This window comes from Sinohyriopsis cumingii, chromosome 1, assembly GCF_028554795.1.
Source record: "Sinohyriopsis cumingii isolate HCF-2022 chromosome 1, ASM2855479v2, whole genome shotgun sequence".
Lineage (NCBI taxonomy): Eukaryota > Metazoa > Mollusca > Bivalvia > Unionida > Unionidae > Sinohyriopsis > Sinohyriopsis cumingii.
In genome coordinates, this window is record NC_142961.1 from 63,680,365 (window position 1) to 63,802,260 (window position 121,896).

Consider the following 121,896-nt stretch of genomic DNA (forward strand, 5'->3'; position numbering starts at 1 on the left):
CTGTCACAAACTGATGTGTTGCCAGTAAAAGAGAACTGTCACATTTTGATGTGTTGCCAGTAAAAGAGAGCTGTCACATTTTGATGTGTTGCCAGTAAATGAGAACTGTCACATTTTGTTGTGTTGCCACTAAAAGAGAGCACCACATATTGACATGTTGCCAATAAAAGAGAACTGTCACATTTTGATGTGTTGTCAGTTAATGAGCTGTCACACTTTTTATGTGTTGTCAGTAAAAAAAACTATCACATAATGATGTGTTGCCAGGAAAAGAAAACTGTCACATATTGATGTGTTATCAGTAAAAGAGAAATGTCACATATTGATGTGTTGCAAGAACTGTCACATTCTGATGTGTTGTCAGTAAAAGAGAACTTTCACATACTGATGTGTTGTCAGTAAAAGAGAAATGTCACATATTGATGTGTTGCAAGAACTATCACATACTGATGTGTTCCCAGCAAAACTGATACTGGTGATGGTAATAATAATAATACATTTGTATCCTCAATCCTTAAATACCAGACTATGTTATTCCACTTTAGTAAATGTAGTCCTGATATAAAAATGTCATTTTTTGTGGCATTTGTAACAGTGGCATCATGTCACAATGACATCAGTTTCCAACCAATCAGAAAGCAATTACATTTTACTATTGCAACTTGCTATGTTCAACCTATCAGAAAACATACTACATTCACAGATGCACAGGAATTCAACCAATTAGAAAGCATTCTCATTCAAAGATGTACAATAATTCACCATGCTGTTAAATTATTTGACTGTACTGTTTTTATGACCTTGATTTTTAGATGCAAACTTACCCCCACATTCAATGAATGTTATCTCATCTTCATTTGTAGGTGTTAGTGCACATGTCAAACAAAACAACATAAACAGTAGCAACATTAGTGTGGTAGCTGTAGTGGATTTCACTGCAAAATAAAAGCTTACAATTATAACATGCAAAACATCATGATGGTATTGTTATAAAACATGCAAATAAACTTGCTCTGAACAATATCTAATTCTTCTAAAAGTTAGCAATCTGCTTTATGTTAGGTATAAATCAATTAGACTGCTGAATTACTGGTTAAAATTAAACTACTTGTTTTTTTTTAAAAAAAGGCTTTTTACTGAAAATTTCACACAGACTATGGATTAAATGATTATATTACCAATTTAAAAGACAGGGATTACTAGAAAACCAACTATTCAATGAACAAAATAATTCAGTAAATTTGTATCCTATTACTTCGGGGGTGAGGTCACCAAACATATATAATGATAGAATCTGTAACCGTTATGAAAGAGCTGTAGATTTACAAGGAAAGCAATCAAGTGCCATATTTATGTTTCAAAAAGCATTAGAGTAAAAGAGCAGGAAGAGGGGAGAAACTGATAAAAAAATTTGATGATGAAACATCGATTCTGGTACAGAAGATACTATTAGAGAATGAAGTACATTATGCTTCAATGCTGAACCTCAAGTATCATTGACATTGCTAATGATAACAACAAGCATCAAGGATACTTGCTACTAATAATGTCAATTATACTATGGACACTTGCTAATGATCATATACAAATATACCAGGGACACTTGCTAATGATAACATACCAGTACACATGTTAATGATAATATACAAGTGTGCCAAGGACACTTGCTAATGTGAATGTAAAATATACTATGGACACTTGCTAATGAAAATATACAAGTATGCCAAGAACACTTGCTAACGAAAATATACAAGTATGCCAAGGACACTTGCTACTGATAACCTCAAACATCAAGACACTTGCTAATGAAAATATACAAGTATACCAAGAATACTTGCTAATGAGAATGTAAAATATACCATGGACACTTGCTATTGAAAATATACAAGTATGCCAAGAACACTTGCTACTGATAACCTCAAACATCAAGACACTTGCTAATGAAAATATACAAGTATGCCAAGGACACTTGCTACTGATAACCTCAAACATCAAGACACTTGCTAATGAAAATATACAAGTATGCCAAGGACACTTGATACTGATAACCTCAAACATCAAGACACTTGCTAATGAAAATATACAAGTATACCAAGAATACTTGCTAATGAGAATGTAAAATATACCATGGACACTTGCTAATGAAAATATACAAGCATGCCAAGGACACATGCTAATGATAATATACAAATATGCCAAGTCAATTGCTAATGATAACCTGAAGCATCAAGACACTTGCTAATGATAATATACATGTATACCAAGAACACTTGCTAATGAGAATGTAAAATATACCATGGACAATTGCTAATGAAAATATACAAGTATGCCAAGGACACGTGCTAATGATAATATACAAATATGTCAAGGACACTTGCTACTGATAACCTCAAGCATCAAGACACTTGCTAATGAAAATATACAAGTATACCAATAATACTTGCTACTGATAACCTCAAACATCAAGACACTTGCTAATGAAAATATACAAGTATACCAAGGACACTTGCTACTGATAACCTCAAACTTCAAGACACTTGCTAATGAAAATATACAAGTATACCAAGAATACTTGCTAAAGAGAATGTAAAATATACCATGGACACTTGCTAATGAAAATATACAAGCATGCCAAGGACACATGCTAATGATAATATACAAATATGCCAAGTCAATTGCTAATGATAACCTGAAGTATCAAGACACTTGCTAATGATAATATACATATATACCAAGAACACTTGCTAATGAGAATGTAAAATATACCATGGACAATTGCTAATGAAAATATACAAGTATGCCAAGGACACGTGCTAATGATAATATACAAATATGTCAAGGACACTTGCTACTGATCACCTCAAGCATCAAGACACTTGCTAATGAAAATATACAAGTATGCCAAGGACACTTGCTAATGATAATATACAAGTATGTCAAGGACACTTGCTACTGATAACCTCAAGCATCAAGACACTTGCTAATGAAAATATACAAGCATGCCAAGGACACTTGCTACTGATAACCTCAAGCATCAAGACTCTTGCTAATGAAAATATACAAGCATGCCAAGGACACTTGCTACTGATAACCTCAAACATCAAGACACTTGCTAATGAAAATATACAAGTATACCAAGAATACTTGCTAATGAGAATGTAAAATATACCATGGACACATGCTATTGAAAATATACAAGTACACTTGCTACTGATAACCTCAAACATCAAGACACTTGCTAATGAAAATATACAAGTATACCAAGAATACTTGCTAATGAGAATGTAAAATATACCATGGACACTTGCTAATGAAAATATACAAGTATGCAAAGGACACTTGCTAATGATAATAAACAAATATGCCAAGGACAATTGCTAATGATAACCTGAAGCATCAAGACACTTGCTAATGATAATCTACAAGTATACCAAGAACACTTGCTAATGAGAATGTACAATATACCAAGGGCACTTGCTAATGAAAATATACAAGTATATGAAGTTTCATACTAAAAGGTGAAAGAGCCCAAAAGTTAATGAGAAGGAAGGAAGGTGCTAAGAACTTAAATAATAACCTTCTAACCTTGAAGGCAGGACCCCACCTGTGTACTAAACACAATTCCAGTGATAATATTTAAGTATACGAAGTTTCATCCCTTAATATCTAACAGCTCTTACCTTAAGCTTAAAGACAGGACCCCTAATACAGTACATAACACACTTTCTGATGATGCAATTATCTCAGGTTTCATACTATCTTATGTTTCATACTATCTCATGTTTCATCCCTTAATCTCAACCAGATATAAACTTAAAGAGTGGATATGAAAGTGACTTATAAAATATGGTGTGCAACACACCTTTTAGCAATGATACATCAGCAGGTTTCATTCTTTAACCTCAAATAGCTCCAAGCTTATAGAGTGGAATGAAATGTGTTGTAAAATTTAAAATATGCCAAGTTTCATTTCTGAATCTTAAATAGCTCAAAAATAAAAATTAGAATGGAAGGTGTAAGAGAAAGAAAATAATATTAAGCCATTACTTTGACATTTAAGGTAGGACATCCAATGTGATATGCAAATACCTCTTAATGGCCATGTATTCATTCCTTATTTTAAAAAAGCTTTAATGGTATTGGGTGGAAATTAAAGTTTGTGTGATGGACAGATGGAAGATGGAGGCATGGATGCTATGTTCCATACTTTTCCCAAAAAGGCAGAGGACGATTAGGAATGTGTCTTCAGCCAATATGGCATAATCAAAGAAAACTTGGATTAAGATGCAATGTGTCTCCAGTCGATATGGAATAATAAAAGAAACCTTACTATGGCAATATTAAGGAAACCTTGGTTCAACATGCAATGTGACTCCAGTCAATATGATATAATCAAAGTAATCTTGGATTAAGATACAATGAGTCTCCAGTCAATATGTTGTAATTAAAGAAAACTTGGTTCAACATGCTATGTGTCTCCAGGCAATATGGCATAATTAAAGAAACCTTAATATGGCATTATTAAGGAAACCTTGGTTTTAACATGCAACTTGACTCCAGCCAATATGGCATAATTAAAGAAACTTTGGTTCAAGATGTGTCTCCAACCAATATGGCATAACTAAAGACCTTGGTTCAAGTCACAATGCATTTCCATCCAATATGGAACACTTAAAGAAACCCTGGTTCAACATGCAATGTTGTCTCCAGCCAATATGGAACACTTAATGAAACCTTGGTTCAAGATGCAATGTATCTCCAACCAATATGGCATAATTAAAGAAACTTTGGTTCAAGGTGCAATGTGTTTCCAGCCAATTTGGCATAGTTATAGAAACCTCTGTTCTAGATAAAAATGGCAAATTTCAACTGATCAGAAACTATATTTCAGTCAATGTTTAACTGAGATAGGATAAAATCAAATTTCCTTTTTTCTTGTTATTATTAAGACCCATCCTAAAATTAAGTTTAATGCCATGCAGTACTTCAAAAGTTCTTGAGATGAAAGATTATATAAAGACAAACTTATAAGCCGAAACAGAAGTCAGAACTCATAAGATCTGATTATGACCTGGGTCTTTTTAATATTAAGCCATTAAACCAATTATGTTTTTAAATTAATTCGGTCTTTTAACTCATTAACCCCTGGAGGTCTTTGACGCTTTCACCTGAAATGCAAGTAGGAAACACATTTTGGGGACTATTTCTGAATACATAACAAGACATCAACTTCCAAGAAAGTTTCCATTAGCCTAATGCCTTGTGTTAAAAACATTGTTTTCTATTAGTTTGCTCGCACATCAGCAGAAGGGTAAAAGTTGTAGTTCATTTTCTTTTTTTTGCTTAACAGACCCATCATTTTTGTATTGAGACCACTCTTTATTTCAAATGCCCACCTTATCCTACTTTTTGCAAAGGTTCACCTGTCTGTGTGCAGTTCAGACTGGTCTACCTTAGATCAGAGGGCAAAAAGTCTAAAATCCAGACACAAAATTGGATTCCGATCATGGGCAAATTTTTAAAAAAATAATCAGGTCCAAAAAATTAGGTTTTTCCTTGTTTTTTTGCAGTGCAACTAAAATGTCCTGATTATTTGGTATCATTGTAGAGCTACACCGGTCTACCTTTCTATAATACCACCCACTATAGCATATTGTACATGACCTTGAAGCTACAGAGCTCGACAGTAGGCTACTATCTCCTGCCAAATAAACACAGCGCCAGGGGTTAATGAGTTGAAAGTTAATGAGCCCAAAATCTAACTTCATTTCAGTCAACAAAGTCCTTCAGAAAAAAACTGAATACAAACGACATCGATTATGCAATGATAAAGTTTGACTTCAAATGGAGCAATAACTTGGTCAAATTCTGTCATAAATTAGTAAAGGTCAAACTTGGTTTAGGTCTAATTGATATTAGGTCACACATTAACTTGACTTCAATCCATGAAATCCTACAAGAGTTCTAGAACAAAAATCAAATTCATTATGTATGGTATGAACATGTACAGAAAATACAGACACGGTAATATGACCATGGTCACAACATATGGACGTGGCAGCAAATACAGACACAGTAACAACATACGGCCATGGTAACAACATATGGCCATGGTAACAACATATGGCCATGGTAACAACATATGACCATGGTCACAACATATGGACATGGCAGCAAATACAGACACAGTAACAACATATGGCCATGGTAACAACATATGGCCATGGTCACAACATATGGACATGGGAGAAAAAAATACAGACATGGCAACAAAATACAGACATGGTAACAACATACCGTCATGGATAAATATAGGAAAAGCTTAAGTGTTGCAAAGTTCGATTTCTTTACATAATTTTCCCTATAAACTTTAGTTTTCTATGCACTACTGATGTTGCTCTGCAATATATTATTTTTACCCTAACATATGTACAATGATGTCACAGGAAAAATAGATTTATGTGAAGTGTGTCAAAATGGATGATGTAATACACAAAAGGTCGTCTGGTTCAAAGCATGTTAACTTCTTCGGGAATATATATCTGTCATTTGTTATTGCTACTTTGCTAAAATAACGAATACTTCTAAAGTAATAAGAGATATCATTATCAAAAGCGAGGAGTCCAAGATTCATACCAAACTCTTTAACTTTACTCTGGATAGAATTAAAGATCTTCCAGAACTTTCAGAATGTTGGTTTTATCTTTCATTCTAAATCTAGTTTGTGAACATGCATTAGAAAAATGTTATGTGCATATATCAATATATGGATTCTCTATACATACTTACTGCTGTAACAACTATTATTAACTTAATGTAATGAAATATTTTGCATACACAATTAATATTGTTTTTTCATTTCCTATATGAAGCACTTCAATGAAATAGCTCGGATGTAAGTCAAATAAAATTACCGCCATAATTTTCTCTGCAAAGACCAGAAGTAACACAAACAGGTGATGGTACCATGATCCAAGGCAGAATTTTTATTTTATTTCCATAAGTTTATTATTCCTGCTTGATCAGAGAAATTGACACCTTGGCTTAATCCTTGAGTTCTTCTTGTTCCATTCCTGAAAAGATAAGAACGTATATTAAAAAATCTTTCATAATTCTCTTACAACACCAATGTGGCTTAAAATACTTGGACAGATTTGAACTAAACATGCCACTATAATTAAATGCAAAATATCCTGTAACTTTGATGGACATTGACTGAGAAAGATGCTTACTGTACATACTCATATGAAAGTCAGATTTAACTAAAACAGCACAGACCCTGATCTGTCACTGTAAAATGTGCTGTTGTTTGATTAGTCTAAGCAAACAATACAGACCCTGATTGTCATTAGAAAATGTGCTGTTTGATTAGTCTTAACAAACACAGACCCTGAAATGTCATTATAAAATGTGCTGTTTGACAAGTCTTCACTAACAACACAGACCCATATCTGTCATTATAAATTGTAATACTGTTTGATTAGTCTTAGCAACAACAGAAACCCTGATCTACCATTGTAATCTGCTGCTGTTTGATTAGTTTTAGCACACAACATAGACCCTGATCTGCTATTATAAAATGTGCTGTCGTTTGATTAGTCTTAACAAACAACACACTGATTGTTGTTAGAAAATGTGATGTATCTTAACAAACACAGACCCTGAACTGTCATTTTAAAATGTGCTGTTTGACAAGTCTTCACTAACAACACAGACCCATATCTGCCATTATAAATTGTAATACTGTTTGATTAGTCTTAGCAACAACAGAGACCCTGATCTGCCATTGTAATCTGCTGCTGTTTGATTAGTTTTAGCACATAACATAGACCTTGATCTGCTATTATAAAATGTGCTGTTGTTTGATTAGTTTTAGCACACAACATAGACCCTGATCTGCTATTATAAAATGTGATGTTGTTTGATTAGTTTTAGCACACAACATAGACCTTGATCTGCTATTATAAAATGTGCTATTGTTTGATTAGTCTCCGCGAACAGCATAGACCCTGATCTGACATAATAAAATGTGCTGCTGTTAGATTAGCCAAAACAGCAAAGACCCATATCTGTCAGTAGATAATGGACTGGCAGATTGGGGTCTATCCTGTCTGCAGCTGGATATAACGTGTACAAAGAAAATGATATACAGCATTTACAAAATAAAAAGGCACTGAGTGACTAATGGTAGCTCATGGACTGCAGAGTCCATGGACTGTAACAAGGAGTGTCATAAAGAGTGCAGTAAGGAGTCTAATAAGGTGTAACACATAAATAGGAACATAACAAAATTATTCTAACATGGACTTCAATTCAGCTCTTACCTTGAAATGTTTTGATGCAATATGTCAGTGTTAAGATTCTCTCCAAGCCTTGAAACACATGGATGTACAGATGAACCTTGGTTTGAGCCTATGCATCTATAAGTCTCCAAACACATACATACAAGCTAGCAGTTATATTCCCAAATTTTGCAACAGGTAAAAATGTGCCCCTGAGGAAACACTATTTTCATCCTTGCCATTCAGTGTGTACTGGGGATGCAAACTGACAGTATCACGTACAAAGAAGTTATGACAATCAATCCAAGAGATATTTTCAACAAAGAAAAACACTGATACAGAAGTTCATTTATGCTAAAACAATGTAATTTGCACCTCACTCTAACCTACCTACCTTACTTAGTTTTTCAAATCTTCCTGTTGTTTGTGTTGACAACACCAATGTAACCCTATTTATTGTTATGCATTGTTCCAGTTCTTTGCATAACAATTAGTTTAGGACTTGGCATATTAAAGATATTCTTGCAACTTGATCATTGAAGCATATATAGATTATGCTCTTTGAATTTGAAATGAAAAGCAAAGACTGAACCAGACCTCAATCAATACATGTAATCAGTCAGACAGCAAGGGTCAAAATGGAAATGAGAAGAAGATTTAATCAGACCTCATTACTGAATGATTCTATTGGTACAGATGTTAAGGACATCCCTTAGCAAACAAAACTGGTTCAACATCTACTTGTTCTGCAGTGAAACAGCAGTTCCCAGTCAAAAGGGCAGTTAAATAGCAGTTTTCTTGAAAGTTACTTCACCTAGAATCAGAAAAGTAGTTTTTAGAAGCCAGTTAGAAAGCAGTTTTTTCTCAATAATACATCATGAGGCCTGAAAGAAGAACATGTTCGTTTGCAGTAATTCAGCAGCTTTTTCTTACTAGTTTTAAAATGCAGTTATACTTACAGAAAAATATGTGATTCTTTCTCACAGCAGTTTTTCTTATAATCACAATCATTTTCCAAGTCCTGTTATTTCATCAGTAAAACTTAAAAATCCAGTTTTCTTATACATTAAACAATTTCAGCCAAAAAATGCCCCCCCCAAAAAAAACATTTCAAATAAAATACAATCTTAGGTTCTAACAGTCTAAGTGAATTAATGATACAAAGCAATATGTAAACTCATTATAGTCTGTACTAGATTGATACTAATTAATGATACAAAGCAATATGTAAACTCATTATAGTCTGTACTTGATTGATACTAATTAATGATACAAAGCAATATGTAAACTCATTATAGTCTGTACTAGATTGATACTAATTAATGATACAAAGCAATATGTAAACTTGTTATAGTCTTTACTAAATTGATACTAATTAATGATACAAAGCAATATGTAAACTCAGTCTTTACTAGATTGATCCTAATTAATGATACAAAGCAATATGTAAACTCATACTCTGTACTAGATTGATACTAATTAATGATACAAAGCAATATGTAAACTCAAAAGTCTTTACTAGATTGATACTAATTAATGATACAAAGCAATATGTAAACTCATTATAGTCTGTACTAGATTGATACTAATTAATGATACAAAGCAATATGTAAACTCATAGTCTGTACTAGATTGATATTAATTAATGATACAAAGCAATATGTAAACTCAGTCTTTACTAGACTGATACTAATTAATGATACAAAGCAATATGTAAACTCAGTCTTTACTAGATTGATACTATAGACTGATACTAATGATACAAATGGTCTGTCATGATAGACTACTTGGTGTTCTGGTAGATAATAACCTACCATGGACTGAACATATCAAACATATCAGTAAAAAAAGTCAATTCAAGTTTATGGCTTCTCAGTAGGATAAGACATTTTCTCCCTGAAAGGCACAGGAAACTATTTTATAACAGTTACATACAACCCAAAAAACTATTTTATAACAGTTACATACAACCCTATTTAGACTACTGTAATACAGTATGGGGTAATTCAAACGATAAAAACATAGCAAAGCTGGCACATCTTCAAAAAACAGCATTAAGGCTAATATCAATCCAGAAAGAAAGCAAGGAAAATTTAGCTGGTAAGTTAAAAATATTACCTATTAAAGACCGAATCTGTTTGAGAAAAGCCAAATTAATGTACAGGATATCCCATAATAGTGCCCATGAATATTTACAATCACTATTCCAGTATAGGCTACCTGGTAATATTCCCCACCTGCGATTCATGTCTACCAAACAGTATAAAATTCCCAAACCAAATAAGAAGTTATTTTAAAAACGTTTCCAATACTCTGGAACTCTACTCTGGAATAATATTCCAGTTGAGATTAGAAATGCCCACTCTATTTCCTTCCTCCAAACCCAATATATCCAGTGGCTTCAGAGATGCATCTAAAATAAATAAATTCCTTTGTATGAGGGCCTCAAGGTAAATTAGTTCTTAGCTGTGTTACCCTCTTTAAATAAGGTCATTATTATTATTATTTATTATTATACAAAGCATTATGTAAATTCATTACACTCTGTACTAGATTGATACTAATTAATGATACAAAGCAATATGTAAACTTGTTATAGACTGTACTAGATTGATACTAATTAATGATACAAAGCAATATGTAAACTTGTTATAGTCTGTACTATATTGATACTAATTAATAATACAAAGCAATATGTAAACTCATTATAGTCTGTACTAGATTGATACTAATTAATGATACAAAGCAATATGTAAACTCAGTCTTTACTAGATTGACACTAATTAATAATACAAAGCAATATGTAAACTCAGTCTTTACTAGATTGATACTAATTAATGATACAAAGCAATATGTAAACTCAGTCTTTACTAGATTGATATTAATTAGTAATACAAAGCAATATGTAAACTCAGTCTTTACTAGATTGATACTAATTAATGATACAAAGCAATACGTAAACTCATTATAATCTGTACTAGATTGATACCAATTAATAATACAAAGCAATATGTAAACTCAAAAGTCTTTACTAGATTAATACTAATTAATGATACAAAGCAATATGTAAACTCATTATAGTCTGTACTCGATTAATACTAATTAATGATACAAAGCAATATGTAAACTCAGTCTGTACTAGATTAATACTAATTAATGATACAAAGCAATATGTAAACTCATTATAGTCTGTACTAGATTGATACCAATTAATAATACAAAGCAATATGTAAACTCAAAAGTCTTTACTAGATTAATACTAATTAATGATACAAAGCAATATGTAAACTCAGTCTGTACTAGATTAATACTAATTAATGATACAAAGCAATATGTAAACTCAGTCTGTACTAGATTGATACTAATTAATGATACAAAGCAATATGTAAACTCAGTCTGTACTAGATTGATACTAATTAATGATACAAAGCAATATGTAAATTCAATATAGTCTGTACTAGATTGATACTAATTAATGATACAAAGCAATATGTAAACTCATTATAGTCTGTACTAGATTGATACCAATTAATAATACAAAGCAATATGTAAACTCAAAAGTCTTTACTAGATTAATACTAATTAATGATACAAAGCAATATGTAAACTCAGTCTGTACTAGATTGATACTAATTAATGATACAAAGCAATATGTAAACTCATAGTTTGTACTAGATCTGTAATCTTCTCTTTTGGTAACAAATAGATCTTGCGCTTGGATAAAAATGGGAAACAAGTCCTTGTTAAGTATGTTTCTCAAAATATGCAAAACCCAGTACAATAAAACAAATACTGAATTCAGAGTGTTTCCGAAGGCACAGCTGAAGACTCCTTAGGACCCTTGTCACAAAAGCTGTTGACTTTATTTTCCGCAGTAAGAAGTTAACATTTTTCTTGCGATTAAAATAAGAAAAAGTCATTGTTTTTTTATTTGTCAAACTGCAAAGCTAACAATATTTTTTAAAAATGAAACATGTACCATGCAAGTAATCAATTACAGAGCTAATGATGATGTTAGGAATTTAAAATACATTAACCAAAATGGGCCTTTTTGCCCTCTTATGGCATAGTCATTGCTTTTTATGTTTGCATACCCACTATAGGGATCGTCCTGGGCTTCGCCAATGTCGCAAATTGCAATTTTTTTTCCTTATTGGCGACGAAAATATCCCATCTGGCGATTTTTTTGGCGACAGACTTTTTGGTTATTTAATTTGTACATACAATCATGGATTTGGACTGGATACATTAAAAGGGAGAACGAAAGGAAGCCACAAACTTGACTAAGCAATGCATTGAAATCAATCTGTTACACAAATGATCCTTTGTTCGTATTGACAACCCCATCTTTACAGTGTATTGTTACATCATAATCTGCTATGCTGACATCTGGGCTGAGTACTGTATGCTGTGATACTGTCAGTTATGCTACCGAACTATACCTACAACTGACCGACTTCTGAAGACGCGAATAGAACAGATACAATTAATTGAATGGCTAATCCTTCTGTTGTTTTTGTTTTTTTTACATATACCAATATAATAGTTTTGCTGAACCTTCATAGAAAACTGATAACCTTTGAAGTACCGACTACTGCGTATAAATACAAAGCAAATGGAAAAAAATCTCAGTCACAATTATATCTGTCGCCAGTGCAGCATTTTACACATTGATCTTTTCCTTTTGCCATCAATCCATGTTACGGCTGCAGAGACTTAAACTCCGCAACAAGAAATAGCACAAAAAAACAGTTTTGCATAATTAATAACAATTATTTATTTCTCAAAATACAGGAGTGAAAGAATCCCTAAATTGGGTGTGAATTTATGCTTATATATACGGTCTAATATTGCCAGGTGTTGACTCATGTAAGTTTCATTCGTGGGAATGGAGATCATATTTTGCTTGTCGAGAAAATTTATACAGCATTCAGTGATCATTCTTGGGAATTAGGAAGCAATTCACTACAAGCTTTGTGAAGCTAGCCATAAGGGGAGGGGGGCTGCTGAGAGACTACTGGTGTCACCTATCAGCACTGTAGACTGTGAACGTGGATTCAGTAAGATGAACCTCATAAAAACTGACATCAGAAATAAACTCTGCATCTCATCTCTCGAGAATTTAATGAGAATCAGCATGTATAGGTGTGAAAAATTAGACTTTGAAACTGCATTCAACAAGTGGGCAGCCCTAAAATCGCGACGGATCTTCATGTAATACTGTGTAACATTTTGTTAATGCTTGTTGTAATTAGAGTATTAACTACCCATCTTTTGTAATTTTCATTGCCTGTTACATTAATAGACTAAATTAACACTTGAAAAAATGTACACTACTTGATCTGGCGACACTTTTTGAAAATTGGCGACCAAATATTGAGGTTGGCGATTTTTTTGGCGACAGCTTTTTAAAAGACAGGACCATCCCTGACACTACATTATCAGCTGTAATTGTATCTCGTTATGGAAACATTTTTGGGTTTATCAGATTTGAATAGATACATACGAGACCTTCCATCTGTGCTCAGTTTGTATGTTTCTCCTTTCTCCAGAAAAAACCCACAACTATACTGACCTTTGAACTGCAAACAACTATACTCAAGAGTTCATGCCGGTAAATGACACGTACATGTGAGTAACACATTTGCATTTAAAATTATCAAAATTACTGTGAGTAAATTCATGAGTCAGATTCTAAATATTTGATTTCCTCGTAAAGAGGCTTCAAAAAGACCACAAAATTGGTTTATGTGAGGACAAACAAGTACCGTCAAATAAGGAATTATTACATTGTTTCCTTTGAGATAATGGCAACTCATTAATTAAAGAGAATATTGTATAGCAAAATGTATAATGGTAATCAACTGTGGCATCAATTCTGCAATATGGCAAAATTTACAATGGTAATCAACTGTGACATCAATTCTGCAATATAGCAAAATTTATAATGGTAATCAACTGTGGCATCATATCTGCAATACAGCAAAATTTACAATGGTAATCAACTGTGGCATCAATTCTGCAACAGAGCAAAATTTACAATGGTAGTCAACTGTGGCATCAATTCTGCAATATAGCAAAATTTATAATGGTAATCAACTGTGACATCAATTCTGCAATATAGCAAAATTGGTAATGGTAATCAACTGTGGCATCAATTCTACAGTACAACAAAATTTACAATGGTAATAAATTGTAGGCATCAAGTCTGCAGTGTACCTTTTTATGATGATACACAGTTCTCATTCATCGATGACCCATAGACAAAATGCAGGCATACATATTGTATGGCAGCTTCATCCTAGTTATTTTGGGGTCCCACTATACAAGTCCTTTCAACCTGCATTATATGTTTAAATTTAAACCTAACAGTTCATTGTTGTTTTTTTTTGTTATTTATATTGTGTTACAAGTCTAGGCTCTTACAAAATGTAACAAGAAAAAAGTGAAGACAGCAAGCTTTGTAAATATTAACAGATAGTTTATTTCCCTAGAATATCAAGTGAAAAATGAGAAAAAAGAACTTATGGTTTTACAAGTCAAATCCAAAATTAATCCAAGAATTAAAATATAGAAGTCCTCGTAATACAAAGTCCTGAATAAAACTAAGTTCAAATCCAGATGAATCCAAAATGAAAGACGATGACGTCTGTTGTTACCTGCAAAGTCCTGCAGTGCCAACAGTCTCATGTTGAATCACAGAAAATATTATTTCACTTTTTGAATTCTGTATAAATTTTGATAAATGTCCATGTCCAAGAATTAATTTAGAGCACAAGTATTTCAAGGGAAAATAATCACTTGAAATCCAATAATTTGAAGAAAATAAAATCTCAGCCCAAACACAACTTAACATGTCAAAAGTTTAAAGCCAACTCACTACTTCTATAAAAAAAAACATTAGGTATAAGACTAACTTAAGATACAAAATAGATTCCCCAGATGAGGTTCACATAGTTATCTTTCTAGAACAAAATAGAAGTTTTTTACATGCCTAACAGCACATACTTATGGCCTAAACTAAAATCAATGGTTCTTACTCTGGGAAAGAATTTTTAAAAAAGCTTTTGACCAGAACTGCCGCTGTTTCAGAATCAATGTGAGGAGCTAGGTCAGCATTAGATAGAATGTTTCTATTGTTAGCTGTTTATGTAAAAAATATTTTAAAAAATTAGTCAGAACTGAACTCTATTCTAGACAATATCAAATCCAGTACACAAAGTTACATTACAATAACATGTAATAGAACTAAAAAAAAATTTAAAACCAACAAACAAATAATTAAATTAAATCAAATATAAATTAAGTCAAATATACATAACAATTGATTTCTCATCTTCAATTATATTCTTGATAACAAAGTCATTTAATGTTGTGTCATCAAAAGCTATTTGATCATCCACTAACAACATATCTTCTTTCATTAAATTCCTCCTGCGCAGACTCTTTAATTGAGCAAACTGCAAATTAAATGCAGAAGTAATCACAGGTGAGACATTGATCAAACTGCAACTCAAATGTCTCAGTAATCCAGGTGTGAAACTAATCAAACTGCTGGTCAAAAGTAACAGTAATCACAGGTGTGAAATCAAACTGCAAGTCAAATGGATCAATAATCACAGGTGTGAAACCTCCTTGAAAACCAGGTGTTACTTTAAGTTCTTCCAATACAGTTTCTTCAGAACATATTCTGCTAATTCTTTTCTACAAAATTTATTTCCTCACATGCTTGTAACTTGGATTTTTTTTGTGGCCATGTTCAGGTCGATATAATGCATTGGCAATGTTCTCTTTATTAACACTCTGATTTGGAACATACCATTCCAGAACAGTACTGTCAGAAAAATATCGCATAGTTTCGTCAGGCTTCCTTTCAATTGTAGATGACTTTTCCATATTGTTGACCTTAATAAATATACAACTGAAATCAATTTTGTTTAAAATCAATACACATTTGTATATATAAAGTAGATTTAAAGCATACAATTAATATATTAGATCATATTTATAATGGGCAAACAAAAATCAGCCACAGTCTGATAAGTAATCTAGTCATTAAGGTATTTATTCAGCATATTCCTTGGTAAACACTTAAATCATATATAGATTTTAAAAGAAATATTTTTGGCCTAATTTGTTATACTAATTTTCAAATACACAGTCTGGACATATTACAAACATGAACTATAATATATGTAATGCATCTAGATGCAAATCTACTGAATAGCTCATGTAGCATATATATATATATATATATATATATATATATATATATATATATATATATGAATGCACACTTACTCATGAAAGTGTATATATATATATATATATATATATATATATATATATATATATATATATATATATATGCATGCACACTTACTCATGAAAGTGCATATATTAAAATTAATTTAATGCCGACAGCAAATTATGGAATTAAGCTTTGGCCCTGCATCTCTCACCACTGGCTCAACATTTTCAGTAAAGTTGTTTAACGCAGGTGTGTTATACATGTATAATAACATCCTAATCAGTGCCGGATTAAACCCTGTGGAGGTCCGTAGGCCCTTCAGCAGTCGAAATTTTGGCGCACCCTCGCAAATTCTCCTAATATGTTTTATCAATAATATTTTGATCCGTTGTCGCGGGGCCCCTACGCCGGTGCCTACTATGCCAATTTGGTAATCCGGCACTGATCATAATGACTGACCAAGTGTTAAAGTTATACATGTATGGTTGAAGCTATTTAAAAAATCAAATCCTTTATCTTAATGTGTTCGATGTTTCATTATTGTATACAGATAAACATCTTGTATCAATATTGTCCACGCCACTGCTGCTCGACGCGAGCTTAATGTTCAAAAAAGTAATAATCTGAAGGGGGGGGGGAATCATACCGAGTGACAACATTACGTCACTGAGAGACTCTTTTATAGCATGATAGACTGGGTCCTAATATCTACTGAAAGCGTTTATTTTATTAAAAATATTTTTGGTGTGGGTGTGCAAGGAATGGTCTTTCCTATCGTCGTGGTACATGATGTTAATGGGACAGCCCTAACACAAGGGCACTTTACAGGTATCGTCCCACACCCTATGTTGACGTTACCCTATTTTGACGCAGAGACCGCCTCTCACTGACGTCACAACCACAACATTTGTAGATAGTTTGTAGAAAATCCGATTATTATAATTTGTCAAATGAAACAAAGATACATACCATTAAAAAAATGCATTGCATTAGCTCCCTTTTTTTCCCAATAAGTAAGTCCTCATAAAAATCCTTATCAGCTATTCTGACAGGGCATATCAACTTCCCGCCATAACAAGTATCCAGCCTGCTAACGAACATGTCTTAGCCACGTGACCAACAACTGAGAACTGCATCAGTAGTACCGTATAGAATGGTGTACAAATTTAAAAAGTTTATAGGGATCCGTCGTTCTTGTTATTCTGAGGTGCTACTTTAGTTACCATAAATTGCTGAAATTTACGTGATATATAATTATATGACATATTTCATAACTAAATCATCATCCTACATAGTACTACTTATTAAAAAAAAGTTAGGACTTGCTGGCTGATGAATAAGCAATTTTACTTTAACATTAAATTTCCAATCAGTCTTTAAGAAGAATCTCGATAATCATTTAACCAATTTATTATTTATAACTTGGTTTGATAATCAAAATAAAATAAACCCTTCTCCTTTAACATAATGTCTTCTGTCTCTTATTATTTATACTTTTAGAGATATAAGCTATGAAGTATGTATTACAGTTTTAAAGTTCCCAAAACAGTACAACGAACATGATTTTCCGCAATTTGATTATTTTAGCTTTTGCGACAAAATATGGTCCAAAAACGAAGATTCTGTTAAACATAAGAAAAACTTTAGTTATGCTAAATGAAGTTTCTTACTGTAATTTTATTATTAGTCTGAGTTATTTATGCGCTAGTGATGCCGCTCAGTAATATATCATTTCTTGCGGTGCAACTGTACAAAATTGTCACGGGAAGAAATAGACTTCTATAAGGGGCGTCAAAATGCATGACGTAATACACGATCTTTATGACTAGGGTCGTCTAGATTAAAGTTCGCTAAGAATAGTATGACGGAAATATCATTTTCTTTTGTTGTCCATATTTTGCATAAATAACTAATGTTTCTAAAGTAACGAGAGAGGTGACTATGAATAAAGGTTATTTCTGAAAAGGTGAAAATAGTTGCTTAAGTCACTGATGCACTTTAAGTGCTTCAAACCAGAAAAGACTATAAACCAGAAAGTCATGCAGGCATCTTCCAGATTATGGAAGATATTGAAGATCCAGACACCATGGGTCGTCGGTAAAAAAAAAAACAACACAAAAACAAAAAACATTTGATTCAACCGATGACCTAGGGTAGCCAGATGACTATGGAATTTATCTGCTATGGATCGCTGACCACTCAGTGGGTCGCAAATAGGAATAAAATGCGAAATGGACACCTTATAGTAAAAAGGACTTTTAATTTGACTATAAAAACCGTTCAATATTGCTTTTAAGATTTAAAGCAGATCGCTGAAGGAAGAAAAACACAATATTTATCAATGTTTATTAATCTATAATAATATGTCTACATCATCATCATCATCATCATCATCATCATCATCATCAAACCCATAACCCAAGAGGTCGTTTGGGCGCCACAGTTAACTTTACGACCTATTCTTTCCATCTTTCCCTTTTCACTACTGCCCTTTGGGAAATTCCAAATCCCATGCCTGTCCACTCCTTAATGTTGTCTTCTCACCTTTTTCTGTCTGCCTCTTCTTCTGCACCCTCGCACTGTACCTTGCAAGACTGTTTTCGCCAGTCCTGATGATGTTGAGACATGACCGTACCACTTCAGTTTACGCTTTTTTTAACGTGGTCAAGAAGTCTTCGTAGTATCCAATGGTTCGTTGGATCCTGTTGGTTATATGGATAATGTATGAGATGCCCAAGATCTTGCGGTAGCATCTCATTTCGAAGGTTTGAAAACTTCTCTGTAGATCTGAAGTGAGCGTCCATGTTTCACAAGCATACAGAAAGATGGATATAGCAGTCGAGCGCATCAGCCTGATTTTAGAACCAAAAACAATGTTGGTAACTTTCCATATTGGTCTCAGCCTTGTTATTGCTGCTGTTTTCTGGGCAATCCTGCGAAGTAATTCTGGTTTGGAGCCCACATCTGTGATAACTTATTCCAAGCATTTGAAACTTGTGAATATTTTCAGCTTCTGTCCGCTGACCTTTATTTCTGTGCTAATACTGTTGGTCTTGTTTGTCATCAGTTTGGGTTTTTTCGGCGCTAATCTCCACACCATATGCTGTGGAGGTTGTGTCGAAGCGCTCAATCAAGTCAGCCATCAATATCATCTGCGAAGCGAAGGATGGTGATTGTTCCTCCTCCAATACTGACAGTGCCCTTGTTTTCATGCAAGGCATCCTCCATGATCCTTTCCAAGAAAATGCTGAAGAGTGTATGTGACAGTATACATCCCTGTCTGACTCCAATTGTTGTTCGAAACCAATTGCATCTGTTGCCATTGATGAAGACAGCACTTGTGGCTTTGTCATTGAGGTGCTCAACAACCTCCACCAGGTTTGAGCTGAAGTTGTACTTTCTCATAGTTTCCAGTAAGGCCGCATGCCATACCCTATCAAGGGCCTTTTTGAAATCTATACAGACGTGATATATATTCGGCTGATGATGAAGGTATTTCTCGCAAAGGAGTCTGAGATTGAAGATTTGTTCTGTGGTGCTCCTTCCTGATCGGAAACCTGCCTGCTCTTCATCAATAATTTTCTCTGAGGCTTTAGTCTGTTGAGAATTTTCTTCAGCTTGACCTTGCTTGGGTGACTGATCATACTGAATATTCTTTGGTTTTGGCATAGCTGTAGGTTTCCTTTCTTGGGAAGCACGATGACCAAAGATTGAGTCCATGTGGTGGGACATTCTCCTGTCTGCTATATCTTGTTGCAGATTGTTGTCAGGACTGTGACTATCTCTTCTCCTCCTGGTTGAATGAGCTCGGCTGGTATGTTGTCAATCCCAGCTGACTTTCTGCAAAGTTTGTCTACAAAGTTTGATTATAACTGAAATTGTTGTTCAGCGCATACCGAGTACATAAAAAAGAACCTCCCGACTGCAACAAAGACCGCAAAGGACTCTAATTATCAATAAAAGAAATCCATGTTTTTTTAATGTTTAAAACAGATAAATATTAAACGAAGATGCTGATAAATATTTACCATTTGAAATATATATATATATATATATATATATATATATATATATATATATATATATATATATATATAGTTATTCTTTGTAATTTTGCTAACAATTTTCACACCTCACCAGTACCTGACTTTTTTAAAATAGAAAAATAGTCTAATTTCAAACATGACCAGTTCCTGACTTTTTTACTCAGAAAATATTACTCGTTTCATGCCATTGTTTTCCTATCTTAATTCCATCTGTTATAGCAATCATATGCCTCCTTTTTACATCTTATGTCAAATAAAGCATACATGTACGTTATTTGGACGTGATTTATGGGTACACAAAGCCTAATAAAGCACACATGTACGTTATATGGACGTGAAGCATCTATGTGCGCTATTTAGACGTGATCTATGGATACAGTGAAGCACACATATACGTTATTTGGAGGGGATCTATAGTAGTAATTCAAAAGGGAGTTTCGGCCTCCCCCCCCCCCCCCCGACCAAGTACAGTTTCAGAACTTTTTAATCATTTCATGTATATTCTGTGATTTAAGTACGTTCTAAGAGTGGATAAGTACAAAAAAAATTCAAATATTTTTGTACTTGTCAAAATCAAAGATGAAAATAATAGTTTTCTTTACTTATTTATCAGAATCATCCACCTAAATCTGAAAACCTGCTCGATGTTAGGAATAAACACCCGTCTGTATTACTACTACGGTACTTTTTGTTGACTGCTCATGTCGCAATCTTTTTTCTTGTTGGTGATCTAGAAACCCCGTTTTCTTTTTAGCTGACATTGGTGACTCTACTACACTAAACATCACCGTCATTTAAGTTACATGTTCACTTAACTCTCTTATCTGTTCATCACTTTCTTTTACTGAGTTTTCATTTTTGTCCCAAAAATCTCTGATGCTTTTTTCTAACAAGACAAATTTAATAATCTATGTTTTGTGAGCCTATGCACAGCTGTCATTTATATTAATTGCTTGACAAAATGTATTGCTTTGTTTTGTAATGACCATAAGCTAGTATGCGAACTCCATCTTCACAATATCTTTTGTCATCAAACGCCGATTATCCTTTAATGTTTAGTACTCTAATCTTTATCTCGTGATGATCTGATCTGATATGTGTCATTGTCAATCACTCAACATTACCTTTCATCACAGCTCTCTCATAATCATCATAAATAACACTATTTTTGAGAACATAATTTGTTATTCCCATGCCGGTTTTCTTTTGTCAACGATTACTCAACAACAAACAATACATTTGAGATCTTAATCCAATATATTTATCAACTGGTATAAAATTCGTCTCGTCCTTAAATATACCGATGACATTTTCGTTGGTGTCATCATGAAATTTGCAATCAAGCGGGTAATATGATAGATCAAATAGATTTATATTCTTTCTCATGTCGGCATATATATTATTTGTCTCAAATTGATAAACTAAACTACCCGTATCGGAGAACAGCAACTGTGCTGTATCATGATAATTGTTCTTCATCGTGTTATAATGAAAATTGTACATCAACATCTTTGATAAATCAAAAAAAGCTGCACCAACATAGATCGGTTTATCAAGAACTAAATTTGTTTTTTCTTTCGACGTTGTATCGCTACAGGATTATCGCCAATTATTTTCATGTTTACAACGAATCACTCGACACCAATTTATTTCCTCGTTCTAAGTTACTCACTATCTCAATGTTGACTCGTTTTCTGATGTTCTCCATTGTCTTACCAAAAGCGGCATTATTCACTAGCATGAAGAAATCTTTCTCAAAATTAGTCTTCGCTAACTTTCTTTCCTCTGTATTAAAATTGATAAAGGATTCTATCCATCTCTTTTGTCTGAATTTTATTGCTCGATGAACTTTTCTTAGGAATAGTCCATGATCAACTGCTTGCCTCAGCACAGAATGAAGTATCACGTAATTCTTTTTGTTCATCAGATCTGGAATCAATTTCTTCACCTTGCTTGACCCAATACCAAGTCTAGTTTTCATTGCCCCTTGTGTCTCACTCAACATATCATCTGTAACTAACAACGTCTCTGCGCAAAATGATTAATTGTTGTGCAGATCATGAAGACTCTCAGGATTATCAAGATCAACTTCAGCAAAATATCCAAAATTATTTCTTACTCCAATTTCTGTTTCTTTGACATACTTATCACCACTTATCCAAATAAAATCACCTGTTGGAAGCAGCTGACTCATTGCATAACCCTAAAGATTATTTATATCAAGATTTATGATGCATTTTGATGGTCAGTAATGATCATAATTTGACAAGTATTTGTTGTTTGCTCGCGCAATTTTCTTTGTGGTAACACTTATTCCACCTCATATTCCTCGCTCGATAAGCATGACCATGTCAGGATGAGTGAACAGATCCAATTTTATTTTACTGCTTGTGAGGCTGGCGTCCCAGCTTAGACGAGGTGATGAGTAATACCACACTGGTCAGGTTTATAATACTTTTGACGTACTACTCTGAAATTTTCGAATACATCAGCTAACAACAAAACATCGGTAGTCAAATATAAGTCGTGATACTCACCAAGAATTTTTATTTCAAACTTACCCCATATCATCTTTGTTACATTCATCATCTGTGATATACTCATGAGACAATTTTGAGTAAAAACTTTATTTTGCTGGTAGCTCACCTTCACTGTATCTCGACCAGCTGTCGATGTACTCGTGTGGATAAATCCCTTTTTGTTTAAGATCCCTTGATGACTCATCCAAATAATCTTCAAGATTTTTGAAGACATCGCATGGCTTAACTAGACTTTCGAATGAGCTCGACATAAATTGAGACGAGTCTATAAATCTGAATCCACCAACGCTGAAAGATATGTATCTCTCACATTTATTCGGTATTGCGGTTATCTTGCCTTTACTCAACAAATGCAATATTTCGTCACCACCTAGTGCTTTATCGATGATATCACTGCCAAAACCTCTCAGATTATGGAGCACAACTAGAATGAAACTTGGTAATTTAAAATGCAAATTGTACTTATCATCTGCCGCACCATGGTACTGACCAGTGATATGACACTGATCTCTCACTCTGTCATCACCAAGTGGTTTTTCACAAATGTGACAATTTACCGCTGTCTTGAAACCAGTTGTTTCTTTGTTAACCTTATCATCTAAGCCGGCTCACCGTTTTTGATCTCATCTGTCTCACTCAGAAAATTGTTCAATATCTATTGTGCTGGATCAGGTCCTGTGTGCAACTTTTTTTGTTGCTGATCTGCTCTGATAAACGGAACAGACTAGTTTGTAAGCAGCTGAATATGGAACATGATTCTGAACAGCAGAGGTAAATGATTTATTTGGGCCATTCAATGTCCCCTCTACTGTTTCTAGTATTGCTTCAAGTCGGTGTAAACAACAAAAAGTATCATCAGTTTTCTGCTGGTATTTGAGAACTCAACAAAAGCCTGTTCCTCTGTTGGCATTGTGATAGCCTGAAATTCACGACAAAATCTTTTGTTATGCTTATCCAACATCTCTCTGAAATGAAAACCTTGCAAACACTTCAAACAGAAGAACTTAGCTGCTTTATGCTTGTTGTATTGTTTGCTAACAAATCTAGAGAAGTTCCTGATTAAGACAATGATTTTTATAAAAGAGCACATGTACTGTTTTGTGATCATTAAACTTATCAGCAAACTTAACTCGTTTTGATCCTTTTTCCAATGAATCACTAATGTCGTGAATTGATTCAGTGATGTTATAAACATCGGCGTTTTATCTGACTGTACCGTATTGTTTTTTCTCAGATTGTGATACAGCTTTTTTAACCTCTTTATCTTGTCACCTCGAGTCATCTTACCAACTGGAATTATCTCAACCAGTGTTCATATTTTTCTAGCATTATTTTATGCAGTATACTGTTTCTTTAATAGGGCGATCAAAAAATTTCCTTTTAGACAAATGGGTTTTATTTTTCGAAATGTCCCCAAAATATGTGATGATCGCGGACTTTGATAACAACACTTTTGATGATAGCGAAGTGTTTTATCAGCACAGCAAATATTTGCTTTGTTCAAGAAACAAGCCGGGTCAGATCATTAACATAAAAACAAAGAAAACCATTGGTCGCTCAACATCTTTTGTCTAGTTTTTACGGTTCGGGCAACAAAGACAAAAATTTACCGAAATGTTACTCTGCAGAGTCATTTGGGAATTAATTTACCGAAATGTTAATCTGCAGAGTCATTTGGGAATTGTTTAACAGAGTTCCTGAGGGAAAAAGTATCTATCATATCGTTGGCGATATAAAGAACAACAATGTAGATAATTTGTCGCTGAAGAACGAATACAAGACTCATTTAGTTTATGATAAGTATGAAGCAAATGAAGACGGACTCATCACAAATATATTTAAAAAATAACTAAAAAAGTGATTGGAACGATAAACAATTCAGATTATTGATTTATAAAGATCTCTGGTGAAAGAAAGAAAAACTTGTTCTGCTGACCGAATCATTCATGAAAGTTTCAATGGTTTAATTCCAGCTGGGCTAGTCATCGACCATATTAATAACATCGAGACTGATAACAGTTTTTAACCCTTAGGCAGTCAGACCAAGCGAGAATAATTTGCGAGGAAACGTCAGACTAAAATAGGAAGTCGCCAAGAGCAGTTTTATCGATTAACCTGGAAACGAACGAGAAGAAAAAATTTAAATCAATGTATCCTGCAGGAAAATATTTCTGTGTCAACCGCAAAACAGACAGAATTGTAGCCGAAAGCAAACAAAACTCAGCTCACGCGAAAAACTTTTGTCAAATTAAAATCAAGTTCATCTACATATAAATATAGATGTCTTAATCAAGTCTTTTTGCTGATTTACACAACATGGGTAATCAAACAAACAAAAATCCTATCTAAACAGAACAAGAATCTCCTTGTGATGAAGAACTGTTTACTTACCAGAGCAAGGTGAAGGAATTTACGATGATCAATATGTTCACCATAAGACGAAGGACAAATATGATTGCAAATATCGTGATGCAAAAAAAGCTCAAAATAATTTGATTTAATCTTCGCGAGAATTATTTTGTTGACGCTCTCATCTGACTTTTCATGAACATAACTATACAAGATCGACAGAAAAATATTAAATTTGATTTTATCTTTTCAAAAATCTGTATCGTGATGCATCAACGAAACATAATAACAAATGAGAGAAAACAATGAGTTAATTACACTTTGCAAACCAGTGAAGTGTAAATCAATACTACTTGCGTACGAGAAACGTTTTAGTGATATCTTACAAAAAACATTAATTTTTATTTATTGATTGTTGAAATCCAACTGTTAAAAAAGTCTGGATGTCATCTCCACTTAAATAAACTTTTATTTCCTTTCTGTGCTAAGACCTTTTCAATAACAAAAATCTCTTGTTGTGTCTTTTGTAATTCTTCTTCATAGAACGAACCAAGTAGCTCGTTACCGTTCACGTCTTATAGTTTGTAAGTAATATGTACAGTTGGTAAGACCTTGTCAACAACAAACACTTCCTCTGTCCAATGTTTTTGATAATCTTTTTCAAATTTATGTTGCCAGTGAGATTCTGACTCTGTCAAGCTTATTAACTTGTTTCGTTTTGATACCTTTTCCAGATCACGTCGATATTGATCAAACTGATTTTTTTTATCAGCTAACAAAAGATTATTTATTTCTTCATTCGGTGTTATCTTGATTGATCTGTGTTTGGTGTTGTTAAGTCATCAACAATTTTCTGTAACAATCAAACGTAAATGTTTGTGCTACTTGTTGTCATCTTTTTATAGATCTTTTCCTTTAGTGTCATGTTGAATCTCTCAACAATAACACTTTGCCTTCATTACCAGTCACGTATTTCTCAATATTGTGCTTGTCCAGAAAGTCCTCAAATTTTTTGCTGAATTACTCAACACAGTTATCTGTCCTCAGCTTGTTTGGTTGTCTCTCAAACATTTTTTTTTTACTCACATCATGAAAATCAGTTGTTATTGTAGACCCCATCTTATTCTGTACTGGTACACTAAATCCAAATCTGTTGAAGACATCAACACTATTTAACAGGCATACATTACCTTGATTATACTCACCTAGTTGTGTCATATCAGCCAGATCAGCTGCCCAGATATCATCTACCGCAGTTGCAATGACTTTTCTTTTTAGAAATGTTTTTGGGGTTTGTGGAGTTCTCCCGCAAGTTATTGAAGGTCAGTTAGTTCAACTCCTAATATGAGTTTTGCTCCTATTATTCTCTGAATAACTCTTCTGTCAATGCATTCACAAATACCTTTTAGTTTCATCGATGATAACTCTTCAAGCATCACCTTATCACAACCATGTTTATCATCTGCGTGATATCTGTAACAGATGTCATGTTTCATCGCAATTGCATCAACATGGTTGAAAGGTTTATGTCCAGGGAGAGGTTAATCATTTTCATCAAGTTGCTGATCAAGTGGATTCCATGGGCCAGTGTATTTTCATTTTGGTAGTGTCCAACAACCATTGGTCGTGGTAATTTACCTATCAGATTGTGAACATCAATTTTACCGCCGGTTATATTTTTGACAAGCCGAGCAAGTTTATGTTTCGCCGATGATTTCTCGGTGGTTACATTTTCAAAGTAGATCAAAATCTTGTTGTCTTCATTAGCCTGATGATAATCATCAGCACAATCGCACATTATTATCTTATTGTTGTCAATGTTTTTAACATCACATTGTTTCTTCCATCTCTGCTTCTGATGGTGCTGGTGATAGTTCTTTCCTTATAAAAACACTTTTCGTCCTCCCACAAACATCACAAATGCTCTTTATCGTTTTTCTATTATTTATTGTTATCACATCCTCAGGATTAACATTTTCTGTCGGCTTCTTGCACTTCAAGCAATACGTGAGCATGTTAGATTCACGTTTTAGATAAAATTGCAACACGATCGTTGTTGATTGAAGGCACAGAATCAATCTTAGTAATGAAAACAATATTTGTTTTGTTTTTGCTAATATGTTTGATAAAGCTAACACAATGATAACCACAAGCTGCTGTCCCAAGTAGTTGCAATTGCTTTGATGAATAATGTATTGTGTGTTTCACATAATCCTTTATTCGATTACAAGGTGGTAATCCGAACGAATCAAAATAAATGTTGCTGTGAAGTGCCACCCAATGTGTATCAAATCCATCATTGTAATTTTGTGTGTTAATGACACAATATGAACCAGGTTGTCTTCGCTTAGGTAATTGATTTTGCTAAACACACCAATAAAACCTCTTCTTCCACTCAGTTTGTTTTCAGTATCAAAATTGGTTAACGGCGGACTGTTTCCGATAATGTTAGACATCGTCCTATTCCCAATAGATTTGGAAGTAGACTTCCCGCTTTCCCGCCAACAGCAGCCCAATGAACCCGTCCTTCAATTTTTTTTAACCCGTCTTTTTCTTCCTTGTTGTTGACTTTCTCTTTTTTGACCAGTTTATCTTTTCTTTCGCATTTATATGACTGGTTTATACAAACTTTTCTTTATGCCAAAACCTTTAGTTGCTTTCTCTGTGGCCCCTGATATTAATTCTGATGCATCTGCAATGCACAAATGTTCCAAGAAAAGGTAATATGTTTGGGACAACTGTTTTTCTGGTTTAAAATCACATTCGAGTTCTCTTTCTGGATATCTTCCTGAGTAGATTGATGCATACTTTCTCTTTCGATCAAAATTAAGAAATATCATTTTATTTTGTGTTTGTGGATTTGCCCCAGGTTTTGGTTTAAAAACAATGAAAATATGTCGTGGTAACTGTTCACTTCGGGCACTTGTTATTCTATTCTCCAACTTTGTGTCGTGCCAATTGGAATCTCTTTGTGATAGAACTTGTTTTGAACAAAATATTTTTTCTGCTAAATGTTTCTAATGTTGATGGGAAATAAGTTTCATTTGTAATTGGTGGTACTATATTAGGAATCAAGAGCGCTAGACATGTTATTGCAATCACACCATTAGCAACAGCAATTGCAACAGCATTTGCAATCAATTGTTTCAGCTCTACTGAGATTCAACGTGTCTTTAACTCCTTTAAACACTGTGCTAACATCACGACAAAAAACCCAAAGATAGAAGATAGCGGTAAGAGTATTGCTACAGTAGCACCTCCATCAGTGAACGCTCTTCTCTTAGCAAATCCCTCGTTGTATAAACTTGATCTAACTCTCCAGATCGAAATTAATTCGTTTATCTTAAGCAACATTGCAATGCAACATCATCGACTGCACCAGATGGCTCAATGCTGAGAACATTAAAAGCTGCTGTTAGAGCGGCTCTAACTGCATCTTCACCAGCTGCTGAAACTGGTGTTACAATACCCAGGTGATGATTAAAATCAGTAACATATTGTCTTATAGTGATCAGATCAGCTGCAGCATCAACCCCTGATACATGCAGAGCGCTGGTAGCACTACACTCACTTAGAACAGCTCTTCCATTACCAGTGTCTTGTGCTAAAACATATTAGTTGCTGCACTCTTTAAATAATTATTGCAAAATGAAATTAAGTTTAATATTGTGCTTGCCGTTGTCAAATACTCTGAAATATGATCAATTGTTTGATTAGCAATTTGATAACGAGCGCTCTTGAATATACTCCAACCATTATTCTGTAATGTCACTAGTGATCCAGCTGGATACGGGGCAGCTAGTGCTGGTGCTACTGAAGCTTGTCCAACAAATCATCTTACCTCAAGAAATGCTTTGTGCGGCAACATATAGATATCTTCATCTCGTGTGTTAATTGTTCTTTGACCAGCTTGATTTGGATCGTTCGTTTTAACATCAAGCTACTCGATGTACTCGAACTGTGTTGTTGAATCATCAAAGTATTCAACCTTAGAAAGTCTAAGTAATCTCTTGTTGACCTTTTGTTTGTTGATTACACAAAATTAAATCTGGACATTTACCATACCCTTTATTGCGTCAAGTGTGATATATCTACCCGACGTGATAAGTGTATAAGCATCGAAAGGTGCAGCTCGATTTTGACCAAAAGTAAACGTTATTTATATTTCAGTTGGTGAACCAGGTACTCTCTCCGAGTGTTTGCTAATATCACAATGAAAGATTGAGTAAATAGTTGCAAACTCATCGAACGATATTTGTGCACCATCACCAACGTCCTGATACTTCTGCATTGATTATAGCAACATCACATATGATCTTGAGATATTTAGTGTTGCCGGTGTGAAATTACATTCGAGTTCTCTTTCTGGATGTCTTCTTGAGTCGACTGATGAATACATTCTCCTTGTATCAAAATGATGAAAAATAGTCTTATCTGCTTCTTGAGGATTTGCTCCAGGCCCTTTTTTAAACACACTAAAAATATGTCTAGGTAACTCTTCGCTTGGTGTACAAGTTGTCCTCCAAGTGTGAGTTGCTGTTACTTGCATCTGTTTATAATAAATATTGTTTTGTACAAAACATATTTTTCTGCCAACGACTCCAGTGTTGACAGTAATTCTAGCTGTTTTGTGATTGATGGTACTACTTTAGGCATCCAGAGTGATAGATGTGTTATTGCAAACTCACCATTTGCAACACCAACTGACCTGTACATATAATCATTTGGTTCTGCTCTATTAATGATCAGCGTGTGTTTAACGCCAATAAAGCTGTGTTAACATCTCGACAAAATCCAAAGCTAGATGATAGCGGTAGGAACATTGCTATAGCAGACCATCCATCAGTGTATGCTACTCTTTTAACAAAACCATCATTTGAGGTGTAACTTACTCTAGTATGTAACGTTATTATTTCACTTAACTTGTTAAGTATTGCAACTACATCAGCTGCTTCAGCAGGTGGGGTGATTTCCGGTCTATTGCGGACTGATATTAGCGATGCTTTTGTTGCATTAGCGTCAGCAGCAGCTGCTGGTGGTGCAATACCCATTTGTGGATTAAATATAATCAGCACCAGTATCAGCACCATGGGCAATTATTTCGCATGCTGCTATCCCTTTACCAGTGTCCTTGAAACAAAATATGTTAGTAGCTGTGCTACGTGAGTAATCATGACTAAATGAAATGAAGTTTAATATTGTGCTTGCTGTTGGCAATAGTGATTGATGTCCTCAATTGTTTTATTGGCAATTTGATATTGGGCGCCACAAAAGATATTCCAACCAATTTTTGTAATGTGATTGGAGTTCCATCTACATAAGCAGCACCAGCTAGTGCTTGTCTGATAAGAGGCCGTCCATTTAGTATGCATGAATGGAGGGGGAGGGGGGTTAACCCAAATGCATACGCTTGCGTATGGGGGGTCTACAGATAATGTACGTAAGCATAGGAAACGGGGGGGGGGGGGCGGTAAAACCTCGATAATATATATCTAATGCGTTCAGTCGGCGTTTGAATTTTAGCGGACACTAGACAAACTTTTTATGCAGCTTATTTCTTTGATGCAGCCAGACATCAAACGTCGGTGGACTATGTTTTATTAAACACATTAATATTATTAATCCTTGATCGTTTCTGCGTGAATTAAATATAGGCCGTTCTAGAGAACTGGGGTGGCGTGCATCAAGCGTACGTACGCGGGGGTGGTGGTACAAAAATTACGCATGTGTACAGGGGAGAGGTCAAGCTTTGCCAGATTTTTGTGTATGTACTAAATGAATGGCCTCTAAATCCTCTCACCTCGAGAAACGCTTTGTGTGGCAACATATATAAATCTTCATCTCGTGTGTTAGTTGTTATTTGACCAGCTTTATTTGGGTCATTTGTATTTACATCTAGATTCTCGATGTACTCGAACTGTGTTGTGTCATCAAAGTCTTCAACTTTAGAAACGTCTATGCAATCTCTTGTTTGACATTCATGTTGTTGATTAAACAAAATTAAAACCACGGCGCTCTTCCTGTTGTTGATTGTTTAAGTTTTTGTAATACGTCTTTACCTTGTGGTGACAAAAAAAATTTGTTGCTTTTATCATGTCAGCAGCTGTTTCTTTTGTCGAAGCAACATCATTAACAGCTTTACAGCTTCTTATATCACAGCAGCTGTTGTCATTAGCTGAACAACTGCAGCTGTCAGAGTGTTTGGGACTCCGCCCTTTATTTTATCAGCAATCATTTGACCAGCAGCTGTTCCAGATCCTGAAGCTGAACCAGTAGCAAAAGCTTTTGTTGCATTAATTGCAATTGGTGCTGCATTGCGAGCTTTGCCTGGTATAATCTCAATAATGTTAGTATAATATTTCCACCAAATCTGCCTATTATCTTTCTCCTGTAAATTCTACGATTTCTAATTATTTTATTGTTGATCATAAAATTAATAAACTTTTCTCAAATCATGATAATACATCACTTGCTCTTTGTTAAGACCAATTTCTCTACCTGACTGATTAGTTAGTGTTATTCTGATACTAGTAATCTGTTCCTCAACGTTGATTGGATAATAAATCATCTGTCTTGGTTGAATTTGTAAAAGTGAATTTGGTGGAACATTAGGAGAAAACGAATAAATTGTTTGGCCTCGACTACTTGTTTTAGTAACAAAGCCCCCTGCTATTGAGCAATTTATCATGTTTTATTATTGTATTAAAAATAAATGACGGTGTAAGCTCCCTGTGGTATTGGGAACGATGTCCAGACTCCAGTTGAATAACGAAAGTTATCGTTAACTCCTCTTTTGACGTTGAATATCTACGACCACATTGTAGCTAGATCAATCTTATTTCTTTCGGATCAAGTTGTAAGGGTGGTGTGTACGTAACAGAAAAAAATTGGAGCTGTTCTCACTTGACTGTTTTGAGTCAAAAAGCAATGTAGCTAAATTCATTATAAGTATAGTTTGATAAAATCAAGCCAGATTATCATGAAGTATCTTGTAATCACTTGTTGTCATCACACCGTTTTTTTTTTTTCAAGTGATCCAGTATCTCAATTATTTCATTAGTATCACCACCAGATGATAAGAACAATGTTAATACGGTAACTAGATCATCATTTGATGGATAGATGTTTATACCACGACCTTCTTTAGAAAGTTTTATGCTGATACGATGTAATACAGCTGCTTTAAGATCATTACAATTTTCTCTGTAATACTGATAGACTGGAATTCCCTCAAACTTAAAAAAGCTTCCTCTACTTGTTAAATTCTGCGGCTCTTCATTGTGTCTAAAATGATCCTGGACAAAATATCAGCTAACATAAAATTGTTCCTCCATCTTCAACCTCATTATCGTCTCTACCATAAACAATCTTGCAAAATGAACTTGTTAACTTTTCAATTATGTTTTCTTCAAACTCATCAATTTGTTCATGGTCTTCATTTGGAAAATTTTCAGTTAAAATAATCCTCAGTTGATCAGCATTACAATCATTAACATCAAACAGATCAGCAGGATTAAGATTATGAACAATATTTTGTAATAAATGTTCTAATTTCAGGTTTTTCAGCGAATAATTGAGGTGATATATCAACAGTTAACAATAATCAATTCTATTTTTGATACATTGCAGTTCGGTTTTAAGTTTATCAAACTCACTTTTCATTTGTTTCGTTGCATTAAGTGTCTTATCAGCAACAACACCAGATAATCCTTTTTCACGAAATGCTTTCAGTTGCGTTGGTTCTAGTGTAGACTCAAATGCTTTTTCACCCAGTAATGCTGTTGTTACTCGCCTGAACAGTTTTTCAGAATCCTGTTCAACTTCACTCTGTCCCAACCTAGATGATGTCCAAGTTTCTTTCAACAGTTTTTGTTGCTCACTAAGTTTACGTAAGATCGCTGGATTATCCATTATAATAGATCATTGTACAAAATACTGTATTCAGCTGTTGACACCTTATTGTTTGCTTTACGATAATTAAGTTATTCTGATATCTCATTATCAAATTCAACTCCAGTGTTTCAAGCATCTTTAGCTGAAATCAATAACAGCAAATGATCAGTAACATCACTTACTGATTGTTAAAGCTGTGTGCTAGACAAATCCTTGTCCACCACTTTCAAATAATTTTTAAATTCTTTTTCAACCGAATCATTGTAATCAACAAATTTTTTGTCGTATATATCAATTATTATATTTGTGTTTAGACTTCGATCTTCTTACTGTTCCAGCAGCTAATTTACTCGAGCTAGTGGTACAGCCCTTAATAATATTTTCAAAAATTTAAAACGTGATATATTTTTTGCGTCTGCTGCGACAAGTCCTTCATGTTTTTCTGTGAACATGTTATAATTTGCTACTTCTACCATTTTCTTGCTCTTTGCTTACAAGGTTTTAATTTTATTCATGACCAGATAGGAGTCATCTGTTTTCAGTGTATTTAATTCATCTTTAACGAGATTTTATTCAAGTATTTTAATGATATGAACTTTATTAAACCTATCCAAAACACGAAAAATAAGTCTTTGACATTAAATTTATCCTCATCTAACCGCGCAAACATTGGAAAATCCATCGCATCAAGTTGTCTTTTTATTATCGCTTAATCCTTTGCTATATTACCAGCCTCTATTCTATTCAAATTTAATGATGACAGTATCTTGCTTTTCATCAATCAAGCCATTCAGTCCTTTCTCCATTATGTTTTCTTATGTTGTGGGATCAGCTGCTGTATCAGATGACTTCTCACCTAGTATTGTGGTTGTACCAGTTTGAACAGTTTAGCGGTCTCTTCCTCTGAGTTATGTTATCCTTACCCAGCTGCAGTCCATGCCTCTTTCAATATTTTTTTTTTTTGGTGTGTTTACCGGTAATTAGCTTGCACATTATTTATTTAAATTCGATATTACTTTAGTCACGCAAAAAGTGGTATAGATTATGACGAAACATTTTTTATCTATCATTGCGAAATGTATCGTATAACAAAAAGTGCCTCTTGTTATCCACTGATTCGTGATAGTAATCAGCAAATGTTTCTTTTGAAATGTCACCGCATTGTTCTCTAGCAATGTTCTGAATATCAGTGTTGTCCAGTCTGGAGAATAAGATGAAACAACCTGTGTTATGCCTGATCAACACTGTATAAACCTTGTGCTAGATAAACTGTGTTGCAGCATTTATTCCTTGACAATTAGAAATATGATTTTATCTTTTGCATCTCACCATGCTCATTGAATACAACAAATTTATTTTCAGTTGCATTCAACTCAGAAATTGGTGTCACTTAATCTGGGTCTTTTAGCATGAATATGTCCTCGATTGCACCTAATTCATCACGTAACTTATCATTGTAATCTTGAAGCAATTGATATTTATCTTGCTGCGGGTTAACTGTGTAAATATAAACCTTACCAGAGTTCAATTGGTTGTTATGTAAATTGTTCATTAACAAGTTTGTTTTCCCAGATCCAGTGCGGCCAATAATTAAGTAATGACAGTTTGTATAATTAAGCTGTGTTTATGAGCGTTGACGTTCTAGGTATCAACATTAATTATGTTATTGTAATACTTAAATTTTATACAAAATATACCATTAAAATAAGCTATTTTACTAAGTTTGGGACAATAATTGTTGATACAGTAGATGGTGCTAGTGTGGTTAGTGATGTGTATGTTTTGCGAGAAGGCTATACTATGACATGGAATCATCACATGACAGGCAAAAAGATAATAGATCTCGAGACAGCTTATCCACTAACAAATGGTGATTTAACACAAGTTGCTAGCTTAAATTAATTGAACACATTTGGTGGATTGAAACTGAGTAAAAGCGACGATAATATGACAGGTGATCTCAATATGGCTTGGAAAAAAGTATTTAATTTGGATGTTGTTTATCCAATGCCAGGTGGTGATATAACAGAAGTGGTAAGCTTAAATTGATTAAATACAGTAAACAACTTGAAAGTAAACAAAAGCGGTGATACAATGACAGGTGATATAAACATGTCAAACAAAAAATATAATAAATCTTGAGACAGCTTATCCTTTGTCAGGTGGTAATCTGTCTCAGGCGGTCAGCTTAAATCATTTAAATACAGTGAACAACTTAAAAGTGAGTACAGCTAATGTGCCCCTCTATACTACTGATGGGTACACGATGCCTAATAAGCACACGTGTACGTTATTTGGACGTGATCTATGGGTACACAGTGAACAATATAGCACACATGTATGTTACTGGACGTGATCTATGGGCACATAATGCCCAACAGGGCACACATGTACGTTTTTTAGACCTGATGTATGGGTACATAATGCCCAATAGGGCACACATGTATGTTATTTAGACATGATATATGAGTACATAATGCCCAATAGGGAACACATGTACGTTATTTAGACCTGATATATGGGTACATAATGTTCAATAAAGCACACATGCACGTTTTTGGACGTGATCTATGGGTGCATAATTCCCTATAAAGCACACGTGTACGTTATTTTGACGTGATAAATGGGTGCATAATGCCTAATATATCACTAAGTCTGTTTTTATGACATACATGTTCACTACCGACACATGTATAAAAAAAATATTAAACTACACACATTATATGTAAAGTGCACCGACTACGTGATAAAAAATTTTTATTTCGGATCTAAGCGATTGCTGTTTCTAATCCTTCTACTACAAAACGATATTATAGACATCAACTATAAATCAACTTAATCCACGCGAGAACGTGGAATACGTATAGCGAGAGAAACAGCAAAGGAATGTATACTTGCGCTATAAGAATTTCCTCCAAAGGACCCGAGTCTGACCGTGAGGCAATTTCGTGAAACGGTAGCATAATTATATATTAAGATCCCTCCACGACCCAGATGAGCTGAAATCGCACGTGCAGATGACGAAAACCATCGCTGGCGTATCACAGCAACTGTTACCACTGAGGTTGCCGCACAAACTCGACGTGTCCAAGTTTCAGACTTAAGTAGCATAGGCGCTTTCGTGACTAAAAAGATTATTGGATAAAAATTCCAATCGAATACGAGGCAGGTAAAGATGATGCGGTGCTTCTCTCAAACATGATGGAATCATATCAACATTCAAGTACGCAGACACGTCAGAGTAAAAGGTGAACATCGTTCTCAGTGAGGCCTTTACGATGCCTCTGTATGTAATTTTATACATTTAGACTTCTTTAGTGTGGCAACGTATAAGCTGAAATAATGCACAGAAACCTACGGTTTATGAAGACTCGATCAATTAATTGTCAAATAAACGAGAGAAAATAACTAAACTGGGTGGCCGCTTTCATTGAAACTTATAAGTCACGAACTGCCATGGAAATCTCACGTGACTACATCAAAGTCTATGTCATCTTCGTCAAGTGGGTGGGTTATGAGGACGTGGTTGTAATTTAAATATCTACAGTAAACAAAAATGGCGTACACACGAGGGATTAAAACCGCACAGTTCGCCAGCCTTGATCGCATTCTGAAAATAAACGTCGAAGAGTTGTCAGAGAAACCGAGTGGCGCCTATTAAGGGTTTGACCGCACCGGTGGCCTAAGTGGTTAGAGCGTCCGCCTTGGATGTGGAATGTGGCGGGTTCGAAACCCCAGCTGAATCATACCAAAGACTTGTGAAAATGGGTTCGTCTGGGGAACCAGTTTGTTCGAGGAGTTAAATCTGTCATTCGACGCTGCAACACTGAACTTGTTGGACAGGTAGGCCAGTAAATATTGTAAAATTTGAAAACTACATGATCGGCTGATCGATATTTTACTCAATAATTGCGTTATGTGAGGGTGGAGAGGGGTATCTAGCAGCGTGCCCAGTTCATTTGTATACATGTTCATTGCCTTGGTAAGACCAGTTCTTTAAATTTCGTTAGAAAACCTAGATACATATATACAGCTGTTCAAATTATAAAGTACTGACTCTCTCTCTCTCGGGGGCCCCGAGTGGCCGAGTGGTCTAAAGCGCTCTCCGTTACGGCTCACTGCCATCTCACCTCTGTTTGCGTGGGTTCGAGTCTCGGATTCGGCCAATGTGGGTATGTGAGAAAGCTTGCCAGTAGCTTCTCGAGGGTCGGTGGTTCTTTCCGGGGATTTCCCGGGTTCTTCCTCCACCATTAATACTGGCCGCCATGTATAGCCTATCGTGTGCTGAGAAATGGCGTTAAACCCTACAACAACAACTCTCTCTCTCTCTAATTAAACGCCCCCAGAGGTGCATACGGCAAAATCAATGTTAAAGTACGTAGACATTTTTGGACGAAATGAACGTAAAGGTGTGATCCAATAAAATCTGGATTGAATACCGCGAGATGTGATGACACCATGAAAGCTACGCATTTTAATAAACAAATTTCGTACTACCTTCTAGTGTGACTATTCAGCTCGACGCACTCTTATTTTGACCCAATTTTAGTACGTGGCCACCAATGTAAAAGTCCATAGCGATATATAAATTTCCTCTGTAAGTGTCTTGGTGACAGTTAAGATGCAGAAGATTCAATAATCAGATTGAATTGACTTGGGTTAAATAAAATTAGTGCTAAATTTTAAAAGAACAAGTTATATTTAATTTAAACTGAGTAAATGTGCATATATTAGGACATAATTTTTCAGTACAAGTAACAAGATTGGAAATTCCTCTAAATTGTGTTAAGAGTAAGTTTTGATTAAATTGTATTAGAAGTAAGTTGATAAATCATACTGAAAGTAATCTTCTACTTAAATATATTGAGATTTAATCCATTTATTCGTGTTACAATTATATACTACTATTCAACAATGATTACGCTATTATGATCAAGTACGAACCGTCTTATACAAAACATTACTTGTATCTCAGACTCAGCAGAAAGAGAGTACATTCATCAGGTTATACAAATAGCGAACTAGACAGATTCCAAAAATTCTTATGGAGGGCAAATGTGCTGATCTTGCAGAAGTACTTACGTAATAATGTACATAGACCTAGACAATAATCTGTAAGAGACTACGAAGCCTCGCTTTGAGATTCTGGCCAAACGCAAGAGCTAAAGAACACGCCATATTTGGCGTTGTCTTAAGAAAGCGGGTATATTAAGCCCAGCCGCGGGTCGACGCTAGTTTTGCTAGCCAGAAACTCAAGCAGGCTCTGTCTTTTGCAGGTAAGATAACCGTCTATGTACAGTTTTCATAGTATAAGACTTTTTAGTGTTATAAGAATTTTTAGTGTCATAAGAATTTTTAGTGCTAAGATGTTAACCTAACATCAGTATGTTTAAACATTAGATCATTTTAATATTTCTTTGCTATTATTTAACCTAATGTATTAGAAAGTTTAATTGTTTGAAGAACTTATATTTACTTATAACTATATTATTGATTTTAGTAAAAGCAACGTTCGCTACCAACTTCATACTCAGTAATAGTTAATTTAGAAATAAAATACTCTTTATATAATAGAGTTTAATATGTTGACTTTTTAGAATAAATTCAGTAAAATATATTTCAATTACGGTATTAGTCTGAAATATTGAATTTTAGATTCTTTTGTTATCGTGAATTTATTCGATATTTAATTATCTGTATTACATTCTAAAACGGCAGTTATTATACAAGTATGATGTTGGTAAGTGAAAGAATATCGTAGTTTTATATGTATTTCTTATATCCGTAAATTGAGCTTGTTGTAGTTTGATATTGAAATGTAAGTTTATATGTTGAGTATTTCAATAAAGTTTTGCTAGCCAGAAACTCAAGCAGGCTCTGTCTTTTGCAGCTCGATCCCTAGTACCTTCAATTCCCCAAGAATGTAGTCACGTCTTCATCATCTAGTGACACTACATCAAATGACTTGAGCTTCCTTCCTTTCTTCTCTCTCTCTCTCTCTCGGAATTGAGAAACGGATTAACTTAGACTTTACGAATTATAAAACTCTTCGTAAAAGCTGGTGGAGAAAGAACAAAAACAATTCGTAAAAGTTGGAGGAGAATAAAATGAAGTGAAAAAAATGGATAGTGTCACTCCGCATATTGATGATTTACGAGAGAGAATCGCGCCAAGACCTTGCGACCATCAGATGTCACGCCGCCCAGCTACGCTACATGAACTCTGGAACGACATGACAACTCTTCTGTGATTTTCGTACTTTTCGCACACAAGAAGGGTTTGTTCTGAAAAATCAGCGCCAGAAACATTACAAAGGCAACGAACATATTACAAGTATACAATGTATACATTGCCGGTGAGAATTCTTCTTGCAGTAACACCTGAAATTCCAGACATGTCGAATGCATACTATACATAGTCCAGCCCCGAATTCGAGCTACCTACAACCCAGTCTGAAATACATCTATCCATGCCAAAAACAGATTTGCATGGGTCCAACAGCGACATCTCCGCCAGGCCCCAAGTCAACGACAGTAGCAACGACAGTTTCCTTTCCAGTGATAGTGACTCGAACTTTTACAATTTGAACTCTTTCTATATTAAAGACAATAAGTGTATTGTTTACTGTTCATTTAATATACAGTTCGTTTCATAAGGAGAATATTTCTGGACTGTGGTAATTCTCACACAGGTATGTTTTTGCTATACCATATTTTGTATCTTGAATTACAAAACAATACAAGGTTAGTGCGTTAATTTCAAAATATTTCCAAACAAAATGATCTAATTTATGCTGTATTTAATGTATTATTTAGTAACAATAACACTTTCTATATACCTACTTCAGTAACATTCATCGCGTTAGCTAAGGTTTCCACTACAGAGAGTGAATGAACCTACCGACTTTAACTTGCATTCCAGACTAAGCTTTTACATCAAACCTGTCGTACTGAAATCTGAAACCACCGTATACACGTTTCGTAGCCTACACATATAATAATGTCTTACTGTATTCGCATATCTTAGGGAGAATTGTAATTTCCGGCTAGCCGTCTCAAACATATTGATGCAGATGTTTATTGTGTCAGCCCAATGGGGTTCGATAATGTTATTGAGAGTTTTCTCTTATGTTTTTATACGAATCGTATGAATATATACCTTATGGTATTGTGTCACGGCGATAACGCCATAGAAACGGCTCTAATGCCTTCAAACCAGTCAGAAGAGGTGCTACCTTCCCTGGTTAGGCAACATCGATTGATGTTGTCGTGTTGTTCATTATATATGTATGCTAAAATGATAAATTAGTCAAAGTGTCGGAGCGATTACTCGAAACCGAGTTTTCCGCGTTGCATAGCTCTCATAAGACATGAGCAGCTATTTGGCCTACATACGGCCAACTTCTGCGTCTACTTTGTTTGAAACGATAACGGCGATACATTCTCTTTGCTACGTCACAGGTAACTTCGGTAATACACGCCCATTTCAAAGTTGTACTAGACCACACCAACCAGTGTTACAAGTATAATGATATTTTCACTTTTGCTCTTATGTTAGATACGATTTCTATTTCATACATACGCAGTTCAAGGTTTGATTGCAAGTGAATAGACGTTACGGTTATAAGGTAGGACATAACACAACACTAAAATTGTTACTTTCCTTATTCTTGGCTAATACCAAATTCTTATGACATTCTCTTCGCAACCATTTTTTTTTCATTGTTGCTGGTATTTCTTTGTTAATATTATCTATGCAATAGGAAGATGCACTCAATATCGGCTCACTAGTACTATCCATGAGAACGGGAATTCTTTTCACCACACTTGGCTGAAGCAAAATAATAACCGTAGTCACCCAAAGATATGTTATGCTGATGTTGCACAGAGTAACTTCTTTATAAAAAAAAAAAAAAATAACAAAAAAAGAGTAAAATAACATACAAAAAAGAAAGATTAAAGATAACAAGAACTGCATGCTGATATTAGTGTTATAATTATTTAATAAGCCTCGTGGTAGAAGTAGTTTGCGTAGAATTTCTACTAATATTGGTCAGCGTTATTTGCAATTTTATTTAGTGTCGTGCCATGATCTCCTTATTGCATTTATTTTAAGAACAAAAAAAAAATAAGAAAATAAAAGGTGATTTCTAACAGATATTGTCAAATGTTCCATCCATTATATTGAGAATCTTATTAAATATTTTGAAGAAAGAAAAACAAAATACTCCTTATTGCATTTTTGTTATTTGATGCTTTTTTAGTGAGTATTTTAAATTACTCACTGTATCTTTGTATTTTACTAAGTGCGTTGCAATGATTTTTCTCATGGTAATTTTTGTATTTTACTAAGTATTTTGCAGCGATTTGTTTCAGTGTATTTTCAATTTTAATGAATATTGTACAGTGATTTTTACAGTGATTTTTCTTATTGTATTTCTTCAAACTATGCTGAGTATGTTGCAGTGACCTTTCTCATTGCATTTGATGTACCTTACCGACTATTCTGCAGTGATTTTTCTTATTGTATTTTTCAATTTTACTAAGTATTTTGCAGTGATTTGTTTTCTCATTGCAATTTTGTATTTTACTGAATATTTTGCAGTGTTTTTGTTCTTCTCTCATTGTACCTTTTGATATTTTATGAATAGTTGCATTGTTTTTCTCATTGTATATTTTGTATTTTATTCTGTGTTTGCAGTGCTTTTCTCATGTATTTTTGAATTTACAATATATTTCACAACATTCTATTATTGAATGTCTTGATCTGTCGCCTTTTACCTTCTATTTATGAATGTAATTTTTTCCTCTCGAGCCTCGAGGACTCGGCTCAAATGAACCGGAGGGTATTATTAGGACATAATTTTTCAGTACAAGTAACAAGATTGGAAATTCCTCTAAATTGTGTTAAGAGTAAGTTTTGATTAAATTGTATTAGAAGTAAGTTGATAAATCATACTGAAAGTAATCTTCTACTTAAATATATTGAGATTTAATCCATTTATTCGTGTTACAATTATATACTACTATTCAACAATGATTACGCTATTATGATCAAGTACGAACCGTCTTATACAAAACATTACTTGTATCTCAGACTCAGCAGAAAGAGAGTACATTCATCAGGTTATACAAATAGCGAACTAGACAGATTCCAAAAATTCTTATGGAGGGCAAATGTGCTGATCTTGCAGAAGTACTTACGTAATAATGTACATAGACCTAGACAATAATCTGTAAGAGACTACGAAGCCTCGCTTTGAGATTCTGGCCAAACGCAAGAGCTAAAGAACACGCCATATTTGGCGTTGTCTTAAGAAAGCGGGTATATTAAGCCCAGCCGCGGGTCGACGCTAGTTTTGCTAGCCAGAAACTCAAGCAGGCTCTGTCTTTTGCAGGTAAGATAACCGTCTATGTACAGTTTTCATAGTATAAGACTTTTTAGTGTTATAAGAATTTTTAGTGTCATAAGAATTTTTAGTGCTAAGATGTTAACCTAACATCAGTATGTTTAAACATTAGATCATTTTAATATTTCTTTGCTATTATTTAACCTAATGTATTAGAAAGTTTAATTGTTTGAAGAACTTATATTTACTTATAACTATATTATTGATTTTAGTAAAAGCAACGTTCGCTACCAACTTCATACTCAGTAATAGTTAATTTAGAAATAAAATACTCTTTATATAATAGAGTTTAATATGTTGACTTTTTAGAATAAATTCAGTAAAATATATTTCAATTACGGTATTAGTCTGAAATATTGAATTTTAGATTCTTTTGTTATCGTGAATTTATTCGATATTTAATTATCTGTATTACATTCTAAAACGGCAGTTATTATACAAGTATGATGTTGGTAAGTGAAAGAATATCGTAGTTTTATATGTATTTCTTATATCCGTAAATTGAGCTTGTTGTAGTTTGATATTGAAATGTAAGTTTATATGTTGAGTATTTCAATAAAGTTTTGCTAGCCAGAAACTCAAGCAGGCTCTGTCTTTTGCAGCTCGATCCCTAGTACCTTCAATTCCCCAAGAATGTAGTCACGTCTTCATCATCTAGTGACACTACATCAAATGACTTGAGCTTCCTTCCTTTCTTCTCTCTCTCTCTCTCTCGGAATTGAGAAACGGATTAACTTAGACTTTACGAATTATAAAACTCTTCGTAAAAGCTGGTGGAGAAAGAACAAAACAATTCGTAAAACATACATGACCCATGTGACTTGTACTATAGTAAATTCATAATAAAGCATTGAAATGATAGCAAATTATGAAAAGATCTTCAGTCATGATAGGAATTATAGGTTACTGCATTTGTATGGGAAGATATGAACGAGTTTTTCGGATGTAATACTGCACGACCTTGGGAGTGAAGTATATCTATCCGACAAAACGAGTTAATATTTTCTCATACACATACAGTAACCCTTTTATTATATGCTCATTTTCTTATTCTACCTAAGGCTTAATTATATAAACAAAATACACTACAAGAAACATAGCAAATGAATGTATGCCGTATTCCAAAAAAACATTTGCTTCACTTCATTCAGAGACTAATTTCACCAACCAAAACGCAAAGCGCCTACTACGCGAGTGTACATGATTTGTTTACAAATCAAAAGTGCTGGCGTCTACGTCCAGTTTTTGTTTACAATAGAAAGTAATTCCTTTATGCACGTGAATGCAATATGATTGTGTGCAATATCGTAAAATACTGAATAATTCTGATAATGTAAAATTAACGGGAAAAAAAATGAGCATATAAAAAAGGATGTTATAGTGTTATCAAAGTATTAAGGCTGACATTGTTAAGGTATTAGTTATTGTTCTGAGCTGCAATGAAGGTAGTTTTATTTATGTGGTGAAAAAATAGATTTATTTCCATAATGTACACTTGCTAAAATTAAGTATATTAGTTGTACGTGTTGTTGTTGTAGGTTTAACGACATTTTTCAGCACAACACAGCTATACATGGCGGCCAGTATTAATGGTGGAGGAAGAACCCAGAAAGAACCATTGACCCACGAGAAGCTACTGGCAAGCTTTCTCACATACCCACATTGGCCGAACCCAAGACTCGAACCCACGCAGACAGATGTTAGATGGCAGTGGTCCGTAACGGTGAGCGCTTTAGATCACTGGGCCACTCGGGGCCCCGTCGTAAGCGTTGACTTGACTAATACAGAACAGAGATATATTTAAATTATAAATAAATGTAAATTTATTACATTTTTTCAGTTGCAAAGTTACAAAAAACGGAGCAACAGATGTACCCAAGCATGCAGAACAAATGACCACTACGTCATCATGCTTCATATCAACACCTGGACCAATACGTTTGCAATATACAGAGAGAGAGAGAAGACACCTTCGAGTATCTAAAGTGTTGCCTATTAAATGAGGAAGGTAATAATTACAATTTTCTTGCCACTTTTTAATTTAATATTTTTGCTTGCTGCAACTGTCATTCCATTGAAAACAATAATGTAACAAATGCAATGCTGGTAAACTATATTTTTCAAAATGTGCAAGTAGGTTGAGCCCCCACCATATACGTTTTTTTAAATTAAAAAAAAATACCCACCATGACATTTGCTCTCTCTAAACTGGGGGAAGAGACTTGCCTGTGCCACCTGATGAAAAAAGGTATACTTTTTACTGTAATTGTATTGGTTAGACAAATAGTTTCCATTATACTGTTCTGGATAAATTGGTATTCACAGTTATTTTTCCCCACCCTATACTCCCCCCGCATGTGTCACACAATGTGCAATCACTGTTAACACCTTCGTCCTATCTATACACGCATGTGTCACACAGTGTGCAATCACTGTTAACACCTTCCTCCCATCTATACACGCAGCTCATTATGAATGCACAAAAGGAAATTTTTATAATAAAAAAAAAACTGATACAACTTGCCATGTTAATATCACTGATATTAATTGTATCTATAGCAAGAAACTTTCATGCATGTTTTGCAGTGAGTCATATCTCTGGTGTAGAAATGATGGGAACTGGTAATAGTAATTTCGATGACAATGAATACATTTTTAATTAAATATAATTTTAATAGCTTCTTAAAATCCAGTAATATATTGTAATGAATATAAATAATTGAATGTCATTGAGAATGTCGTTTCATTGTCGTGTTATGTCCTTGTTAATATATGTTCTGTTCTCTGAATGAATAGTGTTCATTATACACAGATATGCTTAAGATGAACCAATCGTTAATGTGGAAAATCGGTGGACTGTTGTGCACGAGACCATGTGCATTGACAGTAGGACCGTCCTCTGAGGTAATGTCATGGGATGGTCAAAGTTTGCGTAGATAGCTAAGCCACGATTGTCGAGACCAGAGTGGCCATAAGAATGAGCCAAGAGGTCCTGACCTGTGAAGCACATGCAAAATCATTTCAAAATATATTAAGGCGAAAGCAAACTGATGATCTCATTGTAGAAAGAAGGAATTCATTGCCCAGGCCCTCTAATCTCATGAGACATAAAAGGTGACCCAGTTGTTTAGTCTCGTCGCAAACAAGTGCACCATAATTTGCCTCTCTTAGACAAACTGTTCGCAAGAATCGTTTTCTTGCTTGGAACATTCAAACATTGCAAAGAAAGTTCCAAGCCACCACACAAACACGTATTGTGTGCACCTCCTTATCGCCTGCAGTACGCTACTTCCGACGTGTTGCTAGGGGAGACCATGATATACGATATCCTTATTGGTTGAGACACCCCTTTAAAAATACCGACCTCATTTCCAAAATGTTTATGTTAATGGTGGCTTCTTCCCCGGACCACGAACCGAGCAAAAACTATCCCTTATGGCTTCAAATGAGTCCTCAAACCCGAATATGAAGCGTTTGTGTACAGATAGAAGTAGGGTACAGGGGCATGCACTGGGATTCCAGCTTGAAACCGGTCCCGATTGACACACCAACTCAAGTGGCGATGAAATTCCGACCCCAAAGGAATCCAAGCCAACAAGGGATCCGTGTATGGTTTCCAGTTCGCTAGAAGAAGAGACTGGAGAGGACACAAGTACAGCTTTCCAAGTGGAACCGTACCCCCGAGCCATGATTCTATCTAGCCTGTCTAATGAAATTACGAATTCACCCAAGGTTCGTGAAGAGATTGATCTACACGTAAGCAAATTTCTGAGAAGCGACTAGCTATGATTTCTCGTGATTCGGAATGATCCCTTGCCTCGTCACAGTGAACCAGCAGCCGGACAGATCATGGAAGAGGACCTCTTTGAGGTTATTGTGCATCAATCAGGCATCGAAATACTCGAGGATGGAGATCCCCAAAGCCCCGAAGGGGCAACAGTTCATAATACCTTGGTAAAAGCTAGGCCAATCTTCAGAGGTTGAACTGTAAAACCAGAGGTATGTCGTGTGAGGAGGAAAAATTATGATGTGTTTTGCATCCCTAAAGTCGAAGGAGACTTCCGATTTACTGGGTTTTATGACGTTCCTGATTGAGGCTATAGTCTACATCCTAAATAGTTCCTTTTAAAGAAAAGTGTTTTGGGATGGAAATACTGATGATAAGACGGAACGTTCCACCTTTTTTTGTTGCCCAGCAATACCCAAAAGCATGAAGTCGGATACTGGTCCTTTCCCACCCTGTCTGCTGCACCCGTTCAATGAAGGGCGTGCACCTCTTTCCTTAATTAAGCCAGTTACTAGTGCAAACGAATGGAAATCTTTAAAGTAAGAGAATGTTCCCGGAAAGAAAGTCTTATGCCTGAACCAAACCTCTGAAAAGAGGGTTAACCGATCGCAGGCACCAGCGACGATGGATGCACTGCAGAAGAGGGTTTCGAGTCTCCTTGCAACCTTTTCTTCCGTTGGAAAGGAGAAGAGTATACAGGCTTCCTCTCTTTGCTTTCTGACCGCCTGTTACATCTAACGACACGATAGCGATGCTTGATTTTGATGTTGCTTACTGGACTGTTAAGGCTGATTCCCTTTATGCTCTGAGAGGCGGTTAGGATGAGAACATTTCCTGGCCATTTTAGATCGGCCAGGAGCCGCTACGATTGATGCTGTTGGTCCCTCAAATCCTGATATGTCATGGAGAGAATGAAACTTCTGAAGAGAATATCCGTTTCCAATGGAATAGCCCTTAGAAGGTTATTGGTGTAATCCAGTAAGACCTTCGGCGTGTCCTGAGCAACATTCCCGTGGAGGTAGAGCAGTGCCATGGATAGTGACTAAACATGCCTAGAAGTTTTGGCAACTGTTTCCTGCGAACACTCTAAAGTGGCTGGAAACAAGTTCTATTTCAGAAGAATGAAAGAGGCTACTGAAAGAAAGATTGCCATGCGAGGCGATGGTTACTAGCATACTAACTTCAAGTTCCAGCTTCTTGATTGGAAGGTGAGGCCATGTCTCTATCAAATCTCCACATGTGACGCTTCATCATTAGGGTGTTTGATGGGATGGTGTTTAAGTGGCCAAGCAGGAGAGAGAAAACGGTAACTGGATGCTGAAACTAGAGGTTGCTGTTTTGCAGGATGAACAGACCACCCATTATGCTGTCTGGCAAATTCCTGGCCTTTTGAAAAACCTTTGGTAAAGCCCCCTTACCATGATCGAATGTAGGGGTATAAGGAGATCTGATCATGATGCTACCCACAGTAGTCTATCCAGTGGAGGGGATTTTCTTGTCCTCCATTCCCTAAAGATTTGGGACAAGAATCCAGAGAAGCACAGTGCTCATTCCTGACCAAGTATTCCTCAAAAATACATATTCTTTAGTATGAATCATGTCTACAACATAAATGATTAGTTGATTTGTTTTTTTTTATATTTATTTTAACATCAGACACAATGTATATTCTGTGAAGATCTGCATATTTCTAGTTGGTTTGAAGGTTGATACCTTCTTGTACATCACATACTTTTTGACAGCTACCATAATTTTGCAATCAAGAATTATTCTCCAATCAAGCCAGATGCAATGTCATTGTAAATATTTTTAATGCCTGTTTTTTGTTTGCTTTTGTAATATATGTTAATAACTGGTATGATTCTTTTGTTCATCAAATAAATACTTCATGGTTCCTGTAAATTGCCATTTTAATTAGAAACCATGAGAGTAAACCAACCTTGGGGAATCCTTGAGATTCAGTAAAGTTGTATTGTTTTTTGTTATGTCATAAAAGAGAAAGCAATTCCATTTTGTTATTCTTTTAGCCACATTATGACAGTGAATTACTGATTGTCTAATTACTTCAAAATTTATCATATTATATCGGAAACAATTGTTTTCCAGTTCATTAACTTTGTTTCCACTTGCTTTCATTTCAACAGCTTTTACAAGTGTGAGGCTATATCTGAAATCCTGAGGAAGAACACAGGTATACAATGGACAATGATACAAGTATACAATGGACAATGATACAAGTATACAATGCACAATGATAAAAGTATACAATGGACAATGATACAAGTATACAAGGGACAATGATACAAATATACAATAGACAATAATACAAGTATACAGTGGACAATGATACAAGGATACAAGGGACAATGATACAAGTATACAGTAAACAATGATACAAGTATACAGTGGACAATGATACAAGTATACAATGGATAATGATACAAATATACAATGGACAGTGATACAACCATACAATGGACAACGATACAAGTATACAATGCATAATGATACAAATATACAATGGACAGTGATACAAGTATTCAAGGACAATGATACAAATATACAATAGAAATGATACAAGTATACAATGGACAATGACACAAGTATACAATTGACAATGATGCAAATATACAATAGACAATGATCTATTAGTATCTAATATTCATTTAGTATACAATGGACAATGATACAAGTATACAGTGGACAATGATACAAGTATACAATGCACAATGATAAAAGTATACAATGGACAATGATACAAGTATACAAGGGACAATGGCACAAGTATCAAATGAAAAAATGATACAAGCATACAATGAACAATGATACAAGTATACAATGGATAATGATACAAGTATACAATGGACAATGATACAACCATGCAATGGACAATGATACAAGTATACAATGGATAATGATACAAATATACAATGGACAGTGATACAACCATACAATGGACAACGATACAAGTATACAATGGATAATGATACAAATATACAATGGACAGTGATACAAGTATTCAAGGACAATGATACAAATATACAATAGAAATGATACAAGTATACAACGGACAATGACACAAGTATACAATTGACAATGATGCAAATATACAATAGACAATGATCTATTAGTATCTAATATTCATTTGGTATAATAAACCTTTTCCCAAATAATGTGAACTGAATAGCTTCTTTGCTGGTGTTCTGTACATTACCTACCCCTCAGACTGCTCTGGTGGACTAAGGGGTTTGCACATCCACCACAGATGTGGGAGGTCACATTTTTTAACCCTGGCCAAGTCATAACAAAGATTTTAAAAATTCTACTAGCATCTGCCTCATTACAGCGTTAAGAGGTTAGTGTTAGGACCAGCTGCCTCATTTCAGCATTAAGAGGTTAGTGTTAGGACCAGATGCCTCATTACAGCATTAAGAGGTTAGTGTTAGGACCAGATGCCTCATTACAGCATTAAGAGGTTAGTGTTAGGACCAGATGCCTCATTACAGCGTTAAGAGGTTAGTGTTAGGACCAGATGCCTCATTTCAGCATTAAGAGGTTAGTGTTAAGACCAGATGGCTTTGTGTCAGGATAATGTGACTGGGTGAGAAATAATGCTACATGTCTGGGGCATGATGCCTTAGTGCTAGACATTACTATAAGCTGCCACGCTGCAGATATCATAGTGATATGACTGAAAAATTGTTGTTGTTGTTGTAGGTTTTAACACCATTTTTCAGCACACAATAGGCTATAAGTGGTGGCCAGTATTAATGGTGGAGGAACAACCGGGGAAATCCCCGGAAAGAACCACTGACCCTCGAGAAGCTACTGGCAAGCTTTCTCACATACCCACATTGGCCGAATCTGAGACTCAAACCCATACAGACAGAGGTGAGATGGCAGTGATCCGTAACAGAGAGTGCTTTAGACCACTCGGCCACTCGGGGCCCCTTAAAAAATTGTTAAAGTTATGTTAAAAATCTACATCACACACACACCTACCCCATTTCATTTATGATACCTTGTTACTTCCTGTTATTTCTACCTGAATAAGATTACTATAGGTCAGTGGTTCTTAACCTATAGGTCATGACCCCAAAACTGGGTTGCCATGCTGTTTTGAGTGGATTGCAGAGATTAACCTTAATAATTTAAAATTTCCTACCCAAGTGGTTCTTTAGCTTTTGATGGGATGTGAGGCTAACACCAAAAACCTAATCTGGGTCACAGCCCAAAATGGTTACAGACCACTGTTACGGATAGTTATATGTTATGAATAAGTTGCAATCATTTTACTTGATGATAACCACTAATTATGTCTAGGTGATAGTTTTCACCATCATTCTAACTTGTTTGGCCATTAATTGTTTCATGTCCTTTAAAGTTTAAATCAAACAATACAGAGAAACTACGTGTGCCTGGAATAAATTAGGTCTTTGCACTAAGCTTTGAAATTGTTTTTCATAACATAGGTGAATCAGGCATGCAACATCTATCCCACCACCCCCCAAGCAAAAAAAGATCACAAACAGCTGGAATATTTCTTACAGTAAGTTTGCTTTACATTTTAAGGGTTAAATTATGGCCTGGAAACACTTAAAATGCATAATCTTCCTGGGGTTTTGCCCCCTGGGTCTCCACCAAGGGTACCATTCCACAGACCGCTTGACTACTTGTGGCCTTTAACCAACATTGCATAAAGTTTGTTATCTTTAATATTGCTTGACCTGTATGTGATACAATGAGGAGATGGATACAGCATTGATTCCATGTGTCGTCTTTTGCTGCTTATTTATAGTTATATATTTACTGCATGTTGCCACTCACTTACCTGAAAAACCACATTTACCTTTAACACAGTTACCTACAAAAATGAACTGGTCACATGATGTTAAAAGAAATGCAATTAATATGTGTTAATATTGTACCTGCTGAATGCTGATATCAACCAGCAAGTTTAGGTCTTCCAGGTTTATTTGAAGCAGCATCAATTGAGTCAATGTGTGAACAGCACAACCTCATAAAAGATTGTTTCAGTACGGAGGAACTGAATCTTGCACTCTCCATCCTTTATTCATAGTGCAACCTCATCAAGGTTGCTTTAATACCAAGTAACTAAACCATGTTCTTTCCATCCTTCATTCATAGCACAACCTCATCAAGGTTGCTTTAATACTGAGTAAGCAAACCATGTTCTTTCCATCCTTCATTCATAGTACAACCTCATCAAGGTTGCTTTAATACCAAGTAACTAAACCATGTTCTTTCCATCCTTCATTCATAGCACAACCTCATCAAGGTTGCTTTAATACAGAGTAACCAAACCATGTTCTTTCCATCCTTTATTCACAGTACAACCTCAATGAGGATGCTGTCATACTGAGTAATGAAATTTTGTTCTCTCCATCCTATTGAAGCATACAGCACAATCTGATCAAGGATGTTTTAACACTGAGGGACCTAACCCTGTTTTCTCCAGCCTTCATTCAAGTATACAACTCAACCATATTAAGGCTGTTTTTTTGTTCTTTTAATCCCTTATTCAACTAATCCAGTGTCTTCTTCAATCCCTTATTCAACTAATCCAATGTCTTCTATGTTTTCAATGAACTCTATAGTTTGTCTCTGTAATTCTTGTATTGATGCACAAATTCTTTAATACTACATGAAAACTTTACTATTATAAAAGTCTAATAAATTGATTAAATTAAATTGATTGCCTCCCTTGGACAATATATATATATATATATATATATATATATATATATATATATATATATATATATATATATATATATATATATATATATATATATATATATATAGAGTGTACAATGGAGACTAGTTCTCATGCATCAACTAAAGATTCTAGAATCACCATCCCTACTGCTGACCAGTTTCATCCTCACTCATAGATTTTGCTGTGGTCATTATTTATTAACCATGTCTCTACTCAGTTGTTGATGCGCAAACGTTTGCTGTTGTCATTATTTATCCCACGTCTCTCATCAGTTGTTGTGGCAGAGGTGTAAATTATCCAAAATAATGAATTTCTTCTTTAGAATTGTAATCACACCACAAATGGGCTACTGTGAAAAATTTAAAACATTGTCACATTAGTAATTAGTAATAATCAAAAGAGGAGTAAAAACAAAATACTCATTGGCTCAAAAACAGAATACAAAACTGTTTACTCCAAATGTGTAATAATTGTGAATGTGTTAAAACAGGAAAAATTAATATAATTAAAATTATTTATTAAAAAAAAGGTTAAATCCATCTCAATAACATTATTTATAATAACACTGAATGTTGTAATACCTCTTTAATTATATGAATAGATTTAGGATGTTAAAAATATAAAAAACAACCTTTAAAAAATCATATTAAATATAAAGGGTGAATTCTAAAAGGCAATGTGAGTAAATGGACACTTATATGCACATGGTAAGTTTATGGTGATAAAATACATGTTTACAAAATATGGATATACAATAATTTTTAGTTGAAATTAATACAGCATAAAGAAACAAGAAGGTAATGGACTGCAAATAACCCAAACCCATACATAAAAATTTCAGAATTAAAACACTGAAGATAAAAACAGAAAATGTTGGAGATTACATCTGACAATGCTGGAGAATTCTCTAAAAATAAAAAAATCTGAACCCATTTTGATCACACACACACACACACACACAAAACATCACCATGGTAATGCTGATGTGTCTCAAAGTTCCATAAATACATGTACATATATACACGTACATCACACACACACACACACACACACACAGAAACAAAACATCCCTGGAAAGGACATGAGTGGAGATGTTTCTAATGTCTAACCAACTAATTTGTTAATGTTAGAACTGTTCAGAAATTATCCTAAAACAACATTATTTGCTACAATGTATAAAATGATGAAGATCATGTCTCCCATGCCCTAGTGCTAGAGAAAGGTGAAAACTAGGGTCTTTTTAAATAAAAAATGCTGGTAACTACAGCAAATGCTGGATACATACCATGTTTAAAGACTATGTGCTCAAATGCTGGATACATAACATTATCTGAAAACTCCACGCTCAAATGAAAAACTTTTGTTTTTACCCTGCCATCATTATCATAAAAGAGACTATGGCTAGTATGATTGACTTTTCTACTAACGTGGAGTTTATGCTACTTATTAGAAACTGAAAATGGAAGAACACATCAATTTAGATGATCAAGTTGGGTGAGTATACATGCAAGAATGTACTGGATGAATGGCATGTCAGCACAATCATAGCTACTTAGTAAAAGCAAAAACTCTAATAAACTTTAATAAGATAAACTCTTCAAAATAAATATGAAGCCCTATAAGGTGAAGGGTAAAAGGTAAAATGATAAATTCCATGAAAGGTATACAAAATAAATTATAAAAGATAAAATAATATAAAATGGTGTAAATAATGGGACTACTGTAACTTTGAGCAACAAGCTTAAGTTTATTTTAAGCTCTCTCTTCTTTATCAACAATATTTACTTTAATAATGAGGTAAATGTGACTAATGATGTCATAGGATTGCAAACATGGTAATGAGATTTTAAAAGTACATACAGTATTTTTAGGTTACTGCATCTGTATGGGAAAATATGAACGAGTTTTTCAAATGGAAATACTGCACAACTTTGGGAGTGCAGTATATCCATCCAACAAAACAAGTTCATATTTTCCCATACAAATGCAGTAACCTTTTTATTATATGCTAATTTTCTTATTCTACCTAAGGCTTAATTATGTAAACAAAATTACACTGCATGAAACAAAGTAACTGAATTTGTGCCGTATTCCAAACTAAATACACAAGCACAGATTCATCATTACACAACAACAAGATTATTAATGCGCACTAAACTCTGGCCAGATAAATTTGAACTTAGTTGCATGCTAGACATAACTTTCAAAAGAAAATGTTGTTTTGGTCTACTTAAAATTGAAATTTGGAGTCATATTGTGAATGAATGCGCATTGCAACAACTTTTCCATTTGATCTGGAATGAATAGATTTTGGTATTTTTGTTGTTTCTACTAAATTTTGTGATTATGGACTGGATTTATGTGCCAATTCTATATAAAGTACTTTGGAGTGGCAATGGAGCAGCATGTTGACATCTGCAAGCGTGTTTCTGTTCTGCCATTGAATGTTTGAAATCATAATGTGGGAAAAATATGAAGTCTTTCAATTGCAATTATCAAAAAGATGCTATGGAATATAATGTTTATTTCATTTTGAGTGCAGTAAGGAGGATGTTATTGCACTTGTAATCTAGTCAAAATTACAGTACAATTTCGAAATGCGTAATCAAGCTTGAGAACATGGCTCAATTAATTCGGCTTTGTAGAACTAAGAAAGTGCATTTTGAGGAAATTCAGGATGTAAAACATAAGTATATTTTTTAGCCATTCTTATTACCAGCTAAAGGAGACCGTGTATGCCTTGTAACTTGCATGTAATTTGTAGGAACCCAGCAGTTTTATGAAATCTGGTGTCTATCAACAAAATTCAAAACTTTGTATCAAAAAAGTTAACGCTGAATGTAGCAAACCAGCTGATATGTGGCAGTCCACGAAAAATCTGCTTTAATTCAATCAGAAACAAATTTAATCAACCAAAACTTAAAGTGTCTGCTACATGAGTGTACATGATTTGTTTACAAAGTAGTTCCTAATGCATTACTGGGCACACGTGTCCTGCATGCGAGTCCAATATGAAGGTGTGCAATATAGTAAAATACTGAATGATTCTGACAATGTAAAGTTAACAGAGAAAAAATAGAGCATATAATAATGTAATAATATCAAACAGTAACATAAATTTAATGTGGAGTTATTGTATACTGTCAAGACAAATGATAAAAAGGGAAGAAATATGAAGATGTTGGCATTGATGATAGGGGAGGGTTGTTGTTACTAGGCAAAGGACTATAGCTCAGGTGATTATATATATATATATATATATATATATATATATATATATATATATATATATATATATATATATATATATATATATATACACACTGCTGTCAGGCATTTCTGTGCGTGTAAGGTTTTTGTCACCAATACTGAAGCAAAACGCATACCGAATTTGACCTATTGATGAAAATAAATTACTTACTGCAGTGCTTACCATTTGAAAAGAGGCATTGGTCACCAGAATATTATGTTAAAAATAATACTAATTTAGGGCACACAGGATACCACTCCTGTGTTTTCATGACTTGCAATGTGTCATCCTATTCTACAAATAGCTTGAAAAAGATGTAATGTTTATCCATCGGGTTAATGAAATTAAATACATTACTTTGGACCATCTTTGTCAGCATTTTAGTCAAGTAATTAGGTCAGGTTTATAGCTGGTTTTACAAAATTCAATGTAACAATGCCAATAAATGGCAAGCAATAAATGGCAAGAGATATTAAGCAAACTAAACTGATGTTGTACAAAAATTAGTAAAGTTTTACATTTTATAAAATAAATAAGCTATTATGTTGAAGAGAAACAACAATTAATAGGATGTAATGTGTTTACAACATCTCGTTTATAGGGGAAGAAAAAAATTACTAAAGAATTTAGAAACAGACTATAAGCCGTGGAATATCTTCAGAATCCTGTTCTAGTGGCAAGTTGACATTTGGATAGCAGACGATATTTTATGTGTGGGACAACTTCTTGCAAAATTGGAAACTTGGATTAAAATGCAGTATTGTTTAAAGGTATGAATTTCCATCTTTGATATAATGTATTTATTTGTATGATTCTTAAAGATACATAGTAAATATAATTTTCTGGGTTGCAAGTTCAAGACGGTCATGGAGTGGGTCTTCATGTTGACATTTAGAAATCACATTTTTACGTGCATTTAGGGTAGAAATGTGGAATATGTTTGTACAGTTTATGAATATCACTTTTAATTAAAGGACGTTTGTTCTGTTTTTTTTAATAGAAATTGAATATTTTACCAAAAGCAACATGTGATCCAATGTTTACAGGAATGTTGTATCATTGCACAGAATTACCTGACATGCGGAACTGGCTGACATGGTGGTATATATAGTAAGTTAATACATGTGAGAGATATAACTATAACAGCTTAACGTGAGGACACAGGTATCAAGTAAACAAATCTCTTAGTTGTAATTATATACTTTTGTCCACCTTAACACTCTTCTCTTTGATCTCAAGCAATTGCAGGTGGCTACCAATTAACAAAGTTGTATCTATAACGTGTGACAAACTTCATAGTTTTTGGTTTCTGGTGGTAATATTTTGTACAATGTGTGTTCTTGTTGTTGTGGGTTTTAATGCCATTTTTCAGCACATAATAGATAATACATGGCCAGTATAACTGGTGGAGGAATTACCTAGGAATACTCAGGTAAGAACCAACGACCCACAGGAAGCTACTAGGAAGCTTTCTCACATACCCACATTGGTTGAGCCCAAGACTCAACCCCACATGGATAGAGATATGAAAATGCTTTCTGGGTTTTGATTCAGTCATGAACATCCACTGCTGAAGTAAAAATGTTTTTTGAAAAAATCTTTGTTTTACCTTGATCATTCCAAACATTTGCAATGTCGGTGTCATTAGTGACTATGGTGACATTTACCAGAAATGAGTGTATTTTATTTCTCTGATCTTTGTGTGTTCCTCCAGTGAGTTCACTGAAGAATTTTCAAATGGAGTTTGTGTTGCTCTTTTTGTTTTCAAGCAATGATTGATAATAAGTTTTTTTTAGCTTTTTATTATTTTGTTACTTTATTTCTCCATACTTTAAATTGTGCATGGTTTCCCATAGCCTTGATTTGGTCTCACGTTTTCATAGCTTCTACAATTTCAGTAGTAAGCCAGTTAGGTTGGATTTCATTCTTTGCTCAATGTACTTTCAGTGGTGCATGCTTAGAGACTACATCCATAAATAAGTCGGACCACACCCTCAGAGCTTCAGCTATGTCATCCAAATTTGGGATCATATTCCATGGAACTTTACAAAGGTCATTGAGAAATTGTTTTTCATTAAAATATTTGAATGATCTGTAAGTGATAGTTTTGTGTGTATTTTTCTTATTTCTCTTGCATTTAACCTTTCTTGTCAAAAAAGTAGGATACTGATCACTAAGACCAACATCTGGTATATTAATACAAGCCACATTGTCTGGTAGGTTGGCATAAATGTGGTCAATAAGAGTGCTTGATTTTTCTGTTACCCTTGTGGGTTAATTTACCAGCTGGACTAGGCCTAATGATTCAATAAATTCCATCCAGTTGTTCCTTATTTGAGTATTGAGAAGGTCCTTATTTATAACATCGAGTATATGTTTATTTCTCCTGTGCAAGAACACGTTGGAGGAAGGTGGCCTATAAAGGAACAAACTAGGAATGATTTTGCATTATTTACTCATTCGTGACCTTGAGAATACAAGTCCATTTTCTAAATTTGATCAAAACTGGATCAGAAGTAGGCCTTCCAGAGTGGCAACAAACTCGGTCAATAATAAACAAGATTACCTCATGAATATGCAAGGATTTGCTCATTATTGATCTCTTCTTAGATCTTGAAGATATAAAGACAGATTCCATGTTTTATCAAAATCAGATGAAATTACACCCTCCACAGTGGTAACAAGCCGAGTTAATCATAGGCAAGATTACCATATTAGTATGCATGGATCTCATGCATTATCAAGCACTTCCAAGACCTTGATAATATAAGCATGTATTCCAAGTTGGATCAAGACTGGATCAGAAATATGACTCCTAAAGTGCTAATAAAATCAGCCAAGATCAAATAGATCATAATAAAATAAGCCAATCAGATGCATGATCACCTAAATGGTAATAAAATCAGCAAATCAAATGCAACATCACCTTATTAATATGTGTGGTATAAGATTTTAATGTAAGCCTATTTTTAGTTCATCAAATTAAGATCAGAAATATTACCTACAGAGTGGTAATAAGACTGACCAATCAGATGTGAAATAATCTCATTAATATGGAAGGACATTTCTCATTATCAAATTGATCAAGTATCTTCATGATGCGGCAAATTTTCCAAGTTTGATCAAAACTGGATCAGAAATATGGCCTCCAGGGTAATAACAATAACAGCCATTCAGATGCAAGATCACAGTTCAGATCAGAAACATCGATGCCAGATTGGTAACATGCAGTTGCTGACAGACAAATGTTGCATGACTAAGGATGGACAATGGATGGTGCATGACAAATGCAGGGCTATACATCAAAATCGTGATCAGTGACACTGTCATTTTGAGTAATAAAATACCATCATTTTATATCAACAAATACTTTGGTATAGTTGCTAATATCAGTATCCTCTTCTCCATTTTCCACTGTTACATGGGTTCAGGCAGTCGGTAAATGAATATAACCATTTTTGCTGGTACCATCCTTTCCAACTTTCTTTGCTAAGTTCGTGTCTAGGGGGAGTCTGACCAATCCATTTCGCACAAAATTTGGGACATGAGGCATTGCATTTGGGACATGAGGCATTGCAGAATTCTTTCTGAAGGGATGTTTTATTATTTGGTGGCCATCATTCTCATTTTGACTCAAAAATGTAACCGTATCTTCTTTCTGTTGATTATCTGGAACTCCATTTCGTACAATATTCTGATTATGGTGCATAGAATCACAGTCATCTACTTTCGGACTGTCTTCATACAATGTACCTGGGACAACAAAGGTTCTCAAAGAGTCCACACAAGAGTTTTCAAAATTATCACCACATCTCCCAGGATCACCCACAGCTTTCATGCTGTTATCATTTATGATCACAGTGTAATCATCACATTTAACAAAATCAGTAGGAATTATTTCACTGTCAGCAGATCTCACAAGATCATTTTCAGATCTCATGTTATCAATTATAGATCTCACACCTGCAGCTTCAGATTTCACATGTCCATCATCAGATCCCAAAGAGACCTCATCAAGATGGGTGTAAGCAGCATGTCTCATGCTACTAAGCAAAGGTTCTCCATCATCATGTACTTCATGTGCAGGAACATATCCACTTGTCTTCTTATCAAGGCTTCTACATATCTCATCAAATAATGACAAAGAATCATCTGATAAAGCATCAGCCAAATCATCACATGAAAGGGCCAAATCTTCACATGAAAGGGCTAAATCATCGGATTCAGAATCATCCTTCTGAATGGTTACATTTTCTTGAGGCAAATGTGATGAATCTTTTACACAAACAGAATGGACATCTTTGTCCCTCTCACAAGTGTTTCCTTTACAGTCATCTAGTAGCAGTCCATGTAGCTCTGGACCATCATTCAAAAGAGAATCAATGGATTGAGAAAGCACTGCTTGACCCTGCAACTTGAAAAATTTGTGATCAAGCCTATCCTCATAGAGCACTGGATTAGTTTTGCCATTTGGAACATCATCTCCATTACCCACAGCTCTACAGTAGCCTTCAGGCAGTAGATTTACATTCTGGTGACCAAGTTCATCTGTCACTACAAATGCAACCAGCTTTATCTCTTTCCCATCCTTGGTGTCCATGTCAGACTCAGTGTCACTGCATGCTGAATTCATATCATTACTGGAGATATAGGGGCCATAATCCTTGTGACCATTGCCTAAAAAGGACATATCCAGTAGCCTTTGTATCTGGTCACTGTGCCATAAATCCAATGAAAGGCTGTTGCTGGAAGAATTATTAGTCATGCTGACTTGAGCATTTCCATTTGGTATCAATTGAATTTTCCTGCTTAGTTCTTCACTCTCATCCATGTCTGGAATTGGCTCATCTGCCTTGTCATCCACTATCACATGACCATTCTGTTGATGCATATTACCATTAGGTAATGGGATCTGGAAAAGTGCAGACAAATATTTTCACTTATTAACAGTATCTCTAATCAATCAAATATCACATACTGTTGCAGGGTTTCAACTGCTTTATTACCCAGCTAGATCTCCTACTGCACCAGAAATAAGGGGTAAATGGACATCTATTCAATGTTTTTTTCTTTGTTTTGTTTGATTTCCTCACCTCGCACTTTTGTCAAACCAATAATAGCTTTATAATATATAGACTAGACCTTGAATTTATTTTTTTAAAAACATGATGACTGGGACACACAATATTCATAATGTCAACATCCAAGACCATGAATTCAGTTATTTTCATGGCCTGGCATCAATTATCATTTGTGGTTTAAGAAAAATTATACTCTATCACTTAAACTCATGGCTTGGAAATGAGATCATATTGTTTCCAATGAATGTTCATTTTCCTATGGTCTTTAAATCTGTGGTTTATCTGTATCAAGAATGAAATAAATTTTGAAAAATTATTCCTCCCCCCCATGAAATACGGTGAATTCATTGTATCTTTGAAGCTACTGATAATAATTCTATAAAACTTTTAATACCTTTCTATATTTATTATTCTTGTAAATTCTGAACAGTTTTGTTTAGTTTAAAAAGTAAGAGTTGTTTATTCAAAAAAGGTCTCTTTAGCTGTAATCCTGACACCATAATTAAAACACCATCTGAGCATAAAAACCATGACACCATAGTTAAAACACCATCTGAGCATAAAAACCATGACACCATTGTTAAAACACCATCTGATCATGAAAATCATGACACCATAGATTCCAGCCTACAGTTATTATGCACTTCTGAAACTCTATGGTGAAGCTGTGTTCATTTGCAATAAGCACAAGGGAGAGAACGTTGGTATACCTCGGTGCTACTGTCATGTACTTTTACTGAAATATTTTAATATGTGGTATTACATATTACTCAAATAACACCAAACAATCACACATCAAAATAAAGGGAATTAATACCTTGATATAAATCTTTATTAAGATAACAGGATAACCTGTGAGGAAAACCTAGAAATTCTCTTTTCTTAAAATTCAACCATGTGCAAAGTATGAAACTGTAGAGCAGAACCAGTCATAACCCTGAATGAGCACACAGATCAAACTCAGCTTCATGGCTCCATTAAAAATTACGATTTGAGTCCTCTGACATCAGAATAATTATGCAACAACATATGCAAACACAATTAAGCTTTGATATTTTGGTAAATCTACCTTAATTTAATGAATTGAGGAAATGAATTAAGAAAATGAGAAAACTTCAACATAAATGCAAATTTTCTTTGTAACCTTGACCCCAAAGAAAAGGGGTGAGTAAGCATTTCATATGAGCTGTCTGAGTTTCATTATTATTCATGGCAAATATGATGAGAATCTATACCCGGTTTAGGAAATCTACCAGTCCATGAAAAACTTGAATCAAAACCTGAAGAAATGTTTGCTGCTGCCATTGGAAAAGTAACTAATATGGCATTAAACTTGGATATCTCTTGGGATATGTTTCATATTGAGACATATGTATTATATTGTATTTTGACATCATGAGACATGTGTATCATATCATATTGTGATATCATGGGACATGCATATCATACTGTATTTTGACATCATGGGACATACATATCATACTGTATCTTGACATCATGAGACATGTGTATCGTATATTGTGATATCATGGGACATACATATCATACTGTATTTTGACATCATGAGATGTGTATCAGATCATATTGTGATATCATGGGACATACATATACTGTATTTTGACATCATGAGACATACATATCATATTGTATTTTGACATCATGAGACATGTGTATCATATATTGTGATATCAGAGGTGATACACATGGGCATTCAAGTACAAACTCCTTGGATCCAGATCTTTCATCACACGACATGTCACTCAGTCTAACTTGGGGTATTTTAAAACTAATTTTTAACAAATAGCATAGATCCTTATCTGCTGGTGCATTGTGGGACATCAGATTTGATACAGTTGTTTATACTGTATTAACTAGTGTAAATTAATACATACCAACTATAAGCAGCAAAGATCCAGATCTGCCAATATCACATAATGCACCAGATTATCTGGGTCTTCACTGTTCCCTGATGGAGATTACACTGTATAGACTGAGATCTGCCACTGTCACATAATGCAGCAGAAGATCATGGTCTACACTGTATAGACTAAGATGTGCCATTATCCCATAATGCAGCAGAAGATCAGGGTCTACACTGTATAGACTGAGATCTGCCATTATCCCATAATGCAGCAGAAGATCGTGGTCTACACTGTATAGACTGAAATTTGCCATTATCCCATAATGCAGAAGAAAATCATGGTCTTCACTGTATAGACTGAGATCTGCCACTGTCACATAAAGCATCACAAGATCAGGGTCTACAGTGTATAGACAGATCTGCCACTGTCACATAATTTACCAAGATCGGGGTCTATATTGTTCACATGAAATCACAGATAAAACATACAATATATAGACTCAGATCTACCTGCGTATTAAATGATTACACCAAGGCTGAGTCTGTTATGTTCCAAACTGGGTGTCAGTTATACACGATAAAATATGGGTGCTAATTATACAGTGATGAATATGCAGTGTTCTCCCCAAGCATGCCAGGCCTTAAGAAACACATGCCACTTAAAAATGCACATTAAAAATTACAGCAGTCATGGACTTGAAATGCCAAAGTCCAAAATGCACATAAAAATTACAACAGTCATGGACTTGAAATGCCAAAGTCCAAACTGCATTTTAAAAATTACAGCAGTCATGGACTTTATAATGCAAAGTCTAAAATGCATTCTAAAAACACCATGGGGATAACCCAGATGAAGAAGTAAGATTTTAGTACACTGTCAAATGTCTTGTCCAATAGTCAAGCCATCCTGTCAAAAGGGAATGTCCCCCTATTATTATAAGATCAGACCGTGCTGAGAAATATCATTATCATACCTCTACATAATCATAACTATTCACCAATGGCATTCTGGTGTCTGGGACCTGAAACAGAATGTTGAAAGTTGTAAAGAAATATAATAAACACAATCGGAGAACTTTCCCATTCTTTACCATCATAAAGTCTTGTACCTACCAAAATTCATGCAGTATGTAAGACATTCTTCAGCACAAAAAATCTTATACATATAAAATGTCATGATGTATGTGACACACTTTACTATCATAAAGTCGTATGCATACAAAATGTCATTCTGTATGTGACACATTCATTACCATCATAAAGTCTTATATGTAAAAAATGTCATTCTGTATGTGACACATTCATTACCATCAAAATGTCTTATACATACAAAATGTCATTCTGTATGTGACACATTCATTACCTTCATAAAGTCTTATACATACAAAATGTCATTCTGTATGTGACACATTCATTACCATCATAAAGTCTTATACATACAAAATGTCATTTTGTATGTGACACATTCACTACCATCAAAATGTCTTATATGTACAAAATGTCGTTCTGTATGTGACACATTCATTACCTTCATAAACTCTTATACAAACAAAATGTCATTCTGTATGTGACACATTCATTACCATCAAAATGTCTTATATGTACAAAATGTCATTCTGTATGTGACACATTCATTACCTTCATAAACTCTTATACAAACAAAATGTCATTCTGTATGTGACACATTCATTACCATCAAAATGTCTTATATGTACAAAATGTCATTCTGTATGTGACACATTCATTACCTTCATAAACTCTTATACAAACAAAATGTCATTCTGTATGTGACACATTCATCACCATCAAAATGTCTTATATGTACAAAATGTCGTTCTGTATATGACACATTCATTACCATCAAAATGTCTTATACATACAAAATGTAATTCTGTATGTGACACATTCATTACCATCATAAACTCTTATAGATACAAAATGTCATTCTGTATGTAACACATTACCATCAAAATGTCTTATACATACAAAATGTCATGCTGTATATGACACATTCATTACCATCATAAAGTCTTATGCATACAAAATGTCATTCTGCATGTGACACATTCATTACCATCATAAAGTCTTATGCATACAAAATGTCATTCTGCATGTGATACATTCATTACCATCATAAAGTCTTATGCATACAAAATGTCATTCTGTATGTGACACATTCATTACCATCATAAAGTCTTATGCATACAAAATGTCATTCTGCATGTGACACATTCATTACCATCATAAAGTCTTATACATACAAAATGTCATTCTGTATGTGACACATTCATTACCATCCTAAAGTCTTATACATACAAAATGTCATTCTTTATGAAACACATTCATTACCATCATAAAGTGTTATACATACAAAATGTCATTCTGTATGTGACACATTCATTACCATCATAAAGTCTTATACATACAAAATGTCATTCTGTATGTGACACATTCATTACCATCATAAAGTCTTATACATACAAAATGTTATTCTGTATGTGACACATTCATTACCATCATGAAGTCTTATACATGCAAAATTTCATTCTGTATGTGACACATTCATTACCATCATAAAGTCTTATGCATACAAAATGTCATTCTGCATGTGATACATTCATTACCATCATAAACTCTTTTACGAACAAAATGTCATTCTGTATGTGACACATTCATTACCATCAAAATGTCTTATACATACAAAATGTCATTCTGTATGTGACACATTCATTACCATCAAAATGTCTTATACGTACAAAATGTTGTTCTGTATGTGACACTTACATTACCATCATAAAGTCTTATAAATACAAAATGTCATTCTGTATGTGACACATTCATTAACATCAAAATGTCTTACACATACAAAATGTCATTCTGTATGACACATTCATTACCATCATAAAGTCTTATACGTAAAAAATGTCATTCTGTATGTGACACATTCATTACCATCATAAAGTCTTATACATACAAAATGTCATTCTGTATGTGACACATTCATTACCATCAAAATGTCTTATATGTACAAAATGTAATTCTGCATGTGACACATTCATTACCATAAAAAAAATCTTATACATACAAAATGTCATTCTGTATGTGACACATTCATTAACATCAAAATGTCTTATATGTACAAAATGTAATTCTGCATGTGACACATTCATTACCATAAAAAAAATCTTATACATACAAAATGTCATTCTGTATGTGACACATTCATTAACATCAAAATGTCTTACACATACAAAATGTCATTCTGTATGTGACACATTCTTTACCATCATAAAGTTTAATACACACCAAAAGTCATGTGTATGTGACAACTCTCAAGAAAATTAAATAGCAACTTCGAGGAGTAATAGGAAGTAAAAGCACAGAATTTGAAAATGTTAAACAAATACAACATATTATAAAATACAAAACTTACTGCAAGGAACTTATTTTTGTCATAAAATGTTCATAATTTCACTTCATATAAAGTATATATTTAATAAACACTCACTCCCAAATAAATCTTTTCATGCCATAACATGTCAACTTTAAGGGAGATTTTTCCCTTTCAACTGGATTTATATATGTCAACTTTAAGGGACACAGTTCCATTTTCAACTGGATTTGTACATGTCAACTTTGAAGGAGACATTTCAATTTCAACTGGATTTATATGTCAACTTTAGATAGACAATTACATTTCAACAGGATTTATATATGTCAACTTTCAATAAGACATTACTATTTCAACTGGATATATATGTCAACCTTAAGGGAGACATTTCCATTTCAACTGGATTTATATATGTAAACTTTAAGGGAGACATTTCCATTTTAACTGGATTTATATATTATGTTAAATGTCTTCAAACCTGAACTATTCCTGATACTTATAAAGGGTCAAACAAAACTTTGTGTGAATGATGTAGACTGGGTAATGTTTGAAAAGTATTGACTAATTCTACTGTAATTAATTAAGTTTATATAGTAATCAAGACTATTTTCAAATGACAAAACATACATCTTTTACAAGCTTGCAAAGACTGTGAAACCTGTTCATAAGGAAATTCAGAAAAGGAATTCATAAATGTTGCCATATTAAACAAGTGACCCCTGTATAGGTAACAAAGCTGTTGGACACTTAGAAGAAAAAAGATATATAAATGATATCCATTATAAATGGATGTCCCATATAGAGAGTTTACAAATGTGTGAATGCTAGAGAGGGGATGACAAAATTGTCCATTGTGAACAGGTTTCCCTTATATAAAGGTGTCTGCCAAGACAGGTTTCACTGTACTCCTTCTCCATTAGGGCTTAACATCTAAACATGTATTACACAGTAACATCAACATGAGCAATTTTACAAGCATACAAATTTAACACAGGTACAAGCTAAATATGATTTACCCTCCATGTATCATTGGCAAGATGAAAACAAATGCCATACCTCTATCAAGCTAAATGCTTCTCGTCGGCTCTTGAGATAATTCTGGAATTTACTGGAAAAATCAGAAAGTAAACTTAAGATATCAGATAAACTAAAAAGCTTAAATGAAAAATCCATACTTTAAGGCCACTGAACAGTTTAATCAGAAATATAAACTCATTTTTCCAGGGAAATTCTTTCAATTTTGCCTGAAATGGGAGTAGGAAACTACTTTTTTTTTTGCTACATGTGATTGCATCTAAATACATCTATTTCTAAGAGATTTTAGCTTTGCCAGATGCCTAATTAAAGCAAAGACACTGTTACCTATATATGTGCAGAATGGTGGAAACTGGTTTTTTTTTTTTTTTGCTTATTGGATGCACAGAGGAATATAACATCAATTAAACATAGGATAATGAGATTAAGTTTATGTAAATTACATATATTTTCTCATTTCATGGTATTTTGTGCATTTAATTTTGTCCAATAGTACTGTTTTAAAATGGAAATAAAGATACAGTCCTAAACTTCATACATTAAATAGATGAATTCAAATATAAGCCTTTCAGTCAATGGCTACTGCAAATTCAAAATTTTCTTTCATTTTAGTTTGGCCTAATCTTTGAAATTTTGGTCATGGAGTCCATGGTTAGCACACTATCCTGAATATAGAGAAGTCAAACAAGCATTAGCTTATACCAGACTTTGTAACTAGAAAGAATCAGGTAAAATGGAGTAAATTTATAATGTTGAATTTTGTTTAAAAAGGCACACCATGGAAATAGGGGGTTTAAGTAAAACAACTTTGCTAATAACACTTCTAGATCTAGTGGTAAATGTTCCAACATCAGTAACATTGACAGAGCAGTATCCACTGCATATTAGCCAGTAAATAAAATACAGTTGCCTGTTTTCAGTGGCAGATCATTTATAAAAATAAGAAAGAGGAGTGAGCCTAGAATTGATCCCTGTGGTACTCCACATGTAACTGGTTCTTCTTTAGTAAAACTGACATTTATTTTGACATACTGTTTTCTTGTTGTTTGATATGATGTAAACCAATCAATCATTGTATTATCATATTGATAAATGCTCAATTTGTTGACAAGAATATCATGATCAACAAGGTTAAAACTTTTCTAAGATCAACTTGTATGGATCCAACTAATTTTTCTCAGTCTAAGGTAGTAATCCATCTATCTATCATGGAGAAGAAGACTGTCTCACAGGAGTGGTTTTCTCTGAACCCTGATTGGTTGTTAGGAATGAAGTTATAGTTTGATAGGTATATCAAAAGATTGTCTTGAACACATTTTTTCAAGTAGTTGAACAGAACTGGTAAGGTTGATATGGGTCTGTAGTTGTTAATATCTTCTTTGCTGCCAGATTCTTGCATCCCACATGGGTGAACAAGTGCAGACTGACAAGTTTGTTAATTGCTTGAAAAACATCACATTTAATGTTTTGTCATATCTGAAACATGACAACAGGTTCAATCATTTGCAGTTGAAACTTCTTTATTTCTTCAGATTACAGTGTTGATCAAGATCACCTCTCTTTTTCTCATTCATGATGGTTAATTTATCAGAAAAAAATCCAGTGAAAATAGTCTTTCCTTGGTGCTATTAATTATTATATACTTCAATAGCAATTCATGCTATCAAACTTTTTTAACAGGTTGTTTTTATTACTGAACACTACAATTAATAAAACTTGGATGGGCACTTTGTTTGCTTGATAGATCTTTACTTTCCTATTTTTTCTTGTTACTTTTATGTGGAAGAAAACCACAAAGGTATTTATAACATGAGATCACTATTCCTCATATCAAATCTCCCTGTTACATTTGCACCATTTTCACTTCGACCAATCTGACATCACAGAAGTCTTTTAGTGAAAACTCCATCTTGAGGAGTAAGTGAAATCAAGATTCTCAAGATGGCTACTGTGAGTTGTGGTCATATTGGATATCTTAGCAGTTCTATTTTCATTTAGAACCAGTTAGAATTTAGGGTGAATGTTTATACAAAGTTTCATGGCAATCCTTAGTCATCCCATGATAAACTCTTCTGGTCTATGACTATTAGTGCTAAAAATGATTACTGTAGAACATTAATATTTGCAAATTACTTGTACAACACAAATGAGTAAAATCAGAGACATTAATACTTGCAAATTACTTACACAACACAAATGAGTATAACCAGAGAAGCAATAAGCGAGCCTACTCCAATCATAACCTTGGCCCACAATGGGAATTCTGAAAAGAAAAGACACAAAAATTGAATTAATATTGTGATCATTATTTTTCAATGTAAAAGGAAATTTTTTGAATTATTTAACTGCTAGTAACAAATTTATGATAGGCTACATGATACTGTAAATTAGATCTTGTAAGAACCCTGTATGAATGTAAGAACCCAGTATGAATGTATGAACCCTGTATGAATGTAAGAACCCCACTTGAATGTAAGCACCCTGCATGAAATCCATAAAACTGGCATCACACAAATAAAAGTGAATTCACATTACTAAATGTAAATTTGTCTAAGAACACAGTATGATATTCAGATAAACTGTTATCCTGCAAATACAATTGAATTCTCACTAATAAAGTTAAATTGTGTGTATGAACCCTGTATGAAATTCATAAAAATTTATATCGCAAAAGTGAAATGACTTTAACAAAAGTAGGTCTTATGTATGAAATCCATAAAAACTAGTAATCCACAAATAAAAGTGAATTCATACCAATATCTTGTGTTAGACCCTTGTATGAAATCCATAAAAACTAGTAATCCACAAATAAAAGTGAATTCATATCAATATCTTGTGTTAGATCCTTGTATGAAATCCATAAAAACTAGTACATGTATCCCACAAATAAAAGTGAATTCATATCAATATCTTGTGTCAGATCCTTGTATGAAATCCATAAAAACTAGTATTCCACAAATAAAAGTGAATTCATATCAATATCTTGAGTCAAATCCTTGTATGAAATCCATAAAAAACTAGTACATGTATCCCAAAAATAAAAGTGAATTCACACTAAGAAAGGTAGATCTTTACAAGAACCCCATATGAAATATATAAAGCTGACTACAAGCACATGTGCACATTCTTCAATAATTCATTAAAAAAATAAAAACATATATTGTTAAAAACTTTGTTTTTTTTATTCAAATGCCTTAATGTTATATCTTAATTTGTCTTATGACCTACTAAGTGGTGCCCCAAGTGGTCTAAAGTGCTCACCATTATAGATCATTGCTATCTCACCTCTGCATGGGTTTGAGTGTCAGGTTCAGCCAATGTGGGTATGTGAGAAAGCTTGCCAGTAGCTTCTTTTGGGTCGGTGGTTCTTTCCGGGGTTTTCCAGGGTTCTTTCCCCACATTTATACTGGCCGCCATGTATAGCCTATCTTTGCTAAAAAATGGTGTTATTAACCCTATAAAAACATCATGAGGATCAGTAATGACTGCATTAACAGAGGAAGAACAGTATGGAATTAGGTCAAAGTAAATTTCTATATCCCTTTTTCAGGCTGTTTCCATTAATATATATTTTAGATACAGCTCCAATACAATTTATATTGCCATGTTAAAAAACCTAAAGAAGAAACAATTGGCACAAATGATATTAGATACAGAAAATCCTATACAGACTGGTCATTTCTGCAAGTAGCTGTGGTTAATACTGGTACACTATTGTACTTTTATTAATAGTTCATTCCTTATAGCGATGAGATTTTAAAATAAAAAGTAGAACTCTAATAGCAGCCATGCCTCTAATACCTGGAAGAAAATTATTACCATATCTTTAGTAACAATGGTTCCAACATTTTAAAAATGATAGGGTAGTTTATCATCAAGTATGGGCTTGTCATTTGATAAATATGATAAATATCAAAATAACCATACTGAGTGCAAACCTTGTATGTAAATAAAAAAATGCCAGTACCGAGTGAATACCTTGTATGTAAATACAAATATACCCATGTTGAGTGAATACTGTGTATGTAAATACAAAATACCAGTAATGAGTGAATACCTTGTTTGTAAATACAAAAGTACCAATACTGAGTGAATACCTTGCATGTAAATACAAAATACCAGTAATGAGTGAATACCTTGTTTGTAAATACAAAAGTACCAATACTGAGTGAATACCTTGTATGTAAATACAAAAGTACCAATACTGAGTGAATACCTTGAATGTAAATACAAAATACCAGTAATGAGTGAATACCTTGTTTGTAAATACAAAAATACCCATATTGAGTGAATACCTTGCATGTAAATACAAAAATACCATTGCTGATTGAATACCTTGTATTTAAATACAAAAATACCCATATTGAGTGAATAACTTGTGTGTAAATTCAAAAATACCCATTTGAGTGAATACCTTCTATGAAAATAGAGAAATACCCATACTGAGTGAATACCTTATATTTAATTACAAAAATAGCAGAACTGAGTGAATACCTTGTATTTACATAAAACAATATCTGTATTGAGTGAATACCTTGTATGTAAATATAAAAATATCCATACTGAGTGATTACCTTGTATTTAAATACAAAAATACCTATATTGAGTGAATACCTGACATGTAAATACAAAAATAACCATATTGAGTGAATACTTTGTATGTAAATACAAAAATAGCAGTTTTGAGTAAATACCTTGTATGTAAATACAAAAATACCCATATTGAGTGAATATCTTGTATGTAAATACAAAATACCAGTTTTGAGTGAATAACTTGCATGTAAATACAAAATTACCCATATTGACTGAATACCTTGTATGTAAAAACAAAAATACCCATATTGATTAAATACCTTGTATTTGAATACAAAAATACCATACTGAGTGATTACCTTGCATGTAAATACAAAAATACCCATACTGATTGAATATCTTGTATTTAAATACAAAAATACCCATACTGAGTGTTACTTGTGTGTAAATCAATACAAAAATACCTATGTTGTGTGAATACCTTGCATGTAAATACAAAAATACCCATATTGAGTGAATACCTTGCATGTAAATACAATAATACTCATATTGAGTGAATACCTTGCATGTAAACATATGTATCAATCGCATCTGTGGGTGGTCCTTCCCCTGCTGATGTTATCGCTGTAATCCAAACTTTGTAGCGTCCTCCTGGTTTCAGTTTTCTAATAGTATAATTGTGGATATCTCGCTCAAGTGAAATTGTATTTAAATCAAGCATGCTGTGATTCACTATAAAAAAAAAATGAAAATGGCATCATTCAAGGTGATTTTCAGATATATTCACAAAATGGGTTTGAAAAAAAAGTCCAATCTTACTTATTTGTAATATCAATTGCTCGCAAGCCAGTGCAGCTAAAAAGTGAGCCAAGACCATTGACCTTAAATTCAATGTCAGAGAACTTTGAACTTGTCTACTGGAATGCATCTAAATGCAAAGTCTGGCTAAAATTAAAATTGTATATACATATATATACATGTCTCTGTGTTTATAAGTTAAATGCAAGCAATTATCACTGGACAACAAATTTTTACAAAAGTCATGTTACTGAAATAAAATTAGTCAATTTTTATCAATTTTTATGTGCTGAACACGAATATGACAGTCAAATTGCAAAATTGGCTCTAGTTTTTTTGTAATCTGCAAGAAATTAATGTTTACATAACGAAATGCATTCCAATAGTAAAAGGTCAACTGTAATAGCCTACCTATAAAAAATCAAGTCATTGACTACATCTTAGATTTCTTCGCCTGTCTCTTGTACAGCTGTTCGGGAGCATCTCTGAGGAGTGTCCAGCAGTAGTCAGCCAGCATTGTAGTGGACCATTTTCCCTGGTATCTTTGTTCCATTGTTGCGATATCTTGATGAAATGTTCGCCGTGTTCATCACTAACAATACCACAGTTGCTAGGAAAGAAATCCAAATGGGAATGAAGGAAGTGAATCTTTAGAGACATATTGCAGCCAAGTTTCTTATACTTCATCAACATGTCTTCTACTAGTTCCTTATAGTTTTCTGCCCTAACATTTCCGAGGAAGTTTGTAGAAACTAGGCGAAAAGCATTCCATGCTTGTTTCGCGTCACCTTCTAGCAAGTTGTTGAACCGGTCATCTTTGAAAAGCTCTCGAATCTGAGGACCCACAAAAACTCCCTCTTTAATCTTTGCTTCGCTGAGTCGAGGGAATTTTTCATGCAGGTATCGGAATGCTGGCAAAGTCCGGTCAATGGCTTTCACGAAGTTCTTCATCAAACCTAGTTTGATGTGAAGGGGTGGTAGCAAGATTTTCTGAGCCTCAACCAGAGCTGGGTGTTGGATATTCTTCTCTCCAATGGCTACATTCTGCCTGTGAGTCCATTCCTTCCTCATGTAGTGCATTTCCCTTGCTCGGCTATCCCACTCGCATAAGAAACACATGTATTTTGTATATCCTTGCTGCAGTCCCATTAAAAGGGCAACTACCTTCAAATCACCACAGAGGTGCCAGCTGTACTTGTTATACTCAATGGAATTCAGTAGCTGCCTTAAGTTATCGTATGTCTCTTTCATGTGGACAGCATACGCTACTGGAATAGATGGAAGAATGTTTCCATTGTGCAAAAGCACAGCCTTGAGACTCAGTTTCGAAGAGTCCACAAATAGTCTCCATTCTTGTGGGTCATGAGTGATTTTTAAAGCATTCATGAGGCCCTCAATATCGGAACAGAATATCAGATTACTTTCCTTTCTGAAGAAAGGCTCCAATTGCTGGTGGCGCTTTCGATATGCAGTAATTGTGACATCTTCTTCTAGAAGATTCCATTGTTGGAGTCTTGATCCTAGCAATTCTGCCTTGTTCTTTGATAAGTCCAAATCACGAATCAGGTCATTTAGTTCTTCCTGTGTTATTCTGTGTGGGGTTGATGATGCACCACAGTGAAAATCTGGATCACTGCATGCTGATGGACCAGGAGAAGAACAGGTCGACTCACCTTTGTCTTCGTCAGATGAATCAAGAGAATATTCTGCTGGAGGTTCTGGAATAGGAAGTCCCTCACCATGTGGAACTGGTCTCAATGCAGACGGAATGTTTGGGTAGACTATTCTCGACTTCTTTCGCTTCGTTATTCCGCCGGAAAGAGGAGGAACCAAGCAGAAGTAACAGTCATTTAGGTGGTTGCTTGGCTCTCTCCACACCATTGGGACTGCAAACGGCATTGATGACCTTTTGCAATTCAACCACTGTGAAAGCTGTGTTGTACATGTAGCACAGCATATATGCGGAGCCCAAGGCTTGTCTTGGTCACCAACCTTGCATCCGAAGTAAAGATGATATGCCTTCTTCACTTGAGAATTGATACTTTTCTTCTGGTTGGCAAATGTCACTTCCCCACAAATATAGCAAAAATTGTCCGCGGTATTAACACACTTTCGAGGCATTACTGTTCTTTATTGTACGTAAATGGATAAAATAATAAGTTTTATGTAACAGTAGCTTGAACTGTCTCGCACAACGTCTAAAATATTTTAAATGCTGAACCTATCTGATTGGGCTTTATATAGTACACTGCTTACGTCAGCTTCAGCAGCCGCCTGGCATTAGTATAATAGGCCTACACATGTATAGTACACTGCTGACGTCAACTTACTTCAGCAGCCGCATGGCATTAGTATTGCATTGCATCAGAAAATGATGCAATCAACTGTGGATGATGTGAGCATGATGGTATTATGCAATGTTACATCATTATTCCGGATGTTGCTGCAGTCCTACTGGAGAAATTTACACAGTGAAACATAGAAAATGAGGTATATGAATATCTTCAAAACGAGAGCCAATACAAATTTTTCACGGTTATATTCGTGTTCGGCACACCAAAATACTACAGATTAGGGCCTTTTCAAGTCAGTAATGATTTCACTGTTGACCAGTGTTACATTTGAATTGACTGTAAAATCAATTGATAACATGATTTTGAGATCATCAATAAGATGCCTTGATGGACATCTAATGAGCACCATTTTCATCCAGAACCAGCTACATATTACTATAAAAGCATTGTATTGACAATGACATGTTGGGAAGATCATTGTTCAGCAAAAATTGCCATAAAAAGCTATTCAGGATATCCACCAAGACAGCCAAGGATAGCCACCGAGACAGCCATGGATAGCCACAAAGACAGCCAAGGACAGCCACCAAGACAGCCATGGATAGCCACCATGACAGCCAAGGATAGCCACCAAGACAGCCAAGGATAGCCACCAAGACAGCCATGGATAGCCACAAAGACAGCCATGGATAGCCACCAAGACAGCTAAGGATAGCCACCAAGACAGACAAGGATAGACACAAAGACAGCCATGAATAACCACCATGACAGCCATGAATAGTCACCAAGACAGCTAAGGATAGCCACCAAGACAGACATGGATAGCCACCAAGACAGCCAAGGATAGCCACCAAGACAGACATGGATAGCCACCAAGACAGCCAAGGATAGCCACAAAGACATCCATGGATAGCCACAAAGACAGCCATGGATAGCCACCAAGACAGCTAAGGATGGCCATCAAGACAGCCATGGATAGCCAACAAGACAGCCAAGGATAGCCACAAAGACAGCCATGGATAGCCACCAAGACACCCATGGGGGAGGTCAGATCAGAATAATATTAACAATGGATAACTATATTACAAGAAAGAAGTGCCAGTATCATTTTCATTTTTGACCATGAAAATATAATGTGATAAGTGTTTTAATGAAAACCCCTATGTTGATATGACCAAGCATTTAAGATGAGTAGTGAGATCAAGATTTTTAATATGGCTACCACTGACCAGCACAAATTTATATATATGACCAAGTAAGTCTCATAAGAAGTCTTTCATTCAATAATCCATGTACTGGTTCATAATAACTTTCAAGATGGCAAACTTTGAGTAAAAACTTCATGTTGACATGATCATCCCTTGATGAGTATAAGTTATAAAAAGATTTATTAAAATGGCTGCCACTTTGCTATAATGGACACCAGGTTTGCACCATTTTCATTTAGAACCAACTAGACATCATAAGAAGTCTTTATGCAAAAAAAACCAATTCAGTATGATCATCAGTTCAGGAGGAGTAGTGATAATAAGAATTTTAAGAATAGGGCAGACATGGTGGCCATATTTGATGTTGTATTGGAATAATTTCCTTTAGGACTAGTTAGACATCTTAACACACCTTTGGGTAAAATTCCCAGATCAAAGTGACCATCCACTAACAATAACAAGGTTTTCAAGATGCTAATCATGGTGGCCATACTGGATGTTAGAGCATCACTTTCACATAGGATCAACTGTACATCATAAGAAGTTTTTTTCAGTTGAAAACCTTATGTTGATATGACCTGATTAGAGAGACAGATTAATAAGATTTTAAAGCTGTCAACCTTAGTGGTGATATTGGACATTATATTGGACCCATTTTCATCAAGGACCAACTAGACATTGAAATGAATTAATGTGTGTGTAAAGTTTCATGGTAATCCTCCTTCATGGAGCAGCCATAACAAACTTAATCTAATGGATGGTCAACAGGTGATGCACAGCCAGAGGGATGCTAGAAAACAGTCCATAACATAAGCTCTTCCAGTCTGTGACTATAGAAGTTGAGCTAAACACTATTTTTCTTCTTTCAGATACAGTGATCTTGATATCTGACAATGAATCAATAGGCTTCTTTCTCACTCAGCGTGTAAGTCATGCACACATACTGATGAAAGTACATTAAGAACTGAAATCATCTTCTTTGTTCAGTCATGGTGACCTTGACTCTTTTCCTTTTTGCCCCCAAAACTGAAAGATTTCTTCTTTACCCCAAGTGCAAGCCATCCTCAAAGTTTTGTCTAGTTCTTTGAAGTCAAACTAACGTCATTGCATTGTAATCAATTTTTCCTATTAGTGACACTGACCTTTGAGCTTATGACCCATAATTTTTCTTATTTTGGTCACAGTGACCTTGAACAAAGACCCGAACATTGATAGGTTTTATCCTTGGCCCAAGTGGAGCCATCCATGCCATTCATTAACTGTAGATAGTTAAGAACTTAAGTTACTGTGCATAACCAAAGCTGGTAATGTACTGATGAACAAACACCATAACATAATATGGTCTACCTTTTAAATGGGTTATAATAAAATACATAACCCTAAACAGGTAAAAATTAGTTAGATACTCAATTCCAATTGAAAAGTTTCTTTGTTGCATAAAACCCCTGAAAAACTCAAAAGATCCAACACCTTGCAACAAACAAGAGACCTAAGTAGGCCTGATATTGCTCTCCTCTCAGAATTTCACAAATGACTATTTCACTAAGCTGGCTGATGTAGTGTTGTAAGAAAACATCTTATGTAAACTGTCTCTCAAACTCTATATCATACTGACTTTAGCTATCTTTCTTTCTAAAGATAAAAGCATAATCAATATGCATTGTATAAACAAAGTCATCCAGGATCTAAATGCTATTAAACCATTTACCAAGCTATATAGAAACTGAATGAAAAATACAGATGAAGAGAGGTAACAAGCTCAGCCAATAATATGCAAGGAAATCTTATTAATAGGTGCAGTTGTCATATATTATAAACCTATCTATGATACTGATATGCTTAAGGTAAAGCAAAATCTGATTTGAAATCTGTCTCCAAAGTGGTAACAAGCTTTTCTTGACTCTTGAATTAATTAAAAAATTTCAATGCATGTATGTATTCTCTGTTCACCTATTGGTCAGAATTAAGTGGGGGGACTTATTTTAGTTGGATTCCTGTATGTCACCAGTTTCTCAGAATAGGCTTGCTTTGAAGCACAGGCATATCTTCTGAGATAGTAAACTTTGAAGTAAACTCTCTAATCAAATAACAACAGAAAATAATCACTGTTACTTTCAAGTCCAGCCCTCCTGTAATGTTGAAAATTGTCTTATCAGAGTATTTCTTACAGATTAAATCCCCTGTTAGGAGCCCACCCCTACTGAAGATGTTTACCAGTTTAAGCCTGAAAAACAACTTAAAGCAGTATGCTTGCATTTGTAGGGAAAGGTGGGAGGGATTGATAGTAACATCATCAAGTATTATCAGAGAAACATAGTTTACAAAAAAAGCATAATTTCTCTGTCAAATACTTTAATCGATCATATTAACATTATGAGAAATAGGTAAAAGAAGGAGGAATTGCTTAAATGTCTGGGCAGCTTCCAGACGCCTGATGAGATTCAGTTCTCTACCTCCAAGCCATGTCATGTAAAAAAGCAACTGGAGCAAGCAAGATCGAACATGACCGCCAAATGACTCCACTATGTCTCAAGTTGAAATATTCCATTCAAAAGGCCGGGTCCATGGAAATCACTGGTATGGCATGAACTAAAAATCTTCTTAATATGCAAATTACCCTGTTAGAGTTCAGAGCACACCAGTCCAATAACTGTCTTTAGCCAAGTAGCCAGTATTTGTGGGGTTGGGGTTATGTCCTGCTTTCCCACCTAAACCAGTAGGAAGAACCTCTGATGGCTGCTGTGTAGTCTTTATGTGCCCACAAAGCATTGGAGTGCAGCTTCACCTTTCATGACAGGTTGATCAAGGAGATGACAGCCTGTTTTTAGATATGAAACTAACATGCATCATTATCATGACTCAGCAAAATCAGAATGTAATATCCACACCTTGTTTCAATGGCTTATGCAGACAGGGGTGAGGACTTGCAGTATCAAAGATTCATTCTTCCAGGAAACAGAATGAATATGGCAGATTACGTGTACACAGACCAGTCTTTTCAATATGTTACAATCAAATGAATGGTGTTGAGCTGCGAGTCAATATAAATTATGTTTGAATCATTCATGCATGAAATGAATTCTGTAATTTTAAATATGTTCCGAGACAATGATGTGAAAATGAAATGAGAAACAGACGCATGTATAATTCATGACCCTACGTGGAACAAACTATACAGCAGTGAAAAAAAAAGTTGGATTGTTTAAACATATCATTTATTTTTTGCAATGGATTCTCAAAGGACACCTACACATTTTAGCAAAAGTTTAAACTAGTAAACATGTGGGATATGGGAGGCTACTTAGTGGTATCAAGTGGAGTTAATCTGTAAGTGTAATTTCCCTTCATATACATACATATATTCATTCATATATATATATATATATATATATATATATATATATATATATATATATATATATATATATATATATATGATGTATAGACATAAAGACATTTCATCATTTTCAGGGAGGGCTGGATTCTTCAGTAGCAGAGCTCATTTCCAAACAGTAATGTGACATTTGATGGAAAATATGGTAAATTAGAGGCAGAGAGAAGAAAGCAATCATGGCAACATTATCCCAGGTTAAATATTCATAGTTACTAGGAAGTATCAGCCATTAAATCTGCAAACATTGATACTCATAAGTAATTCTGAATTCACAATATCATATATCAATTTTATCACAAATAATTATTTATATTTACAAATATACTTACAATTGCAAGATGATTCATCAATGACCTGGCAGTAGTATAGGGTGTAGCTTAGCACATAACCAGATTCAAGGTCAGGACTGTTGCAGTCATAGGGATCCCATTGTAGGGACAGTTCACCTTCTCTCTCAGCAATACCTTTGGCAATGTGGAAATTTTTGAGAGGGATGATTGGCTCTGGAAAAAATATAGAGAACTGTCACAGCAGGGGGGATTTTAATTATTTTGTTTACACTGCAAACACCATATCAACATTAATCATTCTGGAGTGTATCAACACAGCAACACCACCAAGCATGTTTGCCATTCCCTCACAGTAATGCATATGCAGACAAATTATTTTCTATACTGAGAAAAATTCAACAAGATATTATGGAAAGTTTGAATGACAGTATCCTCCATCTCCAGTGGCTGCCAAGATCAACACAAATAACATATGTATCACTTTTGCCACCCCCTCGACTGAACTATTGTGAACAGCAAAGATGGCAACTAATTAAGAGAGTATTTGACTGCCTAATGGATTTTAAAGACAGAAACTTGGTATGCATTTTTTGGAAAACTGTATGTATTGATATCAGTGATGGGACGAGTGGGCAACAATACTGGACAATGCTAAGTCCACCAAATTTTGGGGGTTTGTAAGTATAATAAATGTTTCATAGAAAATAGGTATGTTAATTTTTTATCAAATTTTTAATTTCCAGTAATTTTATAACAACTTATATGAAGAGATAATTTAGTCTCAACTGGATGTTGCTATTTTACATCATGAGCGTTGCCCTCAAAACAAATCAATATATATATTTGGTCTCCAAAATCCCCCCAGATGTTGTTTAGAGCTTTTTTCTGTTTCTAATTATGTAGCCTTGCTGGATGGAAGACTGGCATCATTTGTTTGCTTTGTAAGGAATTCATATCATGATGATATTCTGTCAAATTTTGACTGGAAAGGTTTTGCCATTTAAAGGTCTTTCTAGTTTAAAAACAATGGCCATGTCTTGATTGTGAGTATCATCACATCTGTTCAGCAGTTTAGGAGAAGATTATGAAAGATTCTTCTGTTTTGTGCAACGTTGGTCATATTTAATGATAACTCAATAATATTTATACAAAACTGAATCAGACATGCCAAATCTCCTGATTTAATTAGGAGTCTCCTGATTGTGTGTAGAAAACCCAACAGTAACAAGCAGAGGCAAAATTCTCCTGATTAAAACAAAATACCAAAGATAGTTTTTATCAATCATTCCAAGTTGATTGGGAGAAACAGGGCATGTTTTTGAGCCATTCAGAGTCTTTAGGAAGTATCAAAAAATTGAAATATCTCAGGGCTTTTCTTATTTTCCAAGCTCATCCCAGTCGACAGGAAGTAACAGGCCAGCCATCATACAGACCAATCAAAATATCTTTTGCGTTTTTTACATTTTCAGAGATGTAATTGTAAAGAAGCTGAAAAATGCTTCAATGAAAAAAGTCTGATAGTGATTCTCTTTCACCAGTAGAGCTGGAAAATTTTAGAAAAATCTACTGGGTTCCCTTTGATCTTAATGATTAGTTACCCAGGTACACGATCAAAGGGAAATTGTATTAAATGTGTACAAACCTGAATTGCTTTGTTGTAGGTTGACTCTGCCATGAATAGCATGCAAAACTGTATTTTTTTCATAAATCATGGACCAATTCATGATATTTGTTCTAATTAAATCCACTAAAACCCACAATGCTTGAAAATTTTAATTCCATTTATATGATAAATTTATGAATTCAATTATAGGTCACATAGCAGACTATAAACAAAGTTCAGAACGATTTGATTAACAGTATCCCATATTTGTTAATACTGTGTCTTACAAAATAAAAATGAAAGTCCATATTTTTTTAATCCTATAAATGTCACTAATATGATGTCATCCAGTGCAAAGTACAAGAATTCATCCTAATTTTCTGATAAAGTTTTGAAATCCTCCATCATCTTCTAGCAAGTCATCATGGTCCAGTCATTGTCTGAATCCTTTTCCATGGCTATATTTAATAAGTGGGTGCTTATGTAGAGACTGATCTTGGGCACTATAAGTAACACTTTGATCATACAGTTTGTGAATCATATTAAAGGCTGCAACTGGACATGTGTCAATTCTGTTCATGCCAAGGGCTTATGGGGCCATGTGCACTGTTAGAAAACTTATACACAGTAAACAGGTACCCAATGGCTCATTTTATTACCCTGGTCATTATCAACAGGAGAGTACCCTGGTACCCATTCGCAGCCCTATCAACCAGATGGAGAAAAAAAAATGTGTAAATTTAATTCTGCATGGACAATGCAATGTAGGCATATAACAAAAAGCAAAAAAGGTGACCAATATGCATTTTGTATAGTTTCCAGATCCAATTTGAGAATATCACGGAGGGAAATATGATGATGACAAGTATTACAAAAATTCCACACATGTAACTAAAGATAAAATGACTGGGTCAGTGCCAAAACTCACCACTGTATTTTCAGTGACAGATGATATTTTAAACTTTTCATTACCATAAAAGTTGGCATGTCTGCTGAATGGCCAACTTTGGTCTGGTGGTTGTTGAAAATAACTAGTTTAAACATTTCTTTACTTTTAGGAATAGTGCATATATTTGATGGTAGAGTGGCATCATCTGTACAAGCTTTAAAGATATGTATGACAGGATGCATTCAATCAATTTTGGTCAAATTCTGTTCAGTGCATTTTAGTATGTCATGCTTTTCTGTTTAAATATTGGCAGCTTATGTGCATAAAACTTAAAGGCTTTTAGGCCCAGATGCTCTCTGCCAAGTCTGGTTGAAATTCATCCAAAAGGATTTTAAAATGAAGTTGAAAAAAGTATTTGTTGACAGATGACATCAAACAGACCAATGATAAAGCACAATGGTTGCAGGACCATACTAGAATCATTTGATCTTATCCATTTAGCCAGATGACAACAAAAAGACCACAGAAAACACTCAGAATGGATGCTGGACCATACTATAAGCTCATCTGGTCTTATATACTTTTGGCCAGGTGAGCTAAACTAATACGTTGAACTCACTTTGATCTTTTAGGTAAATGCAGCTGGCCATCTGTATTCCACTTCGAGTAATCTCCCGTGATGAATGCTGCTGTGATTCCACACCAAATTTAATGTTAAAATCCATCACGTAATTCTCAATGAATATCTCTTCAGAACTGCCATTAATTTCCCTAAAAGACATTGCCTCCTGTGAAAATAAAAAATAATAACTGAAAGATCAAATATAATTTAATGAAGGCAAGATTTTGATGTGTTAAGTCTGGTCCTAGAGATACAGAAATAAAATTATATATTTGCAATGACCATGTGAATCATCTGGAGACTCATTACAGCTAATATTTGATAAAAAATTAAGCCATCTGCATCTTCTGAAAGTGTTCTACTTCAAAACTTTTACAGAAATCTGCAAAAGTGCTGGATTATATCCATCTTTTCTCACTACTGGGTCTACCAGATGTGATTGTGGTTACATGAGACCAAGGTCAAAGGTCATCAACAGTGTCTGTGGACCATCTATATCTTGCTACAGCATTTCAGAATCTTAATCGCCTAAGACTAAAATTGCAGCTTACCTTGTTGCTGTCCATCAATTAGCATATAATAGAAGTTCCAATGGCATCATAAGAAAGAGCATAAACAGATTAGTTTATAACAAAGATAATTTTGTTATTAACAAGGATTACTGTTTATAGGCTGGAAAAATTTGTCCTTTCAATAATAGCACTCCAAGAAAACAATGAACCCATTCATGATGTCATACACATAATGACATCATCAACAGTGTCAGTGAGTTCACCCATGTGAGATATTAGTGTATCCTACATCTCATTTGAGATATACAGGTAGCCTTGATATCTGCTAATGGATGTAGGGCAAATGTCAAAGACAGACTTCAATACAAGCTTGGTGTCTGCAGACTTCAATACAAGCTCCTGGCCTTGATTTCACCAGACACATTTTGCTTGCAGACTCAGATTTAGAATCCAGCAATCTGTGGTAATAACAAATGAAGTCAGACTTATGTAAAACCAAGAAAGGTTTCAAAAGTCTGGTCCAATTAGTTTTTTTTTGCAAAAAAACATCATTATTTGCCTCCACCATAGACCATCATGTTTTAAAACTCTATTCTGATAACTTACAAGCAACAAAGTAGACAAATACTGATCACAGTTTAAGTGAGGGTGTTTGCAACTATTTATAAATGGTCATTAAACTTATTACAGACTTTTATTATCAAACTGAGATGCAGTACTGTGCATCAGTTAAGTTGGCGTTACCTGTACCTCCCTTTCAAGAACAGGTGATGTGTATTCATCTCAACAAAACAAATTAACTAAAGCTTCATGTATCCGGCTGGAGAAAAATTATCTGTTAATTAGCATGCATTGTGTCAAATAACCAGTTGTCAAAAAAGCTAGCTTTACCAGTGAGTAAGCAGAGTTACTGCAGCTGTTTCTCATTTTGATTCCTCAATGGTATTGTTGTCATTATCCTTAGACAGGAACCCTCACAGTCAGATGCTGATATGGTCATATATTTTTCTATTCTTTTCAATTCACAAGACAGTCTGAGTTTTTAACATTTAAAATGTGTGAACATAGACTGTCCAGTATAATTATACTTTTCAAATACAGTCCTCCTGTCATCATCCATCTGGTTCATGATTTATTTAGTTGCAGATTAACAAGGAAGTGGTGTATAATGGCATGGCAGGTCATCTACAAGCAATGGCATGGCAGGTCATCTACATATAATGACATGGCAGGTCATCTACAAGCAATGGCATGGATGGTCATCTACAGGCAATGGCATGGCAGGTCATCTACATGCAATGACATAGCAGGTCTTCTACATATAATGGCTTGGCAGGTCATCTACAAGTAAAGGCAAGGCAGGTCATCTACATGTAATGACATGGCAGGTCATATACATATCATGACATGGCAGGTCATCTACAAGTAATGGCATGGCAGGTAAATCTGCAAGTAATGGCATGGCAGGTCATCTACATGTGATGACATGGCAGGTCATCTACATATAATGGCATGGCAGCTCATCTTCATGTAATGGCATAGCAGGTATTGACATTTCATGGCATGGTGGGTTATCCACATATCATGGCATAACTGGTCATCTATATATATATAATGTCATGGATTTTCATCTTGAGATAATGGCATCCCTGGTCATTGACTGCATATAATGGAATGGGATTTCATCTAGATATAATCGCATGGATTTTTATCTATACATAATGGCATGGATTTTCATCTACATATAATGGCATGCCTTGTCATCAACTATATATAATGGCAAGGCAGGTCATCTGCATATAATGGCATGGCAGGTCATCTGCATATAATGGCATGGCACGTGATCTGCATACAATGGCATGGCAGATCATCTGCATATCCGTATCAGCATGTTTATTAAGTTTAATTTGCCTACCTCAAGTGATCTGTGAATTTTGCAATTTCATAAAACAAATTCAGAATTGTATAAAATAAATTAAAAAATTGCTGTATTGGCATGTTTTGATATGCATACAAATATGCAAGTCCATTTTTATTATTTCAGGCTGAGTGGTTTCTGCATAAGGAAGCTAATTAACGTCTTGGGATGGATGAAGAAATGTATCAATGGATGGGTAGACATGACCAAATCAAGATGCCTCTGTTAGGTATATTTAATTTGTATTATTTGTTGGTTATTCTTAAGGATTATATGTTATGTACATCTGTATTTTGTCCAAAATCAAGGTCATGACATACCTGAATAGTAACATTCATTTTGTAAACAACATAATAATAGCTAATATTTCTCTATGTGTGGATTAAATATTCAGTTCATTAACAATGGAGGTAAACATGTTTATTTGGGTTTGTGCTGTCTAGGACAGCAGATTTCCACTTGGAAATTCCTAAACTTGCTGACAACTTTGAATGTTTTATAATGGAGACTGACCTACATCCTGGCTTTATTATTGTGTCTTAGATTTATATATGATGTTGTTTACTTGAAAAATTACTCATTCTTGCCTTAACATCTGAAGCAGAATCAGTGTTATTGTTGTATTTGATTTTTGGTTTTAGGTGAATTCAGTTATTCAAATTATCATTCACTGGAATTACAAAGTGCTAAAAAATATTTGACTGGAAGATTAATTTGGAATTATAGTGAATTCAGGCAAGGACATATTGGATTATATTATTGTGATAATTCAAAAGACATAGCACATCACTACACTCCATGCAACTGGCACATTCAAGAATACAGGCACATCAACATATTCAATATCAGAATTTATTTTGAATATCATTGGAATTCAGCTGGAACTTAATACATTTGGACATGTGATAAGACTTTTGGGACCATTTGGGATTAAATTCACAATACTGTAAGTTCATTTAAATTTTCACTTTGTTATCTAAGGAAATATATTTTTACAAAACTTGTTGGTTTTTGCTCTTTTCTGTTACTTAGTTTACATCTATAGAGTTGTAACACCTCCATTGCAAAAGGTATTAAAAAGTGTTGGAGAAATTGGGGCTACAGGTTCAACCTGTATGTTGTTTCAACCTACCTGGCATCCACTTCCTCGGAGACCACGACACCAATAAAGGATTTGGGATGTCTGTGACTGTGCCTCAGTTAGATTGAGTGTAATGTAAAAGTTTGTTCCATTCTTCATTGTAGCATACTCCACAACCATGCTGGGTGCAGTAGGACCTTTCATAAAAGCATTTTTAAAATTTGTTAAAAGCAAGCTAACTAAACACGCTACCACTTTTTAAATGTCAAAGTTAGATAAATATAAATTTCAATCATATGTGATGTGATAGAGCCAGATTTCCAGGCAAAATCATGGTTTTTTCAAACATGGAGAATGTTTTGGAATATTCTGTGAAGAGTTCTCAAATACCAACTATAAGAACAAATTGTACGAGTCTTTCTTTCTTAGACCATCTGCTAATGTACAGTACCTAAGTCTGCTAATGTACAGTAACTAAGTCTGCTAATGTACAGTACCTAAGTCTGATAATGTACAGTACCTAAGTCTGCTAATGTACAGTACCTAATTCTGCTAATTACAGTATCTAAGTCTGCTAATCTACAGTACCTAAATCTCCTAATGTACAGTACCTAAGTCTGATAATGTACAGTGACTAAGCCTGCTAATGTACAGTACCTAATTCTGCTAATGTACAATACCTAAATCTCCTAATGTACAGTACCTAATCCTGCTAATGTACAGTACCTACTCCTGCTAATGTACAGTACCTAAGTCTGCTAATGCACAGTACCTAAGTCTGCTAATGTACAGTACCTAATTGACAATGGATATTATACTTCTAAGTAGCTGCTGACAAAGTCTTTGTATGTTTTACTGGAACAGGCCTAAGTCTAACTGACCATGGAAATTGTATTTCAAAGTACCTGCTGATTAATGTTTGCAGAAGAACACTGAACTGAAGATAGTATTTGCAAAAGTTTTGTATTACTATGTAACTAAGTCCAATACTTTTGCTGCCTGGCATTTACAAAAAATTATTTGAACCTCATGTGTGCAAGGCATTTGCAAATACTGTGCTAACACAGTGATTTTTAGAAAATATATTTTGAATATATTCTGTAAATCAATTTCAAAAGGGATAAATATGTGTGCATTGTCACATAAACTTTGCAATTAATGCACCCTTTGTTACCAAATGGATGTAAGTTAAATTCACAATACTGGATCAGTCCAGACTGGATACCCTGGCATTTTACTAGGCTAGGCATAATTTAACTTTCACATGCTGCAGTGTTGTGCAACACCAAACCAATTAATCAAATCTTAACAATCCCATGAATTCTTCCTTTGGTTATTGAGGATAAATTCATCCAAAAATAATTAATCAATGACAAGGGATGTTTCCACAGTGATGGTAGATTTAATTTGGACACTGCTTTCATCGATTTAGGTTTTGTCCATTTCTTAATTGCTTTGAGAAGACAGTATTCAAGAAATCAACTTCAATCATTTTCTGAACATCATCTTTACACCTTCATGACATTGCAAAAGAATGAATGTCAACTTAGAAATATGTACCAATATAGACATGCATTTCCTGTTTGCTTAATGTGGTTAGTTCTGAAAAATGCCAGGAAGTCATTCAGCTGTACGAATGCTATTTACAGTAATTTGTTTAAATAGGATCAGAAGTACCAATGAAGTAAATGATAAATAGCTCTGGCATATTATCTCCATAAGAGAAACCTAAAAGATACCTTGCTTTCTGGGCCATATCACCAGATGACTGAAATCTTCCCGCTTCTTTCCAGCACCTGTAATCACTCTAAGCATGACTTCATAGACCTTCTCCTCATCAGGGAGCATCATGGAGTGTGAAATGGCATTTGAATCAGTAGCAATAGAGTTCCATGTCTCCTCTGACCCTCTCTGCTTAGTGATTATTTCATACTGCTGGCCTGACAGACTGTCATGGCGGTCACAGATGGACAAGGGCTGGGGAGAAAAACCAAAAGTACTCAAGGTGAAATTAAATAATGCCATATTGCTACAGTCAAGTCTCATTGATCTGACAAAGGAACTAATATCAAAAGAGGATATTAGGTTATATATAATAGTGGTATTAAATAGAGCACATTTACATTACTAAAATCACTGATATAACCGCCAGAAATTGTGCCCTCTCTGCTTAGTGATTATCTCATACTGCTGGCTACAGTCAAGTCTCATTGATCTGACAAAGGAACTAGTATCAAAAAGGGGTAAGTAGGTTATATATAACAGTGGTATTAAATAGAGCACATTTACATTACTAAAATCACTGATATAACTGCCAGAAATTGTCATGAATCTCTATATAAAACACATAACCCATAAACACAAGTCTCATTTACTACAAATGTGTCCCTATTTAAATAACATGAACCATAAATACATGTCTCATTTAGTACAGATGTGTCTCTATTTAAACACATAAACCATAAATACAAGTCTTGTTTACTACAAATGTGTCCCTTTTGAAAACACACACCATAAATACAAGTCTGATTTACTACAAATACAGCAGATTGTGTACAGAAGAGACCCAGTGATCAGAAGCCATTTAGGATATAGCAAATTACAAGGTCATTTAAGATATGACAAATTATAAGGTCATTTAGAATATGACAAATTACAAGGTCATTTAGGATATAGCAAATTAGAAGGTCATTTAGGATATGACAAATTACAAAGTCACTTAGGAAATGACAAATTACAAGGTCATTTAGGATATTGTAGATCATAATTGTAAAGGACATAGTTTCTCTCTCACCTTCCAGTACACCAATACTTGGCGACACTGTCTCTCAGGGCAGGTTACATCAGTGTAGGACAATAGTTTAGGGTTAGCTGCTGGCACTGTGAATGATAAAAATTAACATCAAAATAAAACAAATGCCTACTCTTATAAGTGTAAGCATTTCAGTGTGTCTAGCTGCAAATCTTTTTCTAGATGCCCATTTTGTTAAAATCCAATTAGAAACGATAAGACAGTAATAATGGCATTTCTTTGAACAAGACACCCACCAGGACATGATATTGCTTTCACCTATAGCTCAAACTGTTTACTTGCCAGAGCACATCTGTTTGATTCTATTGTTGTAAATCACAATCATCTGAACCAGTAGACATTTTTTTAATTTAGCAGTTACACTATCGTTTTGAAGTTATTATTTAGATTTGTGAGAAAAAACGTTTTGCCCAGAAAATGACATTGTGCATTTATTTATTAGTGTGCATATAAATTTTCATGATTTGAGAAAAATGTCATTTGTGTTGGCTGGTATATTTGTGAATTGTCGTATATGTTATAAGTATGATCCTTGTATTTCTGCATAATGTTAACACAAACACAAAGACCGAGTGGCCGAGTGGTCTAAAGCGCTCTCTGTTACGGATCAGTGCCATCTTACCTCTGTCTGCGTAGGTTCGAGTCTCAGATTCAGCCAAAGTGGGTATGTGAGAAAGCTTGCCAGTAGCTTCTCGAGGGTCAGTGGTTCTTTCCGGGGTTTTCCTGGGTTCTTCCTCCACCATTAATACTGGCTGCCATGTATAGCCTATCATGAGCTGAAAAATGGCGTTAAACCCTACAACAACAACAACAACAAACACAAAGATCTGTGCAATCTATGTACATTGTTGACTAACACACACATGCACAGATCTCTGTAATTTCTGTACATTGTTGACAAACACACACACATATCCATTTAATCTCTTCATATTTTTGACTCAAAGACACAGAGAGATTGCTGTAATCCATGTACATTGTTGACACAAAGACACACACAGAAGTTCCTGTAATATCTGCACACTGTTGACATGAACACACACAGATCAATGTAATATCTACACATTACTGACACAAACACACACAGATCAATGTAATATCTGCACATTGTCGACACAAACACACACAGATCAATGTAATGTCTGCACATTGTTGACACAAGCACACAAAGATCAATGTAATATCTGCACATTGTTGACACAAACACACACAGATGAATGCAATGCCTGCACATTGTTGACACAAGCATACAAAGATCAATGTAATATCTGCACATTGTTACAAAAACACACACAAATCAATGTAATGTCTGCACACTGAGGACATAAGCATAGATACTGACACAAATACAGGTAATGAGTAAATTCACTTTTCTAACATTAAGTTTGATTGGGTTACAATTGCAAACTCAAGCATAAAAGTTTTAAAATTTCCAGGTCAAGGTCAAAAGCCTAAATTTAGAAATGGTATTAGGAGTGTGACTGTGACACTGAAAAGACTACATTTAGAAATGGTATATGGAGTGTTTCTGTGTCTTTGAAAAGACTACATTTAGGAATGGTATTTGGAGTGTTTCTGTGTCTTTGAAAAGACTACATTTAGGAATGGTATTTGGAGTGTTTCTGTGTCTTTGAAAAGCCTACATTTAGGAATGGTATTTGGAGTGTCTCTGTGTCTTTGAAAAGACTACATTTAGGAATGGTATTTGGAGTGTTTCTGTGTCTTTGAAAAGACTACATTTAGGAATGGTATTTGGAGTGTTTCTGTGTCTTTGAAAAGACTACATTTAGGAATGGTATTTGGAGTGTTTCTGTGTCTTTGAAAAGACTACATTTAGGAATGGTATTTGGAGTGTCTCTGTGTCTTTGAAAAGACTACATTTAGGAATGGTATTTGGAGTGTCTCTGTGTCATTGAAAAGACTACATTTAGGAATGGTATTTGGAGTGTCTCTGTGTCATTGAAAAGACTACATTTAGGAATGGTATTTGGAGTGTCTCTGTGTCATTGAAAAGACTACATTTAGGAATGGTATTTGGAGTGTCTCTGTGTCATTGAAAAGACTACATTTAGGAATGGTATTTGGAGTATCTCTGTGTCCCTGAAAGGACTACATTTAGAAATGGTATTTGGAGTGTCTCTGTGTCATTGGAATTTGACTTCATTTATGATATTTGGAGTGTCTCTGTGTCATTGAAAAGACTACATTTAGGAATGGTATCTGGAGTGTTTCTGTGTCCCTGAAAAGTCTACATTTAGAAATGGTATTTGGAGTATCTCTGTGTCCCTGAAAAGACTACATTTAGGAATGGTATTTGGAGTGTTTCTGTGTCCCTGAAAAGACTACATTTAGAAATGGTATTTGGAGTGTCTCTGTGTCATTGGAATTTGACTTCATTTATGATATTTGGAGTGTTTCTGTGTCTTTGAAAAGACTACATTTCGGAATGGTATTTGAAATGTCTCTGAATCATTGAAATTTGACTTCATTTATGATATTTGGAGTGTCTCTGTGCCACTGAAAAGACATTTAGAATGGTATTTCGAGTATCTCTGTGTCCCTGAAAAGACTCCATTTAGAAGTGGTATTTGGAGTGTCTCTGTGTCCCTGAAAAGTCTACATTTAGAAAAGGAATTTGGAGTATCTCTGTGTCCCTGAAAAGACTACATTTAGAAATGGTATTTGGAGTGTCTCTGTGTCCCTGAAAGGACTACATTTAGAAATTGTATTTGGAGTATCTCTGTGTCCCTGAAAGGACTACATTTAGAAATTGTATTTGGAGTGTCTCTGAAAAGTCTACATTTAGAAAAGGAATTTGGAGGATCTCTGTGTCCCTGAAAGGACTACATTTAGAAATGGTATTTGGAGTGTCTCTGTATCATTGAAAAGACTACATTTAGAAAAAGAATTTAGAGTATCTCTGTGTCCCTGAAAGGACTACATTTAGAAATGGTATTTGGAGTGTCTCTGTATCATTGGAATTTGACTTCATTTATGATATTTGGAGTGTCTCTGTGTCATTGAAACGACTACATTTAGAAAAAGAATTTAGAGTATCTCTGTGTCCCTGAAAGGACTACATTTAGAAATGGTATTTGGAGTGTCTCTGTATCATTGGAATTTGACTTCATTTATGATATTTGGAGTGTCTCTGTGTCATTGAAACGACTACATTTAGAAAAAGAATTTAGAGTATCTCTGTGTCCCTGAAAGGACTACATTTAGAAATGGTATTTGGAGTGTCTCTGTGTCATTGGAATTTGACTTCATTTATGATATTTGGAGTGTCTCTGTCATTGAAACGACTACATTTAGAAAAAGAATTTAGAGTATCTCTGTGTCCCTGAAAGGACTACATTTATAAATGGTATTTGGAGTGTCTCTGTATCATTGGAATTTGACTTCATTTATGATATTTGGAGTGTCTCTGTGTCATTGAAACGACTACATTTAGAAAAAGAATTTAGAGTATCTCTGTGTCCCTGAAAGGACTACATTTAGAAATGGTATTTGGAGTGTCTCTGTGTCATTGAAAAGACTCCATTTAGAAATGGTATTTGGAGTGTCTCCATGTCCCTGAAAGGACTACATTTAGAAATGGTATTTGGAGTGTCTCTGTGTGACTGAAAAGACTACATTTAAAAATTGTATTTGGAGTGTCTCTGTGTCATTGAAAAGACTACATTTAGAAATGGTATTTGGAGTGTCTCTGTGTGACTGAAAAGACTACATTTAGAAATGGTATTTGGAGTGTCTCTGTGTCATTGAAAAGACTACATTTAGAAATGGTATTTGGAGTGTCTCTGTGTGACTGAAAAGACTACATTTAGAAATGGTATTTGGAGTGTCTCTGTGTGACTGAAAAGACTACATTTAGAAATGGTATTTGGAGTGTCTCTGTGTCATTGAAAAGACTACATTTAGAAATGGTATTTGGAGTGTCTCTGTGTGACTGAAAAGACTACATTTAAAAATTGTATTTGGAGTGTCTCTGTGTCATTGAAAAGACTACATTTAGAAATGGTATTTGGAGTGTCTCTGTGCCCCTGAAAAGACTCCATTTAAAAATGGTATTTGGAGTGTCTCTGTGTCATTGAAAAGACTATATTTAGAAATGGTATTTGGAGTGTCTCTGTGTCATTGAAAAGACTATATTTAGAAATGGTATTTGGAGTGTCTCTGTGTCATTGAAAAGACTACATTTAGAAAATGAATTTGGAGTATCTCCATGTCCCTGAAATGACTACATTTAGAAACGGTATTTGGAGTGTCTCTGTGTCATTGAAAAGACTACATTTAGAATGGTGTTCGGAGTGTCTCTGTGTCACTAAAGAGACTACATTTAGAAATGGGGCATGCTCACACTGTCCCAGTTTCACTATTAGATGATAGTGCTGAACCAACAACAACAACTTATTTTGCCTCAAAAAAGAATAAGAGACTAAATCAAAATTCAAAACAATTATCTATATGCAGTGAATGTTGACAATCTGGGAAACCAAGTGTTGCTTCCAAATTCTCCATGTCGCTGTGTGTAATCAGTATCATTCTCAATTTGCAGCACCAGAGTTATGCATTACATATAATATGCAGATCATATATTCATTTGAAATTAATTTTTTGAGAGGCTGTATTTTAATAAAGTTTATAGATCATACCTGCTGACATGGTGGTAACTGAACTATCACGAGGATCACTTGTAAAACCAATTGTATCCGATAAATTTCCTTTTGAATCCAGATCCACAGGTCTGCTATCCACAACAAATGTATAATTTGTGTAAGGATTGAGATCACAAACAGTTATGTTCATTTCTCGAGTTGTTATCTGAAAGAGAAATGATAGAGGCAATTTTTCTATAGCGCAGACGGCTATTATTAATCAGTTAAGACTTTTAATATTTTGACTGTAAAATCAAATACAATAACTGCTATAATTACTTATAATTTATCACATAATATTCCTATATTTCTATTTATTGATAGCAAGGACTTGTGTGCTTGTAGCACTAGCTGAGGAATAATATCTTTATACATCCCAATAGTTGAGATAAAATACCTGGTGACATCCCACTATGTGATACAATACCCATTAACAATATCCCATTAGCTGTGGCACAGTGCCTTGTAACATCCCACTAGTCAAGGTATAACCACTAGTGATACCTACTAAAGGCTAGGCATGACCATTAGTGACACCTAATAGTTGAGCCATGACAACTAGTGACATCCTAATAGTTGAGGCATGACAACTAGTGACATCCCAATAGCTGAGACATGTCAACTAGTGACATCCTAATAGCTGAGGCATGATAACTGGTGACATTATAATAGTTGAGGCATGACAACAAGTGACATCCTAAAAGCTGAGGCATGACAACAAGTGACATCCTAAAAGCTGAGGCATGACAACAAGTGACATCCTAATAGTTTAGGCATGACAACTAGTGACATCCTAATAGGTGAGGCATGACAACAAATGACATCCTAATAGCTGAGGCATGACAACTGGTGACATCCTAACAGCTGAGGCATGACAACAAGTGACACCCTAATAGTTGAGACATAATTAGTGACATACTAAAAGTTGCGGCATGACAACTGGTGACATCCTAATAGTTGTGGCATGACAACTAGTGACATCCTAATGGGTGAGACATAACTAGTGACATCCTAAAGGTTGAGGCATGACAACAAGTGACATCCTAATAGATGAGGCATGACAACTGGTGACATCCTAACAGTTGAGGCATTACAACTTGTGACATCCTAATAGTTGAGGCATGACAACTGGTGACATCCTAACAGCTGAGGCATGACAACTAGTGACCTACTAATAGTTGAGGCATGACAACCAGTGACATCCCAACAGCTGAGGCATGACAACTGGTGGCATCATAATAGTTGAGGCATGACAACTGGTGACATCCTAATAGTTGAGGCATGACAATTGGTGACATCCTAAAAGTTGAGGCATGACAACTAGTGACATCCTAATAGTTGAGGCATGACAACTAGTGACATCCTAACAGCTATGGCATGATAAAAAATTGCATCTCACAAGCCGAGGCAGAATGGTATAGTTACATACCACTACATCAGATATAATACCTAGTGATATACTACTATCTAAGACAAAATACCTACTGATATATTTAGAAAGGGTAACACAATTGTAGCTGAAGACCTAATCTACCTTCAGGCCCTCATACAAAGGGACTTATTTATATACAAACACACAAATACACTCACACATATGCATACACACATATACACATGCATATGCATACACACATATACATACACACACCTATATATAAATATACACACACTTATGCATACACACACATATATATACACACACATATGCATACACACATACAACAGACACATATACACACACATATATACACACATATATCCATACACACATATACACTCACACCTATATATACAATGAAAAACATTCCTAAAAAGAGCTATATAAATATTTAATTTACCAAGGCTGCAACAAAGACCCGATTACAGAGGCAACCCAAAGGGCTAAACAAACATACCGCGATGACCTACTACAATATGGAAAGAAGGTAAAGGCTGACATGATACCATTTGTATTGACCTACCATCCAGACAACCCCAAAGTAGGTAAAATCATTGGGAAACACTGGTCCATCGTGGAATCATTGGATGCACTAAAGTTAATCCTCCCTATCAAACCTGTAGTAGCCTACCAGAGACCAAAATATCTCATGGACATCCTAGTCAGGGCAAAGCTAATGCCAATCACTAATCAAGACCACCCTAGTTAATCTGGCCCCATTGGCAATAAAAGGTGAAAAACCTTTCAACATATCATAGAGACCAGACATTTTCTAGCACAGTGACTTGAGAAAAACTATACATATAATGGTCCAAACAAAACGTGCAAAACTGAGAATGTCATTCATCTCACCACATGTAAGATCTGTAGCCTTCAGTATGTAGGAGAAACTAAAAAGCTAGACAAAAGGATCAACCTTCACAGATCTAATTGGATGATAAAGAAGCTGTACAGAAGCTCAGTTGCAAAACACTTCTCCTACCCTGGCCACACTTTCAGTGATATAACACTTATTGCGATTGCTCACAACTGGAGTTCCCCAACCAGGAAAGAAAAGTAATCTTACTGGATATGCCATCTTATAACATTGAAACGAAGTGGTTTAAACCAAGACAGCATGAAAAAGACAGGCACGCACAAATAAAATTATCTTTTGCAGCTGACACATTTTCTTTTAAATAATTCTGTAATGCTTAATTACCTATAATGTCTACTATAACAATGAAATATCCGGGATATAATTTGCGCTTACATAAATTTACATAAAAATAACAGATGTCATTATGGCTCTTCAATTTCTAGGTCATTACAAATATATCAACAAGTTGAAATAAACTAGTTGAAACATCATAAAGTAAAGGTTTATTTCCTGTAAAAACAGCCATGTAAAGTTTTGCAAACATAACCATTTTTCTGTTTTAATTGTTTGTCTTGTCTATGTTTTGTATTTGCCTTTGAAAAAGACTCATTATGAGTCGAAAGCACTCAGGCTAGTTAGATATTAGTTTCACACTGTTTGTTGTCAGTGTATTGCATTTATTTTAATCAATCCCTCACACATGTGATCCCTTGCTGGATCTAGTGCACTTGAAAGGATTGTTATTCAGTATATGATTTGTATTCTTTATATATATATATATATATATATATATATATATATATATATATATATATATATATATATATATATATATATATATATATATATATATATATATACATGCACACACACATGCATACAAACATGCATACACACACACACATATATACATGCACACACACACACACACACACACACACACACACACACACACATATATATATATATATATATATATATATATATATATATATATATATATATATATATATATATATATATATATATATATATATATATATATATATAAACACACACATATGCGTAAATACATATACACACACATGCATACACACACACATATATAGACACATATACATAAGAGCATCTAGATACCACAATTTCATTATTTCCCTCTCTAACCGACATGGACACTCAATCCATAGATATAAAACTGCATAGTCAATATACATGCAATATGCAGTTAGTGCCACAGTAGATGGGTAGTTTATTTAATGATGCCAAGAGGCATTCATGAGTATAAATACATTTGTTTTCAATCTCATTTTAAATACCTCTCTAAAGCCACCTAGGAACAACTAAACATAACAGTTCTTTTAGTGAAACCCCCATGTAATACATAAAAAGTAGTACTGAGTGCAAGAATTCCATGACAGTTCCAATCAGCACACTTTCATTTATAATCCCAACTTTATATCATAAAGTGTTTTATAGTAAAAATGCCATTTCAATATGGCAATCTTTTCAAATGGCTAATAATAGACAAAATAGATTTTATGAAAGCAATTCTGTATCAATGGAGATGTTTCAGAGTACATGATTAAATTATTATACAAATACATAACACAGGATAGTGTGGACATTTCGCATGGAAACTTCAGGTTTCCAATCACATAAATATGAATTAAACCAATTTTATATGGTCATGAAATCTATAACAATGTAGGTTACACAGGTGAATGTCATTTGATAACTTAGTCAAAGGCTTTCATAAAATCTGGAAATATTATGCCAGCTACATTTTCCTTATTTCTTCCAGCCATTAATCAGTCAATTTTGTAAGAGCTGTTTGACATGAATGTTATTTACAAAAACCTGACTGTTCCTTGTGGAAAAGAGAAAAGATTTAAAAGTAGTTATAAACCTGTTTTGCTATATTTTTCAAATATTTAAAGCGACAAAACATCAGACACAAAAATTACAAAAATCAGCATGATTGCATGCATATGAAACAGTATATAAGTTTGACTTACCATCAAACTTTCGCAGCCATAGGGTGATTTACCATCAAACTTCAGCAGCCATAGGGTGATTTACCATCAAATTTTGGTAGCCATAGGATTATTTAACATCAAAGTTCAGTAGCCATTGGGTGATTTACCAGCAAACTTTAGTAGCCATTTAGTAGCCATAGAGTGCTTTAGCATCAAACTTTAACAGCCATAGGGTGATTTACCATCAAACTTTGGTAGCCATAGGGTGATTTACCATCAAACTTCAGTAGTTATAGATGATTTACCAGCAAGCTTTAGTAGCTATAAGGTGATTTACCAGCAAACATTAGTAGCCGTATGATAATTTACCATCACACTTCAGCAGCCATAAGGTGATTTACCAGCAAACTTTAGCAGCCATATGGTGATTTACCATCAAACGTTAGTAGCCATAAGGTGATTTACCAGCAAACATTAGCAACCATAGGGTGATTTACCAGCAAACTTTAGTAGCCATAGGGTGATTTACCATAAAGTTTCAGTAGCCATTGGGTGATTTACCAGCAAACTTTAGTAGCCATTTAGTAGCCATAGGGTGATTTACCATCAAACTTAAGTAGCCATAGGGGTTATTTACCATCAAACTTAAAAAGCCATAGGGTGATTTACCATCAAACATTGGTAGCCATAGGGTGATTTACTATCAAACTTCAGTAGCCATAGATGATTTATCAGCGAACTTTAGTAGCCATAGGGTGCTTTACCAGCAAACTTTAGTAGCCATAGGGTGATTTACCAGCAAACTTTGTAGCCATAGGGTGATTTACCAGCAAACTTCAGTAGCCATAGGGTGATTTACCAGCAAACTTTGTATCCATAGGGTGATTTACCAGCAAATTTCAGTAGCCATAGGGTGATTTACAATCAAACTTTAGTAGCCATAGGGTGATTTACCATCAAACTTTAGTAGCCATAGGGTGATTTGCCATCAAACTTTAGTAGCCAAAGGGTGATTTACCATCAAACTTTAGTAGCCATAGGGTGATTTGCCATCAAACTTTAGCAGCCATAAGGTGATTTACCATCAAACTTCAGTAGCCAAAGGGTGATTTGTCTGCCATCAAACTTTAGTAGCCATAGGGTGATTTACTATTAAACTTCAGTAGCCATAGGGTGATTTTACCATCAAACCTTAGCAGCCATAGGGTGATTTACCATCAAACTTTAGTAGCCATAGGGTGATTTACCAGCATATCTTAGTAGCTATTTTGTGTTTTGGGTTGCAAAGACTTTAAAATCTGATCACAATAGACACTGAAACAGAAATAAGTTGGGGAGGGAATGAATGGTGGAAAGAGACAAAAGTGAGGGTTTTAGTTTACCCAATTAAAGGGTAATTATAAAAGAGAGCATACAGTTATTTTATAATAGTACTTATGGAATGTCTTACAGAAGTATCAAGTCATATTTGTTTTAACCTCAAACCAGCCATAGAAATATACTATTTGGAGTTCTCTAAACAATTTCTACACATATTGCCTAGCAACAAATACACTCACAAATGGCCATTACCTTCCTTTTTCTCTGACAATAAATTATCGTAATAATCATCTCCATGTGTAACAGTCTGACTTACATTACACCACTCTAATTTTAGCACAAATGGATACATTACACCACTCTAATTGAGGCACACATGGATACATTACACCACTCTAATTTTAACACACACAGATAAAATTACACTTCTCTAATTTTAGCACACATGGATACATTACATCACTCTAATTGAGGCACACATGGATACATTACACCACTTCAATTTTAACACACACAGATAAATTACACAATTCTAATTTTAGCACACATTAATACATTACATCATTCTAACTGAGGCACACATGGATACATTACACCACTCTAATTTTAACAGACACAGATAAATTACACTACCAGTGTATCCCCCCAGGGGTGTAAAATTGAGGGTACAAAAAAACCCTTGGTGTCAAAACTGGGGGTCAAATAAAGAATGTGGGGGTAAAAAAAATACTGACAAATTTTCATACGACTTGTACTTTTTCAGCTTGAAATAGGATATTGCAACTTGCACAACATACTCTCTCTCTCTTTCTCTAAATATACAAATACACCAACATGCACAATTAACAAAAAAATGTACTGTCTATTTAAAGAATAATTGTATTAGTTCATTTTTCTTTTAAAGTCGTACTTTTAACAGTCTCCTCAAGCAATATTATAGCCCAACACATTACATATAAGCCAATACAGAAAGCCAAATAAATCTTTTTAACCAAATGGGAGTTAATTTACTGCCTTTCATAAAATGTGTACTATCATAGGTTTCATTGTACTTCGTCCTAGAACACATTTATCCAAATATCCAGGAGGATAATGATTCATCTTCTTTCTAATAAGTTACACTTGAACTTTAAGATCTTTCTTTTATTGCAGCAAAGGTTAAAAACAAACAAAATCTGCAATGGCCCGCTGACTTTGTAATCCAAATAACGCATTTGTCTCTGAGTTTACTGATTTCATTGTTGTGAAATTATGTCTTAGGTTATAATGTGTTCTCCAGATATCTTATGGCGAATGAGGGTAGATTTTTTAAAATTCTAAAATCCTGTCACGAAAAGATTATTCACTTTTGCAATCTTTGCAATCACGTGATCAGAAGTCACACCGGTAATCATAATGAATGTGCCGTATTCCAGTCAAGGGAATTATTTTCTCCATTTTTCATTAAAGTTAGATACACAGTTACTCTTTTGTGTTCTGCTTCTTTCACTTTCTTCGCTAATGCATTTTAGGGCATGACGTTTTAATCTGGTGATCACTTTCTAGTGCAACAAGCCTTGAGATTAAACATCTAAATGACAGCTTGCTGAGCTCGATGGAAATCGCGAGAAGCTCACGAGATTAGGGGAAGCTACTCCATCATAACATTGCCTATGCTAGTCTGGTTCATTGTTTTATATGTTCCCTGCATTGCACTTTGCTATACGAATAGAGAAGCGCAAGGCAGTCAATGCCTATACTCGAAGTATATACGATGCCATACATCGTCCAATGCATTGGGTATGAAATAAATCCTGACCATATTATGAAAATCCTTTGCGTCAAAAAAACGCACTGCAACAAAATGTGTGCATCAATTTTCTCCAGCATGCGTCCCTGACGCACAACTGTGCGTAAAGGGAAACACTGCACTACTCTAATTTTAGCATACATGGATACATTACATCACTCTAATTGAGGCACACATAGATACATTTTCCCACTCTAACTGAGCACACATGGATACATTACACCACTCTAATTTTAGCACACATGGAAACATTACACCACTCTAGTTTTAGCACACATGGATACATTACACCACTTTAATTTTAGCACACATGGATTCATTACACAACTCTAACTTTATCACATGTGGATACATTACACCACTCTAATTTTAGCACACATGGATAAATTTTTAAACCAACTTATAACAGGAGTACAGTTGTGTGTCCCATTGTCTCTTACAGATAATACCTGTAAAATAGACCCATACTAACAGAATTGAACAAAAATCAAAACTGATAATGAAATATTGATATATCACAAGTGTTGTCCTTGAAAAAGGCACTTCATGCCCAGAGATTTTAAACCAAGAACATCAAATTCACAGTTTTTGGTAAGAAATCATATATTTTGCTAAAACTCTTGGTTACAAAATTCCTAATGCTCTGTACAGAAAAAAGGTGACAAAATATCAATCTATGACAATGTTTGTAAGGCATATTAGTATGAAGCTAGCCTTACAAAAATTAAACACCAGTTAAATAAAATAAAAAATATGTTTTAATTTGGTTCACTGTAATAATTCATCATAAATGTGATATGTCCTTTTTTTATTCAAATGTGAAAAGTGTCAACTGTCATCATAGTGATGCCTGGAAGCTTTATTATAAAAAATAATAATTAAATCACAACTCTTGTTTGATCTGAGATTTATTGACTGCTTGTTGTGCTCTTACAATGAATTAAAAGTAGACTTGCTTTGTATTACATATATCAAATTATGTCTTCTGTATCAAATCAAATAAAGGGAGTAGAATAAACTTTTAAAATGGCATGCAATAACTACCTGCATAAGAGACTAGTCATGGTCACGTGTCCAGTCAACTCATTTCACTTGACCAATCAAACATGGTTTTAAATATATTTATGTAAGCAACATTACCAAAATTATAACAATAAGCAGTGGTTATTTCAACTCATTCACAAAATGTGACCAAAGATGGCAAGGAACCAAGATCTAAAGTCTGTAGTGACAGTCTTTCAAAGATTGGTCATCTTGAAAATAAAGGTAATTAAACAGAAAAATGAGTAACAACTTCATTATAAAAAAGACTATATATTGACAATTATTCCAGTGCAATTATAAAATAAGTATTCAACTATTCAACCCACTATGAGTCCTTCTCACCAATGATGTCCCTCCTTTTCTTAATTTATCAGAGGCTCCTCTCTTCTGTAAACTTGCATGCACACTTATGCTGAGTTCTATTGTTTTGGACCCCACTGTTATCAAAGGAGATGTGTAAATATACATACATATTACAAAGTACAAGACATTTAGAGAGTAAGAGAGAAAGAGTAAATTCTAAATAAATCTTGCACTCAACTGCTCAAGAAAACAATACCTGTTGCTCAGTGGAACATTCTGATGTGTAGCGCACTCTGAACACTTTTGCTCTGAACCGTTTAGAATGGTTCCATACCACTGTCACACATGTGTCACTGACATTTTCGAATGAAATGAAATCGACTGGTGCTGGTTTAACTGAAGTGAAAATCAAAGACAAGATTAAACATTCACTAAATGATGTTTCATGCTTGAATTTTTGCAGAATCAAAGTAGGACCAAACACACCAATATTTAGAGATGGCTTATCTCTTCTGTTAAGGTTGTATTCTTTGACCTTTCTTTTGATCTAGTAATAGATGGAGAGTACATATTTTCTGAAATGATTCCTGAATGCCTGAGCTTTCTTTGAACCTGAATTTTATTATGTCTAGAAAATTTATTTCTGTTACTTCTGGTGTGATGCACATAAAATACAACTTTTATAATCGAGTGATCACTGACCTGCAGTTCAGTATATTACACTAATGGTATACTGCAGTTCAATATATTACACTATTACTACTATCCTGTAATATAGAATATTACACTATTACCTATATACTGCAGTTCAGTATTATTACACTAATAGTATACTGCAGTTCAATATATTACACTATTACTACTATCCTGTAATAAAGAATATTACACTATTACCTATATACTGCAGTTCAGTATTATTACACTAATAGTATACTGCAGTTCAATATATTACACTATTACTACTATTCTGTAATATAGAATATTACACTATTACCTATATACTGCAGTTCAATATATTACACTATTACTACTATCCTGTAATATAGAATATTACACTATTACCTATATACTGCAGTTCAGTATTATTACACTAATAGTATACTGCAGTTCAATATATTACACTATTACTACTATCCTATAATATAGAATATTACACTATTACCTATATACTGCAGTTCAGTATTATTACACTAATAGTATACTGCAGTTCAATATATTACACTATTACTACTATCCTGTAATATAGAATATTACACTATTACCTATATACTGCAGTTCAGTATTATTACACTAATAGTATACTGCAGTTCAATATATTACACTATTACTACTATTCTGTAATATAGAATATTACACTATTACCTATATACTGCAGTTCAATATATTACACTATTACTACTATCCTGTAATATAGAATATTACACTATTACTTATATACTGCAGTTCAGTATTATTACACTAATAGTATACTGCAGTTCAATATATTACACTAATACTACTATCCTATAATATAGAATATTACACTATTACCTATATACTGCAGTTCAGTATTATTACACTAATAGTATACTGCAGTTCAATATATTACACTATTACTACTATCCTATAATATAGAATATTACACTATTACCTATATACTGCAGTTCAGTATTATTACACTAATAGTATACTGCAGTTCAATATATTACACTATTACTACTATCCTGTAATATAGAATATTACACTATTACCTATATACTGCAGTTCAGTATTATTACACTAATAGTATACTGCAGTTCAATATATTACACTATTACTACTATTCTGTAATATAGAATATTACACTATTACCTATATACTGCAGTTCAATATATTACACTATTACTACTATCCTGTAATATAGAATATTACACTATTACTTATATACTGCAGTTCAGTATTATTACACTAATAGTATACTGCAGTTCAATATATTACACTAATACTACTATCCTATAATATAGAATATTACACTATTACCTATATACTGCAGTTCAGTATTATTACACTAATAGTATACTGCAGTTCAATATATTACACTATTACTACTATCCTGTAATAAAGAATATTACACTATTACCTATATACTGCAGTTCAGTATTATTACACTAATAGTATACTGCAGTTCAGTATATTACACTATTACTACTATCCTGTAATATAGAATATTACACTATTACCTATATACTGCAGTTCAATATATTACACTATTACTACTATCCTGTAATATAGAATATTACACTATTACTTATATACTGCAGTTCAGTATTATTACACTAATAGTATACTGCAGTTCAACATATTACACTAATACTACTATCCTATAATATAGAATATTACACTATTACCTATATACTGCAGTTCAGTATATTACACTATTACTACTATCCTGTAGTTCAGGATATTACATTATTGCCAGTTATTTGCACTTCAGTATATTACACTGTTTCCACTATCCTGCAATATAGAATATTACACTATTAACAATATACTGCAGTTCGGTATATTACACTATTAACAATATACTGCCATTCAATTTATTACATTATTAACAAAATACTGCAGTATAGTACTGTGGAGTTGTCCCCGAGTCAGGAGATCTGGATAATAACAATTTTGGGGAACAACAAACTAATACACCCTGCTTAACTCATTACACCCATGGCACCGCGTTTACGTGGCAGGAGGTAGTAGCCGACTGCCGAGCTTTGTAGTGTCAAGGTCATGTAAGATACACTAAAGTGGGTGCTATTATAGAAAGGTAGACAGGTGTAGCTCGACAACGATACCAAATAATCTGGACATTTTTGTTGCACTACAAAATACAGAGGAAAAACCCTAATTTTTTGGACTAGTTTTTTTTATCCGAAATTCGCCCGTGGTCAGAATCCCATTTTGTGTCTGGATTTTAGACTTTTCAGCCTCAGTTCTAAGGCAGACCAGTCTGAACTGCACACAGACAGGTGAACCTTTGCAAAAAGTAGGATAAGGTGGACATCTGGAATAAAGAATGGCCTCGATACGAAAATGATGTGCCCATTGAGCAAAAAAAAAAGTACTCCAACTTTTACCCTTTTGCTCATGCATGAGCAAAATAACCAATGGAAAATGATGTTTCTAACACAACTAGGCATGAGACTAATGGAAAATCTCTTGGAAGTCGATGTATTAGGAGGTATTCAGAAATAGCCCCCAAAAATGTGTTTCCTACTTGCATTTCAGGCAAAAACGACAAAATCTCCAGGGGTTAATGAGTTAAAGGAGTAAAATAGTTTACGTTATTTAAGGAGTACTTGAGAACAGCTTACCTATTTTATATGGAGCAATATCAAAATTAGCTGAAGTATTCACAATGCTTCTGACAGTATTGGTAATGTTGAAATAGAACCAGTACTTTGGCATCATATTGAAAGAATCCATGGTGAATGAAGTAAAATTCTTTGTAGAAAATGCACTGCCCCAAATATTACTGAAAAAAATAAACAGTAAATGAAAGCTATTAAATATCAGAACTTAAATTAATATGTAAAGAAATAAATATTTTTGGTTGAAATATCATGTTATATCCTTTGGAACTTTATACAGAATAAAAGGAATCACACTGTTCTGAATGTATTTCAGATCCTTAAAAAATTACTGTAAGTTGCAGTTCTTCACTATTGTATATATATCCCATGAACCTTACTAATGCATAATGGTCTGTTTCAAGTAACATAATTTAATTACGACTCATGCAGCAGTGTGACAATGTCAGTTTAGACTGTGCTCACTGATATAGGTTGCTGATATAGGTCACAACCTTCTATCCCCCATGACTTTGTGTTTATACTACAATAAATCACAGTGCATGCATGTGAACTCATGGATTGAAATCCATGAAAGTTACCAATATGCAGCCATGGAAGAAGATAAATTCATGTGGGATAGAAGGCACTGACTTATTTCAGTATCCAACAAAACTGTAATGATTGACTTGAGTATAATCACATATAAAGGTGTTTACAGAAGATAGAATTTCACACATTTATCAGTCAGTATAATCACATATAAAGTGTTCAGAAAAGTTAAAATTCCACACATGTAGCAAGCAAATAGATTTTCTTTACCTATCCCCTGACTCTAGATCACACTTCCAGAAGCATTCCACAGCTATGTCATCCTTATGGAAATAGGGAATCATGTCCCATGTACATATCAGTCTGTCCCAGTTATACACCTGGCATGAAAAGTTCTCAGGGTTATGTGGATAGTCTGAAATACATGGAAAGTTCTCAGGGTTATATCGACAGTCTAAAATACATGAAAAGTTCTCAGGGTTATGTGGATAGCCTAAAATACATGAACAGTTCTCCTGGCTATGTTGATAGTCTAAAATACATGAAAAGTTCTCAGGGTTAAGTGGATAGTTTAAAATAGATGAAAAGTTTTCTCACGGTTATGTATAAATGCATGGGAAGTTTTCATAGGCATAATTTTACAATATTTTCTGCTGCATATAAATAATCATGATAACGTGAAGAACTCTGTTTTTGATCATTCTTTTTTTTAATGTAGCAGTTTCCAGTCCAATAAAGGTCAGGAAATATGACCATCAATTTTGACGGATAGTATGATCAATTTTTACTGGTATTTCTAAAAAAGAATTTCTTTTGTAAATAATTGCAATATATTTATTCCCATTGATAATATATGTTATATGGTATGACCATGTGAAAGAGCCATGTAGGATAATGTGTGCACTCAGTGACATCATACATGATGTCATTATGCTTATGACATCAGGACCATGAAGAAATGTTTAGAAAATAGTATCAAAACTTTCTTTTACCATTTCATTCATAATACACTGGTGTTACTCTTGAATAATACTCATGTTGACCACTAGATATCCCCTCTCTCAATGCTGACCAGTAGATATCCCCTCTCTCAATGTTTATTGGAAGCTACATGCAATTTAGTTCTAGTGTCAGTTGTTTTCAAAGGAAGGATGTGACCTCTTTCAATTTCCCATTTAGATTCACAAACTGTTATTTTCTCGTCCACAAAAAGCAGACATAAACAGTAAATACCCAGATTTGCCATTGCAGAGTTCACTATCAAATCTGGTTCTCAACTGTTTATTTTGCGATTTCAAACATACAGCAATATCCCTGATCTGTCAGTGCAATTTGTGATGACAGATCTGGTTTATGCCATTTAAGTATGCGTTATTCACAGATAGGTAAGATAATTTTATACAACTTGTATGCCCCACTGCAGACAAAAAAATTTAAGACCCAAATTTCAACAAGAAACCCAAGTGGGCCTCATATTGTTCATCTGCTTTACATAAATTACTACTTGACCATTTCACAAAGAAGGCTTATTTGGTATGTAAGAACACAATGTTATTCCTTTGATATTGACATCATGTTGATTTTACTTATTTACTCTAGTCTGACATAAGTCTTTCCAATGATAAAGGCATACAGTCAAACTTGATCTAACTGCAACCTCTGTAAGATGGATGCCTAAAAAGACAGCCAAATTGTAATATAACACATTCCATACAAAGTCAACCTGCATATAGCAACCACCTCTATATTATAGCCAGTTTTAGCCATTCCAAAAGGAGGCTCTTCAATACAGTTTTACTATAATTAATATAGAAAGATCTCACTCATACTTAAACACATATACTATTTTGATAATATAATAACAAGTTTCAATAATATCAGATCTCAAGAAAAGAAAAAAATCAGCCAGTTAGATTCAAGATAACATCATTAATATAAAACAGGTCTTGAACACAATGAAATTTCTTCAAGAACCGATGATATAAGCTTACATTCCAAGTTTAATTGAAACTGGATCAGAAATATGGCTTCTGAGTGCTAAAACTCAGAAAATCAGATGTAAAACCACATTATTAGGCCAAAAATATGTTTCCTGTAGTGCTGGTTTTAAAATAAGGGTAGTTAGGTATTTTTTTAAACGTTATATATTTTATAATTATTAGGAAATATAACATACTAAGCACTTCAAGTACTGGGCTAAACTGGATCAATTAGATAAACAAATCAATTTTCAAGAGACAAAAAAATATCCAAAATAATTTTTATATTTTTTTTCGTAAACATCATATATATTATAACGATGATTAAATATAATCTACTACATGCTTCAATTACTGGGCTAAACAAACTCAGTTAGATGCACAAATAAATATCTGAATATTTTTGTTTTAATATTTTTGTTTTAAACCTTGGGGGAAAAAGTGCTATGGCCAGCACCAAAAATGAGGGCCATTCAGTCAACCAGAAACATATGTATTATAAACTCTCTCATAAGTCCGTTCGATTGTAAGTAGACTGCACATTTTAGGGCTGCAAAAAGCAAATTTTTCTACGACTCTCCTATAAGTCGATGTTTTTTTTGCAAGTCAAATCCATCTGCAATGAGTGACATGGTCAGTGGGTCAGAGTTGCTCATGGGGAAAATTAAAAAGTCAAAATGGATAGATGGATTATAGAGACAGGACAAATAAAGACAAAACCAATTCAGAATAAATAAATTTGTATTATTGATTTGAATATGTAAAAATAAATTAACAACTTACATTTTGTCTATCTTCATGTAATGAAAGCCATAATGAGTAACATTTGTAATCTATTTATATAATAAATCTATGAATTGAATTATGTCATGGGTATAAAAATGGTAATCCAGAATGATGTGATTCACAATATCAGGTAATATATTAATTCCAAAAGTATTATAATAAACAAAATACATTCCACACTTTTGTGATTCACATTAATATCATCTGGTTCAAAGCTCAAAGAATTTATCTTAATTATCATCGGAAACACCACATAACGTTCTGAATCCTCACATTGTAATCCTGATTTTCCAAACATCGTCCAACTTGGATTCATCATCTTGAATCTCAAATGAAATCAGTGAAGAGTTTTTCATCCTCCGTCCCATCTCTTATTGTTCATTTAGCTGGGCTGTGGAATATTTTGGGCTACTAGGGACTACTGCTACTGACATATATTCTCTAAAAATCTTGTCACTGGAACAATGAGCCTTTATTTACCGCCTAGTCAAGAGTCTAAACTTCTTCCTTCTCTATCACCTAACTTATTGTATGGAACAAATGTGGGAACTTCAAAAGAGCAGGAAGGCCTGAGTCATCTACATCTTACGTGAACTCCATTGTGTCAACCATAACTGAGAGTTTCTTATTCTGGTTTTGCTTATGGGGTAAAACACTATTCCTTCTTATCTCCGTCCCTGGAGGAGACTTTATTTTGTGTTCATTGTCATATCTCCACCCATTAGTATGGTTGATGGGGATGAGACTAACCTGCTGTTCATCTTTTATCTTGGGAGAAGAGGACTGCAAATACCCTCTGGACACTGGAGGTGAGCTGCAGCCCCCCCCCCCCACAATAATGAAACTACTGAAGTTGCAGGGTGTCTACAGCCTGACTAGTTTGCTGGCCCATAGAGCCATGGGAAATTTATTTATGGTGTCATGGGAAGAAAGGGAGACATGGTTGACTCACCACTGAGTAGTGGAAGTCCCCAAACCCTAGTGAAAAGGGGGCTGTCGACCTGATCCCTTTTCCTTAAACAATTCACCAAGACCTGGAGCCCTATCACCATAGGAATAAAATGGTAACATAGAGAATGAGGTATTGACCTGATCCCAAATTACTTACACCAGTTGCTGCTTACCATTGTCTAAACCTGATTCCTGGTGATGAATAAGAGTGACATGACTTGAAAATCAGCATAAATCACTGTACTCAGTGCATAATGACCATTTACAGAGACCCAGTGACCAATACTTCGTGCAGTATCCAGTTTCTGGTACCCAGTTCCTCGTGCCTAGGTGACCAGACACTGGCAAAAGACTGGTCAGGCATTAATGAAGACCTCATGAAAGAGTCTCTATTTAGAGAACACAAACCTATGAACAAAAATCCCCTTTATTTGTAATCTGGTTTACTTCCATGAGACCCATGTTTCCTGTGTGCCCAGAAGCTGGGACTCACTAGTGGGTGTTGATAACTTCCCTACACTTGGAAGTGCCAACTTCAATCCTTTATCCAATGGGCTTTCTGGCAGAAGCATATGATTTCCATACCATGGAAAAGGCCATATAGCCCTCCTTTATCAAAACAATTCTGAATTTCCTACATCAGAAGTGTCTGAGACCCTTCCTTTGAATGGAGGGGGTCTTCTAGTGAAGAAGAAATAAATTAAAGCACATTAGTTCCTTCTCCCTTTAGGCATGGCAGCTTTCATCTAAGTCCCACTCATTGTAAGGCTAAGAGCACAAAAAGGGCATTTGTGTATGAATGCACATGAATTGTGTACCTTAAGCAGGTTCTTGCTGTCCCAAGTGGCCTTTTATGGCTGCATTTACCCACATCTTGAGACATACTGAAATGCTGACTTGAGTCCCAAGTACTGAAATACTGAAGTATTGATATGCTGACAGGGGAAAAAAACAATCATTTGGAGCAAGATAAGGGAGGGTAGTAGTAACCTAACACAGGAATAAGAAATCTGAAGAAGAATAGCTTTGACAGTGAGCTACAAAAATACCTAACATTTAAGGGAAAAAAAAAAAATACAATTTATGACAGGCCTGGGGAAAAGAAAAATTCATAACACTAACCATAGATATACCAAAATACTTAGGTAATGAAAAACATGAAACATCCATCAACACATGAGAACTACAATGAAAAGCAGGACAATATTCCAAATGATGAATAGAACTTATAAGCAAACAGACTGGGTTCAAGATGTTTTTTTATTCTGGACCTAACTAGAGGAGGGAATATTCAATTTTGAACTGGGAACTAGCAAAGCAATAATAGGAGGTTGCATATTAACTTACTACTATTAAAATTTGCTTGTTTCAGTTTTTTTTCAACAACCAAAAAACTTGGCATAATCCCAAACCCATGATTCTAAGTGGTCCTTATGATAGGTTAATTCCCTTGCTATCCAAAAATAGCAAAGACAAGTAACTGCATTGCATGCATTGTACATGTAAAATGATTTCCATAAGAAATTACTGGAACTGAATCTTTTGATATTCCACAAGATCAAAAAACAATGTGTTATTCATCCATGAGCTTCATTATAAATATAAGCCTACATATTAAGTCTGATTGAAATTAATGTCAAATGTGTTTATTTTTGCCATTAACATTCAGGCACCAGTTTACTTTTGTATGTATTTGCTATCCAGCTGGCCATGTGTGTGTGTGTGTGTGTGTGTGTGTGTGTGTGTGTGATTTGGATTTTTAAGGTAGCTTTAACAATTTTTCAGCAATATCACTACAATGCCTGCAGTGTGACAGTTTATGGGGATATGTCTAGCACTGGGGCATCATTCCACAGACATGTAGCATGATGTCCCACCTAGTCACATTATCCTGACACCAGGCCAACCAGTCATAGCACAAACCTCTTAATGCTTAGTGCCAAGCGAGGCAGCTGTTAGTACTATTTTGATAAGTCTTTGGTATGACTCAGCCAGGGTTCAAACCTGCAACCTCCCACATCCGAGGCAGACACTCAAACCATTAGGCCACCAGAGCAGTCCCCAGCCACAAGAGGGCACTCATAATAATATACTTCTAAATTTTTCTATAACTGGTTAGTATTTTTGAAAACTCTTTTGAATTTTCTAATAATGTTCCCAGTGCCAATAAATATGAGTGAAATCCACCTTTTCAGCAGAGGTGGTTCAGCTGGTTCTAGAAAACATCAAAGGCCTTAAACAATTTCTTCACTCAAATCATGGACCAAGTCAAATTTCATCCAATATAACAGCAAAGAAATTACTATCAAGTTGACATGCTAAATCATGAAAAATATGTAGGTTCTAGCTGTCATTATTAAATATTGGTATCTGAGTGTTTCTTCACTCGTGACATGTCATTGCTGATTTTTGGCAGACAACACAGTGCTGGTCATTTTCTAATGTAAATTTTATAGTTGAGACAGTCATTACCGATTTTGATAAGAACAATTATTTTTTCAAATTGTTTCAATATTTGTTTCTTTCATCAAATTCGTGAAATATTTTCCACACTATGACTGATCATCATTGTCAACAGATGTAGGCTTTCCATCATCAGTTTCAAGTATATGAGCATTTGGAAGAGTGACTCCGACTGTCATTATTATTTGAGCATTTGGGAGAGTGACTCCGACTGTCATTATTATTTGAGCATTTGGGAGAGTGACTCCGACTGTCATTATTATTTGAGCATTTGGGAGTATGAATCATGAATATTTGAGCTTTTTGGAATGTATTAATCATTTGAGCATTAAGGATATGCTTTCTTTCTGCTTTAATGACATGGCTCTTATTCTGTTTTCCTTTTGTTCATTTTCACCACCTCTGTTGCTGACATCATTCATTACAATTGTAAATTTCATTCTGCATGCCTAAAAGAACACATCATTCACAAAACATAATTTTTGACTCGCAAATGCCCTATACAACTTTAAGTCATCTTAGGAGAGAGAGACATACAGACAGACCAATTTTTTTGAAACCATGATACATGGCCATAACCTGTATAAACAGTAAACAGTCATGACTAATGTTTAAAGAAAACTCACTGTAGGGCAGTTTTTACAGCTGATTGTCACAGAGACAACTAAACGTTAAGTCAATTAGAGATAAGCAACCACCCCTGCACAGATTATTTAACTGACTGACAATAACTTGGGTGTTGTTGTGTTATGAATTATTTGTGGCAGAACCCACTAGGCTAATTTAAATAGGTAAAGTACACAAAATGGAACATCCCAATTAATTTGAAGCTAGATGAATCAAAGATGTGGGCTACATAAACAAAGCTATAACTTTTCATTGCATTGAATAATAATGTTTAAACCTTCTTTGTTAAAGATTACTGGCTACTTTATGGCAGCAACATTTCTTTGAAATTGGATTTTACTTAATGTTATTTTAGTAGTTGGAATAGTGTCGACATGTGGTTCCTTCTTTAAGTCAAAAATGCAGAAACGCAGCTGTGATTCATAAAACAATGATCCATAAGCAAAGCAAGCAAAAGCCTGGCAAGACTGAATTTTAAAACTCCTGGCTGATGGAGTTTGACTTTGTGAAGTGCAGCAACAATAGGGAGCATTGAATTCTCTGTTTATGTTGCACACACCATATCAATATTAGTCATTCCGATGTGTATGACATCTGTTGGCATAGTAATACAATCCAGTATTGGGACAATGCAAGAGCTCAATCCCAAAAGCAATTAACATGTTTAAATATCCTAATTAGTGCAGCCATTGCATGTTGGACACTCCCTCACAGTAATGCAGATGCAAAAAGATCATTTTCTATGCCAATAAAAATTCAACAACATCTTTGGGACAGTTTGAACAATAGGACATGTACCAGCCAGTCTCCATATAGCACACAGATGAACTATAATATTACATTCTTGCATTATGTTCTGCAGTACCACCCACCCCACTGAACTATTGAAAGCAGTTAAAACTGCATTCACAGTTCAATGCATTTAAAGACAAAAGCTTGGTGTGTTTTATTTTATGTCTCTGGCTGTGATTATGTGTATACATGTTTATGTGTGTGTGTTTGTGCGTGAGTGTGGTGATGATATTTGACAATGTGAAGTTTACTAAATATTTTTACTTTTAAAGTGGAATAAATACTTCAAAGAAAAATAAATGCTTTGCTGGCAATTCAACAAATGGAGAGACATATTCAATTCACAAAGGCTTGAGCTGTGCATCTATTCTATTTTTTCTGACACTGACCCCTGACATGTTACAATATTACCATTTATGCACTTCACATTCCAAAAATTACATAAAATATTCAAGTTACAAATATTACTTACAATCAATTCTGACATGTTCATTCCTGACATATTTTTTACTCCTCTTTGTACAGTTATTCACCTCCTCTCGGACCATACATCTGTAACTCCTGCTTTCATTATGCCTTTTTGCATCGTCTATGGTTAGAACTGGGCTTGTCAGCTGAATTGCTGTACTGTTCAATTGTATAATCTCATATCCAGTCTGGTTTACTTCGATGTTGCTCCATTTACCATTGTTAATTACTGCCGTGTCAAAATACAGTGAGACAGTCTTGTTATTATCAACATCCCATAAGGCACACTTCAAAACAAGTCTTTCTCCAATAAAAAAATATGGATCAACTGGCACAATATCTATAAAATAGGAAAAAGTAGATATCTATAAATTTGAAAATGTGCATGGAAATACACAATGAATCAACAGTGACAAGCAAAATGAAAGACATTTCGATTTTACATACAAAAGGTGTTCTGTAAGATTATAGTAATATACAGCAACAGTAGTGTAAATGGTACATGATACGCCTATCTCATGGTCTTCTCCCTAATAATAACCTTTATCACCGACCTATGGACCTGACAACTCATGGTAAGATGTACATCTGGGTAAAGTCTCATCAAATTGCATGCTGGGTTAAAATGTGACAGCTTGGATAAGTCAACAAGCCTCTAACCTACATTATCCCTTCTTGTGATTTTGACCTTGATTTTGACCTTGAGGGCAGGGACTGTATACACATGACATCAAGTCAAAATATTATATAACAGACTTTGTTTAATTAAAATATGTTCATTGTTTCAGAAGTTATACTCATGCATAGATAGAGGTCACTAATATATATTTTCCCCTGCTGTGATCATGACTTTGTGGCTATGGTATTTGTCACATTCTCCAGTCAAGACATGGAATGTTTTTCTAGGATGTTTGAAGGACTTTCAAAAGCTTTCAAGGAGTATTTATTATTATAGAAAGTTGACCAAACCCCCAGCTTTTTATTGCAAAAATTTTCAATTAAAATGTGATATATTATATTCAGGTTTAAGATTTTGTATTCCATCTAATAAAAGTAGAGTTCTGGCAAATTTTAATTCATGGAGTTTTTCAGCAAATTTAAAGATTTCCTGATTCCCAAGGATAAAACCAACTTACTGAAAATTAATTGAGTTTTCAAAGTAACCCCTCAATCAAATGATTATTCAAGACTGAACAAACCATGGGCAAAAATATACAATTCAACAAAATTCCACTTCACTGGTTCAAAAATTATATTCTCGACATGGATACAGGTCAGAGTTATATATTCTCTTGCTATGACCTTCACCTTGAGGTCACTGACATTGCCAGGGTATACAACACATATCAATACAGGATATATTATTGGCTAAAGCTCCATTAAAATATCTTCAGTGGTTTCTGTGTTATAGACCAAACAAGCAAACAAGTCCAGAATTACATTTTCCCATACCATGACATTCACCTTGATGCCTCAATCATGCTATGATCTATGACACACCATATGTGTACATGGAAAAAATGTCATGAAAGTATTTTTTAGTGGTTCAAAATTGTTTTCTATACAAGGATTCATCAAAATAATTAAATGTTCCATTATCATGACCATGACCTTGTGAGAATGGTTAGACTATGGTCTGCAGCACACTGTCTATTTCTGATGCATACTTTGCAATATTTGATTAAAATATCCTTAGTGGCTGCAAAGTTGTACTCTGGTCAATGATACAAGTCACAGAGTTACATTTTTTCTTGCTGATTTAACAGTTATGTTTCAGACAACGATACAAGAACTTTAACAATGCAAAGCAATCATTAAGGTACAAGAATTCAACCAATTAGAAAACATGCTTTATTCACATACTGTTATGTATAAGAATTTAACTAATCAGAAATAATACTACATTCACAGATGTACACAAATTCAACCAACCAGAAAGCATAATACTTTCACAAATGTACAAGAATTTATCATGCTGTTAAATGATTTGTTTTGTCTTTATGACCCTGAATTTTAGATACAAACTTACCCCCACATTCAATGAATGTTATCTCATCTTCATTTGTAGGTGTTAGTGCACATGTCAAACAAAACAACATAAACAGTAGCAACATTAGTTTGGTAGCTGTAGTGGATTTTGCTGCAAAATAAAAGCTTACAATTATAACATGCAAAACATCACGATGGTATTGTTAAAAAACATGCAAATAAACTTGCTCTCATGATTCTTCTAAAAGTTAGCAATCTGCTTTATGTTAGGTATAAATCAATTAGACTGCTGAATCACTGGTTAAAATTAAACTACTTGTTTTTAAAAAATAAAGGCTTTTTACTGAAAATTTCACACAGACTATGGATTAAATGATTATCTTAAACCACATTTAAGAGACAGGAATTACTAGAAAACCAACTATTCAATGAACAAAATAATTCATTAAATTTGTATCCTGAAAATTTCACACTGTCTACGGATTAGTTGATTATATTAAACCACAAAATGCATTTAATGGCTAGGGATTACTGGAAAGCAATTGTTCAAGTAACAAAATAATTCAGTGAATTTTTATTCAGTTACTTCTATGGTGAGGTCACCAGAAGTATTCAGTGATGGAATCTGAATGTAGCCATTTTGAAAGAGCCATAGATTTACAAGGAAGGTACAGATAGGAAACAAAGTGACACATCTCTGTTTCAAAGGACACTTGAGAACAAGTTCAAAAATGAGAAAGAAATCAATCAATAACCTTAATGAAGAAATGTTGATTGTAATACACAAGAACCTGGTCTCTCAAGACAGATGGTCTTTCATAACAGTGGTCTCTCAAGACAGGTTTTACTGTATACAAGATACTGTTAGAGAAATTAAGAAAGTGCATGATGCTTTAATCCTGAACCTCAAGCATCAAGGACACTTGCTAACGACAACCTCAAGCATCAAGGATGCTTGCTAATGACAACCTCAAGCATCAAGGACACTTGCTAATGACAACCTCAAGCATCAAGGACACTTGCTAATGACAACCTCAAGCAACAAAGTCACTTGCTAATTATAATATACAAGTATATGAGTGTGTGTTTGTGTGTGTGATTTCAATTTTTAACACAGTTTTAACAAAATTTCAGTCATATCCCTATGATATCTACAGTCTGGCAGAAAGGAAGGTGTGAAGAACTAAAATAATGATTTGTGACCTTAACCTTGAAGATAGGACACCATTGGTATATATAACATATTCTAGTGATAATATTTAAATGTACTTTCATCCCTTAATCTCTGACAACTCTTAAGTTATGGAGTGGAATGGAAATTGTTATGGAAACATGCCCTTGATCTTGAAAATAGACCCACCATTAAACTATGCAATGATGATAATAAGTATGTAGAAGGAATCATCCATTAAACTCAAACAGCTTAAAAGCTACCCATGGAATGGAAAGTGTGAGGAGTAACTGAAAATATTATGCCATGACCTTGACCTTAAAGATGGGGGTCCTCAATGCAGTACATAACACACTTCTGATGATGATGCATACTATCTCATGTTTTATCTCAGACAGTTCTAAACTTATAGAATTGATATGAAAGTATTATGTAAAACTTACAGAATCATGACCTTGACCTTAAAAATAGGACACACAGTATGGTGTACAACACACCTTCTAGCAAGGATGCATGAGCAGGTTTCATTCTTTACCCTCAAACAGCTCTAAGCTTATAGAGTGGAATAAAATGTGTGAGGCAAAACTTAAAATATGCCATGTTTCTTTTATTTATTTTAAACAGCATAATTAAAGAACCATTGGTTCAGGATGTAAGATGTTTCCAGCCAACATGGCATAATTAAAGAAACCTTGGTGCAATGGCAAACTTCATAATCAAGCAGGAAGTCAAAATTTTACAAAGAAAGGTACAACTCAAACTTCATTTAGGCATGGTTAATATTAAGACCAATCCTGAAATTAAGTTTAATGCTTTGCAGTACTTCAAAAGTTCTTGAGGTGAAAGAATATTCATGATACAAAGACAAACTTAAATGTCTAAACAGGGGAGAGAACTCATTCAGTTTGATTTGACCTAGGTCTTCATCATATTAAGCCATAGGTTATTCAATATTTAATCTAATCTAATTTCATTTTATAATGTCCTTCATACAAACAACACTCACTATTCAATGATAAAGTCTGACTTCAAATGGAGCAATAACTTGGTCTAATTATGTCATAAATTAGTAAAGGTCAAACTTGATTTAGGTCTAATTGATATTAAGTCACATCTCAACTTGACTTCAATCCATGAAATCCAACAAGAGTTCTAGAACAAAAATCAAATTCATTATGTATGGGATGAACATGTACAGAAAATATAGCCATTGTAATGCTATATGTCCCTTTTGTAAGCAAGGGTCAATGAGTCTTACTTGTTTTAGATGCAAAACAACATAAAATATAAAATATTTTAGCATGCCAATAATATTTTAATATTTTATCATCTGAAATTTTCTTGTTTTTGCTTTTAAAAAAATGAAAAGGTTGAAAACAAAACTGAAGTTTATCTTAAAGCAGACATGAAAACTACTAAATCCAAACAACAGGCCTCTATTCTCACAAATTTGCAAATTACCAAACTAATAATACACATATCAAACAAAATATACTGAATATAACTTGGGGCTAACATAGGCAATGGATTACCAGAACAAATAACAGAATGTCAAGTTTGTGAACTTGAATGTAAAAAATGTGTACACAATTGACCTTCTTAAAAATAATGAGTATATTCTAACCTTCATATTGCAATAAAAACAATTATTAAATTACTGCAATTAATTATTTTGCATACAGAATTAGTAATTCTATTTTATTTCCTAAATGAAGCTCCTCAATGAAATGGCTCAGAGGTAAGTCAAATAAAATTTACCACCACATTTTCCATAAAGATCAGAAGCAACACAAACAGGTAATAGCACCGTGATCCAAATGTGGCTAAAATAATTGTTTATTTTCCACATGTTTAATATTCCTGCCACTCAGAGAAATTGACACCTCTGCTCAATCCTTGAGTTCTTGTTCTGTTACATTCCTGAAAAGATAAGAATGCATAATTAAAGATCATTTTTAATTCTCTTATGATGCAAGTACTGGCTTAAAACACTTGGACAGATTTGAATTAAACATGCCACTAAAATTAAATGCAAAATATTCTGTAACTTTGATGGATATTGACAGAAAAAGATGCTTACTGTACATACTCATATAAAGTCAGATTTAACTACAAATAACACAGACCCTGATCTGTCACTGTAAAATGTGCTGTTGTTTGATTAGTCTAAACAAACAGCATAGACCCTGATCTGTCATTGTAAAAATGTGATGTTGTTTGATTAGTCTTAGCAAACAACACAGACCCTTATTTGTCATTGTAAAATGTGATGTTGTTTGATTAGTCTAAACAAACAGCATAGACCCTGATCTGTCATTGTAAAATGTGATGTTGTTTGATTATTCTTAGCAAACAACATAGACCCTACTCCACCAATGTAACCTGCTGTTGTTTGATTAGTCTTAGCAAACAACATAGATCCTGATCTGTCATTTTAAAACTGTGATGTTGTTTGATTAGTCTTAGTAAACAACATAGACCCTGATCTGTCATTGTAAAATGTGATGTTGTTTGATTAGTCTTAGCAAACAACATAGATCCTATTCCACCATTGTAACCTGCTGTTGATGGATTAGTCTTAGCAAACAACACAGACCCTTATCTGCCATTCTAAAAATGTGATGTTGTTCGATTAGTCTTAGCAACAACATAGATCCTTATCTGTCATTCGAAAAATATGATGTTGTTTGATTAGTCTTAACAAACAACACAGACCCTTATCTGTCATTGTAAAATGTGATGTTGTTTGATTAGTCTAAGCAAACAACACAGACCCTTATCTGTCATTGTAAAATGTGATGCTGTTTGATTAGTCTAAGCAAACAACATAGACACTGATCTGTCATTATAAAAATGTGCTGTTGTTTGATTAGTCTAAGCAAACAACACAGACCCTTATCTGTCATTCTAAAAATGTGATGTTGTTTGATTAGTCTTAGCAACAGCATAGATCCTTATCTGTCATTCTAAAAATATGATGTTGTTTGATTAGTCTTAACAAACAACACAGACCCTTATCTGTCATTGTAAAATGTGATGTTGTTTGATTAGTCTTAGCAAACAACATAGATCCTTATCTGTCATTGTAAAATGTGATGTTGTTTGATTAGTCTAAGCAAACAACATAGACACTGATCTGTCATTGTAAAATGTGATGCTGTTTGATTAGTCTAAGCAAACAACATAGACACTGATCTGTCATTATAAAAATGTGCTGTTGTTTGATTAGTCTTAGCAAACAACATAGACCCTGATGTAAAATGTGCTATTGTTTGATTTATCTTAACAAACAATGCAGACCCTGATCTGTCATTGTAAAATGTGATGTTGTTTGATTAGTCTTAACAAACAATATAGACCCTCATCTGTCATTCGAAAATGTGATGTTGTTTGATTTGACATAACAATCAGCATAGAATGATATCTGCCAGTACATAATGGACTGGCAAATCAGGGTCCATACTTTATACATAAGTTTACACAGTATTTACAAAATATAATGGCACTGAGCAACTTATGTTAATTCATGGACTGTTGAGTCCAGGGACTGTAATAAGGACTGAAAATAAATGATACAGGTACATGAACAAAATGAGTCCAGAGACTGTAATAAGGGGTACAAATAGGTACAGGAACATAGAATATTCAAGCATGGTCTTCACATTTAGTTCTTACCTTGGCATACCTTGTCAATGTTAAGATTCTCTCCAAGCCTTGAAACACATAGGTGTACAGATACACCTTGTTTTGGGCTGGTGCATCTAAAAGTCCTCAAACATAATACTTACAAGCCAGCGGTTATATTCCCAAAAATATGCTCCTGAACAAAGCACTCTATTTTCAACCTTGCCCCCTCGTGTATACAAGGGTGTGTTGACAATATTCCAAATAAACTATTAGCATAAATTGTAAAGAAGTTATGACAATCATATTAAGATATATTTTCAAAACAAAAAGAATACAAAGCTACAGAAGTCATTTATGCCTGAAGAATGTAATTTGTAATCCACTGTTTTTCAAATCTTCCTGTTGTCAAGTCTTAACAATGCCAGTGTGACCCAAATGATTGCTTTGCATTGTTCCAGTTCTTTGTATGAGAATTAGTTTAGGTACAGACATATTAAAATATTTTTACACTGTGTTCATTCAAGCACACATAGTTAACAATCCTTAAATTTGAACTGAATCAGACCTAAGTACATGTAATCATTTAGTCAGTACTTAGGGTCATCCAAAACCAAAACTTGAACTCTAAATTTGAAATCAGCAAATGTGTGCATGCAGATCAGACAGAGCATTGGCAGAGCTAAAAAAAAATAACTGAATGACAAGGATGACATCAATTATGGGACTTGAAAGGAAACATTTATTCTTTTTATGTTCCCTGTTATGAGAAGTTGAAGATTATACACAGTCATACCACTAATGGATAACTATGAGCAATATACTGGTGGATAAACAGCCTGTTTATAGTGTTACTATATCCACTCCATTCTAAATACAGTTTTCACACAAATCTTGTTAACTCAGCTAGTATTTACATATACCGTATATGCA

The 121,896-nt window shown here is 34.3% G+C and overlaps 1 protein-coding gene across 2 annotated transcripts; it reads right to left on the reverse strand.

Moving 5' to 3' along the window:
• Positions 1-52,797: 52,797 nt before the first annotated feature.
• LOC149806996 (uncharacterized) lies at positions 52,798-121,140 on the reverse strand. 2 transcript variants are annotated; one of them, XM_089960501.1, is made up of 18 exons: positions 121,015-121,140; positions 119,098-119,259; positions 116,209-116,319; positions 114,184-114,519; positions 106,384-106,528; positions 105,586-105,746; positions 102,516-102,655; positions 93,528-93,696; positions 88,852-88,937; positions 87,797-88,034; positions 86,109-86,254; positions 82,544-82,712; positions 79,472-79,645; positions 72,010-72,180; positions 69,103-69,178; positions 66,937-66,988; positions 63,464-63,511; positions 52,798-60,459 (listed from the first exon to the last, which is right to left on the reverse strand). In XM_089960501.1, exons 2-18 carry the CDS (start codon positions 119,186-119,188, stop codon positions 58,975-58,977), a joined length of 3,798 nt encoding a protein of 1,265 aa, XP_089816627.1. In that variant the 5' UTR covers positions 119,189-119,259; positions 121,015-121,140; the 3' UTR covers positions 52,798-58,974. The 2 variants fall into 2 exon arrangements, with proteins under 2 accessions (XP_089816627.1, XP_089816634.1); XM_089960508.1 differs by lacking the exon at positions 116,209-116,319.
• Positions 121,141-121,896: the final 756 nt, after the last annotated feature.

What these genes read in the sequence shown, in the direction of transcription:
- LOC149806996 (XM_089960501.1), bottom strand. Translation starts at nt 119,188, where the DNA reads ATGTGGAAAATAAACAATTATTTTAGCCACATTTGGATCACGGTGCTA. An exon ending in AGTTACCACCATGTCAGCAG is followed by an intron (nt 88,938 to 93,527) that starts GTATGATCTATA and finishes TATCATTCACAG; the next exon opens with TGCCAGCAGCTAACCCTAAA. An exon ending in ATAGTTATGATTATGTAGAG is followed by an intron (nt 60,460 to 63,463) that starts GTATGATAATGA and finishes GCACTTTTCCAG; the next exon opens with ATCCCATTACCTAATGGTAA.